The sequence below is a fragment of the Rhamphochromis longiceps genome, linkage group LG14, assembly GCF_057381845.1.
Source record: "Rhamphochromis longiceps isolate RC_006_pf linkage group LG14, R_longiceps_female_GT1.1, whole genome shotgun sequence".
In the NCBI taxonomy this organism is placed as follows: Eukaryota; Metazoa; Chordata; class Actinopteri; order Cichliformes; family Cichlidae; genus Rhamphochromis; species Rhamphochromis longiceps.
The window spans coordinates 15054164-15198342 of record NC_140570.1 but is presented as its reverse complement, the minus strand read 5'-3'; the positions used below and the strand labels follow the sequence as shown (position 1 = coordinate 15198342).

The 144179-nt window shown below is 39.5% G+C and overlaps 2 protein-coding genes across 2 annotated transcripts; both read right to left on the bottom strand.

Annotated features, from left to right (window-relative positions):
• Window positions 1-48858: 48858 nt before the first annotated feature.
• On the bottom strand, window positions 48859-51904 carry LOC146653810 (uncharacterized). Its single transcript, XM_085379409.1, has 5 exons — window positions 51769-51904; window positions 50607-50682; window positions 50351-50506; window positions 49831-49920; window positions 48859-49193 (listed from the first exon to the last, which is right to left on the bottom strand). Exons 3-5 carry the CDS (start codon window positions 50453-50455, stop codon window positions 48906-48908), a joined length of 483 nt encoding a protein of 160 aa, XP_085235535.1. The 5' UTR covers window positions 50456-50506; window positions 50607-50682; window positions 51769-51904; the 3' UTR covers window positions 48859-48905.
• Window positions 51905-52299: 395 nt separating this feature from the next.
• Window positions 52300-116283, bottom strand: LOC146653809 (sucrase-isomaltase, intestinal-like). The gene is made up of 47 exons (XM_085380141.1): window positions 116163-116283; window positions 115888-115973; window positions 115581-115701; window positions 114856-114965; window positions 114134-114285; window positions 108783-108954; window positions 108407-108506; window positions 107622-107734; window positions 107373-107498; window positions 105235-105366; window positions 104856-104975; window positions 101714-101827; window positions 101428-101512; window positions 98793-98910; window positions 94899-95070; window positions 92114-92230; window positions 90633-90787; window positions 89118-89202; window positions 84223-84279; window positions 82115-82239; window positions 81842-81930; window positions 81516-81565; window positions 80981-81163; window positions 76306-76440; window positions 75655-75861; window positions 75401-75555; window positions 74558-74726; window positions 71174-71270; window positions 70429-70541; window positions 70014-70139; window positions 67442-67570; window positions 67123-67239; window positions 66917-66979; window positions 66664-66780; window positions 66462-66552; window positions 66151-66289; window positions 65338-65471; window positions 65134-65168; window positions 64398-64514; window positions 60690-60838; window positions 59797-59881; window positions 59645-59701; window positions 59093-59217; window positions 58670-58758; window positions 56452-56501; window positions 54147-54311; window positions 52300-52744 (listed from the first exon to the last, which is right to left on the bottom strand). The coding sequence occupies exons 1-47, from the start codon at window positions 116281-116283 to the stop codon at window positions 52667-52669; spliced, it is 5445 nt and encodes a 1814-aa protein (XP_085236267.1). The 3' UTR covers window positions 52300-52666.
• Window positions 116284-144179: the final 27896 nt, after the last annotated feature.

Here is a 144179-nt window from a genome sequence, read left to right as displayed (position 1 = left end):
ATTTTTTGTTATGTTTATTTATAGAACGTTATTCTATTTTGTATATGTGACTCTGAAATAATGATACAATAAAGATTTTAAAGTATCCAAGGTTTTGAATAAAAAAATTCTTTGATTTTTTTTCTCAGTGTATTTCAGATGAATATATTTTTTTTCCTTTAGATATTTGTATCTGCTCCCAGTAAAGTTGTAGAAATTGCATAGAAAAAAGAAAAAAAAGTAATTTGGTGTAGCACTGCGTAACCTTTGGGGCTTGTCTCACAAAGAGTTTTAGCTTTCCACACTCTTTTTCATTGTTGCATTTTTCTTTTGTTTCATGATGCACCAATAGATTTTAATTGGTGAAAGGTCTGGACTGCAGACATGTCATTACACTCTACTATGCAGCCACGATGCTGTAATAGCTGCACTTTAAGGTTTAGCGTCGTCTTAACGAAAAAATCCCTTTTCTTCTCTGAAAGAAATTTAAAAAAAATACACTCTCACACTGTGGATGAGGAGGCATTCTTTGCAATTTAACATTGAGCCTCGCTAACATTTTATTCCGAAATTGTTCCACAATTTGGATATGCAGTGTCTTACACACCGGTGAACCTCTGCTCATCTTTACTTCTGAGAAACTCAAACTCTCTAAGATGCGCTTGTTATACCCCATCGTGTTTCTGACCAATTAACCTAATTTCTTCAGCTGTTTCTTTTTAGTACCACTTAGTTTTTCTAGGCATTTGGTTGCCCCGTTTTATTTCTCATCCCACAAATGCATTTTTCTTACAAATGTGTAGCAATTTAAGGTGGATAAACATGTTTTCCAATGGTTTAAGATTTATTGCTTAAAAGCATTGTTACAACAAAGTAATAATAGACAAACAAACACAAATTTCTTTACTCTTGTCAGGGTTCCTGGGTCGGTGACCCAGTGTTTTCAGTTTTGTTCATGTTCAGTTTATTTTGCCACTTCCATGTGCTCACTTCCTGCTTTTCCTGTGTCAGTTCGTCTTGTGTCATTAGCCAGATTATGTTCAGCTGTGTACTCACCGGTCTCTCATTATCATCCTCATCAGTCTGTGTATTTAAGCCCTCTGTTTCTACTCGTTCACTGTCGTGTCATTGATGTTATGTTGTCCTTCCCGTGTGTTCCCTCAGTTCAGTCCGCCATTCAGTTGTCCAGCCAGTCAGTGTCCGTTCACCCACTCCTTATAATAAACCTCACCTACCTGCCAGTCCTGCGTTTGGGTTCCTTCTTCCTCGCCTCCACACAACGCCTGACAGAATGACACGACCCGTGCCACGAAGACACGATTGGAACCCAGCGGACTCGGACCTCTACGAGCGGCAGGAGGTAGCGCTCTCCTTGTGGGCGGAAAAGCTCAAGGAGAGACAGCGGCTCTTCGCGGAGCGAGAGCACGTCTTCGAGGGTACTCGCTTGGCTCTGGGCGGGCCTCGGAGACGCCGCGTTCACCCACCTGCTACCTCCCATGCACCGGAGCATCTGCCGCGGAGTGTGGGAGTTTCACGCCGCGCTTCGGCCGCTCCCTCTCTCGCCACTCCGCTCCTCGCTCACACACCCGCCGCCTCATTCGCCGGACCTCCACCATCGCCACGGCACAGCGGCTACGCCTCCCACCTCGGCTCAACGGAGGCTACCGCGCCAGAGGCTCTGCTGTTTACCCCGGCCGCTTCCTCTTCCCGGAGAAAGCGGCGCACACGCCGCCATAAAACGGACTACTTTCAGCCACTCCCGATGGTGAGCTCCAGTGACTGTTTTTCGCACTCACCATCTGATTATTCACTTAAAACGCACAATAGACTCACTTCTGATTCATGGGGAGTCTCCCTCCTAGACGAGGACATGGACTGGGAAGAGTTTTTCTGCTCTGCTCCAAAGACTGTAAATAGTGGTGGCAGAAAAACCAGAACAATCCCCAATAAACCTGCCAGTAAAACACACACACACACACACACACACACACACACACACACCGTCACGATTTCCACACCCGTTACTCAGCCATTTCCCACCAGCACGGCGGCCCAGATTCGGCCTTCCCCTTCAGCCGTTTCACCTCCTCTGATGGCTAGGGCCCAGTCTACACCCACACCAGTGCCAGCTCCCAGGAGGAGGGCAGCTGCGACCCAGTCTACCTCCACACCCGCTTCTGTTTCTCAGGTGGGGGTGACTGGTGTCCAGCCACCTCCCGTGCCTGTCCCAGCACCCAGGCTGAGGACAGCCCGAATCCAACCTGACCATCCCAGAGGCCCAGCCGAGGCTCTCCAGCCAGTGCCCTCATGCGTCGGGGGCTCGGAAGAGCTAGCCTGCTTACTCATCAGCCCACCACTTCATCCACCACCTGATCCAGCCTTTCACGCACTAGCTTTATCCCTGGTTAGGCTGGCTGAAGTGTCCCCTGCTCAGGCACCAGCTTTACTAGCCCAGGCTGTAGCTTTATCTCCCTCATTAGCTCAGTCTATAGCTCAGCCATCAGCTGTACCAACCTCAGCTCAGCCATTAGCCTCACCGACCTCTGTTTATCCGTTAGTCTCCTCAGTCCAGTCAGTTCACTCACCTGCCCTCCAGTCCCCTGTAGTTCAGTCTCCTCCTGCCCTCCAGTCTACTCTAGTTTGGTCTCCTCCTGTCCTCCAGTCTGCCCCTGTCCAGTCTGTAGTTCAGTCGCCTCCTGCCCTCCAGTCTACTCTAGTTTGGTCTCCTCCTGTCCTCCAGTCTGCCCCTGTCCAGTCTGTAGTTCAGTCGCCTCCTGCCCTCCAGTCTACTCTAGTTTGGTCTCCTCCTGTCCTCCAGTCTGCCCCTGTCCAGTCTGTAGTCCAGTCGCCTCCTGTCTCCCAGTCGCCCGTCCACCATCCCGTTTAGTTCCCGGACCTGCAGCCACAGCACCCAGAGCCAGCTGTGAGCTCTCCAGCCAGAGGCTTCCGCGCCGCCTACCGGCCCTGCCTGTCTCCAGCCAGAGGCTTCCGCGCCGCCTACCGGCCCTGCCTGTCTCCAGCCAGAGGCTTCCGCGCCGCCTACCGGCCCTGCCTGTCTCCAGCCAGAGGCTTCCGCGCCGCCTACCGGCCCTGCCTGTCTCCAGCCAGAGGCTTCCGCGCCGCCTACCGGCCCTGCCTGTCTCCAGCCAGAGGCTTCCGCGCCGCCTACCGGCCCTGCCTGTCTCCAGCCAGAGGCTTCCGCGCCGCCTACCGGCCCTGCCTGTCTCCAGCCAGAGGCTTCCGCGCCGCCTACCGGCCCTGCCTGTCTCCAGCCAGAGGCTTCCGCGCCGCCTACCGGCCCTGCCTGTCTCCAGCCAGACCCATATGGAAAAGAAATAGTAAAAACATATATGATTTACTCATGAAAGTGGCCACTTTCTCATTACTTTCATATATTTTTTTAGTAAGTATACAAAACATACAAGTTTCATTATATAATTTTTCAAGGGATCTTATGTGTTTTCACTCTTGTATGCTTTTCATACAAGTTTCATACAAGACAGATAAAAACTGTATAAGATTTATATATATCTTTTCCATATGGGGAGGCTTCCGCGCCTACCGGCCCTGCCTGTCTCCAGCCAGAGGCTTCCGCGCCGCCTGGTCCGGCATCAGCCTCAGCCGCTGCCTCGCCTGGTCAGGCCTTGGCCTCAGCTTCTGCTTCGCCTGGTCCTGCGGCTGCCGTGTCGTCGCGCCAGCCATGTTCTGGACGTCATCTGGTCTTCCTCGCGGCGGCCCACCGGACCTGCTCAGTGGCCGCCGCCGCCTTCCTCGCGGCCGCCCACCGAAACAGTCTCATCTCGACCGCCGTCGGTGACCCAGTGTTTTCAGTTTTGTTCATGTTCAGTTTATTTTGCCACTTCCATGTGCTCACTTCCTGCTTTTCCTGTGTCAGTTCGTCTTGTGTCATTAGCCAGATTATGTTCAGCTGTGTGCTCACCGGTCTCTCATTATCATCCTCATCAGTCTGTGTATTTAAGCCCTCTGTTTCTACTCGTTCACTGTCGTGTCATTGATGTTATGTTGTCCTTCCCGTGTGTTCCCTCAGTTCAGTCCGCCATTCAGTTGTCCAGCCAGTCAGTGTCCGTTCACCCACTCCTTATAATAAACCTCACCTACCTGTCAGTCCTGCGTTTGGGTTCCTTCTTCCTCGCCTCTACACAATGCCTGGCAACTCTTTGTGCTAGGCCTATATAAATAAGTTTTGTTTTTCCAATGTAGTCAGGCCAAGGGCCATATTTATGAAGCAGAGCAATTTAAAATGATGAGCAAAAGTGCTGTTGGGAATAAAAAAGTTAATCTTCTGCTAACCATGCATACATTTATGAAGAGACCCACTCATTTAATTTCTATAATGACAAACACAAACTAGCAAAAACAAATTAGCAGGTCACATACAAGCAAAAGTGGTGAGTAGGCTAATAAAAAACACAGGCAAAGCCATTTGCAAATCAGTGCCGTATGGGTTTTACATGTGTTTCTCTCAGGAAACACATGTAAATACATGGAAGAAACAGTGCAAGGATGATCAACGTAATACGATTAAAAAAAAAAAAAAAAAAGAAATATGAGAGATGTCTGTATCTCTCTGAAAACAATTACATTGAATCATTCTCTAATAGCTGATCTAATTTCTGTTGTTAATTCACACATATGGTTTTCCATGGTTTGGTCCATTTATTCCATTTGCTGGATGCTCAAATTAAACAAAACGAACAAGACAAAAACAAAGTTTCACAGGGTGATACAGTCTATGACAAGGTCGTCTAAAAAAAAATAAAAATAATACATTTTATTTATAGGCGCCTTTAAGACCCTCAAGGTCACCGTACAATAACACAAGAACAATAGTAACAATAAAATATAAACATGGCAAAATAAAATTTAGACAGGGTAAAAAAAAAACAAACAAGAAAAACCACAAGCATAAAAGTAAAAAAGCAAGTATAAAAGCTGAGCAAGGCAAAAATGGACTAAGACAGATCAGATGTATGCAATTCTGAATAGATGGCTTTTGAGACGTGATTTAAAAGTGGTGAGAGAGTGTGTGGTCCAGAGATCTGGTTGAAGTGCATTCTCGGGCAGAACAACTAAAGGCTAAAAATGTTATCTGTCTAGGAAAAGAGAAGGCAATTATGACTTTTAAGGCTGCATTTCCTTTCCATTTAAAGTGTTCTAATTCCTTGGAGATCTATTTGCTTTGACTCAGAAAATTTTACTTTAACTTTTTCCTTTAGCAAGGTTAAGTCTATGGTGGTCCTTCCCCAGTCAAACATATTGATCAGTTGTTAAACACAGCTTTCTCCTTCATTTCACATCTTGCCATCTTTTTTTTCCCACATTCTCCACAGATTGGTTCTTTTCTGGTTTTGTTTGTTTTGTTGTTTTATTAGGCTGTATTTTCCAACCAGCATTTCTTTTAGCAGCAGGGAAAGAGTGGGCATTTTTCCACATTTGCTTCCCTCCTTAGTAAATTTTTTATTTGCTTGAGGAAATAAAAACATGTTCTACTTTTCTCACTGGACTAAATGAACGCTGGCGTCCCCTGCATATGAGCACCTGTGAAATTTTAAGCAATTAAATTGACTGGATCGGGGCCAGCTTTACATTTTTGCTCAAAATGAATTCTAAACATGTGCCAGAAAAACATATTGGCTTTCTAAAAATTGCATAGCTCAATTTTTGTTTTTAAATTAAGGAAAGCACCTCCTCGGATACAAGGAACAGTGGAAGAAGGGAAAGAGGCAAAGGGAAGTCAAAAGGGAGCTGAAATGAGAGATGACAATTAACAAGTGGGAATAGAGGTGAGCATAGAGGGAGCAAAAACAAACAAATGAAATGGTGCCACCTGCCACTGGATCGCTGAAACATATTTGCCACCACACATGCTCCACAACCACCTACTACCCTCATACCCACACACACACACACACACACACACACACACACACACACACACACACACACACACACACACACACCACAAATATATGCACACCACCTGTCTGGGGGTATGGGGAACTATTTAGGCAAGTTGAGCTACGATCTGTCACATTCATCTCCAGCGTAAACAAGAGCAGTTGCCGACGGTTACAGGTCTGTTGGCATAGAACTCTGGAGACTTTGTGTGTGCTATCAGTTGGGTTTTTTGTTTTTTTCATGTGTGTGTGTATGTTTAATCCTGCAATCAGGGGCTCAGAAAGGAGTGTGGAGGGAGAGAAGCAAAGAAAGAGAAAGGCAAAGCTGAAAATGCGTCTAGTCAGGACAGGTGGCTAATGAGACCAAAGGAAGTTCAGTGCCCACACAAACACACACACATCTCAAACACCTGACCACACATAAGGCACAATTAAGTCTGGAATATCTTGGTCTCTGATATGGATTTGATATGGATTTGCCAAAACACTTTACACAAAGCCATTTTAAAGACAAGCATGCAAATCAATCCTCTGCATTCATACAGAAATCAATCCTCTGAGTCAGTTTTTCTGCCTGCATCTTCCTCTCTCTCATGCTCTGTTGCACACAAAAAGACTGAGAAAAACACATGAGCATGCTCAACTGCCTAGTTCTAATATGAATGGTACATGAAACCAATCAAAACTGGCCTCTCCAAGCAGATAATGTTTTTTCTTTTACACTTCTCCCAGGATAGTTCATTGATAAAATCATTTGTGTGATTGTATTTCAGACAAACATAACTTAACTAAGGTCAAAAGTACTGTCAGATCAATGAAGCAGCAAATTTAAACCTGATGAATGGGATCCAATTTTCAATTAAATTTATAGTTTCTTGAAATAACTTTTTGTCTATCTCTTACATTCTCATACCAGTTGACCTTTACTGATATTCATTAAAAAAAAACCCATCATTTTTAATTTTTTAATATTTACATATGTGTATGTGTGTCTGTATATAAGCTCATCTCACCCATGGCAGTGACGAAGCTGTATACGCACATGAGTCAATACATGAATATAACCCAGAAAGTAATACCAGAGGACTAAAGCACCAGACCAGGAGACCAAACTGAGCCTCGGTTGGATTGACTACAAGGACACCTACTTAAATGCACACATGAACGCATGGAGAGCTTGGCACTTTCCAAAATTCACAGTATACTAATAACATTCATCAGGAACCAATGGGACTGTGAAAGATCACAGTGAACACCAACTCCAAGGCAAAAATCACCATCGTGCATAATATACCAAAGAGATGCATTATCCCTGCTGCTGTTCTGCACATGTCTAAAGCCCCTAAGCCAGCTTAATAGCGGATAAGGATATAAATTCAGAAGTAGAGTGACCATCGCCTATCTCCTAGATGACATCAAGCTATATGCCAGGAGTGTGCGAGAGATAATTTCACTCATCCATTTCACCCGTATCTATAACAATGACATTGACATATCATTTGGACTGGATAAGTGTGGCTGACTGGTTGCAACACAGGCTAGCAAGAACCAAGTTGCATCTGTGCAAAGGTGCCCCGGAGACTATCCAATAAGTAGCAGTATGTAAGATGCAAGCCTGGACTGCATACAATGAGAGTCACAAACAAGTGGCTGAAATAATCTGGAACATCCTAGCACAAACATAGTTATGGCTGACAAGGAGCAGAAGACCACAGTTGTGATAGATATAGCAATCCTGGGGAGTCCAAATTGGTTCTAGTGAGAACAGAAGCATTAGGAGCCCAAGACCGGAAGAGTTGCTCTAATAGATTTCAGGCACAACATCAGAGCTCCCTGTCCAGAAAAATGTAATCCTAGGAACATCTAAGATACTGGGCAGAAGTCTCAAACCCCCAGATGTCTGGTAGTAGTAGAAAATCCAAGTAGAACAGAAGATCAGACCAGCCCCTCTGGCACAAAAACAATGCCATACTCACTTAAATCACCTTCCTTCCCCATTCACATGCTTGGTTTGAACTTCATCTTGACCACATTTGCATACATAGACGTATTGACATGCTGTCAGGTGATTGACTGGTTTGACATTTGTATTAATGCGGAGCCAAATAAGTATCCCTAATAAAGTGGCCATGACTGTTTATGTATTGTCAAGTAGGTTTTTTAAAAAAAAGATTTTATCTTGACTTTTACCTTCTTTTCATATTTTACTCACAGCAAACTTGGTCTTTTCTAGTTATTTGCTTAAGATATCTTGCTCACATAGAGATTTTGCTTACAATACAGAAACTTGGATAAAACCTCACACATCTTGGCTAACAAAACACACATTCATACACAAAATGAGCTTTTGGATTCAATTTTAACAAAGGCCGCGAGTAACTGTGAAGATGCGGTTGACAAGTTGACAAGGGGACAAATTCTAAGTTAACAAAGGGGTGCTGTTTGTCAAAATTCTCATCTTCATGATCCACAATCATACAGACACAGCCTTCAAACTTTCATCATAAAAATGAAAGAAAAAGAACAAAACAAACACTCTCACCAAACTTTGACAAATATTAAGAGCTTATTTTGAAAGCATACAACAATACCTAGTACACAAATGTCCTGCAAAATCAAAGTTAAAATAAAAATATTAAAAACATGCACAGACAGACTCACACATGACAGTAATTTCATAAGAGGTTTTCAATGTGGGTACTATGAATTCAGCTACACTTACATATTTCCATACACATAACACATCACACAATAGTAAGACACACACACTCAAACATGACCATAAGCAAACAATTCAGCACCCCCATAAACCTCAATGGAACTAGCAATGCACAAACCACATACCAATGACTTTGTTATGAGCGACTGCTTTAATCTTTAATGTGCTTTGATCATCAGTGGCTACCGATGTTCAGGCCTTTGGACTGCCTCAGACTCTACTGTTGTCACACTACAGAGGTCAGTCCAATAACTTACCTCCCCTGAGTTGAAATGCGCAAACCAAATTTGGCCAATTACACACACTGACATGCAAACACACAGGCATGGACACCCAAATGGATAAACACACTGACACTTATAGAGTTGCACAACTAAGCAATCACTTACTACAGAAATAAAATCCCTCTCCCACTAAAAGCACACCTACATACATACATCCATGCACGCACAAACACAAGCACAGTGTTTCGCACACATCTAATCTCTATTCAGCTTAATCTTTCTAATGCACTACATTTTCAGTTCACATTAATTAGCAATGCTTTTTGTAAGTGTTTACCCTGACCTTTCATATTGAAATTGAACATTATTTTGAAAAAAATGGGGGGGGATGCAACCATGCAGTATGTCACTGTGACCTGCTTTGCTGACTTAGTTGAAGATAATGCATTTAAGAAGTCAGGTGCACAACCTTTATAAAACACAACTGTCTTAAAGAATCGAATTAAACACACATCTACTTTCACACACATTCATCTGATAAATATATCAACACTATTTATGCATGCATGATAAGTTATGTCTTAATTTTATCTGTTCATTGATGAATGGTGTGCCAGTGATTTATTACAAAAATGCTAAGTTTTTCTCTCCTTTCCCTTCCTTTTCTTGCTTGTTTTTAAATAATATACCTATATTCCCCTATCGCTTAAAAGAATTCCAAAAATCTTTCGATAAATTTAGTGTGAACAAATTTATGTAGATTATATCAGTTGCAATAACCTTACGTTAACATCCTATCTCAAACATATTTTAAAAAGCAACAGTGTTAAACATTCAAATATTTCAGATGCCAAAACTAAAGTCACAGGTCTGAATACATTTTATTTATATTTTTTCAACAGTTTATGTCATAAGTATGACTCGGGTAGTATCACTGAAAGTACTTGAGTACTTTGCAAGTAAAGAGAACAGTACTTCATTTAGAAAACAAACAAACAAAAAACCCTCTTTTCTTTTGGTTTAGTAGAGTTGGTTTGTGATGTCTTGCTGTAAAAAGGAATAATTTAAGTTTTTGATAGTGTTTTAGTATGAAAATTCTAGGTCTATGAACACATGGATCTGCTAATATTTGTTTACTTTTTTGGCTTCAGGCCATTTAGCATCATTAGCACAGTATTTGTATTACTGACAGGTGGCATATGTTAGGCTCAGTTAAGATGAGTTTTGCTTTTAAAAAAAGTAGGATTGATTTGACTAGGCTGAGAGCCTAATTTTAGATCCCTGCAGCATCCTAAAATCATTCCCTAGAGTCAAGGGTATGAGATGAACTCTCAGAAATGTGCCTGTTTAGAGATGTTGCCAGGTTTTCAGCAAAGTTTTTTTTTATTGCTTAAGCCAGACTTTTTGGAAACAGTGGAAATGGCGATGGGGTAATTTTCATATCATAATTCACCATCACAGTCCAGAAAAGTAAGTAGTATGTCTGATTCAATGGCATGCAGTTTTGCAGTTTGAGAAGATTACTGGAAAAAAGGCCAAAAAAGTACAGCTTGGCTAAACCTAGGAAGCCAGCCTGTCAAGAACTGAGGCACATAAAAGAATCTTTATACACACACCAGACAAATTCATTTTCAGCTTTGTACTCGTGTGCTTTTAATGAAGAAAACTGACGAGAGATAAGTTCATATTTGGTTGATTACAACATAAGTTGTTATCTAAAGAGAGGTCAAGTCCTCTTATGCGATCTAGCCTTGCTGAAACTCAACAGGAGAAGACCAATGACCCCATTATGTTATATTAGCTATGGAAAAGTTTTGTTATCTGAACCTGTTTGGGAGAAAGAACACAGAGGTCTAAAGAAACCATTATGTAGTGGTCATGATACTTATTGCTATGTGAGCGTTTAGTGTTTAGTAGAAAGAAAATTATGACAGTATTTTAATACTCTTCAAATTAAATGCATATATCATACATCTTGTTGTAGCTCCAGATTATAAATTACCAACTATATAAACACTTCATGCACAATAATATGTAGGTACAACAGTGTGCCAAAGACACAGCAATGGGAAGAGCTCAAAATGCACAAATGCAGTGCATTTTAAAACATGATCATGGTAGTAGTGTTCTGATTATGATAAAAGTGTTATGTATGTATGTTTTACCTGGAAACAGGTGGGGAGCCAGTGCTGAGACTGAGGACTGAGGAGATCTAGCAGCTTACTCTCACCCACTGGGAGTGATCAGACAGGAAGTCTTTAATCCACATACAGCATGGCATACAGTCAAAAAATAAATAGATAAAAAAGTGATCTCACATGAAAAAGATGCTTTGTAACATACAGATTTGTTACATTATGGGCAATTAACTGAGAAGGCAGTGTATTTTATTTTTGTTTGATTTTACAAATTCAATGCTAAGATAGTCAGGAGACAGTGTAAAATGCAAATAACAATAGACTGCAATGATTTGCAAATCTGACAAACCCATATTTCATTCACAGTAGAACATAGAGACATGCTAGTGAAGCCAAGTGCTGTATTTCTAAAATAATCAATTAACAAAAATAGGATAAAATGCCAGAGTTGAAGAAAGGAATACATAAAATGAGAAAACCTGAGTAAAAACAACAAATTAAAGTACTCTGAATTCATTCTGATTTGAAACTCAGGGAACAAAAATTGGTTTTCAAATGCTACATTTTATTGTTTCATGAAAAATATTAGCTCATTTTGAATTTGATGAAAGTAACTTGTCTAAAAAAGTTGGGACAGTTTTGAAATTGGGGCCAAAAGCCACGATAAAAAAAACAAACAAAAATGAAACAAAACAATACAAAACACCCACCAACCCACCAAACAAACAAACAAACAAACAAACAAACAAACAAACAAACACCCAGTGATGATGAGCCACATCTGAACAAACATATTTTTTACCATTGCCATATACATCCCCGTTCCCTGTTTATTGTGTGTAACCTTCCAAGTATACACAATTTTATTGTTTAAATTAAGAAGTGATGCTGACATTTAATTGCGTACCTGAAGACTCTCTTTCATTGTCTTTCTGTGAACCTGAGTGGGTGGCTTGATGAGCACAATAGAAATCAGGGAAGTCTATAATGATGCTGTTATCTTTAATCAAACATTATGAAAGGCAACATGACATTTCATGCTAAACAAACATGCACTGGTGTGAAAAACACTTTTATCATATTTTATTGTTGGTATGATGTTCCTTATCTGAAGCGCTGTGTTAGTTTTATGTCAGATGTAATGGGACAGACACCTTCCAAAACGTTCAGTTTTTGTCTCATCAGCTCACAGAGTATTCTCCCAAAAGTCTTGGGGATCATCAAGATCGCCCTTTTTCACACAGGGCCAGGTAGGTTTGGATTATTCCCCCCCCCCTTAATAATAAACACCTGCATTTAAAAAACTGCATTTGTGTAACAAAACCACAAAAAAAATAGCAAATCAAGCAGGGGGCAAAGATTTTTTCATACCACTGTAGATGTACATCTACATAATGTAGGAAGCGATTTGTAATCTTAACTGGGAGAGATGTATTTATTATTTATGTATGTATTTATTTATTTGAGATTTGTTTTGGTTTAACAATAATATCATGACTCTCATGTAGTGACATGAGAAAGAAAAAAAGTCTATGTGATTGTCAAATTAAAAATATTCCATTATGATAAAATTTATGTTGCTTCTGTACAGGACCAATATGGATTTTCAACCAAACAATTAAGATGTGATTTACCATCACATTTCCACCTTTAATTCAGTTAAAATCATTCAGGGACCAAAAAGTAAAACTGACATCCTGAAAAGCAGATCCATTGTCAAGTGATAAAGCTTGTCATTGTCAGGGCCTACAATCAAGAAAAAAGAAAATCTTTAGTGTCTTGAAACTAAGATTCTTATCATTCCAATATTTAATCAAAATATAGAGAAGGCCAGGAATGGTTTATAATCCGAAGGATACCACGCAATCTGTTAAAAAGAGCTAATGTTCTGGTAAGGCTGCCAATAGATATTTAGGTCTTTAGGGTTTATTGATGTTGTGACTACCGATCAAAGCAGCTGAATTAATTCTAAAATGTACAGGGCTGTACGCTCTGCTCAGATTCAGGCACAAATGGATAATAACATAAAACAAACTGCAAAAGCAACTGGAGTGTTTCTCAAGGATATTCTTTAATGGTCAAGTCAGTCACCTGATCTAGTGTTCAACTCAGAGAAATGGAAAAGGATTGCTTCCTCCACTGTCTTGCAATTCTCTTGCAAGTCTCAGTAAAAGAGGAGAGCTGAACCACAGATGACCTCTCCACAGGAAGTCCCTTATCAAATGAGAATCATTTTTTAGTCTGACATGTAGAATCTACTATAGCAAATTTGTTTTTCTGTTTTCACTGCATTTAATCATTAATTATTAGTAATCTCTGGCTCTTAGCCACATCTCGTCTGTTGTCTTGTCTTACTCCCCTCACACTAAACTAGTCATGGCAGATGACCACCCCTCCATGAGTTTAGTTCTGCAAGAGGCTTTTTTGCACTAAAAGGGAGTTTAACGAAAGTACGTGCTCAAAGAGGGTCATCTGATTCTTGGCATTTTCTCAGTATTATTGTAGGGTCTTTGTCTTACTAGATAAAGCTCCTTGAGGTGACTGCTGCTCTGATTTACATACAGTTAATATAAAAGTGAATTAAACTGAACCTTACATGTGACAGTACAAAGTTCGTTGAAGCTCAAAATTACTCTATAAATATTACATTGACAGCAGTGATAACTACTAAACATCAGATACTGACAAGCTTCAAATAGCAGATCTGGAGACAGATGACAACTTACTGATTTTTAAAATATGTAAAAGAATTTTTGAGTGGAATCTCAGTTGTGGGTTCAAACAACAGGCTAGTGAGCCTGGATTGGTGATGGAAATATCCAGAAAGGGGAATGCAGGTAAGTGTAGGGGTGCCAAACATAAGGCCCAGGGGCCAGAATCAGCCTGGCAAAGACTCAAATGCAGCCCACCAGACAAATGTGAAGAATGCATATAGATTTTGAACTTTACCTGTATTTTAGATAGATTGATATTTTTAGTTTTACAGTTTTTCCCTTTTGAGGAAGGAGTCCAGGTTAGAAGTCAAGTAAGTAGTTACATGTGTGAAAGTCTTGGTAATTTTGCATGTTTTTTTGGAGAAATCCAGCTATCTCTAAATAGAAAGTTTCACTGGGAGTAGGCAGGAAAACAGGATTAGAAAAGGTAAGTACAGGCTCAAAAAGCAAGAAGCCCTGATTACCACCAATAGAGCAACAATAAATGCATGGAGCAAAGTTGCTCAGTCTAGTCCTTAAACAACGTGGTTAATGAGGAAATTGGCAACAGTTGTGACTGCTGGAGCCAGGGAACTGAAAGGCTCCGCCCACAGTTAGGGCAACCACGGAGCCAATCTCCATCTGAGAAAAAGAAAGCAAGAGAGGAGACAGATAGAAAAGAGAGAGAAAATAAAAGGTAAGAAAACCCAGAACTGCTTGTACTGTGACAAATCCTAATTAAGACTTACTACTAATAAATACTCTATCAGACTCCAGATTCCCATTTGGTTCCTTTTTTGTCAAGGAAACAAAGTCCCCTATACAATATATACTTCATATATAATTAATTCAGCATGTCCATATGTATTAAGAGGTAAGATCTATTTGTTATTGCTTTCCTTCAAAAGTCTATTTTACTTTTCCTTCTATGTGAAATCGTCCTAAACAAGGCATCTCAATCTTTTTGATGTGTGTGCTTCTTCCTGTCTCCCTCCCAGTTTTGCATCTCCTTTCCATATTAACAGACTTTCTCCACTTCATTCTACCCTTCTATGTAGTCACTATTCCTAAGGGAAAGCATGGCGCTTCAACACCTTGTGCTTTCTAAGTTAAAAATAGTGCTCTTCAGCAAACGAAAAGGTTATCCAATTAAAAGTAATTGCTTGAGAGGAGGAGTGGATGTACTGTTCTTCTGAGAAAATAAATAAATAGGTAATGATAACGAGAAGCCCATGGTGTCTATTATTGCATTATTCAGTGAGATGTCCCCTCACTCTACATCCCCCCGGTTGTTTCCCATCTTTCTTTTTATCATATTTTAGCATAGAAATCAACACTTCAAACATTTTAAACTCTTAATTTAGTGAATGATAACACAAAACAGGACTGAAAGAAAAAGAGACTGTCAGACTTTTCAAAATTGTTCAGTGGTATCCCGTAAATTTTAAAAATAAATAAATGAAGTTTAAAGTTAATGGAGTCCCGCACACCTAGAGAGAATGTTGGGTCTGCACTTCAGTAGGCCCGCTAGTTCAGAGCCTTATCACCCATGAGGAAAGCAAGACAACAACGTAACCGGGTTTTACTTACTAGCAAGGGAGGCTGGTCGGAACCAGCCATGTCATGTGTGTGTGTACATGACTTCCTGCCACACAATATATGCTTACAACTGTTTAACCACATTTCCTGTATTACCCGTATATGGCTTAACTTTAATGGTTCACCATATGCAAGCATAGGCGAGCCCCGAAATGGCTGGGAGTGGACATCCTTCACAAGATAAGGAAACCAGAATCTCACATGGAATGTGTCTGCAGTTAAACAGCTACACCTACTTACCTCCTCCAGCATTATAGATGTGTAGGGGAGGAACAGAAGAATATCTAACCATGCAGTTTAAGGCACAGTTTACAAATTTAAGTAAAACAATGACAACATTTAACAATTGCAACCTAACAGAGAATAACTTAAATCAGCCAATGCAAACTGACATAATGGCATATTTGACTGCAATGAGACTATTGTAGCACCTGGACTTTTGTAGTACAGTGTCGTCCTGTCATATGTAGTGTCATAGAAAGTAGAACAGCTGATTTGATTAACTTTGTGTTGTTGAAATGAGCAGGATTTTTCCTTTAAAGAATCCGTCATGGGGATGGCAGCACATGTTGCTCCAAAGGTTGTAGATATGATTTAGCATTAAGGATGCCTCCATAGAAGGCAGATGTCTTCTGTGTCTTATATATGGTAAATGTGGAAATGCCACTGAAATCATTTTTTTAAAGCTTCCTCAAGGTAAGGTTACAATTTCTTAATTTCTTTCCTTTTTTTTTAAAGTAGGCTTCAGTAGGCCATATGAATTATCAGACAATGAGTTTGCTATTATTATTCATATATGACATATGAAACACAACAGGCAATATAGTAGGAGTCACAAAAAATAGAAAGGCACAGATAATAAGAAACTATCTGACACAGAAATGCATTAATCAAACCCTGATCCGACAACATACATCATTGATAGGTTTGTCATATTAGGTGCCACTGCAGTAGTTGGCAAACAAAACAGTGCAACAAATGATTAGCAATACAGGAATGCAGGATAAGAAGAGGGTCATAGAAACAGAGGAGAAATGTGGAGTGAGAAAGGTCAAAGACATCCCAAGAGGTAAGGAATGTTACAGGAGAGCAAGGTATTGAAACAGGTGTGATTGAAAAGCCACAAACAATTGAACAACCACAAAAAAAGAAGGCACATCAAGAATGACAATACGCTACGATGATGAAAGAAGACAACATAGTCGGAGAAGAGAATAGCACTGCACTCTGTTCTTTCTCTGCTCTGCAGTTCTTGTTTCCAAAAGTGGCACAGAGTTGTTGTCTACCAAATTCTTTCTGTTTCCCACTTCCACTATTGGTCTTGCTTTCTCATTCTGCTCTTATTTCTTTGATTTGTCTTGCATCTTTACGCAGCATTTTCAATTCTGTGATCCTGGTTTTCGACTGTCTCCTATATATCCCCTCATTCCTCTTCTACATTCCCTCTTATATCTATTTCCACCCCCCTTTCCTGCAACCCTGTTTTCAACTCTTACTCTTCTTTCTTTGTTTTTATCTTTCTCCTCCCTCTGTCAATCATCTCTCTATCTGCCTCCCACTTCTCTCCACACTGTTTCTTCCTAACTCCCACTAGGCTATTGCATTATTCAGATGCAAATCTTTTATTTTGTTTTCCTCTCTCCACTAGCTGAAGATGTCTATAGGATACCAAAGGAAAATGAATGGACAGGCCAAGCCTGCCATTTATCCAGATTTATTGTCAAAGATCTGAGTGATGCCTATACAAGGTGATTGAGTGGAACTGTAGTGATTAGAGGGGGCATATGAAAGGAAAGAAATTCTTAGGGTCATGAAGTCTGAGGACATCTTGTCTTTATCTCTCTTCCCCAGATGCCTGTCATCATTAGGCTTACGCGGCTTTTAACCAGGCAAAGGGTGAACTCCAATTCATCAAGGGCCACTGACAAAGTGTGTATAAAGAAGAAGATGGGGGATTTTTGTGTATGTTTTAGATCCACAGTTTGCTGCTTGAAAATGTCTGGAAAGTCCTACTTTGAGAGAGATTATTCTTTTTCTATTCTTAGTCTCTTTGAGAGATAAGCTGTTTGGGATTGGCAGTGCTGAATCCAATGTAGTTGGGACCTGATTCACTGGAATGCCACATACCTGTTACAAAAACTGCAAAGTACACACACTAAACAAACACAAGAGCACCAGAGCACCTAGCCACTTTAGCACCATGGCCAGCGGCAGCTTCATTATGCAGCCAATGCCAAGAAAGGAGCTTAACTTTCAGGACCTTGGACAGCTCTCACTCAGCTTGTGGGCAGGTGCATCCTTGTGTGAGAACTTTATCCTACAATAGATAATAAACTGTCATTCCCTTTAAGTCAGGCAAGGGATAAAAAAAATAAGAATCTCAAAATGACTTTAAATAAATGACAGCCACAGTGAACTGTTAAAAACTCCATTTTTCTGATGGCTGCTTCCAAAAGAAAATTAGCCCTTAGTGACTCCCAAATTAAAACACCCAATCTTACAGTAGTGTGTATATATATATATATATATATATATATATATATATATATATATATATATGTGTGTGTGTGTGTGTGTGTGTGTGTGAGAGCACATTAATGGGGTAATACTAGTAAGCCTTAAATTTAGATGGCTGATTTGATTGACAAGTGTGCTAACACAGGTAGGTGTAGCCGATTAAATCTGCTAACTTCTGTTCGATCCCACACTGTAAAAAAAAAAACGTTGCTAAAACTTAAAAACTCAAGGCAACCGACTGCATTTACGTTTTTAGGTTCTGATGGATAACTTATAATTTCAAGTTTAGGTGATAAGTTGCTTTAGCTAATGTTTTTGTGTTGACAAAATTAATAATTGTCCTTTTTCTCAACTCATATTTTATTGTTTTTGCAACGTATTTCCTAAAGTTTACACAAGGTATTAGTTTTAGTTTCAGCAACGTATTTCCTAAAGTTTACACAAGGTATTAGTTTTAGTTTTGGCAACGTATTTCCTAAAGTTTACACAAGGTATTAGTTTTAGTTTTGGCAACGTATTTCCTAAAGTTTACACAAGGTATTAGTTTTAGTTTTGGCAACGTATTTCCTAAAGTTTACACAACATATTTTTTTTGTTTTGCCAATCAATTTCCTAAAGTTTAGAAAAAGTATCTTTCATAGTTTTCATGAGGTGCTCCCTGTTGTACCAATGAATGTTTACACAGTTGATTTTCAAATAACTTTGTGTTCAAACACAACTGCACCACTGACAATGTTGACTTTTGAGATCAGCCATTTTTAACATACTGACAACATTCAGCCACAAATAAAGTCCTTCCAAAAACACAAAAAAAGTCAAATTTTTGTAACAAATGTTACTCATCCAATTTTAAAGGTGGTGTTGTCAGACAGAATATCAAACCTATCTTGATAGATAGTCACTAACAAACAGATTCAAAACATCAGATGGCAGGATGTGAACAACTTCCTGGTTTCCATACAGCTAACAACTTTCAAACAAATTTTTCCACCACTTGTCTTTTAATAGTAATGGTATCAACACTCCAATTTCCTGTGAAGTTCAGTATCGCGCCACATTTGTTATAAAACTAATACAAATGTACCTAAAACCAGATTATAAAAATTGTTTAAAACAGCTCAAGTTAGAATAAAACCTTTCAACATTTTATAATAACATGTTATACATGAAATCTGCAATCAGCCATGCAAGCTACATTAAGTAAAGTTAGAACAGAAGACATTGATTCAGAACTTTCTGCACCTTACCGTTTTCTTAAAGACAGAAATTAACTTTTTTCAGAGCAACTTGCCACGAAACCCAAAAACAGTAATTCAAAACAAATTGCCATTCTGTTTTACACAAGTTGCATTTGAGTTGAACATGTTGTCAAATAGGTTAGACTTTGGTTAAGAGCTTGGTTTTGAAGCTTCTTATCCTCTGGGAACAGGTAGATGTCAACTCCATAAAAATGTGTTGCACAGCTTCAAATGTGTACTTGAGTTCTTTGGGAAACTCCATGTTGAGCCCATAAAGTAGGCCAAACAAGTAGGCAAAGGCAGTGGGAAGGTCTGGCAGATCATCAAGAATAATGTCCTCTTCCAAAACAATGGCAGTGTTGACCACTGTGGACTGCGAGTTGGGTCCCACGTAGTCCTCCAGAACAGTGAGGATGCCCACCGTAACACCTCGGGTTGCCCTCTCAACTGGATCTGTATCCTATGCAAAATAAAAAACAACAGTACATATAAGTCTCTGAAAACCAAAACTGAAGATTGAGTAGATTTGCATACTCACCAGACATGTTAAGAAGAGTTTGGTCTCGTCGTCGCGAACAAATATCGGTAACCCTTCCAAACTGATGGTTCGTCGATGCTGGACTATGTTTGAGACCTAAAACAAGGAAATCAAATAAGACTCAGTCTCATTTATAAACCTACCATTTTGTTTTTAAAACACATTAAGTGTTGTTGCTCAAAATACAGCCTTAAGAAATAAGATGTTGAAATGAGTTATTACAGATAATTGGTCATGTTTTTGTCAGATTTTTTTTATTTATTTATTTTTTAAGTAATTTTGATGTGCAACAAATGTAGCACACTTATTACAACATTTATAACAAAAAGTGCCATGAGTGGGATGAGAGTTGAACTGTCTGTCATTACCTGCAATCTGCCAAACACAGCGCTTCTTGTTAGCTTATAATCCCATTCAGGACACACTTTTTGAAAACTAACAATTTTTACATCAATTTAGTAAATATTTAATAAAGTATCTTTCGTTACAGTGGGAACTTCAGGTTCCTCATAAACCAGACACAAATACATTTTTATATATTACCTGTTCATCAAACTTCTGCAACAGGGAATCCATGTCATTGCGGAAAGCAGCTTTTCTAATTCGATACAGCTTAATCAGCCGAAGTGAGTAAGTGTCGAGGGCAGTCATGAAGGTCCCCATGAGATCCTTGGTGGTAATGCGTGAGAATTCCGCACAAATCTACAAAGCAACAAAAAAAATATAGAAGAAAACTTTTAAAGGTACATTATATAAAAATCACATTGTTTTCAAATTTGGTTAAAAGAGCTTAATTTCAAAACATTTAGTTAGTCTCGGTTGATCTATTGGTCAGGCCTTGATTGGATTTTTTTTTTCTTTTAGTGGTAGTGGTGGTACAAATTATAACTGACGTATTAAAAAAAAAAAAAAAAACAAGAAAAATCTGATCGGCAGATTTTACAGTAAGTCTATAGAATACCTAATCAAATGTTGATAAGACAAAATAATGGTTTCAATTGTTACAGGATGTATTGCAGAAAAGAAATAAATCAATAAATTGTATTTTAAATTCATTGAAAAAATTCCATTAATTTTATAGTTATTTGCCTGCAGGTGAAGCGATGGGGGAGGGGGAGTTGTGTTCAGTGAAGGAGAGAGGCGGAGTAACACAGCGTAGAGACAAAAGTGGACGAAAGAGAGGCAAACTTGCGGCTCCACGAGTATAATGATAATGTAGACTATATCGATATAAACTATATTGTGACATCTCATATTTCATTTAGTGGAGCTCGCTGGCCATGAGGACTCCACCACCCCGTTCACACAGAAACTAAAGCACACATTTTATTGGCTAGATGTGATTCGAACAAATTAAACGACATGGCAGCAGGCGCCCCCGAACTTTATTTTATTTTATTTTATTTAAATAGCGGCGGGGGGTTGCTGCCGTTGGTCATGAGTGAGCCAGCCTATTTTGTTTCGTTCGGTGGTATGGCGGCCACAGACTGCACTTCATGAAATACGCATAGGGGGTGTCGCGGAGGCTTGTCAGATATGAGCGCGCCTCTTTAGTAGCGAAGTTTGTCGGATTTTCATTGGTTTGTGACATGGAATCTTAAATGATATAGTAAACACATACCCATAAGCCACAAGGCTTCTTAGCCAAGAAAGTAATGCTATGCTAAGTTTCGGAAAAATACGAAGAACTTCAGTTGTGATATTTCTAACAGACAAATTGAGACTGTTCAAACATATACTGTCTGATATAATAAAAGAAACATTACTTGCCTTTAGAAACTTGAGATGAACGATCTATCCAGCTCCTAGCCTCACGTTCTCATTAAGGCAGACGGGCAGGTGGCTTTCAGTCCTTGCAAAAGCGCAAAGTAGACCCCGTAGCATCCAAAAATATGAGATGCGCATGCGTACTCAGGCACAGAAAGGCGCCAACAGCTTCAACTCATGTAAAACTTGAATTCATTCATTTTGCCAGCAATAAATTTCATCTGAGACCAACTTTTGCTCCAAAACGTTAAATGATTAGTTGAAACCCTTAATGTATTTGAGTTTATGGGCCAACTGAACTTTTATTGTTGAATTGTGAAAGAAATGACTGTAAGCTCAACAACTGCAAGTTTGATTTTTTACAGTGCAGCACTTTTTGTGGGGAAGCTTTAAATCCTAGTGACTCATTCAGTCTCAACTGACTGCAGATTTCCCCAACCTTATTAACAGTACAGTTGCATGACGATCACACCCAGCACCAGCACATAACAATGAGCCACAAGATTAGTTTCATGGTCATTGATATACAAATTGTCATACCATTAGTCGATGGCCATGAGCACTATTCGCACAGAATTGGGAAATGGCTGCAATCACGGCATTGTGAGATGCTCCCTGTCCAGGATGTGTACATTGGTATCACTGAGAGTGGCCACTGGCCTGTAGGTACAAATAGACTGCAGAGCCCTGGCCTCTGAAGTTGCTCTTTTTTGTTCTTTGCCATCAACTCAGCCAATTGTTTTTTGATTACCCCGATGTATAATTCATGGCAATCTTCCTAGCACTTAACTGTGAACACCCAACGATCCTTCGGGTGGACCAATTTTGTGTTTTAGGGTTTGAAAGCTATGTTTGATGAAAATAATGAAAATATGCATATCAGCTGTTCCAGTATTCTTGACAAATATGGAATCACTAGTGGTTTTTGCTTAAACATGAATTGTCCTACTTCTTTTTTGGATAACCTGAAGCATTCCTCAGGTGTCTTCTCTGCTTGAGAAATTGTCAGGTGGGATAACTGCATTTAATCAGGGCCTCTTTGATATAATGTTCCCCTGCTTTGTTGGCCGTTGTGTCTGTAGGGATGGTGTTTGCTCTGTGTTGCAGTATCCTTATGACAGCTAATTTGGGCTCCACTGGATGATGAAAGCCAAACCTTAAACACTGATCTGACCTTCGTTAGTTTATATATCACAGTATACATCAACTTTCAAATGCCCCTCATTCCTGATGATACTTTCACTGTCTCAGAATCTTAGCATGTCATTTTTCATATATTCCCTCCCAGTGTGTTTGTGTACTGAATTAATGTAATTGATGAATTATGGTACATCCTGAGGTTTGATAATCACCCAGGTATCATCTGTTGGGATTAATTTTTATCTTTAAGGCTAATATCTCATAATTAGCACACATATTTGTGTTTTATACTTTACTGCACAAAGTTAAGCATTGTAGAGTAGTATTAGAAGTAGATTCCTGTACTCAAATACTAACAGACATAAACAGAGATGAGCCCCCTTCTCTAAGGAATTTGAGGGGAAGGGTCTGTCTCACTATTGAAGTCACCAGAAGGTAAACATGGTCGTAAATTTCTGAGGTTGGAGAAGCTCTCTTTCTCCAACCTCTTTATGGAAGTCGGTGGGCAAGAGGTGGTTGCTATGGTGATGGGTGAAGTGGCGTCTCCAAATAAGGAGATGCCCAGAAAGTTGCAGAAGAAATGTGAGCCAACATCAGACCTAAGGCCACCCTAAGCAGTTTCAACCCACCGTGTTAACAGTGTGTTTTTGAGACATGCAATAAAAAAGTGTTTACTGCCTGGGTGCAGCAGCCTTTTGTCTCTGAGCCACAGAGAGGAGGTCCATGGTGCAATGTGAAACAACTTTTAAATTCTAACCGTTTAATAATAGATTGTGAAAACTCATAATTTAAGCATATTTGTCTTCTCTCTCATAAAAAACCCTACACATCCACATACCTGAACCAATCGATCAGTGGTGTTTTAGCATAGAATATGACAACCCTGTTTTCCACTTTCTCTATGTACAAGTTAGAATGGGCGACAGGGAAAAATATTGTGTATCCATGTTTCTGTCTCTAGTACTGCCCCTTAGATGTGAAATATTTAGAGTGAAAGGACACACTTGGTCAGTAACACTTGCTGTTGTTAAGGGTGGGGTCATCCTGTAATTTTTTGTAACTACTTCCAGTGCTTCAGTACGTGGAACACTTGAAGAGAGATGTAACATAATTATGTGACAGCCACGAATTCACTGGTAATGTTGTTTCTGTGTGACATCGTCCCTCACCTTTTCCACAAAATCCAGTGTTATGCATGTGATGTTTTGTGCTAACTACCAACGGGAAGAGGCGGGACTTTTTCGTACTGCGTGCTAGCTAGCATGACGGAGTTTCTATACAGCTGGGTGGTGCTATGTTACTGATGTTGAACTTTATTTTGTTCATAAGGTTAATTATTAGTTGCCAACCATCCCGTAAAAAACAGAATCGTCTCGTATTCAGAGAAAATACTGCGCGTTTCGTATTGAGGTAAAAAGGAACACAGTTTGTCTCGTACTTCAGCTACAATGAAAAAGACACAAAGCTGGATTTATTCTGTGTTTACGCTGCACAGCTGCCTCTTCTCCTCTCATTCTCTCACCATCGCTCTCCTGTTTCTACTTCAATCATGAAACTGATCAATGATCAGCTGATCGGCTTTTCTCTCTTGTTTATTTATCGCCCACTTTGCGCCAGAAAGAGGAAACCAGCAGATGTTGCGGTAAACAACAGCAGCACGTTTAAGCTTGATCAGCTGTTGTTAGAATTTATTTAATATTAATTTCTAGTATCAGCTGATGTTCGCTGGAGCCACAGCTGTAAACCTGCTGGTCATGATATCGGTTTGGTTATCTGGTGAGAGGGAAACATGAAGATGAAACCAGGAGATGTCCTTACTGAATCATCAGAGCTGTGATGGAGAAAAAGGTTTACCTTTTAGTTAACATGAATGAGTTGAAGGGAAGTTATGAACTGTTTCTGAGAGACAAATAACACCAGGATCCTTTTTTAAGTAGCTGACAGCTGGTAACTGTGCAGGGGTGGATCTAGGAAAGTGTTGCCAGGGGTCCATGTAGGGCATTAAAAGGGAAAGGGGGGCACAAGGAAATACTTTCTTATTCTCATTTAAAATGTCTCACTTTAAAAAAAAATAATTATCTGAGTCTTGCAACAAACGATTGATAGATTGATGCATATATACCATCAGAACAGTGTACATCACTGTCACAACAGTGTTTATTTTCATTCAAAGGCTTTATGATTTTTCCTATAATGGTGGGCCGGTCTCTAGTCAAAATGCCCGAGATGATTTTTTTGTCCCAGTCCAGCCCTGTATGCAGCTCAGCTGCAGTCTGGTGTTACCTACATCTTCCTATTCAGAAGGCAGAATTTCCGAGTTCTGAGGACAATCGAAAGCACCACGACTGCAGTTTTTGTGTTGGATGTAAAAAGTAGGCTAGAATAGAATCAGGCGTGGGATTTCTCTCGTGGAAATGTGCACATTATTTTTTCCTTTCTATTGGTAGGTGGCACAGTGCACTTGTGGCAAGTAAGCAAGCTAGAAGACTGCCAATCTTGCTGGGTATCCAGTTACGGAAGAAACACATTAACAAGAGAATTCTGAGTAAAACCAAAGTTACTTTCCCTAGTAACTAGTTACTCTGAAAATAACGAGTAACTTGAAGTAACTGAGTTACTTTTGATAGAAGTAACTAGTAATGTAACTAAGTTACTAATTTAAGTACTAAGTAACTTACCCAAAACTGTAAATAACATATTTAAATATTCTACCATGTTTTCTCAAAGTCTTACAAATTGATAATGACATTGTCAGTGGTCTAAGTTATCACGTATTGAATCTGAAGTATTAGGATTAGAATTTAGATTCAAATAACATTTGTATTCTCACATCCTAATATTATTTTTTGTACTATATTAATATAACAAAATGTTCAGTGGCGTGTGCATAAAAATAAATGATAGAAATGTCCTTGAAAGAGTTTTTAACACAAGTATCTGTACATCTACTGAAGTACAGAATGCCTGTACTTTTGCTACCTCTGCCATTGGGTTGTGGACCAAAGCCAGAAACCTGGAGATGTTGTACATAACAGAACTGATAATATTGAGATATATATATAATTCAAAGTATTTCCTATTTAAAGAGCTTAGGTCAACAATATATATTTGATGAAGCCTTCACGAAGTATAATCTGTACTTGTCAATGCTGTTGTCGCATTCTAAATGCTTTAGACAATCTGCTACCTCTTTACTGTAACCATTACCTGGATCTTGTGTCAGAGGCTCAAGTATTCCTGTCAGTAAGTGGTAACATAAATGCTCTCATGGCTTGGTCTGCTTTAACTGATTGTCTAACTATAGTCTAACTTGACATTCTTCAATCATTCCATTGATTTTTGTAAAATAATCCAGGAATTAATTTTAAGTCAGCATGATGCCGTAAAGTTTTTTTTTCTCCACCTTCAGTTTGCAAAAGATATGATTACATTTTCATTCACAAAACAATAAAGAAAACAAAATTGAAAAGACACTTTCACTTTCTTTCTGTGTTGTTAATAATCTTAAAATGAATTGTAAAATTTGTGAGTAAAAAAGCAACAATCGCTCACTGTAACTGTCCTACAGTTCAGGAAAATAAATTTTTTTAAACAATCATTTTGATTATGCTAAAAAGTTTTCTGTCCATGATTACTTCAAAGAGGACCAGACATGTGAAAAATGACACCATACTGTCAAGGCGGGTGGGTATGAAGTGGACCCAAACGCAGAACTTTTTTCAAGAGAAAACATTCAGTTTATTTACCATGACACACATATTTGTGCTGATGTTTGAAAATCATGGTCCGACTATGGGAACCGAGAGAGCTGTTTGAATGGTCTCCCATTAAGTGCGGACAAAAACACCCACTGAAATGCTAATGATAAGAAGTAACTTTTGGTTTATTTTAAGAGACACTTATTCTGACAGAGTGTTCTGTCTTTCAGCATGAGCTGTTTTTGCCAAAAAAATGACTACTGTCAGTATTTACCAAAGTAGAACGTTGTCAGTTTTGCGACTGAAAGCATGGGCACATTCATATAACTGTAGGAGCAACATTTTGAGAGCATCATGGATAAGGTAACAGCAAACATAAGCATGCATAGTTGTCACTATGAGTGATGACTTATTTGGAAGCCAGTAACAAACATATAATGCACATGACACACTGAATCTGTTATTAGAAAGAGCTGCATCCTACATCCCACAGGTCAGCTGTTACGCACACATTTCTAGTTAATATAACAGACTCTGTAATAAAGCAGCCTTCTCTATGAATCATGCCCTTCAAACTTTCGACAGAGCTGAATTATTTGAAAACACTTCTATTCAGATGTCCCCTGCTTTATGGCACATTTTTCAAACTATGAAGCACTTCTTAGTATTGTTTTTCCCTTCCCATTTAAAAATAATATGTCTGTGATTCTCTATTAGTATGCATTACAAAATTCACGGTTCGGTTCGGTTCAATACTTTGGTGTCACGGTTCGATATTTTTTCGATACAAAAAAATGTTCAGGCTTTTTTAATTTGTCATTTATTAAAATTATAAATATATATTTTAACTCAAACGTACAGTTTTTAAATTTAATGTTGCTGAAACAACAAGGGGATAAAAAAATTTATCTGATTGAGAAAACACTCATCTTTGGAAAAGAGAGTTTATGACAGAAATGGCTCTTTCCAAAATAAAAGCTATACTATACGCTTCTTCTGGGCTATATTCTCAGCAGCATATTAAACATATCAGGTCCCCATGAGGAGAATCATGTGCTAACGGCTGTCTAAATGACTCGGGTAAAGTTTGTAGCATGCCTGCTTGTTGTTTTTGTCTGCTTCCACTTGTCTTTGCACTAGGATGATGTCGGCGTAAATGTGCAGTCATATTCATTTTGTTCCCACTAGTGCTGTCAGCGTTAATCTGAAATGACGTTAAAGCCACAACACGGCAAATCTCCGTTAACGAGCTACCGCGGATCGCCCCATGCATGGGGCTGGATGGCCAACATGTTAACGAGCTAACTGCGCTAACTCAGTAGTTCCCACCCATGTAATTGAGCTTTGCGTGGCACATTCGACATACTGTTTTACTTTTGTCCATGACGCGCTTACCTTCGGGGTCATACGTCACATGAAAACCAAAATAGTTCCAAATGCCAGATCTGAATGAGGGTGGGGGAGGTTCAATTTGCCATGTTGCAACGAGCTTAGCTTCTGTCTTGCTAGCTTGTGCTGCGCTCAGTGGATCTGCGCTGGACAGTGCAGCCTAGGCGGCACTGTCGAGCGCAGATCCACTGAGCTCTCAACACAGACAGCATCGTCAGAAGAAAGGTTGATAAAATAAATTAAAAATTTTGTATTGTTCGATACATATGCATACCGAACCAAAAGCACTGTATCGAACGGTTCAATATTAACACGAGTATTGTTGCACCCCTAGTATATGTATGTATATATATATATATATATTAGGGGTGCAACGATACACAAAATTCACGGTTCGGTTCGGTTCGATACTTTGGTGTCACGGTTCGATATTTTTTCGATACAAAAAAATGTTCATGCATTTTTAATTTGTCATTTATTAAAATTATAAATATATATTTTAACTCAAAAGTACATTTTTTAAATTTAACCCTAACCCTTGTGCGTGTTTTTTATTTTGACAGCGAATGCGCACCTGCGGACCACTTATGTGCAGCCCTGGTTATTTAGCTCATCATATTGCAGCCACAGAAATTCTTTTGTCCATGAAACCATAAAGCTGCACTTTCTTTTTGCCTCATAGTCTGATTTGTCATAACTTCTCCGTTTTGTGGTAAGCTTTTCTTTGGCTGTCACTTCTTCACCCTGACCTGTCTTATTTGGCTCAGCAGAACTGAAATGCTTTTACACACGCACTCACATAAGCTCAGCGATTCTCTGCGCGATCAACCTCTCACATGTTTAAGCTGCGGGAGATTTCACTTGTCATGTTTGCATAGTAAGCTAACGATTAATAAGACGATGTCAGAGGAATTGGTGCACAAATTATCATCACTCACAGATCAGTGCTGTCGCTCTCTATACACAGTTCGCACGATTGCAAAGTGAAAGCAAAATAACAAGCGCAAATTCAAACGCGACTTCAATATGTCACATATTGACAGTGGCTCACCGATGCCAATGACATAATTACCCAGCTACATTTCTGAAAGAATGCAAAAGCATTGACATATATTTTTCCTACAATAGCCCGACGGGCAGGGAAGAAATAGATTTTGGTAGCCCGACTGAAAAAATCGCTAGCTCCGGGATGTCGGGCTAGCGATATTGCAAGCCCTGTATCTGATTGAGGAATCACTCATCTTTGGAAAAGAGAGTTTATTACAGAGAAATGTCTCTTTCCAAAATAAAAGCTATACTATCCGCTTCTTCTGGGCTATATTCTCAGCAGCATAGGGAGAATCATGTGCTAACAGCTGTCTAAATGACTCGGCTAAAGTTAGTAGCATGCTTGCTTTTTTTTGTCTTCCACTTCCACTTCCACTTGTCTTTGCACTACGATGATGTCGGCGTAAATGTGCAGTAATATTCGTTGTGTTCCCACTAGTGCTTTCAGGTTAATCTCGTTGAAATGACCTTAACGCCACAACACGGCAAATCTCCGTTAACGAGCTACCGCCGATCACTCCGTGCATGGGGCTAGACGGCCAACACGTTAACGAGCTAACTGCGCTAACACACTAGTTCACACCAATGTAATTGAGCATTGCATGGCACATTCAACATACTGTTTTACTTTAGTCCATGACTCGCTTACCTTCAGGGTCATACGTCACATGAAAACCAAAATAATTCCAAACGCCAGATCTGAATGACGTTCAATTTGCCTGTTGCAAGGAGAGCTTAACTTCTGTCTCGCTAGCTTGCCCTGCGCTCTTCCTTCTGACTATGCTGTCTGTGTTGAGCGCTCAGTGGATCTGCGCTCGACAGTGCAGCCTAGGCGGAGTAGTCGAACACAGATTCACTGAGCGCTCAACACAGACAGCATCGTCAGAAGGAAAATTGATAAAATAAATTACAAATGTTGTATTGTTCGATACATATGCGTACCGAACCGAAAGCACTGTATCAAACGGTTCAATATCGATACGAATATCGTTGCACCCCTAATATATATATATATATATATATATATATATATATATATATATATATATATATATAGCACTTCGATACACCAGAGAGATCGAAGGCAGGAGAATAAACCAGCTGTTCTCCACAGAACCAGCAACGGTGTACTCTCAGTGGCAAGGGAACAATAATAATAAGAGAACAGCACCACCAAGGCTGGAGACGGAGCAATACTGGAAGAGCATATGGGAGAAGGACGCAACCCATAACGGCAATGCTCAGTGGCTAGTGGATCTGTTAGGGAGTTTTTATTGTTTTATTTGCTTATGCTTCAAAAGTTATGTTATACATATTTCACCAGACAGTTTTCTGTTGAAACAGGAAGCTGACCCTGTGACACTGACAAGAGACCAGCACAGAAATACATATCCGCAGAAGTTGACTTGCATTATATTATTCTTAGAAATTGACCTGCAACACACATACTCTGTGACACACACACACACACAGCTTGCATGCAGACAGACATCAGGACCTGCGTGACAGGAAATGTGATTATATTTGCATATTGACGATGTAACCTATAAAAATAAACGAATACTGCAGTTCGGTGTGATTTGCTCTGAGCTTTTCACCCGTGCAGCACGTTAACCTACACAAGTGTCTCATTGTTGTTTATTCACCTGACTGTTTGTTAACTGTAAATCTCTGACAGGATCTGAGGGCAGACCACAGCGACCTCCCTGAACAGGGTCCAGTAACCATCACAGTGGCAGATATCCAAGAAAGGGTCTCCAGTATGAAGAGTTGGACAGCACCAGGGCCCGACATGGTTCACGCCTACTGGCTAAAGAAGCTGACTGCACTCCACGAGCGTCTGGCAGCACAAATGAACCAGCTGCTAGTTAACGAGAGACACCCGGAATGGCTAACCGAAGGTCGGACGGTCCTGATCCCCAAGGACCCCAAGAAGGGACCGGTCCCCTCCAACTACCGACCAATAACCTGCCTCAGTACTACATGGAAGCTCCTGTCAGGCATCATATCGGCTAAGATGAACAGGCACATGGGTCAATACATGAGCGGGACACAGAAAGGAATTGGCAAGAATACCAGAGGCGCAAAACACCAGCTACTGGTAGACAGAACAGTCAGCCGAGACTGCAAGACCAGACTGACCAACCTGTGCACTGCCTGGATTGATTACAAGAAGGCCTATGACTCAATGCCCCACAGCTGGATACTGGAATGCCTAGAATTGTACAAGATCAATGGGACCCTAAGAGCCTTCATCAGGAACTCAATGGGGATGTGGCGCACAAATCTAGAGGCCAACCCCAAGCCCATAGCACAAGTCACCATCAAGTGCGGGATCTACCAAGGAGATGCTCTGTCCCCACTGCTGTTCTGCATAGGCCTGAACCCCCTCAGTGAGATCATTAACAAGACTGGCTACGGATACCGACTACAGAACGGAGCAGTTGTCAGCCACCTCCTGTACATGGATGACATCAAGCTGTATGCCAAGAATGAACGAGACATCGATTCACTGATCCACACTACCAGGCTATACAGCAATGACATTGGAATGTAGTTTGGACTGGAGAAGTGTAGTCGGATGGTAACAAAGAGAGGGAAGGTAGTCAGAACTGAGGGGATTGAACTACCAGAAGGCAACATTGCAGACGTAGAGGACAGTTACAAGTACCTGGGGATCCCGCAGGCGAATGGGAACCATGAAGAGGCCGCTAGAAAAGCTGCAACCACCAAGTACCTGCAGAGGGTCAGGCAAGTCCTGAGGAGTCAGCTGAATGGTAAGAACAAGATCCGGGCCATCAACACGTACGCCCTGCCCGTGATCAGGTACCCTGCTGGGGTAATAGGCTGGCCAAAGGAGGAGATAGAAGCCACTGACATAAAGACAAGAAAGCTCCTTACCATGCATGGAGGGTTTCACCCCAAGTCCAGCACCCTGAGGCTGTACGCTAAGTGCAAGGAAGGGGGCCGGGGACTGGTGAGTGTCAGAACCACAGTCCAGGATGAGACAACGAACATCCAAGAATACATTGGGAAGATGGCCCCAACTGACAGAGTGCTCAGTGAATACCTCAGGCAGCAGAAACCCAAGAAAGAGGAGGGAGACGAGGAACCATCATGGAAGGACAGGCCCCTGCACGGTATGTACCACCGGCAGATAGAGGGGGTGGCTGATATCCAGAAATCCTACCAGTGGCTGGACAAAGCTGGACTGAAAGACAGCACAGAGGCACTAATCATGGCAGCACAAGAACAAGCTCTGAGTACAAGATCCATAGAGGCTGGGGTCTATCACACCAGGCAAGACACCAGGTGTAGGCTGTGTAAAGATGCCCCAGAGACAATCCAGCACATAACAGCAGGGTGCAAGATGCTAACAGGCAAGGCATACATGGAACGCCATAACCAAGTGGCCGGCATAGTGTACAGGAACATCTGTGCCGAGTATAACCTGGAAGTCCCGAGGTCAAAATGGGAGATGCCCCCAAGGGTGGTGGAGAATGACCGAGCTAAGATCCTGTGGGACTTCCAGATACAGACGGACAAAATGGTGGTGGCTAACCAACCGGACATAGTGGTGGTAGACAAACAGAAGAAGACGGCCGTAGTGATCGATGTAGCGGTTCCAAATGACAGCAACATCAGGAAGAAGGAACACGAGAAGCTGGAGAAATACCAAGGGCTCAGAGAAGAGCTCGAGAGGATGTGGAGGGTGAAGGTAACAGTGGTCCCCGTGGTAATCGGAGCACTAGGTGCGGTGACTCCCAAGCTAGGCGAGTGGCTCCAGCAGATCCCGGGAACAACATCAGAGATCTCTGTCCAGAAGAGCGCAGTCCTGGGAACAGCTAAGATACTGCGCAGGACCCTCAAGCTCCCAGGCCTCTGGTAGAGGACCCGAGCTTGAAGGATAAAAAACCGCCCGCAGGGGCGTGCTGGGTGTTTTTTTTTTATACACACACACATATATGAATAGATAGATATTTGACTGACGTCTTTATTGTCAACATCACTGTCCACATACCCTGTTTATATCTATGCTGTATTTTCAACAAAGTAGCACATTTTTCAAATGACTTTCAAAGGTCAAAAAATGTGTAAACCAAAAGCAACACGAGTCCAAATACGCCACCCTCACTTTCTGGCGTCTTCTTAACCACAAAATCAAAAATGGTGAACCCAGAACTGATTTTGCTTTTTGCAACCAATAAACATGGATGCTCTTCGTATTACATGTATCCATCTAAACATGCATGTTAAGCACAGATTCCATCACATGCAGCTTTATATTTTCATCTCTTATTCATGCATAATCTAAACTGGCATTTGCTTTAGCTGTTTACCCTTGCTTCCCACACACAGCAACATTCACACATAAGGCTTTCTCTCGCATATACCACGGGTGCATGCATGGCCAAATTTCAAATAAGATTACATATGTCACATCCACTGTGATTCTTCATGCTTAATGTACACGAACATTTGCCACCTTGTTGCCAGTGAATTTTACCCTATCTGGTTCATCCAAATAAGACATATTCATACATTCAGAAGCCTGTCCATCTTAATGTGCAGTAATATATGTTCAAAATTTCTTTGATATCCGCAATTATATAAAACCCTTTGTCATAATGTTTTTTTGTTCGTTTTTTACCCTAAAACGAATTAATTCTTTATATAGCAATAGACATTCCTCGAGTCTAAAGCACTAACTGGGTTCACCAGATTTTCCAGCTTAATTTGTGCAAGCAGACATCAAAAATGTTGGGCAAATGGTGAAAGCATGATGAGTCATATGAATGCCAGACACATAAATAAAGCAAAATAGGCTTTAATGTAAATATAACAGATATGCTAAATTGTCAGCCAAAGACACAAAATACACATTATGACACTGTGGTGATTCAAACACCACAGTGTCATAATGCTGTGATATTTTATAAATGCTATTTATACTGTAGATAGTGGTGAAATAAGTTTCCAAAATGCTTATCAATGGTTATTCAGCTTCAGTTAAAAACATCTTAAAACATTCAGATTTTTCCCAATACAATAATTTTTCAAGCACAATAAACTGAATGAATACTTGTACTCACCAGTCAAAAAATAATGACTGCAAAAATTTAGTAATGAAGGTGCAGAAGAGTTAAAAGAGAGCAAGATTACAACACACCATGTAATTTTCTACTTAGGTTAATTGTGAGACAATTATAGGCTAAAGCTGGACAGTATTTCTCAAGAAGGCTAATGCAATAATCACCCAAAATGTCTACTTTGTATATTACACTGTATTACAATAACAATCTTGTTCTTTATATGGACAAGATTACAACTGACTTTAGTACATTTTGTGAGTACACAGGAACCCTACTGAACTGAAATGTTCAGTTCAGTAGGGTTCCTGTCTGATTTTCTATTCCTTTTCAAAAACTCTCTCGCTCTATTTATCCTTTGTCTGCCTCCTTCCTCTACTCCTAGCTGTCTCCAGCATTATGCTAACACATTTAAAGGCAGGCTCCTGCTGTGCAGAGTAATCCTTCAGTGAAGCTACACTCCCTTAATGTGTTGAGGCTTAGATTACTCCCAAACCAATATATCTCTGGGATGACATCAGACACAAGCATTAAACCAGGGTCACACTCAAGCTGTATACAGTGGGGCAAAAAAGTATTTAGTCAGCCACCGATTGTGCAAGTTCCCCCACTTAAAATGATGACAGAGGTCAGTAATTTGCACCAGAGGTACACTTCAACTGTGAGAGACAGAATGTGAAAAAAAAATCCATGAATTCACATGGTAGGATTTGTAAAGAATTTATTCGTAAATTAGGGTGGAAAATAAGTATTTGGTCACCTCAAACAAGGAAGATCTCTGGCTCTCACAGACCTGTAACGTCTTCTGTAAGAAGCTTTTCTGTCCCCCACTCGTTACCTGTATGAATGGCACCTGTGTGAACTCATCATCTGTATAAAAGACACCTGTCCACAGCCTCAAACAGTCAGATTCCAAACTCCGCCATGGCCAAGACCAAAGAGCTTTCGAAGGACACCAGGAAAAGTATTGTAGACCTGCACCAGACTGGGAAGAGTGAATCTACAATAGGCAAGCAGCTTGGTGTGAAAAAATCAACTGTGGGAGCAATCATCAGAAAATGGAAGACATACAAGACCACTGATAATCTCCCTCGATCTGGGGCTCCACGCAAGATTTCATCCCGTGGGGTCAAAATGATCATGAGAACGGTGAGCAAAGATCCCAGAACCACACGGGGGGACCTGGTGAATGACCTGCAGAGAGCTGGGACCAAAGTAACAAAGGTCAAAGTCAAAGTCAGCTTTATTGTCAATTCTGCCACATGTACAGGACATACAGAGAATAGAAACTACGTTACTCTCAATCCCTAGATAAAATAGCAAATGAACATTTAAATATAAGAGTGATTAAAAATGCAAGTAAAATAATTAAAAAGTAAAATTTAAATAAATAAATACAATACAATTTTTACATATAACAAGAAAGCTATACAATATACAATATAATGAGTGAATGACATTGAGTGCAAACCATCAGTAACACACTACAACGGCAGGGAATCAAATCCCGCAGTGCCAGACGTGTTCCGCTGCTGAAGCCAGTGCATGTCCAGGCCCGTCTGAAGTTTGCCAGAGAGCACATGGATGATACAGCAGAGGATTGGGAGAATGTCATGTGGTCAGATGAAACCAAAGTAGAACTTTTTGGTATAAACTCAACTCGTCGTGTTTGGAGGAAGAAGAATACTGAGTTGCATCCCAAGAACACCATACCTACTGTGAAGCATGGGGGTGGAAACATCATGCTATGGGGCTGTTTTTCTGCCAAGGGGACAGGACGACTGATCCGTGTTAAGGACAGAATGAATGGGGCCATGTATCGTGAGATTCTGAGCCAAAACCTCCTTCCATCAGTGAGAACTTTGAAGATGAAACGAGGCTGGGTCTTCCAACATGACAATGATCCAAAACACACCGCCCGGGCAACAAAGGAGTGGCTCCGTAAGAAGCATTTGAAAGTCCTGGAGTGGCCTAGCCAGTCTCCAGACCTCAACCCCATAGAAAATCTGTGGCGGGAGTTGAAAGTCCATGTTGCTCGGCGACAGCCCCAAAACATCACTGCTCTCGAGAAGATCTGCATGGAGGAATGGGCCAAAATACCAGCTACTGTGTGCGCAAACCTGGTAAAGACCTATAGTAAACGTTTGACCTCTGTTATTGCCAACAAAGGTTATGTTACAAAGTATTGAGTTGTATTTTTGTTATTGACCAAATACTTATTTTCCACCCTAATTTACAAATAAATTCTTTACAAATCCTACCATGTGGATTCATGGATTTTTTTTTCACATTCTGTCTCTCACAGTTGAAGTGTACCTCTGGTGCAAATTACTGACCTCTGTCATCATTTTAGGTGGGGGAACTTGCACAATCGGTGGCTGACTAAATACTTTTTTGCCCCACTGTACATGTATACAGCTTGAGAGTGCTCACACTACACACACTGCACACACCTGTGCACATGTATTCCCAGTTCTTTGATAGCACTGATTTCACTTAATGGTACACATATTTCCTTGAGATTTTAGGATCAAACTAAAACAAATATTTGACATTCAGTGGTTTATGAAGTTTTATACTCTAAGAAAAAACTCTAAATCAGAATGAACGGTCATATAGAGAAACACAGCATTTTCCATACTCATCAAGTTATTGATATGCATGTGGTCATCCATTAACTTATGGAGATATCCTTTGTCTTAAAGCCAACCGAGTAAAAGCAAAGTTCTACTAGCGATACCTTAAGTACAGTAAGGATTATTCTAACAAATATGAGCTGTCAAAACATCATGTGGATTTGTTCCTTGCAGTTGTGCCCCATTTTTTCTTTGTTTGTGTGTGTTTGAATCTTTGTCATTGTTTTTACTATATCATAGAATTGTGTAAAAATTAATCAAAATGAAAACTGAAGCATCAAAATGCATGAAAAAACAAACTCTGTCAAAACATTTGGCCACAATTCTTCATAAACTGACTTTATACTCACTATAGGGTGACTGTGACTCCAGTAGCAGAGTGGGCTTTCTCCTAGTTGGAAACGCAGTGGATCGAACTCTGACAAACCCAGTCTATGTTCCTACATATCAGGCAAGTTCTACCTAGTTTATCCATGTGTTCGGATAGGTTAGAAAGTGCTTAAGCACTGTATTAATGTGTGATTGAAACTTGTACAACACATAGTGAGTGAGAAAGGTGACTGAGGAAGAAATGCTCAACGAATCATCCCCCACCAGCCTACACCTATCGCAGCATAACTAAGGGAAGATTCAGGGTCACCTGATCCAGCCCTAACTATATGCTTTAGCAAAAAAAAGTAGAGATAGTGTCTGTTTCCCGAATTCAAACTGGAAGCTGGTTCCACAGAAGAGGGGCTTGAAAACTGAAGGCTCTGCCTCCCATTCTACTTTTAAATACTGTAGGAACAACAAGTAGGCCTGCAGTCTGAGAGCGAAGCAAATTTAGGATAAATATGCTCCCTCTTCCTGTCAGTACTCTTGGTGCTGCATTTTGGATTAACTGAAGGTTTTTCAGGGAGTTTGTAGGACATCCTGATAATAACAAATTACAGTATTCCAGCCTAGAAGTAATAAATGCATGAACTAGTTTTCTAGTACCATTCCATTTAACATTTACTCACTAATGCACGAAACACATGACTGGAAACATTCAAATCTATTATTTTTAACGGATACGGGACTTAACTTTAGTAATAACTTAGCCTTTACTGAAAGTTAAAGCATGTTTTTCAGTGAGAATTCATAGGCTTGGGGGTAAGAGCCACAGAGAGAGAGGTTAACACATTGTTGGTTTTGGTCTTTTTTTTAAAGGAGAGCTGTCTCATTTCCAAAGACACTTGGTCAGGACCTATTACCGTCACATTATAACACACCAGGTAACCCTTTAGCATAATTTTTTAACATGCAGGGTAGCTTGCCAGACTTCACTAGGAGTCCCTCGGTTGCTTAAAAAGGCACCGTAGGTCCCTAGCCAAATGTTTTCTGCTGGCCCTGTCACTGACACAAAACTTGCCTGTGTGTAAAAAAAAAGAAAAGAGAAAAAAGAAAATCACCATTTGCTGTTTTATGGACTCAGATGCAAACCCAGAGACAGATGATACGTTTAGAATATTTATTACAAACAACCAGAGGTATATATAATGAGGTAGGATATTGTAGCCATATCCAATAAACTTGCCAAGGAATGTGAATGGGAGCGTAGGTAGGTAAGTGTTTTCAGAAATCAGTCTCTCGCCTTACAGGCGTAGCTCTCTTAAGGTCTTGCCAGAGAAATTGAATTGGGTTGCGGTCTGGACCTGGGTCATTGCAACAACTTCTTTTCTTTATCAGCCATCATGTTCTTTATCAGCCATTGTGTTATAGATCTTTTGGTGTGCTTAGTATCAAAAAAATTACTGTTCCATGAGCCAATTTCAGTCAGCTTTTAGCTGTTGGACTCTTAATTCTTGTGGAAGCAGTAAGGGTGTTCTTAAAGGTGCAGAGTCCATTTAAAACTGTCTTTTTGACATGATTGCCAGAATCATAACAAAATGAAGCTGCATGGTGCAGATTATTCGAATCCATGTTTTATTGCATAAATCTTACTGAAGAGCAATTGAAACTAAGAGATGATCAGACCAAGCAAATGTGTGTAACAAGTAAGTAGAACAGTCCTCTGTTTGACAAGTACTTCTTTATGATGTCTAAACTAAGGGATGCATGTCTTTTGTGTATAAGCAGGCATGATGATCTCTTTTCCTGATGGTTTTTTTTTCCCACCCAAGATAATCATCCCCTTAATACCAAAGGAAAGCTGATTCCAAACAAGCTGTAAATGAAGAGAATTGCAAAGAGGTTTTCCATCAGTCCTCATTTATTCAACAAATGTGATATATTTCTCCGCCTTGAGGGTGATTGTGTAAGAAAGACTCCTGTGATTGTAAACATGTTTTGTCCTTCTTCCGAACCCTTTCCACAGGCTGGGTGGAATCATTACATCGTTTTAAGTAAGGAAGGAAATAATTCATAGACTACTAGTTACCCAATAGTTTCTAAAGTTTCTACTTTCCATAGGATTAGATCCTCACCAAGAAAACGTGTTGTTCTCTTATAGTTTCCATATATTTTATGCTTTCTCAGAATTTTGTATCTTTGAGGGCCTTGTGAACTCTGATTTTCAGTTTTTTTGTTGGCATATGTGAGAACAAACATATGTGCACGCTGCTCTTTTTGTTCATGATGTGTGCCTCCTGTTAAAGCTCAGTGTGCAGTTTTGAATCAAAGCTGAGCAGGTGTCACTCTGGCTACAGACAGATGGGAAACCTCATGCTGAAACCAGAATCCTATCTATTCATCTTTTTCTCTGATCTCTCTCTGTTTGCCTGTTTCTTTATTTTTATCTTTGTCTCCATACAGGCTGATTATTCTGCCTGGCTGTAAGACTTGGTGGTTCTCCCACTTGGTGCTGGCTCTGATGTGCTATTGTATCACTTCCTGTTCCTGTTCTGTCTGTTGTAACAAAGAGTCGTGTTCTGCTAGCTGATCTCTCTAGCTTGATAACTTGCAGTCTCTTACATAGCAATCAATTTTATATTATAAACTATGCATGCCTTATCAAAGCACTGATTCTGTTTAATCACTTGCAAATTGTAGGTATAGCTTTCATTCATCAAACTTTTCAGGTCTGCTAGCTTGATTTAAGTTCTATCTAAACCAAGCCTATTCAAATGGCGGCCCGCGGGCCAAATGCGGCCCAGAAGCAACCTGCGAGTGGCCCTGCCTGTGGTCCTGGCAGAAACACAGAAAAACGCAAAAAATGAATTCATTAATTAATTTAAAAAAAATTTAAAATTCCTACAGCGTAGTGTAGACTGTGAATGCAACACTCCTAGTAGCCTAGCAATATTTAACCCACAATGCACCGTGATGTAAACATATTAAACAATCATCGTAATATATGATGCGACAACAGCATGTCTTTCTCACTCCAAAAGCGCAAAATTGACAATGAAAACTGTCGGTTTAACCCTGCCTGGACTGACAAATACTTATTCATTTTACCGAGTTTAATAATCTTACAACCGGAGTTGTACTACCATGGTGAGGGTCCTGTACAGCCCAAGAGAGAGCTGCAGCATCTTCCCTTCGTGTTTGCTTCTTGGCGAAGAAGAAAAGGCCTTTCACAGATTCTGAAACAATGAAATACTGCATGCTGGCCGTGGTGGATGCGGTGAAAAGTGAGTGTGACATCTGCTATTAAAAACGTACCCCTGTAGGACAGTTCAAATATTTGTAGAATTGAAGTTCTGGCGTCAGACGAGTTTGAAATGCTGTTAGATGACCTGAAGAAAACTGATGTAATGTCTATAGCAGGAGATCACAGACAGAACTGATAATGCACAGTTATGCGTATATGTCCGTTTTTTGGATGGGAAATTGCTCGGTTTACTACCGTTAGAGGGACACACAGCTGGCGAAATGATGTTTGAGAAGATTTAAGCTCTTTTTGAGGAAAATGGTCTGGATATGAAGCGTGTCTGTATACTTGTGAACGATGGGGCTCCATCCATGGCAGGAAAAGTGAGTGGTCAGCGAAATATTTATTTTAATTTGAAAGGGAATTATCAAAATGTTTTTTGTTATTATTATTATTATTATTATTTCAAATGTGCAAAAAATAGTTTAGTTATAGCTCCCTTTTTTTTAAATGGACCTTTTGGTGTGCATTTGTGAGAGGTCACCAGATTTACAGGGGAATAGGAATAAAAAAAATACTTGTTTTTCAGTACAGTTGTGTGGGTTTGAAATTGATCATGATCTGCTGCTTACTGGCTTCAAAAAAAAATATCTGGCCCAGATAAATTCCTCGGTTTGAAAATCTGGCCCAACTAACTTCGTAGTTGAATAGGCATGATCTAAACTATTAAAACATAGACATAGCTCGTGGGTCTCAAAACTCAGCAAAAATCCCCAAGCAGCCTGGAAGCCAAGCTAGCTGGGTGACTGTGGGGATAATAATCCAAAGCAGCCCTCAACACACCACCAACCCATTCATGTTTCTAATCAATCCTCAAAACTTGGCCGAGACAGGGGAAAAGAGAAAAAAAAACCCAAAACGGTTAAGGCACCCTCAACCTTGTCTTGACATATGGCATAGAAACTGAACATTTACCAATATTTCCTGAAAATTCTCTTTAGCTTGACCATTTTAGCATAATGGTCTACACAGCACTAGGGAAAAGTTCTTACTGTAGATATCTATCTGAAAGTGCTAAATTAAATTTAGGGACGTGATTGATTCATTCCATTGTTTTCTTCAATGCCATGTGCCAACACTGCAGACCAGCTATCTAAATTAAAGCAATAAAGAGAGGTTTGACTCTGGTATAATTCAGGCAATATGCTTTAGATCAGTGTCCATGTGCACTGAGATGTGCTTTTCAATCTGATTTACAGATTTTTGGCTAAATCTGAGCAGAGAGTACAGCCCTGTACACTTCAAAATTCATCCCACTGCTTCTATCAGCAAACACATCATCAGTAAACACCAATGATACCAGTACATGCCAATGTCATAAAATATACTCCATCATGCCTCAGATCATGTGGTATGAAAATGAAAAGAAGAGCTCATGTTCCTGTCATTCTCCAGTGTTTATTTTCCCATCCTTCTAGAGCAAGTTTTATCTGTCCAAAGAGTGTTTTTTTCCTTCTTTTTTCTGGATCTGTGCAGGGCTTTTTATGTACCAGACTGCTCCTGTTTGGTTTTTCAGCTTAATAATGGCCTCGTTCACTTGCATCGACATCTCTTTGAACCTCATGTTGAGAGATTTAGTGAATAGCTACTAAATGTAAGTTCAACTTTTGGAAACGACTTTCGCATTGTAACTCATGCAGTATATGTTTTCTTTCTCTCACTTCCCTTCTCTCTCTGGAAATCAGCCCCTAGTCTCTTATTCTCCATATCTCACTCATGTTTTGTATGTTTTTCTCCGTTTGTATTTTCTCTTTCTCTTGATATGTCTTGTTCTCTCTGTCTGTCTCTCTTTCTGTCTCTAAGCAGTGTCTTTCTTCTTTCCCTGATGAGGCCATCCCCTCAATGGTGATGAGACAGGCAGAGGGTGATTAAAGTGGTATCTCATCTGGTAGGAAAACTGACCTCAATCAGAACTATTCTACCAAGAGGACACCCCCCCTCTCTGTTTCCTACCATCTATCCCTTCTACTCTGTATTTCCATGACTATCATCCACCATCCTTTATTCTTCCTGACCTGATCCCTCACCATGCCAGTGCTCTCCATCGCTCATCATCCCTCTCTTGTGTTCTACTCTCCTTTTTCATCTTCCCCTATCCACTTTTAGTGATCACTCTCAATTTGTCATCATCCGCTGTATTGTTCTGTGATGGTAATCTCTTTTTCTCAGGAACTCTCAAGTTTGCTGTCATCAGTTGTATGCAAAAAGCATCACATTTACAAAAAAAGTATGCTTTTTAAGAAATGGAAATGCTCTGGATTTCTTGAAATTTGAAAGAATCAGATGCTTTGAAATGCAAACACACACACACACACACACACACAAAGATGAGCGTAATCCCAGTATGTCCTTTCTAAATGTCAATCAGGCAATGCGTGTTGTCATGGCAACATTTACTCGTAAACTATCTAAAAAAAACACATCCCTGTTTTTAGCTTTGCAATTACTACCATGCATGACTGCCATCTTTTGCTATATTCATCTTCTTGTGCTGAGAATGTAACATGTCTCTCCCACAAACATTCATTAATTGAGCCAACACAAGTGTGTGAAGTATGCAGGTAACTCACATATGTGTCCTTAAGCTGGTGATTGCAATCCACAATGAAGCTAGAGTTAGATTCTTCAGTCCTTGCGTCTCTATGGCAGCGCCCAGAATAAACTGAATAAGCTTAGAGGAGACTTCACTGCCTTGACAGTGTATATTTTGAACATGGATTATTTATTCATTCATTGGTCGTCTTTTGTGGTGTCCTTATTTTATTAGCCGATGGCTACGTAAGCGCTGCTAAATAGATAAATAGAATGATACCCATGTGTTGAGGGCAATTGAGGTTTTTTTTTCTTTTGTTTCTTTGAATACCCTACCATGTGATCTTAACTTGCACTTTGAGTTTGTTGGTGATCATGCAAGTTGGATAATTTGCAGGCTTTTGTGCACACTTTACTGCACTGAATTACTTGGCCACCAGAGGCATTTGACTAGCTCTGTTGAACCGGAAGTGATGCAATCACGAGGATATTTAAATCCTTTTCTGCATGGATGGTTTGGCTAGTTCAAAAATGGTTCCCCCTCTGTGTTTGCCTTGTTTTGATTTGATTTGTAAGGGATGTTTATATGAGTGTGTAAGTGTGTGGGTGTGCGGTTGTGCCATTTGATGTGATTTATAAATTTGCATGCATGTGGCCATCCTTTGGTGCTTAATCCACTATCTGCAGAAATAAATATTTTTTTTTCTTCTCAGTGCTCTATCCAGTAAAAGAGAGAAATATTTTTGTTCCAGTTTGCACTGACTCATAATTAACCTTCTAGTTTCTCTCAGCTTAACACAGTGAACTCTTGTGTCCACCTTAGGTTTAAAGTGATCTTTGTGCACCACTGATCAGTAGGTTCTTTCTAAGCAAACAGACACACAAGGAGAGTAAAAAAAAAAAAACATTGTCTAGAAATTATTCAATATTTCCCAACATGTTTTTATAGCAATGGTGTGGCACAGTACTATATAATGCACATATTTTATTCAACATAATATTAATACTTAGTTTCATGCCTAATTAAATTCCACAATTAAAGAAAAGTGTCCTTTGTCTTTTGGTAGTGGAATGGGCTTTTTGGTTGCACTTGGTTTATACAGACAATCGTGTTAGAAGTGCTACAACAACTTGCTAGCAGGCTGTCCATGTGAAATATCAATATTCTCAATGTGACTTGTACCTACATTCAAATGATCAGCGAAGTGGAAAAAGTGGGAAAAAAGTGATGCAGGTTCTTCATTCAGTTTTAAAACTGCCAGCTTAAAAGTTTTTATCACAGACAAAAATGGCATTTTAGCCAGATATTTCTCAATAATAGATTATTAGAAGAACATGCATAAAAATCAAGCTATGTTACACTAACAAATACCATAAATTACTTAATTTTTTCATTATGTTTATTAGTTTTTAATGTTTTCACAACCCCCTGCATCCCAACCTTAAAACCCACCTCCCCATTCCCTTTCAGTTTTTGTTATCCAGAGTTGCTTTTTTGATTTTCCCCCTCTTATTTATTTATTTATTTACAACAGAAGGTTTTGTGAAAGCGTTTTCTTGTGTGTTTCAGACAGGGTCAGGAACCATTCATGCGTCTATAAAAGTTGCACTGTTAGCTCTCACTGGGCAGATGACTTCCCTAAATGAGCAACAGATCAGCAAATGTGAGGGGTGAAACTACTCATGTCAAACAGGTGACATTTTTATGTGTTTGTGTGTAAGTGAGAGTGCTTGTGTGTGTCAAATGGTGAGCCTGGCTGTAAGGACCTGGTTCAGTAGGGTTCTGCTTCATTGTCTCTAAACTATTTGTCTTCATCAGATGAAAATATGACAGAAAAAACCGTGTGGGAGAAAAAAAAAGAAAGAAAGAAAGAAAGAAAGGGAGACGAGGTCAAGTCTATATTCTATATTTGCATTTTAAGGCCTGTGTATATGATTGTGGGGGGAAGGTGTTGCGAATCCATGAGAGATGAACTATTTCTAATTTTAAAATGATGCATATTTTCAAGATTCAGCTTGTCCTGAAAAATTAGCATATGAATTTATTGTGACAGGTGACATTTTACGCACCTTGCTGTTTTTCTGATGTGACTGTCACAGAAATGTGCTCATGGATTTGACTTTCATTATTACTGGTTTTGTAACACCTCACAGGTGATTTTGCCGAGCTCTTAATAGTTCAAATATGGCATATGCATAAAGATATGAAATATATAATTCACACCATTTGCTAACATGTTAATAGCACACGTGTACGCACCCACGCGCCTGTCACATTTGACAGACTTTGATTTTGCCACAGTGTTTTCTCTCTGTCTTTTATGTTGTTTCATTTCCCCACCCCCATCACCCATCTGTGCCTCTGTTGTATCTGTCATTCACCCCGGGAACAAAGACACATTACTGTTACTGCAACTTACTTGAAGGCATGCTTTCTGCTAAGATGGCTTCTCTTTTAGAAAGTCAGAGAAAAAGACAACTATCCATAAGAAGCGTTGGACCTCATTAATTTAGAAAAATCATGCGAAAATCATGTTTTGACAATCTGGAACTAGAATTGAATTATTTGAACACTGATGGAGAATGCTATTTATGTTTTTTTTGTTAAAAATATCCTAAATATATATTATGTATATATTTTTTGTATACATTTTAAAGATTAATTTTTATTGCAGTGCGTTTTAATTATTTTATTTATTTGTATGTAGATTTTTTTTAAATTTCTAAATCCTTAAATTTAAATCCTCGTGGTTCATTAAATACTATAAGCTCTAGTTTTTTGTTTACCTAATATCTGCTTGACATTTAGCCCTCTGTACCCTATACACCAGGGGTCTCCAACTCCAGGCCTCGAGGGCTGGTGTCCTGCAGGTTTTAGATCTTGCCCTGGGTCACAAAAGATTAGTTCATTACCAGGCCTCTGCAGAACTTCAAGACATGCTGAGGAGGTAATTTAGCCCTTTGAATCAGCTGTGTTGGATCAAGAACACATCTAAAAACTGCAGGACACGGGCCCTCGAGGCCTGGAGTTGGAGAGCCCTGCTATACACCCATAGACAGCCAGCAAGTTTCTTTTACTGTTTGTGTATAAAATAAGAAAACACTTTTTACACACCATATTTATATAGAAATAACTCAGGGATTTAAAAAAAAACAACAACAACAAAAATCCCAGATATGTGTCAAATAAATATTTAGTGTTTTTATCTGAGTCACTTCCAACTTTTCATCTGTAGTAAGTGTAGCTTGTCAGTCCACTGTTTACCTCAGCTCTCAAAATGGTGGGTGTCTGAAGTATTCGTTGTCTATTTACTCCAGAGGAAGATGTAGAAATTTGTGAAAGGGCTCCAATACGGGTCGATAAGTCAGTGAAGCTCACTTATGACTGATGGCAGTGATATTCAGGTGAGTTGTCAAAGATATCCTGAAGTTTTCTGTTGGCAGTGTAAGCACCGCTGTTTTGGCAGTGTTACCTAAACTTTCTCTGAAGGGCATCTAATATTGTCAGACTTACTGACTTGAGTCTGAATGTGAATGTAATCCAACTATTTATCACAGGCAAACTATAATTTTTAGGACCCTTAAGCCTAATCTTGGCTGGCAGTTACCTTGATAACTAACTGCTCTTATAGCAGGCTCGTGGTTAGCTGTATCGACTATCTCCAACAATGAGGAATAAATGAACATGATTATGCACATTTTCTTATGTTACAGCTCTCTTTCAATAGCTTTTTTTAAAGATAAATTTAGGTATTTTGAATTTATATCAGATTTCCCCCTTTTTTTTCAAATTTCAGGAATCTGGAACATTCTAATAGGATTTTATTGGAGTATATTGTATCTTGCATAAATACAGCACTAAGCACTGAGATTTAAAGAGCACAGAACAGAGGCTGATTGGCAGACAGAAGATGGGTAAAAATGATTGGGCCAGAGGGATGATGACATATTTGAGAACAGGAAACCTGCCGTGTTTATCTAGTGGGTCAGGCCCAGAGAGAGACGTTCAAGCCTAAGGAACACTTCTTTAAAGTACTGAGTAGACCCGTATTTGACATGGGTTGACTACAGGGATTATATTAAAACAAAAGAAAAGCGAGAGCAGTGATTTTTTCTGAGCATTAGAAATTTTAACATTGAGCAAAAAACCCCAAATCTTTCTAACCTACACTGATTCGACAAGCCTCTGTGTGGTACAGAGCAGAAAACTTTGGTGGCCAACTAATTGCAAACCAGTCACCCTTCCAAAACATGTAGTTTGGGCTACATCCATGTGGAACTGGAGTGAGGTTAATTGATTCACAGAAGACAGGCAAGAGATTTGACCAGAATGATGAGAACAAAATTGAGCTGGAAATTACAGGAAAGCAGAAAGGATGAAAAGAAAAATCTGAGCCAATGCTGTTGTCAATTTTTACAAATGTTTGACAGAAAGAAAGCATTTAAGTCTCATTCACAACAAATTCAAAACATGGTAGTGTCAGGGGTAATTCATTATTAACTTTCTTTCTTTGACAAAATGAGAGAGAAAATATATATGTGTAAAAAAAGGAACCAGTAACCACCAGGAATGTGAAGAATACAAAACTTCGAATTCATTCACAGTCTACAGTCTTTATCTCTTTCTTACACCAGTAATGACTTCAGTATGAATCCAGGAAGAATGCCTCTTCAGATCATCAGCTCAATTAGTCCCAGAGGCACTGAAGGTAAGGATGTTTTCACAGTCAAAGTGTAAAAATTCTCTTTTCAAAACAATAGCTAACCTGAACACAGGGCTTAGAATGATTCATCACAGTTCTAAACTTTTTGGACATGAGCGCATAAACACAACGTTCTACAGCAACCCCCAAACACATTGCTTCCCGTGGAGTGGCGATTAGAGTGGAAATCAATTTGAGGTGCCCATGGCTAAATTGACATCATTAGGTTTACTGCAGGCTGAATAATGGATGGCTGTATCATTATATGGGAAAATAATGGGATGAGACAAAGCACAGGTAGACAGCTTGCTGCAGGTGAGAGCTATAAATAGATGCTGGCACACCCACACAAACACCCATACATGCACAAGTCTGCGCATATCTACTGTGAAAAATACAAGTGGCAAAAGCACAGCACTAAATGACAATAACACAAGCGCAAAGTACAAACTGGAGTTAATGAAACTTAATTTACTATTACTAAATTCTTAGTACACTCTAAAAAAAGATCTGCTGGCTTAACGTAAAAAAATTAAGGTAACAATTTGCATGGATCTTTTTAAGTTACTTCAGCTTAGCCACTATAGCGTAAATGCCACAAGAGTTCTTTAGTTAGGCAAACTCTATTCCTTACGTACAAACAACATGATTTGCTTTGTCCTCTACAAGCTTAATTAAGTTGAACCAACTTAATTTTAATTGTTTAAAAATTACTCCATTTAGTTATTAAAACTTATTTTTTTACTTTTATTCTACTCAGAAATATCCATGCAAATTGTTACCTTAATTTTTTTGAGTACTAATAACTTACAATAACTTATAACTTACAATTATACAATAAATTATGCATTGAAATTCCAGTTTTATGATCAAACTGTTTATTAGAACACCAGTCCACCATTCCAGACTCATTGACATTTCAATAGCAGACAAAATTGTTGCCTCCATAAAATAAATGACATAAAACACCCCTGTAAATCTGTCTCAAAAAGACTGAACATTTTGACAGTCATGCTCTGATTCAAGTTTGTTTGTGTTAAAGTGATAGTTTAGGTTTTTTTTAAGTATGAAGTACATTGTGAGTGTATTACACACAGTAGACAGCAGTCAGCACATTCCTGCCACCGACACGCACGATAGGCTCAGTTTGTTTGTGTGACTTTGGTAAATCTGAACTAACCCGAACTAACACCAAAGTCACCAAATAACACAATTACACTTACTGATCAAGGCAGCAGGAGACCAGCAACTCCTGTGTGCTGTCAGGTAAAATTGCTGTTTTTGTCCATGGACGCTGGTGGGCCAGAGCGATTGAAACAACAAGCAGTAGAACTTCTCTTTCCTCACAGAAAAGGCTGTCTGATAGCAAAATAAAGCAGTAAACATATTCTTGATATAATGTACATTTAAACTGACATCAGTTTTATTAGGATGGAGGCTCATCTTGCATGCCGGTGGCCCCGTCTGCTTCTCCGTAGGTGGAGCTTACTGACTGCCATCTACTGTGTGTAATACACTCACTATACATATGTACCTCATACAGCCTCACTTCAAAAGACCCGAGCTATCCTTTTAAAGTGCATTATTTTGAACTAGGTGTACTTAATGCTCAACGCTCAACTTTACACCTACTGCCTACTGTACAGTATGTAACACAACACATTGCAAACAACAGTGGAACATTTCCCATTTAATTTGAGGATAGCCTCACTCTTCACATTTTTTTAGTACAACAGTTTACTTTTTAGTGACATTACCTTAGGACTGGCTTTCAGATCATCCAGCTCGAGGAATATCTTTTGAAACACTTCAAAAGTGTTTTTCAGTTCTTTTGGGTAGCTGAGGTTGAGTGCATATATCAGCCCCATTAGCAAGGCACAGGCTCTGGGTACATCCAGGTCTGCTAGGACTTCTGTTCCTTCAAGTATGATCCTTGCGTTGGCTGGATCAGACGTTGTGGCACCTCTGGTTACAATCTTCATCACTTCATTGGTAATATCCCCGCCACCATCCTGGTAGGTCAGAATCAATATAAATGTTTTAAGTAATCATACTTATACATGAGAGTAACACAAAATAGGGCTGCAACTAACAATTTTCTCGATTATCTGATTAGTTGTTTGGTCCAGAAAATGTCAGAAAATGGTGAAAAATGTCAATGTTTCTCAGAGCCCAATATGATGACCTCAAATGTCAAACATATTCAGTTTGCTGTCATAGAGGAGTAAAGAAACCAGAAACCATTCACATTTATGAAGCTGAAACCAGAGAATTTGGACTTCTTTTTCTAAAATAATTACTCAAACCGATCAATCAATTATCAAAAATAGTTGCCGATTAATTAAGATAAGATAAGATAAGATAAGATAACCTTTATTAGTCCCACACGTGGGAAATTTGTTTTGTCACAGCAGGAGTGGACAGTGCAAAAGTTATGAGGCAAAAATTAGAATACAATAAGAATAAATACAGTACACAACTGTACAGAATAGAATAAAATAAAATACTATATACAGTAGAATAAAATAAATATACAATAAGATAAAAATAGAATACAAATACTATATACAACTGAGTAAAAATTTAGAAATCAATTAATAATAGATTAGATCGTAGCTCTAATACAAAGTATAGTCATGTCTGATTTACCTGCTCTTTGAAGAGATCCTCCTCCTTTTCCCTGAGATACACCACTAAGCCACGGATAGCGACCTCTCGCCTTCTCTCCACAGAATCATCCTGTGAATAAGAAAAAGAATGTCGAACTGCTCTTCGAGGAGGATGGGTTTTTGATAATTACATCAACAAAAAAAAAAAAAAAAAAAAGATTGACTTTATATGGCCTGAACTGTACCAATTATAGATTTCCAGTGATAATCAAAATAATGAATTGATCATTTCAAAGAGCCATTTCTCTGAAATGATCAATTCATGAACTTGAAAAATCCAGGTAACAAATAGAAAAACTGCAAAATCTTGCAAATTACTCTGCCAATCATGATCCACATCACCTATAATTTGTTTTATTATTAAGTATTTATAGTTTTAATTGATATTTGTGCCTCAAGCTCTAAACAATAATTTGACATAGTTGAGTTGTAAACAGCTACCTTTTAAGACTCAATATCACCTATTGGAAAAAAAAAAACTACATTTCATTCATTCATACCTCTAGCAGCATGTTCTGGATGCGCCGAATGCGCATTTTTGCAGCCCCTCCTCTTGAGGACAGCAAGGACATTATTTTCTGAGAGTACTGGTCCAGCTTTGCCATGAATGTTGTTTCCAGGTTAACAGTGGTGATCCTTCTGAATTCTTGGTTTATCTGTATAAAAAAAAAGGCACAAATAGGCACAACATGTTAATGTATACAATTTACTTTAAAAGAATACATACTGCAAATTATCTTATGGAAAAATATTTACCTGAACTGCATCAAAAAGAGCAGGCCATCTTTCTTTCAGGTCATTGATTTTTGGTGCTTGATTGACAACTTCCTGCCTGCGAATGGAGAATGTCTTTCTTGGTGTTTCAAATTTGCAAATTTTACAGATCCACTTCATTTTTAAAAACAAACAGTTTAAATTACTTTAACTTGGGTGATTCAGAAGGCTGTAGTACAAACAACTTGTGCTACATCAGCATTACAGTAAATTTTAATTCATTGTTTTTGAATATTCAAGATGAAAAACAAGAAAAATGCTTGTAAACTACTGCAAAGAAATGGGCAAATTACACGCAATCAATATTCACGCTTTTTTAACTATAGTCTTTAGTCTAATCATTATCTCACAGGAAATCCTTATGACATTAAAAGTTAAAACTATGTATATTATTTTTAGTGTTGAGTTTCTCCTAAAAGTTGCTTTATGTTTCCAAATCAAAGATATTTTTTCTTAAGTGATACAACTGCGCTTATGTATCTGCAGTTAACACCCAAAAGAGCAATATTATATTTTATGTGCTAATGCACATTCAATGTAATGTCATTAAAACAACTAGTTTATGAATGTTACTTAAGATCTTTCGTGTGGCGTTTCTACAATATGGCGTTCGCTTCCTCGCCCGCGTTTTTTGACTGAACTTTGACACAGGCTGTTCTTCAGCTAGGGCTCAATTAACAAACTTCAATCTCACATAAAAATAACTCTAGGACTTAAACATCAAAATGCATCGATGTTAAACCGAATGTATACTCAGTAACCTACATTTGTTTAGTCATGAATGTAAAACGGCCCAGCCTTTTGCTGGTCAAACCTTCATCAACGCTGCAACGATTTCAAAGTAGAAAGAAGAAAAACGTGTATTACCCTGTCTTTGCAGAGTTAAAAACTACGGCTACAGAAGCTCAGTGTCAATTAACACCATTTGGCTGCCACCGTAAAACAAAACTTAACAAAGACTAATGTTACGGTCGAATTACTTCACAAGTTAGCCAGAAGTGTAATGTTACTAGCTTATCACCACCACTCGCCGAGGAAGAGTTTAGTGTTGTGTAAAAATAGATTTCTTGCAGTGCGTCTTGATAGAGTTAAAGTTAGAGTTATTAGCTGCTGTGAATAAAACAAGGCAAAAAATTGTACTCACCACAAAGCTTTAACGTTTGATAACGTTCCGTACAAAATGGCGTTTCTCCGCTTTCTCTCTTTCCCTCCGTTTCTTTCGATCAGTGGTCTGAGAGCACAACATGTCCGGGCAAGTCAGCCTTGTACTCAGCTTTTAAAGGATGCTTACGAGATTTTTAAGTTGTATTAACTGAATACACTTTCATGTTAAGTTAACACAGAAATGTCTGTTCAAAATCGATATATTACTGAGCTAAGACTGTTTTCTTTATTTTCATTTCGACCAACTCATTAAATTAAGTTATCAACTGATTACAATGTGTACATGCAACAAACTTAATTTTTTATGCAGAAAAAGCTATTTATTTTAAGCTTTACTTACTAAACCCATGAATCGTTTTTTAGAGTGTACCTACAAAACCTCAATGCCACCTGAGCTACAACCACCCCAACTGGAGAAGAAGACCAAACACAGTTTTTAGTTCACTGATTTATTCATATCTTATTTGCAGGAACGACATGCATATGATGCACAGAGTTCATTGCAGTTGGATCCTAACATTACCTTATTCTCATTTTCTTAAAAGTAATCAGCATGTATACATGATTGCAAGAAAAAATATTCCTACCATAGACATGATTGGCAGTCATTATTTTGTCTACGGTATCACACATTTTGGGATATTGAATGACAATAAAGTTCTGAAGTTATTTAGAGTAAATCAAACATTTGTTTTAAAGGCACAGTCTAATGGTAAAAAGGAAAACATTATTCGGTTTTATAGGTTGATGGGAGGCACTGAGGTTTCACATTTCATGTTCAAAAACAAAATGTATTCTTCACATCTTTGTTTAAATTAATGAACCCTTATTTTAAGATATCTTTTTTTTTTTTTTACAAGTGAACACAAATACTGCACTCAAGCCTTGGTCTTCCATGTTAACTGAAAAGTCTGTTGCACATTCACATTCAGATCAGTAATATCTATGGTCAGCTCCTGTAAAAGCAAGAGGAAACATCAGTTTTACTTCTTCATTGGTGGCTCACGTTTACTATTTTTTAAATAAACATCATCCAGGACTTAAGAGTTGAATGTACAGCACTTGCCTTCTGTTCTGTTCTATAAATTGGATCTGATCTAAAGGCTAATAATTCAGTTTTTCTAATATATACACAGTACATCTTTCCAGTAAAGTTAAACAAGCTGACGCTGAGACGTGTTTTGTGCATGACAGTAAGAGCAGGCCTATACGTCTTCAGGATGAAACATCTCGTCCTGTGCCAGACAGAAATAGCTCTCCCACCTCACTGTATTTAACTGACACAGCACCAGCTGCTTACTATTTCTTTCAAGTTGTTACCCCATCAGACAATACTTAAGAAGATAAATGGATTGTCTCATGCTGAAAAACTACTTATTACCATGCACATACTGTGTCATCCTTATTCCGTTTCTCTTGTTCCTCACTGCCCTTTTTCTCCCCCACCCCCACACATCCTTCATTCTTCACGTTTATCTCTTTCACCTCTATTTTTTCCCTCCATCTAGTTACAGTGATGCATTCTCCCTCTCTCCACCAGTACTGCCTGTCCTTCCCTTCTTTCTACAGATGAACCATCTTTCTGTCTTTTCAGTATTCGTAACCCATCCTTGCATCCCCAACACACACAAACACTGAGTCCTCTGTCATTCTGACTTTCTTCATCTGCAATTCTTGCCCTCTCGTCTGGCTTCTCCCTGTCCATCTTCTCAAGAACAGTATAAATGTACAGCTTTTTCATCTACCATTATTTATGGAGCTGCTATCATTTTCATGCTTCTGATAAGTGCACTGAGTACAGTACACAACCTTGACAGGAATATTTTATCATAAGCCAAATGAGGAGAGGGAATACATGCTATCCTCTTGGACTGTTAATTCCTTTTTTTCATTTCCCACCTCAAACCAATGTAGCACTGCAAAACAGCTTTAGATCTTTACACATGACCCAAACTCTTCTTTCTTATTTACAATTTGGGTATTTGGATTCTGAGAATTTTATTGCTATTATTTATACTTTTATTTTGAGTATCTTAAGGCTTTAGAAAATCTGTGTTTCATGTCATGTTTTGGTACACACCCTCCTTCTGCGGCTGAACTTTATTGACCATGAACCTCTGGCTTGCCTACAGAGCACCAACGCTCATTTTTGAACATCACAACATTCATTTCAACATTTAATTTATGTTAGGAGCTTTTGTGGTGATAGACCATTTCCTATATGCAGTTTAGGTTTTATACGGTCATCTGTAGTTTAATGAATAATACTTGATTAATTTTATTTTAATGTGGATATACACAATATTTAGACATTGGCATTAACCATAATTGAATTAAGGGTTCCAGAAATGTACTGACCTGTGATTCAAGGTTGTGCTGTGGGGTTAGTGGCTGAGGGCCTTCATTTAAAGTTATGGTAACCTCTGTGATCTCAGTTCCCACGCCCCAAATCCTCACCACACCCAGCTTCAAATAATCTACAGCATCCAGGCCAGATGTTCCCACAGCATTGGTCAAAGTGTTCTAAAATTGAAAGTGATGAAGACAAAGAGGAGGCGTTAAGGGGAATCATATATATGTATATGTACAAAACACAATGTCATTTTGTTGTGTTATGGGAATATATGTATTGTTATAGGAATTGCATGACAGGACAGATAACAACAATCATGAACTTCATATTCACTTTGCTGGAAAAATGTTTAAGCTGAGTCATGAAATTTACCCAGTCATGCATTATTGTTTATTTTTTGGTTCATCTTTTCAGTGAGTGAGATTTACTATTTGAATCTCTTCCTTATATAGTTCTATTTTTAGTCCTATAGTTTTATATCCAACAGGTAATGTTGTTTACTCTGATTCCTTTTAGCTGTACTGAGGTCCAACACTCATACAGAGCTAAGAGAACACACATATACGAATACACACACATACGCACCTACATTCAGATAGACATCCAAAGTGGCATACGATCTGCTAATCTGCCAGGCTGCTTCTGCTCAACTTATCCTCATCTTCTCACATCTGCCTGCTCGCACATACATACATCCCCACAGTCACTTACATACGCATGCGTGCACACACAAAATACGTGCACACACACACACACACACACACACACACACACACATACTTCCTCTCTCTCCCTCTTTGGCTGTCAGGCAGTGCCTGTTTTATCGCTGTGTGAAATTGCTTTGAATTGAGCCTGATTGTAGGCAGAGGACAGCCACAGATGTTTGGCCACGGTAGCTTTAAGTGTATGTTGTAGGGTTTTGCATATATGTGTGTGTTTGGGTTTAGATGTGTGTATTAATGTGTGCCTTTGGGTTTTTGCCTGGCAAAGAGGCAAATGTGGCTGGGTTATTCCCACTGGTCCTAGCTATTCGGGAGTTTTTAACATGTCCGACCTGAACTACTATCAAGTTGTTACCAAACAAACTTTGCCATAACACATAGGCCACCTTTCTTTCTTTTTTTCAACGAACTTAAATACCTTTTGCAGAAGGATATGATCCTTACATAGTAGCAATATTTTAAAATTTACCCCAAAAGACACCAATGAGGCAACTCTGTTGCTGGTGCCAAATTTGAATTCAATTTTGTAAAACTTCATTAGAATCACAAGTGAATCCTTTACTATCTTGTTCCTTATAGATAACACATCCTTTAGGGTTATGTTTTGATTTAAGAATGTCTTCATGTCAGTGGACAAAACTCGTTCATCCACTTCACTCAATAAGCTTGATAGTTGTTTATGCATGGTGGCATGGTGTTGCCAGGGTTGGCACTGTTGTCTCAGACCAAAATTCAAGGAATAAGTCCTTACACGCTCTTCCTGCACCTGCATGACTTTACTCTGTTATCCTTCATGATCCTGGTTGATCCTGGACTTTAGGTAGACAAAGTGTATAAACTAAAGGACTGTATGTGACCTTTCTGGAGTATTGCATGTTCCTTTCTGATTTCCCCAAACCAGCAAGAGGAAATCAAACAGAAAGCATATAGCTGTTCATGTTCATCAGCATATAGACTTTAAAACAGAAAGTCTCAAGAAACATGAGAGCTAATAGAGAGTCAGAAAACCTGTTTAAAATGCACTTCAAAACTGGATTGAGTGGTGAGTCACAAGGTTTGCATTTCAACATAATTCTGATTTGTGAGCCTGGAGACAATGTACTTACTGGTTAGAGGTTTTATACAAGGTAGATAATAGGTTTGTCATAATACCTTTGGGAACTATTTGTCTGATTATTTGGGATTTTTTTTGTTTGTTTCTGTTAGTTAGTTAGTTTCTTTCCACATAAATCCCTAAAAAATGTTTTGTTCTACATTAGAGGTTGCCTTAAAAAGGCAGGATTATTAAATCATTTGTAATGCCAGAAACACACCGAAATCTGCATTAACATATCCACTCAACTTCAGGCTCTTCTGTCTAAGCATGTTAATTTTAGGCCACAGAATTCTGATTAGGGTTCATGCACAACAAAAGCTTTGCACCTGATCAAAATTATGTTGACCACAGCCACACACACCACCACAGCCTTTTTAAATGCTAAGGTATCAGCTGATCTGCTTGTCTTGCTGCATTAATAGTAATAATGATGATAATGGGGGGGAGGGGGGGGGGGGAGAAGTATGGCTTGTATTTGGCCATTGAACTCACCGACGTCACTGAAAATGTGACATGAAGATATTTTTTGTTCTCCACTGTGTCTGAGGAGAGAAACAGGAGTGAATTACATTCAGAGCAGAGGCATGGAGGGTATGCAAAGGAGTATGTGACTATGCAATGAGCGACGCAGCGACAAATAAGGGATGCATAAAAATTTGTGTTGATCAAGGTTTAAGTTCATATTAATATTACCTAAAGAGCAAGTAAATAATCACCTTAGAAAACCCAATTAAGTAAAATAAACAGTTGGCTATGCCACTTAAATATACATAGGTGGTATTAATGCTTGAAAGTAAAACCAGTTGAATGCACGAGAGAACACCAGTGAATGACAGAGTAGCACAATGAGTGCTGCAGCTGGACCGACCTGACAGACAGCGGAGAGAATAGCAAAACCTCTGAGGTAAAACTTAAAAATGCGGAAGCCGAAACAAGCAGAAAAGTAGATAGTACAGGTAAGAAAGCGATACGCTGAGAGGCAAAGCAAGCAAGCAAGACATAGGAAGGCTACATGGCAGACAGACAGGGAGACGCAGAAGAGAGAGGCAAGGGACCAGATAAAAGAGGAGTGATGGAGAGCATATCTCTAGGCTGTGACACAGGGAATTACTGTAATGGTTTCTGTCACTCCCCTTCTATGCATTCCTCACTTGCTTACTATCTGCCTTTCTCTCCTTTGTCCCAACACAAACAGACCGTCCACAGACGAGTGCATCTTCTCACAGAAGCACTTCTGAGACTGATTCTGTTCGTGTATGTGTAAATATGCATGTCTGAGAATAAGCGAGGAAGTAGAGATAGACGTGTTGTAGCTCACTGTGTCTTTCTGATAAAATCCATACTGAATTTCATATTCAGTGAAAGTAGCAGAATTACTTTCACTGAATAACTAACTGCGCAGGAGCTTAACACACACTGGGATGAAAAGCCATTAGTGGATTCTGATTTTCTAATTTTCCAAAATGTTCTGTATCTTTCATTAATCAGTGCACATCTTGTAATTTAAACAGCAAGCCTGTTATTCTTATCATACAACGTCAACAAGCTTGATCTCTTTTGTTTGCACACCAACTTAGCAGCTTTCGTCCACTAAAAAGCATCAAGTTCTGGCCATTGATCCACTTCTGTCTTTTGTGGTAATGATATCAGTTTTTGAAATAGGTGATTTAAACCCATAAATAAAAAAAAACAGAAAATGTAAATTTCAAGATAAGAATGAAAAAAGGATTTTCCTGTTTGAAAACGTATCTGGTTACAGGGTTGTAAGTAAGATTAGAAACTGTGATACAAATACCTAAAATGTTCTACTGCTCTTCCTGTACCATGATATTCATGTGAATGTCATGGTCTGGAGTCAGGTTTTGTTTATTCTATGTTCTGGGATTTTGTGGGCTTTTTTGTGGTTTAGTCGTTTGTATTTCGTGTTCCTTAGTTATTCTTTAGCACCTCTGTGATTTTTAGTCTCTGTGCCTGCCTTGTGTTCCTGGTGTTGTGTTTTGTGTCCTGGTTCAATGTTCATGTCATTTCCTGTTTTATTTTGACAGTCCCATGTCCTATGTCAGTGTATCTACCTTTGCACCCTGTTGTCTCCTTATGTCTTATTAGTCCTAGCTGTATTTCCCTCCTGTTTCTCATCCCTGCATTAGTCCCTTGTATATTTAAGCCCTGTGTTTTCCTTTGTCGTATCATACCCCCTCATGTGTTGTAAGTCTCCCTGTGTTTCTGGTTTTGGTTTTTCCGTGCTTCTAGTGTCCCAGAATTTTGTTCATAGTTTTATGTTCTAGATTTTTAATTTGTTTTCTGTAAGTTATACTAAATAAAGTTTAGCAGCTTTATTTGCTAGAAAAAGCTGCTAATAAAGTTTCTTTTTCCGTGCACGAGTTTCTGCATTTGGGTCCACTTCAGGCCTGGCACAGCCTCACTAGACAGTGAAGCTATTAATGCCTAGAAAAAAACTGTCTGGTGATTGCATTTCTTATGCTAACTCTTATTTATGGCTATTATTAATGGCCACTCCACAAAAAACAAAAGGAAACAAGAGAGAGAAAAAAAATGTAGTTCTAGTCAGAATCAGAAACTTTATTGTCATTGTCATGAGAACAACGAAATTAGTGAGTCATTTTACTATTCAGGAATAATGACTCCATGAACACATACAGTATTTGCTGTTTTGGTGGCTGTACGTGTTCAAAAGTAACCTTTTGCTTACCTATTCCTTCACCATCGTCCCAGAAGAATGATCCCTTGGCAGTTCCAGCATCACTCAGGGCAACGATCAGTCCTAAAGGATTCTTCCGACTAAAACAAAAGGGGCAGAAAGGGTTGTAATAGATTTGTTGTAATAGAGGACAATGTCTATTTATACCTGCTGCTGAGAACAAATATATTCCTGCTGAGGGGATCCATCTGACCTCTTTCCTGCTGGAACAGTCATCGCCCTCTGACTGTCTCTCTCTCTTTCATTCTCATTCAAACACACAAGTGATATATGCTCCGTTCTGCATTTCTGCACAGGCACTAAGCCCCACATACACACACGCGAGCGTGCACACACAAGTCATACAACACACAGGATGCTGACCTGTAGCTGCAAACTCTCAAGATGTATCAGTCATAATGTATGCTCACTTACCTGTAATATGTAGTGTTCTCTGGTTTCTGCCAGGGTAAGATATATCCTCCTCTGACGTGAAGGTTAATATGATTCAAGGGTGTTGGCATGTCAACCATTGTGCTATGCACTCCAACAGCTTTGGCCTGATGAAAGAAATAATTACATACTATTAAAGTACTAGAAATACTACAGGTTATTATCTTTGATTAATTTAATTCAACAGGTCCTTTGCATCGGTAGGGTAGAGACTAAAAGCACAGACTAGCATATGTGGAAATGTGTTAGTATGTGTGCATAGTGACAAGGGGTTGTAATGCTGTTTAACAGATGGGACTCCCTTAGCCCCACAGAGTAGGTTTTTGTTATTAAGGTGCTCTCTGTAGTGGCTAAGCTGTAGCTCCGTGATGGTGTTGTCATACTGTATTTACTGTCAGGTGAATGTTTGTTGTAGTTTTTATTTTAGCCTGTTAAAATTGTTAAGTCAGTAAAACAGAGGCACCTTTTAGTTCTCAGCATTCTGCAAGAACTTTGACACTAAATACTTTACTGTTGTTACGAACAAGTACTTACAGTGTGAAAGTCATACCAGCGGTCTTTAGGAATATATCCTCTTACAGTTGTGACTCCCTGTCAAAAAAATCAGTTAAAGAAAATCAGAGCCAACCTTAAAGCTATAAAAAAAATAAAAACAATACAAAACGTGTGCACATGTTGCACCATACTGGGTCCAGTGCAGGGCTGATGAGCAGGGCAGGTCCCCACAGGAACTGTCTGTAGATTTCCCATGTAGTTTTATCATCCACAAACCTACAACATACAACCACAGAGGCCATTAAACATGACTGAAAGAAATGTTACCACTGCTCTCTTATGCATCCTCAACCCAGATGACTATTCAAGTACTCATTCAGAATTCAACGGTTTGCAGATGCAAGCCAATTAACCCTGCAGACTCACCGTGCCAGCTCCTTAAATACCATCTGTGACTTTATAAGAGTCTCTTAAAATGAATAAATATGTCTTCTTCTTCAAACAATTTCACACATTCACATTTGGGAGCTACCAAGTGCAGCCACAGTCATCTATGCTTGGCCTCTACACTACACAGTCACATTGCCTTGTGCAGAGGGTTTTTTAAAGGCAGCTGTTGTGGCAAGGAATACAACTCTAATTTTCTTACCAGTTCAAGTTATTTTCAAGAGCCCATTTCTCAAAGCAACCTTACCTCACTACAAAATTCATGGACACTCAGTTAAAGTCAGTTTTATCTCCCATTTAACTTAGCATTTGTAGCCAATTGTGAAAGCCTTCTTTTAGAAACATGATATAACTTGTGTTATCAGTCATTAAAAGATACTGGGGTTGAAAACATGTTGTACACTAAAGAGAAAGTTTCCCTTTTTTAAATTCAGAAACTTCTTCATGTTACGTTGCACACTGCTCTCTAATGAGAAGCAGTGTAGTATAAAATCAGGTCATCTTGCCAGTGATCAGGATGAAAGATCCATGCTGGTAATAGCTCAATTATTTGATAAAGTGACTAAATGTAATGCTAAATCGCCCCAAAAATTATCATCAAAGATAAGAGCCTTGTGTTTTGTCGGTTTACACTTACTCGTGTAAAAGTGGTCTGATCACTGTGCTTCCTTTCGTATGTGCCTCAAACATCAGAGTGTATAGATAGGGCAGGAGGGTGTAACGGATGTTCAGAACATCCCGGGTTGCAGTGGCGAATGCCGCATCCCAAGAAACAGGATCTTGCCTCTAAAAGAAAAACAAACAAACCATTAAACATGATATTAACAAAATTTGTATTTTTTTTAAAAAACTGTTGGACAGTGGTAACTAAATACAGAACCTAACAGCACATGAATGAATACACCAATCACCATTTACCAAATTTTCAAGGGATTTTTTTCCCTTTTTTAATAAACTTTTAGGATCAAGTTGGATCTGATCTGATTTTTTTTTTTCATTTTCTTAAATGTAACTGTCTGTGTCTATGTTTGTCTACGGCAAACAGACAAATATATTGTTTTTGCGCTTAGCAAGTCGATATGCGTCGCCTTTTGAAAGAAATTAAAAACACAAATGCAGTGTTGAATTAGCCTATTGATCTAGTACAGCAATGAGTTGTTAACCACTGGCAAACATTGACAAAGAGACACAGCACCCCATCAATCACTGGCTACAGTGTTTCACAGTTGTGTGAATTTTTGCTGTCTGGATTATCTAGAAGCTTATATGGCTGTGTGTCTGGGTCGTGCACTGGAAGACTCAAAAAGATAAAGAAACTTAGTTTGGTTGGTGATTCTTATGCTGTTTTCCTGCTCTCTGTTACAGTGTGCTGTGTATGTATGTGTATACATTATATTACTCTAAGTACTTTAGAAGCTTATCAGCATGTGTTAATCTGTCTAAACATCATCACAATATATTCAGGTTAACAGTTACCAAATAGCAGTCCTAGATATTTAAACCCTAGTTTGGGTTTAAATACCTGGGACTCTCCACCTTTTGGTTGTAGAACTGGAGAAGGCTCTAGGATGCAAGGTGAAACAATTTCAAAAACATGGTTCAGTCATCTTTTTCTAAAGCTCTTACACTTGTACCTAAAGCCACCCAAACTCTCTGATAATGAATTCAGGGGATGCCAATATTGAAACACAATTCGTAAAAAATAAATAAATAAAAAAAAAAGGCCAAACAATTTTAAACAAAAGCACATAAGAATTACAATAACCAACATAAAATATCCCCAAACTTGTTTCATACAATCTAAAACACCACACATATATTGCATGGCCTGACAGTTATACCACTTTCTGCAAAACCTTCAAGGTAGAATTTTCATTCATAGAAAGCGAGAGATGGGATTGATGGAGATGTGCAAGAAAAGTGGGGTCCATATGCTATGAATTCATATAATTTATAGTGGCAAAATGCAAAAGGAAAAAGGCAAGACATTCGCTCCTTCAAAGAAAATAAAGATGCCATCTGTTTGGCTGCATTACCCATTCTTATATCCTCCTCAGTATATGGTCATTCTTTTCATTTTATCTGTCTCGAATCTACCCCCTCACCTTATCTAATAAACATCTGAGTTTCTGTTTTGCATAGCTCATATCAGAAAAAGAAAATATATTTAGATGAAGAGTAATATGTCCCTTTGGGTGAATAACAATATACATGACTCCAATATAACTGCCCTGCTGAAGCAAGGCTTGGTCGAGAAGGTCTCTTGTTTAATTAATTTTGTTCTGATATCACTGTGGACACGGCAGTATATTGCTAGTGCGGTGAAAATTATCTAGAGGTCAACACTGAAAGTTGTCTGAGGGCAAAGAGACACTAGGCGTGACGGAGCTCTGGGAATGACTCTGCAAAAACTCTCCTCTCTCTTTCCGTCTCCCCTGTTTCTGACCTTGGATACCCTCCAGTCTGGTTTGTGCTGTTACATACTTCGTTGTCAAATGGCTTGTTAAGCAGACTAGATGTTGCAGTCACTAACTGCCTGATGATTGCATAGCTTTTATCTGGCTGTGCTAGATAAAAGCCACATTTTACTCTCATTCAATACATTCCTTTTCAGATTTGTGCTTCAAAAGTGGTAAATAGTTTCTTTTCTTTTTTTTATCTTTTCCCACCTCTCACATCATTATTACTAGCCTGTGTCAAGGCCATTTAACTTACTCAATTGTCATCTTGTGTACATCGCCACTGATTTATCCGTAGTTTGTCTTGCTTTCTCTCAAAGCATATGACTTCCTCAGCTCTTCCTTCTCTTTTTTTTTGCATGTCAGTATTTTCCCTGACAGGTCTTCTGTTTTTTTGTGTGTTTTTTTTCTCCAGGTTGCTATAAATACACAGTGTGCATGCTCATCAGTTCTCTCCTAATACCTCTGACTTTTTCTCTCTCTGACTTCACAGCTTCCTCTGAAATTGTCATTTTGAGCTACCCTCTCCTGCCGTGTGAGTACTTTTTTTCTGCCAGTTTTACCCATGTTTAAACATCCATTTGCAACCCATTATTAAACAATTGGTATCATGGCGTGCATGTGTGTGTGGAGGTTAGGTGGTGTGCAGTGGTGCCCAGATCACCTTGAGAATTCAATTATATCCCCACTCCATGTTGTTAAAAAGCACAGGCACTGACCCACACACACAAACACACGCCCACATATACATACACAACTGTGTCCTGTCTAGTATTGCAGACTGTAGAGCAGAGAAATTTCGCCTGGTGGGATCGATCTCCGGACGGGCGTTATTGGATTTCTCAGATGTGTTCCAACGCTTTTAAAGGTCAGCGCTTGAATGAATGCCACCAACACAACACCGCCGAACAGGTCTATCCTTCTGTGTGTTTGTGTGGGTGTGCACGTATGTCAAACAGAGATTAAGAAAGAGATGGCAAAGGAAATAGGAAGTAACTTAGTTTGCACAAAAGCTGGTATGTGTTCGTAATATATCAGTAGAATTTGACCCCATATTTTCAGAACACAAACACATGCTGGCTATAGGAGAATTCAGATGTAGTGAGCACCTTGATTTGTGTCAGTTAAGGCCAGAAGAAGCAGCTCATATACCCTTCATCCAACATTCGGAGCTGAATGTTGTAAAGTTTAATCTTAGGCAAATGCAAGTTACAAGATTTCATGAATATAAAAACATGACTACTTTTGGATATACAATGTCATAGTTTTCGTGGAATTGCTGATATTTTTTCCCCCAGATGATTGATATTTAATTTTTACAAATGCAATTTAAAAGTTGAACAAAAATGTATTAATGTATATTTAAATCATTACAACAACATTATATTTTACATATACACTGCACTGGTGACATTTAATCTTGTTTTTGCTCTTATATACTCATGTAAGTAGCCGATGCTGTATCTTCTGAAGTGTGTTTAAGGACATTTTATGTGCTTTTATTCAGTGGTTTAAAAAAAATTGTTCCTGGACTCCTGGGCATAACTTCACTTTACGAAACGAAAAGTATGATTAAAAAAAAAAAACAAAGACCGTGAGGAAGAAAGTACGGAAGAGGATTAGGGTGCCTTCCAAAAAAAAAAAACAGTGGGTACGTCTTTCTTTTTCTTCTTTTCCAGAATTCTGAGAAAAAAAGTCCAAATTCAGAGATTAAAGTCAGAATTCTGACTTTTTTCCTCAGAATTCTGGAAAAGAAGGAAAAAAAACATACACACTTTTTTTTCTGTGACCCTAATCCTCTTCCGTAAGAAAGACACCAAGTCCATATATAAACATTTTTTATATATTCTCTTGAGTCTACAAAAGTTTATTTTTAATTCACTCACCGGGTTACCCTTGCCATTGTGGTTGCGTGAGTATGGATAGAAGGCACCCAGCTGTGACCAACGAAGACACATCTCATATTCAGCTGGATTAAAGAACCCGCATATGTCTGCCCCGGTCTGAAAGAGACAAAGAGTCTGAGTTTATCAATGTGTGTGTGAGGAGATGGAGATAGACAGAAAGAAGAAACATGTGTATCAAAGAGCAGGTGTATCTACAAAGAACTTCTGATCTACAGGAACTGGGGTCATGGTATTTTAGTTTATTTATTTTGCAATCATCGTGTTTCTGAGATGTCTTTCCATCGTATAATCTTGCAGCTGGGCTGGACACATGCAAATGAGTCTTCAATTAAGAATCAATAAGGTGTCAGTTTATAACTATTATTGGACGGACAGAAGGGAGAAAAGACAGAAAGACAATATGCGAGGGGAGAGGAGGCGCAAAGAGAAAAAAGCAAACAAGTAAAGACAGAGAGAGCCAGGACAAGAATATAAAATGTACGATTCATTCAGGACTGCTAATTTAATAACATGTCCTGACGGAGTAATACATGGGAATTTTAGTGAGGTGGGGCATCTAGTCGCATGCTTCGCGTTGTATTTCACAATGTCCTCTGATCAAATGGGTCAAGCAAACAAAATAACATAATTCAAGCTACTGTAATCTATTTAGCGAGGGCAAGATCGCTCAATAAGATTACATCTTGTCAAAAGCCGGACAGATGATGATACTTACGTAAGAGATGCCAAACAGACTGAACTCCATCATACCTGTAGAAGAAAGGAATATGGAAAGTTGTGGATTTGTATTTTTTCTTTTGTTTTGGGTTTTTTGTCACTTTTTTCTCTAAGTAAAAAAGACCCAAATAATTATTGTTGAATACCATTAATTATGAATAACAAGTTTTATCTTAAAGAAAACAATTATATCTGTATGTACCTATAATGGATTTGTAAAGCTGATCCCAACCAGAATTGTTGTCTCCAAGCCAATGTCCAACCCATTTTCCACTAGAGGGGTAGGTGGACCTGGTGACCACTATGCCTCTTTTACCTGTCACATCCAGAAGGGCACTGTGGAAAGAAGAAGGACACAGAAATTTGGAAATAAATGGATATGGAAATAAACAACCCAATATCACAAAACGTGTCATAGAAACACCAATTCTGCATGTCGATTTCACACTTTGCCTCTGCAGAAGCTGCATTACCAGCAGGGGGTGATAATATATTTAAAGACAAAAAGTCGCTCGTGAACCAAACACATAGAAAGTATATTCCGGGGTTCTTAATCGCTGGAAATGATTAAGCTGGGTGACTAATATGTATTTACATGTAAATTAGTAGTGTCTTTTTAAATACTTTTCTAGCTTTAAGATATCAGTGTTTTACCTTCCATGTCTGGGTTTCTGATTTAGATTCATCATCAACATCAGCATTTCTTTGGGATGATTTACATTTCTCGGGTGAAATGGCCTGGATGTTGTGATTATTATGTCATAAAACTTGAGCAGCTCTCATATTTGTTGAGTTACATGGATAGCTTATGCTTTCATGTTAAAATAAAATGAAAAGAACTGTGTTTTTGTAGGCGAAAAATGCACTTGTTATATATAAAACAATACCGTATAGCAGCTTCTGAAGCTGGCAGGAAAGAAAACAGCAATACACAAAAGCACATATATAAAATACACATAAAACCACACACACAAACAGGCACATACGGCACACATACAAATGCATATATACTTACTCATAGGTAGGCTTGGAGTGGGACCAGCCGTAGAGGCTATGGACATCATAGTGTCTGACTCTTCTTCCATCACTGAGTATCTGTTCACTGTTCATACACAGAGTCTTATGGTTTAAACCAAGATGTTTTGACTCCAAGGCTGCAAAATGCACACACACACACACACACACACACACACACACACACACACACACACACACACACACACACACACACACACACACACACACACACACACACACAGCTTATGTTGATATTGTTAAATAACCTAATTATTTCTCATGGTAAACGAATACTGTAGTCTGTCTTACGTGGCATATATGGCGGATTTTCCAGAACTGGATCACCAAGACACTTTCCTCCAACTGTGCCATGGACAAAACTTGCAGGCTCATTCATGTCCTTCAAAAAAACATAAAGTATAGATGATGGAACTGAAAAGAAAATCAGGTAGAATCAGTGGTAAAAAGAAACAAGGTGCCTTTATTGGATTTTCTATTTCAGGACACTCACGATCCAAATACCATCAAACTTCATGGTATTCTCATAGAAATCTTTAATTTCTGTGTGCCACCAATCTGCCGTTTGGTTCCGGAAAAAGTCTGGAAATGCGGTGTATGACCTATAGAGCTGGAGATTAGAAGAAAATGAAATTATGAAAACTGAAAGAGCCCAGTAATGATTAATGTCTCTCTCTCTCTGTCTCTCTACACATACACACAAATATATACACACACATATATATGGAATACAGAAAATATTGTACCTCTACTTGAGTATCCCAGTCCAGACTTTCATCTACAGTGACATTGGGATAATCAGGCCACACCTGTAACAGTTATAATATAAATATAATAAAAATAATGATAGCACAAATGATTGCTACACAACATGCACAATCTCTCTTTTTCAACACAGCAAATCCTGAAGTATATATTGTTTAACTTTTTGTGAACATTCATTCCTTCTTACCTTCCCCCACACAATGCCATCACTGATGGTTTGGGGCCATTTGATGAAAACATCTGCTGCTATCCCTCTCTCAAAAGCTGGATAGGGCTGGGTCTCATTACCTGAGATGGCGGGATCCTGGAATTGGAAATGCACAAGTGTTGTGTATTCAGTACATGAGAGAATGCAGATTTTCAGTAAGATGTATCCTTTATAAAATGGAAATTACACTACATTTGACATTAGAGTCAATCAATTTTATTTTATTATATTTACATCTGCCTTGTGTTTGCTAATGATTAAGCTTTACTTCAATGTAAAGATCTCAATATCTTATTACCAGAATGAAGATGAACCTCATGCCCTCGTCTCTCATGCTATCAACCAGGGCAGGCAGTCCTTGAAAGTCTTTGTCCAGGACAAAGTTAAGCTGACGCTCCATGTAGTCAATGTCTGCATACTGCACATCCTGCAAAAGATGCCAATTGAAGCTTAAAAGAAAATTTAAACTAACATTTTGTTGCATGTTCATTTTTGTGTACAGAGTTAGTAGATACAATTACGTTTAAATTAAAGCTGTTTTTAAAAACACATTTCTTACTAAACCTCTAAACAGCTAAAACACTTTGGATACAAATGATAATAATAATAATTAAGATAAGATAAGATAATCCCTCGGGTGGGTTCCTCTGGGAAATTCGGTCTCCAAAAGCACAGCACCGACAGAAGTTACAGAGTTACAGAATATTATATATATATATATATATATATATATATATATATATATATATATATATATATATATATATATATATATATATATATATATATATATATATATACACACACACACACACACAAATGCAGAGACATATATAAATTAAATAAAATATACGAAGGGGATAAATAGAATAAAAAATAGGAATAAAAATTAAAATACAAGTGGATTGCACATTTCAAGTATAATTAATTAATAAATAATGATAGTAACAACTGATAACTTTTCATACACAGGTGTCATATGCTGGGCTGTAGCGGATAAATATGTCAAATCGGCTGCTCTATTCTTATAATGCATGCTACACATGGGATGTAGGAGACGTGAGAGTTTTATTTGTTTCTGGGTCTCATTTCTTCCAATGAAAATAACACTTGATCTGCTTTGGTTGCCTAAAATGTCTGTGGAAGATTAAAGCTGGCTCGTGTATAAAGCTAGCTGATGTGTAGCATTTTTAAGTATCTGAATTTTCTGCAATCCTTCATTCCACCTAATGATGCAGGAATCTTTTTGGTTGGTGTCAGCTTCTTGCAGGTTAGGGCTTTGTGAAAGCATATTCTGGGGATCACTTGATTATTGATGGAAAGTCTTGTGTTCTGTTCTGCATAATGAAGAGGATTCGGTTCTGGCCTGTTTCCTCATAGGACATCTTTGGCCAAAATGTTACCCTAATATGCACTTCAGTTTTCACTGTGAGGAAATGTGTAGTACAAACTGGAAATGTCTAGAGGCTGTGAAACATACAATTGATTGAATTTCAAATAAAATTATAGGTCACATTTGATTAGGTTAAACTGGATGTACCCAGTGTAATCCACAAAGTCCACGTCTCCATTTTTCTTCTCCCGAAAACCCAATTTCATGTAATTCAGTTACAGGCCACATACAATCATTATACTGCAAAAACATAGATACTGTGTTGGGTTTAGTTCTGTCTGTTCCACTGAGTGTATGGCTCTGCACTATACAACCTACAATGGATAAGCTTTGAGGTTGCATTTGTCCAGATGAAGCCAATGAAATAATTCCTTGTGCAGTTGCACTGACTGAATGAAATCAGACAAAAGCAGACAAATATACTGCTATGTAATTGAGCCACATGTTTTATAGAGAGTAGAAGCATTGTGTCCTGCAGACAGAGTTCCTTAAGTTGTTTCACTTGCTCAGAAGGAGGTGTTTGGTTGGCAGGTGAATTTTTTAATTTATCAGAGAAAGAAGTTAAGAAACGTACAATTATTGTTCACCAATCTAAATAAATAAATATGGGATTGTCTTAGATTTCAAAATATAATGTCAAATATTGTCAGAACATAATAGTTTGACTGTAGAGAAAGGGGCAAAGCACTCTTTGAAGAAACAGGATCACTTGGATCCAAAGCATTAGGCAGGTTTGTTCTATAAGAAACAAAAAAAGCATCTTCACCACAGATAAAGGATTTGCTAGATAAAGAAGGCAGAACTTCAATCAGCAGCGCTACTGTCAAACGAACGCGGTCTAGTAATGGTCTCAGAGGATAAGTAGCAATCTCCAACCATTTCTCAAGAGAGAAAAAAGGTCAAACACTCAAGATGGACTAAATCATACTGAAGTTGCACTGTGTAATTGGAAAGAAGTTATATTTACCAATAAATCCAAATTACAGAACCACATCAGTGTATGTAAGGGGACCAAAATGAGGTAAAATGATACTATGGTGTAGCAAACCCACAGTGCTAGCAGTATTCAAGTGATGTAGGTATTTTGCCTACTGTTTAGTGGACATCTGGAACAGATCAGTTTTTTAAATAGCTTTCTTAATTTATTCTCCTTCTTCTGCTTTTTTGTTATTATTTTGTATGTGTTTTTTGGTGTATAATAAGATTATTTTCATAATTTATTTCCTGAGGAAAATTCTACGTGTCAACCTATCTTGGTTCCTTTGGAAGGATCTTACAAACATACTTTTTCTGTTTCTCACATGTTATGTTAAATAAATAAAAAAAAAGTGTTTAATATAAACAAATATAAAACTATACATGTGCGAACTTTCTTTGAATGATATTTTCTGAACTGCATTTAGTTTGCTGGTTTGGTGCTGTTCTTATGGTGATTTCAGACATCTCGAAAAAAAAAAATCTTTCACCAGGAACTTACATAGGGGATACCAGCTGTCTTCATTTCTGTGTATAGCGTTTCTATTTCCTTGTCATTCGCGTAACCATAGCGACAGAGCTGGAACCCAAGGGACCAATAGGCAGGTAGAACAGGTCGTCCAATCAACTGTTCAGAAGAAAGCAAACAAGGAAACCAAAACAGTTAAGCACAGGCAAAAGTTGTTTTGCAGGAAAACGGGACAGTGTCCATAAAGTGTTTGTTTGACTATTTGTGTCTGTGTGTGTGTATCACTGTGTGTGTGTGTGCATATGTGTGTTTAGATTGGCTAAATGAGAGAGCGCAATGAAGCGAAGAAGTCACAGCTGCTGCAGTCCATCAACAGCGGCCCAGGGCCAGACACAAAACACACAGGCGCACACAGGCACAAACAAACCACAAGTCCAAGAAGACTTACTTGAGTGTACTCCTGCACCACCATCTCAGGCGTCGGACCCATGAACACGTAGAAATCCAGGATGCCTCCCAGAGTTCGGTAGGTTAAAGCTGGACTAGGCAGTAAAGTCACATCTGCAAACAAAGCATAAAAGAGATTTTTGTTACTTAAAAATTTATATGTTACTTAGAAATTTACATGAAGCCTAGGTGTGTGTGTGTATGTGTGTGTGTGTTTCCACTATATATTTTAGTGTTTAAAGCATGCATTCAAGAAAGGAGGGAGAAGATGCAAAAGTAACAAACGAAACATTTTATTTCATTTTGGTACAGTGTGTACTAGCATAAATAGCAGTGTACAGTAATGCCGACAAAAACTTTTAGTGAAGACATTTAAACTACAATATTCAGTCTAATAATCCAATAGGTTACAAGCACGATGTCACAGAAGGCATAACTATCCTCATGAGAAATGTGAGGACAGTTTGTGTGATGCATGTCCATTTGTGTTTCATGGGATGAATACAATATACAGAGGCAGCGATGCGCTTACTACATTATGCAAATATCAAAGCAATTGTTCTCAAACCTTATAAGATGCAATTCATCATTAATTATTAAATGCTTACTTGCATACATAATTGAGCATGACTGTGTGTACATGTGAAAGTGAATGGATGCACTTAAATCTGTGTATACGCATGACCTGGCAATAGTGTTCATGCGCAAGTTCCGTGGGACTCTGTGTGTGTGTGTGCTTCTCTCACCCATAGCATTGCTGTTTAGCAGCAGCACACCGTGAGCATCAGCTGTATTCTCAAGACCCATATAGAAGGGATGGACTCCATAGCAATTCATCTTGTACTGTAGGAGAGAGACAAAAAAAGTAAGTATCAAGTTCACAGTGTGAAATGGGTGAATGCTGGTTAAGGAATTTCCCTGTGTGGTTTGTGCTAATGCTGAGTTCTGCACAGCTTTGTTTTTTTTAGCACATTTCTTTTCACCTGACAGTACATTTCTAATTTTATTTATGGATATGACAGCAACCCAGCTATAATGGGCTTGCTCCCAGCACTCTCTGTATTCTGAAGTTTTCCCCAGAGTGAGTAAGAGAAACATATTCCTACAGCTATCTTCTATGTAAATTAACGTGCACATAATAAAAGTTTTAAATATAAAGTTTGAATGCTAAGTAAAGGAGCCAGTTAATTATGAGAAGACTGTAGCTTGTTTGCTACCATACTATTCAATGCCAAGTTAGTGTTCCTTTAGTAAAAATCCAAGAGGTTCTCTTGTCTTCAGTGCTTAGATTAGAATAGAACTAGTCAGACATGGCAAAGACAGACAGAAAGGTGGTGGGGGACAGGGAATCTGCCACTTTCAGATGTCACTATCCTGAGACTCATGGGCACGTTACACTCTATCAGCCTCTTGCACTTCTGGTACATAAGAAGTTGTTGAATTGTAATACAGTGTCGCTGAGGACCTGCTCTGCCTTTGTGTCACTTGTGTTTAGATGTGTGCCTCTTCTTGATAAGTGTGAGTGTGTCCTTATGGCCCTGGTACATAGTGTGATGGCTGTGGCTTAAGAGGGAGAAAGGTCATTAGATAATTCACTAGTTGAAGCCTTGTGGTCTCTCTCGACTACTCTGTCATAACAAATGTGCAGACACGGATTTTCATTCTGGAAACATTTACATGGACTCTAATAGTTCAACCATGGACACTCTTCAAAATAAAGCAAAATTTGGGTTAACCAGTTTTTCAGGTGCCTTACAAAACCTTTCCTTCAAATACTCTGGATTTCTACATGCTTAATGACTGAAGATGCCCTCTCCACAGTATATTTTAGCTCTGATATACCAAGGATTCAGCTATTATTTTTTAAGTGTTTCATTATCCATCTTTAAATTATTTGGCCTCCTCCCCAACTTAAATTTTCTTCCTCTCCAAGAAGTCCCATAACAGTTATCTGAACCCTGTGGTGTAATCTTAAAAGCTCAGCAATTACCCTTGATAATGGTTGTTTGTTTTAAAATGCACCTTAAAACACACATGCATCAACACTACAATGAGCGGGTGGAGGGAGGTTTGGAGTCTTCTCTCACCCCCATTCTCTGCGACCTGCTGGAGCAGGGGGGCTAGGAGGAGGAGTTGGCCGTCCGACTGCGGTCTGGAGTGTGGAGCCTTCCTGCTGCTGCGGAGTCGGGGCGGTCTGCCTCCCCCCACCGCAGGGAAAAGGGAAACACCACCTGGGTCTGGGTGCAGTTCCCCCCTCCAGGGGCGGGGGCACCTAGACCCGGTTTGTAGAGTACGCTTGGGGAGTGTGATCGTGTGTACAATGTCTCTTTATGTCTGTCTCCACGTTGGTTGAGTGTGGAGTAAGTGCATATGAGAGCATGAGGGTGGGAATGGATGTTTGTATCTGTGTGTGCCTGTATGTCTGTGTCTATATGTCAGGTTGGGTGTCAGGCGCCACCTCTCTGGGGACATCTCAGGCCCTCCAAGGTTTGGAGGCCTATCTCCCCCCACCACCACTTCCCCTGCCAGTGGCGGACCCCCTCAGACATCGGTGCGTTGGTGGTTCTTTATGTCCGGGGATGGGCATCCAGGTACACACCGGCTCACTCCTTGGCGGCCGCTTATCGGGGCCTGGAGCCTGGGGCTCGCTCGGGCCACTTCGGAGGTGGGGTGCCCCCGGCCTCTTGGCCTGGGGCTCGGTCACTCAGGCGCAGCTGGCTGCCGGCGGAGCTCACGGGCGCGTCACTGCAACTCCCCCTGGCTTCTGCTCCGCGGCTGCTGAGTGAGCCCTCATCTGGGACTCTCCTCAGCTCTTTCTGGGACAGTGGCGCGGCTGCCCCTCTGTTGGTCTTCCTTGGTCTCTTGTGTTCTGGGGGCCTCTGGATGTCTGGAGTTTTGATCTCCTCCACACCTGCTTCATGCCCTGGAGGACGGGGCTGTGGCCCCCCCACACCCTCTAGCAGATTATTACATGAAGGAACCTTTTAAAAAACAAAAAACAAGCGCGTCCATGCTCACAGGTGTACACACGGGTGATCACACCCACAAACTACACCCTTTTTGGCTCCTACCTCAAAGCACACTGTGTTCTGTTGATCTTATGTGCTGCACAATAATGTTTAATATTTAGTATTTACTGTCATATTCCCATATATCATTGTGATGTTGTTTATTCTATTACTCTTGTTCTCTTCTGCTTGCTTTCTTTTTTCTTTCTCAGCAGGTGATCCAGGTGATTGATATATGCATTTTTTTTCTCTGCCCGTTCTGTTGGTTTTTGTCTTTTGCCCTTCTCCCCCGTCCCTCTTCTCAGCTGTTTCTCTTTCCCTCTTTCTTTCTCCCCTTCTTTCCCCCAGTCAAGTCTGTCCCGTATTCAGTAAGTGAAACTAAAATAAACAATAAAAGGTGAATCAAATGGACCATTACGGCAAGGCTGGGATGGTCAGTTTGGTAAAGTAAATCCGTTGGGCATCTTTCTTTGCCTTTAGACAACAATTCTGAGGGCAAAAGAGCCAAACGGGACAGGCCAAAAAGAAAAAAAAAAAAAAAAAAAAATTACCCTTGATAATGGTGATGTGAACTATATCCTAACTGACCTTGAAATTGTGATGACAAACCTGATGACAAATGGTCATGTCAATAGAAACACAAATATCATTAATAAGAAAAAGAGAGAACTTTACATAGTCTAGAAAGTGGTTTACTCTTCACAATTTCTACAAGTCATATAACCCCCTAGGACCTGGCGTCCACATATGTGGACATCACATTTTGGGTTATTTAGACCAAAATACTCAATTTTGCTCTACAAGGGCCTGATATCCACTTACGAGGACATTATACTGCTACTGTTCTATCAAAATTTTGAACGAATATCCTCATATGTGGCTCTTATTTTTTTAAAAACAAAAATAAGGTAAAAAAAAATCTGGTAATTCTTTGTTTTTACATTCATCGCTCCCCAATGTGCCCAAATATCAAAGAGAAATTAAAAATGCATGCCGTGGAAGATTTGGGGTCTTAGGAGGTTAAAGAGACTCACTGCATAACTTTTACATATGTCATAGCAAGCATAAAAATGGTTTCAATGAAACAATGAAACAAACATTACGTGTTTATGGTATACTTACACCAGGAGGCTGGTCCTTGGAGAACATACCCCAGGTATGATAGTTTAGATCGTGCTTAAAAGTTTTATGCTCTGTTTCCCCAAAACCATAAACATAATGAGATGGCAGTCTAGTTGTCACTTGGATGAACATGTCTGAGAAGGTAAAACCTGGCACAGATGAATCCCAACTAGGAGAAAAGACAGGGAATTAAACCAATGAGAGACGAGAGAAAGAAAAGAGAAGAGAAGGCGTGTGGTGGTTGAGGTAAGGAGTAGTCAAAGGTAGTAATTCACATTATGTTTAAATAAATAGGCATAAAGACCCATGGGCAACTGCAGGCACCCCTTCAACATAAATTTTAATTAGTAAAATTTCAGCTGACGGTTCCAAAAAAAAACATTGGAGGTTTAACTACAAAATAATGTCACCCTTGCTTTGAAATATTCTTTGAATAGACTCCAAACCTGTGCTGCTTCATGTGACATCATCATGAATGCTGAACAAGCGGAAACAACTTCAGGCACTGATGGACTGAGAAACTTTCCTGAGCATATCTCATGTGACTGCGTAACTGCACCAGAGGGTTTGACTCAGCATTGTTACTTTAATCTTTTAGGATAAAAGAGTTTCTAGTTGAAATAGTTGAAATGGAAATTTTAACCTATTTTTGACTTTATTACTTGGTGGGACAATTTAGTATTATTTAAGAAAAACTGAGAATATCGATCTATCTATCTATGCTTTATCTATTTATGCTTTATTTAACAAATAAATACAAGTGTTGAAAACCCATTTTAACACATGAAAAAAAAATTCCATTAAAGAAAAGCCTCAACATACCTAAAACTTTTGGATACTCACATTATAGTCCCGGTGCTATTCCTAATAATCTGGATGCCGAATGGGTACTTGACAATAGCGACCCTGTAAAGCCTATTGCTCTCTTCAGTCTCAGGAGTTGTAGGAACCGACAACTCCACTGGTACCTCATAGCGATCATCATTTGGGTCATAGATCTGCATGTGGAGGAATTGTTATTGCATCAATTTATGCACATCAATCATGAATCAATTATTGCCCCACTACGTGAACAAAACAAAAAAATAGGCACACACCTTGAATTGCAGCATGTCACTGCTGTGATATTTAATGTCAACACGGAGTGTGTCAATATCACGGGACTGTGGACGGCCACTGCTCCTGTACTTTGTGTTCCGAATGATATCAATTGTCATCCCCTCATTACTTTCCCTTAATGATGTGACATTGTAACCATAGTTTTCTGGATAGATGCAATTTGGGGCACCTTCAATGGCAATTGGCTATGTAGGGAAAAAAGAAAACATAACGGAGCACTATGAAATAAAGTTTCAAGACTGACACCATCAAATCACCAAAAGGCTATGTTTAAGTGTCAATTGTTAGGAAGGCAACAAATCAAATGTTCAAACTGAGATATTGTCATTGCATTTCTAATATGTGCTAACTTTGAATTTGATGCCAGCAACAGGTTTCAAAGAAGCTGGGTAAGTGTAAGTGTTTGGGCATTGATGATGCTCATTTACTGCAGTTTTGAAAGCAAAATGTTTATCCAAATATGCTTCATTTGGATTTCTGCTGGTCTGCATAGTAGTATTTGCCATATAATGAAAGCATTTGCACTTTTCATCATTTACCTTTAACACAGAATTCCAACTATTTGATAGAAAAATTAAATGATATGTGTATGTTAGCCTACGACATGAGAAATTCAGTAGGCTACTTACATCCCAGATACAGCCTCTGGCCTCGCACTTAGCCTGATCTGCATTGTCCTCTGGATGACAGTTAATACGTAGTACTTTCCACTCTACCACATACGTCTCCCCCAAGATCAAGTCAAGGTTCTGCAGGGTCAGCACCTGTGGATTGGATAAATTTTAAGGAAGGAAAGTGTTTGTGCAGGGATTACAGAAGCCATTGAGAACAAAGCCCAGATCTGCCTGGCGATGTGACTGTGTCATCTTTATGACACATCGGGATGTGGACAGCATCACCGCTGCTAGCATTGCTAAGGTTAGCCAAAGTGTCCACACTTTTTTTTTTCTATTTTTTGTCTATTATGTCTATTTTTTTCTCTTCTTTACATCACTAACAAGTTAGTCACCAAGAACATCCCTAACATACAGTAAGAATGAATTGTTTAAAAATCAAATAAAGTAATCAAATAAAACACATTTTAGCTTCCAGGCTGACTTGTTTAATATTGATTTATATTTTAGTGTGTATGAAACTAATGATCTTTAGCAGCTGTGAGCTATGTTCATTGGTCAGACTAGGCAAAAGGAGACTGATGAACATGACAAACCAGAATTTAGGTTTAACAGCACAGATGCCTTTAACACGCAGAAAATTATTACAACTCAGTGTCTTGTGATAAATGTAAGGTTGTGCCCGTGACCAAGGAGACCTCAAGGATTTACACAAACACTGCCACAGCTACATATACTTGATAGTTGTTACGGCCCTAGCAGGGCCTCCTCCTGAAGGTGCCTGTGTGGGCGTGTCCCACTACCTCCTACCTGAGATGCCACCTTTCCCTCCTGTACAGCTGACTCCCATCAGCAATTAAAGGTATTTAAGCCCAGAGCAGGGTGAGCTCTGGGCCAGAGTGCCATTTTGTGTGGGTACAGCTAGTGAGCTGAGTGTTTCTGCGGTAGTTTCCAGCTAGTGAGCTGTGTAGTGTGTTGTCCAGGTAGTGAGCTGTGTAGTGTGTTGTCCAGGTAGTGAGCTGTGTAGTGTGTTGTCCAGGTAGTGAGCTGTGTAGTGTGTTGTCCAGCTAGTGAGCTGTGTAGTGTGTTGTCCAGCTAGTGAGCTGTGTAGTGTGGTTTCCAGCTAGTGAGCTGCGCTTTCCTTTTGACTTTTTGCTTTATTTGACCAACGCCTGAGTTTTGTTTGTGTTTTGTTGGTGTTTTATGGTGATAACGGCTTGTCCGTCTCTTTTAGTTGAATAACTTCAATAAAACTGTTTTATTTAACTGTTTTGCCTCCCTGACTCCTTTTTCTGACCCGGTCACTTTTGTTGCTTCCCCCTTAACGCCTAGACCCCCCCCCAGGTGAACGTAACAGGTGGGGCCCGTCCGGGATATGAACCCGGGACCTCTCGCAACTTCTTGCAGGTACGGACAAAAGAGTGCATGTCGCCATAGCTTCTCTCGAAGAACACATAGGCCCGCGTCTCCCCAAGCAAAATCTCCAGGATTTGGTTAATGTGCTGGTGCTGGCCAAGGGCGAAGTAGGCCGCCAGTGACTCCTGGTATCGGCCCACATCGAAAACCTTACATACGAGCTCGTCCCCGCTGTGCAGGTGGGCGGCTCTGAAAACGTGGTCTCCCTCCAGCGGCTCCAACAAAAGGTAGTCCCCGATGCGGGAGATACAGTACAAGTGGGGGCTCGTCCGGGATATTTGAAAAGGGAGTTCTGTGTTGGATTTGGGTTTTTTTTGATTATCTCACTTTGTCACCTTTTAGAGATTCACAACTTCCCAGTTTAGTTAGGTGAGTGTCCAGCTGAGCTTTGTTTTAAGTTCTTCCTTCGGGCACTCTTTTGTTGTTTTGCCTTTTTTATTTTCGGAGTAATCCTGGGCGGGGATTAGTTCCCTGTTGGGGGTAGGCAATTCAGGGCCCCGGTCGCTGAAGTTCTGCCTTTCAAGTCGCCTCGAGCCCAGCACGCTCCAGGAGATAGGTAGGTAAAGTTTGTTGTGCTTAGGAACTGGGTAAGTTGTGTTTGTTTAGTGTATACTGCAAGAGGTAAGTTGGTCGGTTAAAGTAAGTTGTGTAGTTTTCCATTAATCTGTTAATTATTGGGTAGTCTGCGTGAGTTGGCAGACGGGTGTGGCAGTGGTCCTAATTAGGTGGTGTGTTTCTAACCCTTCACCATCCCCAAAATGGTTGACACAGCTGCTAGTGTACAGGTGTCTAGAGGCTTGTTTGTGAGCAATAACATTCACCTGGTTCCAGACTTCTGTGAATCCAGTGTTCACAGCTTTTTCAGTGTGTTTGAACGCCTGGCAACTGCACTGCAGTGGCCTCAAGATGTGTGGGGGGTGATGTTGCTGTGTCGGTTGACAGGTAAGGCTCAAGAAGCTTGTTCTGGTCTGTCTAGGCAGGACGGCCTGGTTTATGGAAAGATCAAAAGTGCCGTCCTCCAAGCCTATGAACTGGTACCTGAGGCCTACAGGCAGCATTTTCGACGGTTGGAGTTGGCGCAGGGACAGTCCTATCTTGACTTTGCCAGGGAGAAGGCGAGGCTCTTTGATAGGTGGTGTGCAGCAAGCCAGGTTAAGGATGTGGGGTCCATACGTGAGCTTATGCTGGTGGAGGATTTTAAAAACTCTGTTCCTAAATCTGTGGCCCTTTATTTAAGTGAACAGAGGGCTACAACTTTACAGCAAGCTGCCACCCTGGCAGATGAGTTTAAGCTGACTCATAAAGCAAGTGCTGTCGGACAGGATATCCCTCTGCACTATAGCGCATCCTGGACAGGTAAGAGTGGGCCAGCTAATAAGGAAAATGCAGTTATGGTTTTAAGACCTAGGCCCAAACTGTGTTTTTTCTGTCACAAGCCTGGCCATGTGGTTGCCAATTGTGTCAAACTGGCACTCAAACAGAAAGCCCACTCAACACGAAAGGGGCCTGTTTTGAGAACAGTCAGTCGTGGCTCTCAAACTGACAAGCTTGCCAGGCCTACGGAAAGGCTAAACCTGGAGCACAATTGCTCGGTAGCACCCCGTAATCAGTGTACGAGGCCAACTAACCCTGAGCTGCCGCTGGTTGACCCTTTCTCTGGTTCATGTTCAAAACCACCCTTCAGATCTGCACCCCTTGCTAACAAGTATGTCTGTGTTTCAGTGAAGCCCGCTAGCTGCCTGCTGGGTTCTCAACACGTGATAGTTCGAAGCCCTGGCTATCCCATGGGACACTGTTTCGAGGGTTTGGGGCCACTCTCTGGGAATGTTGTGAACCCACTGAGATGGGATTGGCAGTTTCCGCAGGCAATGCCTAACCGGTGCTATGGGGTTTGGTAGGTGGAAAGCCTGCAATTTCTTCATGAAACGGCTATGGACTCACTTTGTGTTATCGTAAATTTGACAAACCATGGGTTTGCATTTATGGGAGGGGGTGTTACGGCCCTAGCAGGGCCTCCTCCTGAAGGTGCCTGTGTGGGCGTGTCCCACTACCTCCTACCTGAGATGCCACCTTTCCCTCCTGTACAGCTGACTCCCATCAGCAATTAAAGGTATTTAAGCCCAGAGCAGGGTGAGCTCTGGGCCAGAGTGCCATTTTGTGTGGGTACAGCTAGTGAGCTGAGTGTTTCTGCGGTAGTTTCCAGCTAGTGAGCTGTGTAGTGTGTTGTCCAGCTAGTGAGCTGTGTAGTGTGTTGTCCAGCTAGTGAGCTGTGTAGTGTGTTGTCCAGCTAGTGAGCTGTGTAGTGTGTTGTCCAGCTAGTGAGCTGTGTAGTGTGGTTTCCAGCTAGTGAGCTGCGCTTTCCTTTTGACTTTTTGCTTTATTTGACCAACGCCTGAGTTTTGTTTGTGTTTTGTTGGTGTTTTATGGTGATAACGGCTTGTCCGTCTCTTTTAGTTGAATAACTTCAATAAAACTGTTTTATTTAACTGTTTTGCCTCCCTGACTCCTTTTTCTGACCCGGTCACTTTTGTTGCTTCCCCCTTAACGCCTAGACCCCCCCCCCCAGGGGAACGTAACATAGTGTATGTACATGCAGTTACTTACACACACACACACCAAATCTAAAAAGTACTGCTTAAAGCGTCTCTCGACACTTTACAGACTCTTGCCTTTTTGCTCCTAATCCTGGGCACTTATTGTAGAATCATTGCTCTTAGTTGTTCATTTTCACTCTTTTTTTCTCTTTCTCGTAATGACATGCCCCCACACACTCTCACAGATGTTTTTTTTTTTTTAATGATTTTCACCCAATGTAAATTGTTAACATTTGTTACACTTAGAGGCTAACCTTGAAGTGAACAATAATGGTTTCATTCCTGGTCAAACTGAAACAAATGACAGAAGTGTGGCTGCTGTAGAAGTCATCCATTCTGCATCAGTCATGCAATACTAGAGTCTGTGCTTTCTTCTTATTATTATTATTATATTGATTGATAATATTGATTGTTTCCATTAACTACTCACTAAATATATCTGTCATATATGTTGCTTGTTTGTCGATATTAGATTAGAGATTTTCTTTTTATTATTCCTATATTTGATTTTTTTTACTCAAAAAATGGTTTCTGCTGCTGCAGATCACCTATAGTCTGACAAAATCTACATTCACGTGTGTTATAAATAAAGACTGTGTGACAAACACAAACAAGAAAAAAAACAATAAAGGTTGCTTCTTTTTTTGCATAATTATGTCTAGAAACATGCTTGTATTTACCTTCTTGGCTCCATCGTAGTCTATATTGTTGTTATCTAATATTGTAGTAGTGTTTGTAGCATCAACATCAGTCACAGAGACGGATGCGGGGACAGTAGGTACCCCAAGGATAATAATGTTGTCAAACTTAAGGTTGTTTGGGTCATTGTAACCATTGTTGGTCACCTGCATCGTCAGTGTTCCCTACAAGACAGCAGACTATGATTATGACACAGTCACATAATTTGACCTTCTAAAAATGATCCCAGATTTGCAAATTGAAAACACACACTAAGTTTAGTGCCATGCACCCCAGAGTAATGTAATGTAACGTAATGTATACATTAAACATCCAATTTAGTCCTCAGTGCAGTTTAAAGCATAAAAAACGTTTGATCCAGCAATACTTTAGCATCCCAACATTGGTCAACCATAAGTGGAATGAAAAAGTCAAAATTCTTCGGTGGTTTTGAACTTTAGACTTAAGCTCAGATTGAAAGAAATATTTTGGCTCAATTTGAAAGAAAGGATGTATGAACTTGTGTGGGAAAGTTACCTGGGTAACAGTGAACTTGTAGTGGATGTAGTTGCTATTCTTAACTGTGTCTGTAAAGAGAAGCACACACAGAGCTTTATCTTTGTCACAGCACTTGAACACAAATGATGCATAGTTACACAGCAAAGTGTAACAGCTTCAGCTTGTTGATACGTATGAGCTAACTGAAAGTGATTGGCTAATATCCTTTTTTTGTACTCAAAAAGATAAGAACTTTCATTTGATGAAAAAAAAACGTATCCAGAATCCAGTCAGTGGTAATAGCAATACACAACATACTAGCAAACAGACAAAAAAAAAGAAAAAAAGAAAAAAGGAGACAATACCTCGGGAATCACCGTCATCCCAAAATAGCTCTCCAGCTGCGCTGTCATGGTCATCAAGAGCAATGATCAAACCCATGGGATTACGCCGACTAGTTAAATATACATAAACACACATAAAATTACAAATAGCGTTCACATGAATAAAACAAATGCACCAAATGTAAGAATACAACGTTTGCCATTATGTACATGTTTGTGATAATCTCTCTGTGTGTGTGTGTGTGTGTGTGTGTGTGTGTGTGTGTGTGTGTGTGTGTGTGTGTGTGTGTGTACCTGTATGTTGTGGTGACATTAGGCTTCTGTGTTGGGAGGATTGCTCCACCCCTGATGTGTAATCCAAGCTTCTCTGCTGGTAGGTACATTTCAACATGCCTTTTGCGGTCTCCCACTTGTTCCATCTGATCAGAAGGATAGCAGAATAAAATATTAATTTAACTGAATTCCCTCTTGTGGGCAAAAGAATCTATGCGATGCAGACTGTTTTTCCTTTTTACTGAAAAAATATAATTATTTTTATACCATACATATGTAGGGTATGTAATTTTAATCACTTTTTACTTCATCGTATTTAATCAGAGTTCACCGATCTTTTAAATCAGTTAGTCATCATCAGTAATTGTTAATCAAACTCTAGTCTCATACTATAAGCAGAGCACGGGGGGGGGGGGGGGGGGTATTCACAAATGAGTATGTAAACACATGCAACAATTATGAGGTGACCACCCTGTAATTTATAAAAGACAACTGATTTGGAAACAAACTAACACTGGGCCTTTTGTGAGGGTGTTCTCCTGTCTCACCCTTGACAACAGGCCTTATGAAATCTCGATGTTAAACTGGCTTTCAAAATATTATAATGATAAACTTCACATTTCTCTCTGTCTCTCTCTTTTTAAACGTGTCCCTCCATTCATCTCTGGTCCAGTTAGAGCTCAGCTGTTTGATCCCCTGAGGACTAAATCCTCAGAGCAGCCTAAAACTATTTAACAACAAAAATCTCTTCCTTTTCTCCTTTTTACTTCCTTCCTTCACCGTGTCCTGTTTTTTCTCTTGTGATGCTCTAATTCTTTTTTTTTTATCCTGTTTCCTCCATTCCCACTGAGCTCTATGTGAGGGTGTGTCCGGGTGTGCATGTGTCAGTTTCTGTGTGTGCGTGTGTGTCATTTTATGCAGTACAATATGGGCGTGTGTGTGGGCTAGAGTTAGTGGAGCATCTATAAGCAATTTCAGATCTTATCTCCCCCTCACTGTCTGCCTTAAGGAGGTCTTCTCTAGCCCTCTCTTCTCTTTCTCCTCTTAGTCTTGCAATCTTCCTCTTTTCTGCATACTGTAATTTTCATTTCTGTTGCCTCTTTCTCATCCTCTCTATTGTTTATGCTTTCCTCTATCTCTGTGTAATTGCGCTAGCCATCCTTTCCCCTTTCTTTTCATTCAACTCCCATCCCATCTGTTTTGTTCTCATCCGAGTGCTTCTCCAGTATTTCTTTGCTCTGTAACTTGTTTTTCATGGTCATTTTCACTACATCATTGCTCCCCCACCCTTCTATCCTCCTACCCAGATAATCACAGGGGACCAACCAGGACAAGGGGCCGGCAGTAAGACAGCCAATCTAATCGTTCATCTGATCAGTGGGCGCTTTACATCGCCACTGTGACGGCTAAATAAGGTCCCAAAGGAACTTAACACCTCTTTTATCTCTCTGTCAGGGAGATAGTCTCTCTCTTTTCTTCCTTGTCCCCTCTCTCACTCTTTGTCCTCATTCCTACTCTGTCTTATCACTTTAGTCTCTCAGTCTCAAACAACAACTTGAGGCATCAACTTTCATGTGACAGGTTGTGCTTTACATGTTTTTGTGACAAATATAACATGATAGTGATAAGGCCCCCCCCCCCCAAATCTATCTGATTTATTTTGATTACAAGGCTTATTATGTTAATTCAGCTCAATGAGATTTTTAAGGAAGCTGTTTTTGATTGAGAGTGTATTATATTGAAGATATTCTATTATTTTGCTTCCCTAAATGGGATTTAAAAACTGCCTATACTGTGATGTCTGAAGTTAAAACCCAGCTTTCCTGCATTGTGGGTTATACACAGTTTTATGACCATCAAACCATAAAAAGAGTGCAATTTATGAATTTGCACTTAACTTGGACAACCTCCAGTAAGCCTCTGGTAGTTACCTTTGCTATTAAGTAAAGTGAACATTTCAGCAAGAATTTAAAGAATTGTGGTTTCTACAAGTGTGTAAATTAATGTATACAACTCCATTAAAGGCAGTAGTTGTGCTACTTTACAAATACAGTTACAGACCCATACATCTAACAGATAGTTGTGCTACTTTAGAGGAAACATTTCCAATGAGGAAAAAATATCCTTACCGTCTCGTAGTCGTACCACCGAGCATCAGGTAGATATGCCGACACCTTATCCACACCCTACAAAAAACACAAGAACACAACACTTGCATGACTATCTATTTGCATCTCCAGAGAAAGTGCCTCGAATAAAGTGAGGATAAAGTGAGGATAGCCCTTTCTGCTATATATAACTGCAACTTAATTGTAAAAATGAAGATAAAATGTCCCCATCAAGTAAACATGTTCTTAAATTGCCTATCATCCAATACAAAGTTTCCACACAGGCCTTGTGACATTTCAGTCTACAATACTATGATGTAAGAGACGATGGGAAAGACGGCATCAAGCAACAACTGATAGGTGACAGCCTTTGATGGCTTAAGGTGGTGGACAGACGGGGGCAATCAATAGACGAGCACCAAGCCTTTGATAGCATTGTCACTTCCCTGTTCTTTGTGACAGTGCAGAACAGAGGGAGAGAGAGAGAGACATTCACAGGGGGCACAGCTAAAGAAAGCGCAAACTACAGGTCCTTCTCAAAAAAATTCTATATTGTGAAATACAGTGTGACAACTGCACAGGCCAAGGCCTGTCACAGGCACTGATGGCAAAAGCATCTCCCTTCCAATTACTCTCTCACCTCCTCTCTCTCTCTCTCTGTCTCTCTCACGCTGTCCTTTTTGTGGACTGTTAAGGTCTGTCATTAGGAACATGAAATAGGGGATTCAGGAGGACAAGAAGAATAGTGGCGAGGCATATTTAAACAATGACAAATAACACCAAATTATTAAATTTGAGAAGTAAAAGAAAAAAACAGGACATAGTAAAAGAAGAAAGACTAAAATATGATCAAATATATAAAAATAATGGCCTGCTAACCAAATTAAATTACTTAACACCCCCTTAAGGGCCACAGATTCACACTTTGACGTAAATCACCAGCCACAACTGCTGCACAGCCTGTAGGATGACAGCCTGGGGAAATGGATGCTCCCCCTATACCTCGTTTTCTGGTGTCGGATTTGCTCGCGGCTCCTATCACTCACACCACTGACTAACGGGAAGGGACTGCAGGACTTAGCATGGTTGCTAACTGCGTTTGATAGGGAAACAGCACGAAGCCTGTATCCTTATTTGGAGCACTGAATCTCAGTTAGCTATAAGGTAAGATTTGATCAGGTGAGCCAAAGATTCATGCTGGCAGAATGATCAGATGGCAGCTGAATTAAATGAGAGCAGCAGAGAGAGAGAGAGAGAAAGAGAGGGAGAGTATGAGACACAGAGTGAAAGAGAAGTGGGATGAAATGAAATGGGATCACAAGGGTGAGTAGACAGCAGCTGATTAAGAGAATGCAGATGAGACGAGGGAGCCAACGTTTGATGAAAGGATGAGCTGAAAAGAAAAAGGGAGAAACGGGCATGAGAGTAGAAGTATGGATGAAGACCAGAGGGGATGACAGAGATAGAGTGCAGGAGATCTCTTCAGTTTATCACAGAGATCAAGGTTAAAGCATTGATTGATCTGCATGATGGAGAAAGCATCATTAGAGAAATGGATAGGCAAGTAGACAAAGGAATAAATAAAGAACAGATAGAGTATAGTAGAGAATAGTTAAAAAGGTGAGTGTAGAATATCAAGGGTTGTTAAAGATCATCCTTTGACCCTTGATGATATCTCTTTATATTGCCCTTCAGAGCATGACACAGCCGTCACATATAGTGAGCATACTCTTGCCACCCGAATCCTTTTGAAATTGCATACAAGAGGACAAAAACACTTCGACGACACTGAAATATAACCCTTCTTAAGCTGATTAATCACATGAAAACAATTTTCATGGTAAAAGAAAATTTACTGTTTTTGTCTAAACAGACAGAAACAGGGGCATCCATTAAGGCGCCGGGCTCTGTACCTGAACATTATTTGCATGGCATTGTTTTCCAAAATGGTGAAACGAAAATTTAGACCCTTTTGTAAAAGTCATAACCTTACATAAATGATAGTACAAAAGTTTTAATGTCCATGTATGCATAAATAACTATGCAGACTGGTCAGGATCATACACTATATTGCCAAATGTTTTCACTTACACATCCAAATGACTGAATTCAGGTGCTCCAATCCCCTCCATGGCCACAAGTGGCCACCTATGCATGCTGACTAACTCTACAAATATTTGTGAAAGGATGGGTTGCTCTAAGAAGCTCAGTAAATTCCAGCGTACTGTGAAAGGATGCCACCTGTACAGCAAGTCCTGTAGTGAAATTTCACTCACTATAAAATATTACACAGTCAACTGTTAATGGATTTAAAACAAAGTGGAACCAAATGGGAACTACAGCAATTCAACCATGAAGCGGTAGGCCATGTAGAATCACAGATGCTGAGGTGCACAGTGTGCAGAGGTCACCAACTTTCTGTAGAGTAAATCGCTACCGACCTCCAGACTTCATGTGGCCTTCAGATTATCTAAAGCAGCGGTCCCCAACTCCCGGGCCTCGGACCGGTACCGGTCCGTGAGTCATTTGGTACCGGGCCGCGAGAGTTGAGGCTCAGGTGTGAAATGTATGGTTTTCAGGGTGTTTATCGGTTTTCAGCGTTATTTTGTTATCGTTTTTATCTTTAACTCGGTCTTCATGGGTCTTTTCACATGTGTTATGAATAAATCTTTTTTTCGTTACCGGTACTGGTTTTATTTTGTTGTATTTTTCCGCAACGCCTTAAAGGCCGGTCTGTGAAAATATTGTCGGGCATAAACCGGTCCGTGGCGCAAAAAAGGTTGGGGACCGCTGATCTAAAGAACAGTGGAATGGATTTCCATGGCTGAGCAGCTACAGCCAAGCCTTATATCACCAAGCGCCATGCAACATATCAGATGCTGTGGTGTAAAGCATGCTGCCACTGGACTAGGGCGCATTGAGAAGTGTTCTTTGGAGTAACGAGTCACACTTCTGAGTCTGGATTTGGTGGTTGTCAGAGACCAATACTTGTCTAACTGCATTGTGCCAACATGATTGCTCACCATTGCACAAAGCAAGGTCCATAAAGACATAGATGAGCAGGTTTGGTGTTGAAGATCTTGACTGGTCTCCACAGAGTCCTGACCTCAACCTAATAGAACACCTTTGGGATGAATTAGAGCACAGACTGTGAACCAGGCCTCCAACATCAGTGTCTGACCTCCCAAATGCTCTCCTGGAATAATGGTAAGCTCTCAAACCTTGTGGAAAGCCCCCCCAGAAGAGTTGAAGCTGTTATAACTGCAAAGGGTGGGCCGACATCATATTAAACCCTATGGATTAAGATGCGACATCACTCAAATACATATACATATGAAGCCAGATAAGCAAATACGTTTGGGTATAGAGCAGTGGCCCCCAACCCCCGGGCCTCGGACCGGTGCCGGTCCGTGAGTCGTTTGGTACCGGGCTCACAGTTGAGGCTCAGGTGTGAAATGTATAGTTTTCAGGGTTTTTATCGGTTTTCAGCGTTATTTTGTTGCCGTTTTTATTGTTTACTCGGTTTTCCTGGGTCTTTTCACGCATGTTATGAATAAATTTTCTTTTTTTCGGTACCGGTAATAGTTTTTTTTTGTATTAATCCGCGACACCTTAAAGGCTGGTCCATGAAAATATTGTCGGGCATAAACCGGTCCGTGGCGCAAAAAAGGTTGGGGACCGCTGGTATAGCGTGTACGTTTAAACGCATGACCTCTATAGGTCAGGCTCTGGAAGATGACCCTATTTACCCAAAGTAACCCTGCAGTTCTTCCCAATGCCACCTACAGACAAAGACAACATTGTAAAGCAAATGTTTAATCCAACTCCTGAATAACTTTACCTACTGTAAATTTATTCAAGGGCATGTCTTCACCATCACAAGGAAGGTCATATTTTCCCCTCCTTGGAGGACTTCTAAACATTTCTCTCTGTTCAATTATCAGGGCACTTTGATGGAAAGCACATTGCTTTTAAAGAGAAGGGAAATGAGCAGTGAGTCATAATTGATGCCCCAACACACCCACTGATAATGGATGTCTTTTTATCCTATCCTGTTTCCAACTGCACAACAGCAGTTGAATTGTGTCTCTGGCTGTGAAGGCATCCCAAATAGGTGCATTTGTCTTGGTTCACAAAAATAACATCCAGCACAGTTGCCTCATGCTTCTTCCTTTCCTTTCCCTATACTCTGTAAGACGTAAACTCTAAAGCATCACAAAGCCCCCCCCCCCACACACACACACACAGTTCTTGTATTAGAAACTTTTTTCACAATTACACTGATTGAAGTTACTTCATCCTCAGCCCGACAATGAATCCAATTCGCTTTCCACTATTCTGTAATTCACGAGAGGCCGCACTAAATTGCTTATTATTCAGGCCACTTTGACATGACCGCAATCACTGCATATGCACACATACATATGTGCCTACAGGCACACACATTTACATATGCAGGCAGCTGCACGCACGCACACACACACACACACACACACACACACACACACACACACACACACACACCAAAACCCAAGCGCACAGACACACACACACACACACACTGAAACAAACACAAGAGTACACACTCTATCTACACTTCTAATCTGCTCGTAATGAGGTCAGTGCTCTCATTAGAGCTCAGAGAAAAGAGGGAGGGTATGGAAGAGAGAAGAAAGAGGGATGAGAGTAGGGGAGGGCAACAAAGAAAATCCCATGTCATGTTTTCCCAGTGGAGGTCACGCTGTGTGCGTGTGTGTGACTGTGTGAGTGAGTAGCTGTTCAGCTGCAAGACATGTTTCTCCATTTTCTATGTACATTTCTTTAAGTAATGTGTATGATGTCATTTTGACCAAAGTATCTTCATATGTATATGTATTCTGTTTCTGATATGTCTCTCTCTCTGTGTTTTAACTTACTGGATCCAATACAGGTGTGATGAGCAGGTATTTTCCCCAGAGGAACTGGCGATCTACTGTCCAGGTTGCGCTGTCAGAATAGAACCTTGGGCAAGGAAGAATATATATTAAATTAGGCATCTTTGTCATTATGTTGTGTCCAGCCAAAATGTAATTAAACTACAGACCGTACATTTTATTTTCCAGTTTATGGTTTAGAAAAACTTTAGGATGTCTATGCTTTGTTACAATTCTAAACTTTATCTTAACATTAAATTAATGTTCACCCTTTGATTTTTCCAATTTATTAGTTCATGTCTTACTAGATCACATTTTCCATGTTTTACCCTGGCTGGCTCATTTAAGCTGTGTGGCTACTAATCTCCAATCCGTTTCTTTCTTTCGTAGAGTCATGCATATACTTTACAACTTGTCACTTGGATGCCATTATGTTTTGTTAATGCCCTTGGTGTCTTTTTGAATGGTGAAAGGGATGAACAGTTGTACTGCAACACGGTCCTTGTGCTTCTCGCTATCTGTTTATCATGTGGTTTGCTAGTTGTCTGATTGCCAAAACATTTAATTTTTCTTGTGCTTTTTAAAAATAAAACCACTCAAACAGGAGTGTATTCACTCGATTTGGAATTGCTGTCTTGCCAAGGTCTTAGTTTCTGTTGGCATGTTGTCCTTTCATTCATTGCCAGTGACATCACTTTTTAGTTTATAGGCCAGGGTTGCCAGGTTTCAGCTACTAGCTTTCAGGCACTTGGAACAGAGCTTTTCACTATGTAAAATTGCTCATTTTCTTTCTTTAGGAAAAAAAGGAAATCAAGGAATTTTTGTTTTTGCCTGCCTTGACAGTTGTTTATACTGTCTATTTCCGTCTTGGTGGGAGTATTTGTGGACAGAGTTATGGTATAGTATAGCATCAGGTTGTTTGGATAACCAGGGAGTTATCCAAACAACATGATGCTAGTCTTCTCTTTGCTCCTAGATACACCTTCAGAGGTACTGTGACATCACCTATGACCTTGCAGATGATAATGTCACACTCTTCTGTGGCATCAGAATGATGGTAGTGACCAAGACAAATGCCCTATTATTGAATAAATTACTTTGCTTGTATGCAACTAGCACAGTGCCCACTGTCACAGGAATCACAAGGACATCAACAAATATGGATGTCACCATCGTTGGAGGTTGATTTATCAACTATGTTGTGTGATCTGGTCATTAGGAGGTCACAGCAGTGTAATATCATCTGTGATCTGTCAGATGATGCCAAAGTGACCTAGCTGAGATGAAAAGACATCCACTCCTCAGAACGCCCCGGTTTAGTACTGCACTTACTGAGGTCTCCAGCAATACACAGTATGAAGTACATGAGAAATACTTTTGGAAGATTTAAGGTTTTGGTGGTTAGGAATAGGTATTTGTGAGTTATGTCCACAGGTGAATCGAAGCAACTGCAGTTTATTTGTGTCGCTGTTTGAATTGGTAGCATAATGACTTAACTCAATAGTAGATGGGACTTACTCATGCAGAACAGGACGTACAACAGTCTCTCCTGCAGTGTGGGCTTTGTAGAATAGCGTGTAGAGGTAAGGCAGAAGTGTATAACGTATGTTCAGGTAATGTTTGGAACTCCGGACCAGTGCTGAGTCAGCACCATATACAGCTGGATCCTGAGGCTGGAGACAGAAAGATGGAGTAAGGGAATGGTGTTAATGAACAAGAAATAATAGAGAAAATAAAACACATATTTGTCCATTAGTTACTGAAAAACAATGGGAACGAGGAAATATGTTTGAGCAGGAGAAGGAAAGAAAATCGCTGAAATTAAAGGAAGTGAGTGACGATAAAGCAGTAAAGAGGAGGGATGAGAAAGTGGAAAATTACCATGAGCAAATACACATTAACCTTAATCATAATGAATAACCACAAAATTACCTTTACATTGGAGCAATCTAAAAGTACAGTTTATAAAGACAAAGAGCAAAAGAAAAAAATAAATGAAAAAGTGAGAGAAAGAAACAGAGGTATGATGTTAATTTGATGACAGTGGTAAGTGTGGTAAGTGTGATTAGCTGCTTACAGGCCGTGGTCCTCTCATCTGGCTAATCATTTATGCCTCCAGCAACTCTGACAGTCTGATGAAAACTCATTTGTGTCTGTGTGTGTGTTTGGACTATCTGTATGGGATGTGATGAGCGCCATGATTAGGGCAAAGCAAAGGTCACACTTTAGCTGTCTTGTTTAGTGGAAATTGTACATCAGATTCATCATCATCGTGTCCCTGTCTTCAAGCAAGTACTATCACCAACCCCCACCCCAAACGGAAAATGTTGTGGGAGCATCAGTTTTCATGCGATTCAATAGTGTAGAATGATTTTTCGCATAAGCCATTTGTGTTCATCTGTATAAATAGCTCAGTGGCAATATAAGCACTCTTCTAGGCTCAGCAGGCGCCTTCCCTGTGTTTCTCAGTGACATTAAGCCACTGATCTGACCTGTGACATTTAACGTTTTAGCCTGCTTGTTAAATATAAACATAATTTTTACTCTGTTAATATTACCACCTGTTGAAAATCATTGTCACTGAAAATGAATACTGACTCTCTTCTTGAAGAGCGATTGTCCAGTCAGAAAGTTAAGAAAGGCAGTCAGTGCAATACTGCAGCTGATGTGGAGAATCCACCATATTGCAATAACTTTATGTATATCAATATCAATTCCTTTAAATTTCATTGCACCATTGAGATTGTGAGTAATATTTTATTTCAGACTCAAATGTTGTGTTTTTCAGCAGCTTGCATCCTCAGTGTTAAACACAGATTCAGCTGTACTTGCACCAGTGAGGTGATAATCTCCACGGCTACAAAAAGTTTTTAACTGCTCGGATTTCACAGCACCTATACAATGTTATAGAATAATGTGTATACCCTGCAGTACTTTGCACCAAACAGCAAAGTTGTAATATATAGATTGACAATCTAATATAATAAATCTGGGAGTACCTTGTACCCCTCAGCGTTGTGGTTCCGACTGAAGGGGTAGAAAGCCCCGACCTGCATCCAGCGACGACACAACTCCTCAGTGGAGTCATCAAAGAAACCGCAGATGTCAGCTCCAATCTGAAAAACATTTACAATGACATTTAGCCAAAACCTACAGGTTCAATTCTAACAACATCCTAATATTGTTACATCGGAAAAATCAAACTGGAATAACATTTGACAAACTCTGAGAAAACTTGAACTTGAAAACAAAAGATCTCTAGATTACTAATGTTTCATTATGGCCTGGTTAAAAAAATGGTCCAACTGTAAGGTTAACAAATCTCTTGTAGCACCAGTGTGATAACTGCCTTTATATTTATCTTCTAAAATGCCTCTCTTCATGCTGGCTCCATTTAGTGAGGATTTACTGGCAAACAGTAGATGTGGGTTGTAATCTTTATTTACATTAATTGCTTTCATGGAGTCCAAGAAAGAGACTTCAGTCAAAGGCCAGTCTGCAGAGACTGTTTGCTTTCTATTGTTTACTACCGGCCACATTTTACAACAGCCTCAATGGGAGGGAATCGATCCAAATCCTATTTCTCCTGCTTTCTTTCCGTCTTTCTCTCTGCGTTCGTGTGAGCGTGTGTCTACTGAGGAACCCAAAATCTGCTTGACACAGTCCCAGCAGGAGAAGTTGGCATGTATATATGACTACCTGCTGTGCACAGCTGGAGGAGTGTGCATGTGTGTGTTTGCATGTGCACTGGACTCCCTGTCGTTTTCTTACTGCTGTTTGAAATCTGCAAACTAGCGATACACACAAGCAAGTACAAGGTCCACTCGGTTACTGGCTAGGAGTGTGTTTTCTGAACGTGGTGTTGTTCCAGGAAAGAAAACTGCTGTTGGTGCAGACATTTTAATGGATCTTATTCAAGACACACTTCTTCTTGTCTGCTGTTTGAAATTATGACGGAGCATACATCCCAATGACAACTAAATCTTCTTTAAAAAAAGCAAAAGAGAGAACCATCCAAGTGCCAGAAACACACGCTAACAAACAGATTAAGTTCTATGCCTGGTTCTGGAGCTTTCTGTAGAGTACAAATTATATATATATATATATATATATATATATATATATATATATATATATATATATATATATATATATATCTCTATATATATATATATATATATATATATATATATATATATCTCTATATATATATATATATATATATATATATATATAGATATAGATATAGATATAGATATATATGTTTTCATTCTTCAATGCTTTGCTAAAGTGAAAATAAAAACTTGAATGGTCATATTTATTTGTCTTATCAAATGATTTTAGCTATTTTAAAAATTATTAGAGATGGACCGATCCGATATTACGTATCGGTATCAGTCTGATACTGACCTAAATTACTGGATCGGATATCGGAGAAAAATAAAAAATGTAATCCGATCCATTAAATATCACGAAAGCACCTCACAAAACTTGCAACACACCGTAACTCACCTCAGAACGTTAGCACGTCGGAGCAGTATGCATCATGTGATAGAGCGGCTGTGGGACCTGTCAGTGGTCTGGATAGCATTTGGAGCTTCGCTAGCAACCCGGCATTTCATCTCCGACAAAGTTATCCCCGAGAGAAGTAAAGCAAGTGTGTAAGTCCATCTCTGAATGTTTGTAAAGCATTCCTGCGTTAAGCTTAACAAGCGATATATGGAGCGACTTCCTCCTCTTGCTGCTACTTCAATCATGAAACTGCTTAATGATCAGCTGATCGGCTTTTCTGTCGCGAGTCCCTGTCTCTTGTTTGTTTTTGGCCCACTTTGCACCAGAAAGAGCAAACCAGCGGTTGAACAACAGCAGCACGTTTAAGCTTGATCAGCTGCTGTTAGAATTTATTTAATATTACTTTCTACTCGAGGATCTTTTTCTACGTAGCTGACGCTGGTAACTGTGCAGGGGCGGATCTAGCAAAGTTTAGCCAGGGGGGCCGATAGGGCATTAACAGGGAAAAGGGGGCACAAAGACATACTTTTCTTTCTTATTCTCATTTAAAATGTCTAGCTTTTAATAAATAATTATCTGACACCCAAAGTTTTAATTTGATGTAAAATGAATAGAAGTCAATTACTGTATATAGTGACTATTAAGTCTAATATACCCTAGTAAGCTATAGTACTTTTTCCTTTGGGAAGGTACCATCTGTGCAGTCTGCAATTCTGTTGAAGAAAGATGTTGAATCTATTTAATATTTCTTGAAAAATAATTGATTTCTGTGCATTTTTTTCACACTGCATCAAATTAAGGTTGATTACGTCGATTAAGCATCATGAGGTGGAGCGTGAGGGGTGGTTCCCTATTTTTTATTTATTTATTTTTGTTGTTGCTGGGAGTTGGAACCCTATTAGTTAGGTTGCTTAATATTTATGCTAAGTACTCTTTAAAATACCAGAATAGGGAGGATGGTGTAGGTTTAAGTTTATTAGATTGATCAGTATTGCTGAACTATGAAATATTTTTTTTTGCATACAGGTATAACAGAATAGCTTTAGTGTAGTTGTTGTTTTAAACTTGAGTATGAACTTATACAAAATGCAGCAAGATATTTAAAAAAACAGTTTTGTTGATTAAAAAACACTATATCGGATTCATATCGGTATCGGCAGATATCCAAATTTATGATATCGGTATCGGTATCGGACATAAAAAAGTGGTATCGTGCCATCTCTAAAAATTATATGACCATTACATGACCTTCTCTGAATGTTTGCTACTCACATAGGGTATTCCAAAGAGGCCAAACTCTAGCATGCCAGGGATAGCCCATTTTATGTCATTCCAGTTGGCACCATTGTCCCCCAGCCAGTGACCTGAATATTTTCCCACACCTGGAAAGGAGGAGCGGGTCAGCAACAGGGTACGGTTTGCTCCAAAAACACGCTGCAGAGCTCTGTGGCAGAGAATTCAACAAGAAGACAAGCAGATGATACAGGGTCATTAAGATAAAAGGACAATGGGACAAAAAAGAGAGCCAGAGAGAGCACAAGGGAGAAACAGATATCGCATGCATATGCACAAACACAAATGATCAGAGAGAAAGATTGAATTGATTTACCACTACACATTAATATTTTATTCAAACAAAATCGAAGCATTATCAATCTCCACGACAATATAAAGCCCTGATGATGTTTACAAAATGTGTCTCCTGCCAGTAATACATTTTAATTAGTAGACTAAGAAAGAAGAAAAGAAATGAGTAGGAAAGCTGACAAAAGAATGATGAGCTAGCTTTAATACCAAAACAGTGCGTCAGCAAGCTCACTTCAGGGAGCTTGTATTTCATGGTCTTGAGTGGGCTGTGTCTGTGTATGTGTGTGTTACCATATATAGGCAGATTGTTTCTTTCGAGTGTAAATGTGGTTACGAGGGTAGTGATGTAACTTCGGAGAATTGACATGAGCAGAGTTTAAACATTAACCCTTTAAGACCTACCATAGAACCAAGTTCGCCAGAGCTTATATTATATTTTTACATGCTGTGGAGCCATTTTTGGGAGCATTTCAAGTTGCTATACATCAATACAACCATTATAGCCCAAACTTTAATAATATGTCTGCATTAGGTGCATAGTAATTACATAAATTGCAAAAAAGTGCAATAAACTACAAAAAAATTGAAAATCGTTTTTGTTTTTTTAACATATATTTCTAGTTAGAGAAATTTAAGAGGCTTATCCCTCAAAACTGTAAATACAAAAAAGTTACACAAACTAGTTTCCCACCACAGGAAATTTATTTTGAGTGTCTTCATAGTTTTATTTTTGAAATACACCAATTTTTATATACTGCAGGAAAAACGAAAATAAATATTATAGTGCAAATTTGCAAAATAACAGCATATGCATCAAAATAAACTATTTCCAGCAGTGCAATATGAGTCTTAAGCATCCCAGAAACGACACAGAAAGTCATAAAGTCAAACATAACTTTTTAAAACACATAACAAGTAAAACACAAGCTCATAAGGCCCCGATCGTAAAAAACTACATTTCCGCAAAATGACGTCACTTCCGGTTTCGGGCAGGTCATGCGGTCATGTGATAGTTCGCGCTGATGGACGTAGGAAGTGTTACAAACAGCTGATGGATCGGCGAAGCGTGTTTCTGGAATATCATGTTTTTGTTGCTGCAAGTGATTTTTATGCAGTTTTTGCAAAGCTATATGTGGAAGGAAACTGTGACCTAGGACAAGCTGATGGCATAAGATGTAAGTACAACTCCTCCAGTTTCATATGCAAAAAAAATTATTGCGCTAGCTTACTTGGTTGCAGAGCTACCGGGATTTAAAAATAGTTATGCAAAACAGAGCGTGCCCGCTCCGATCGGCTGTAAAGGGTTAAATAAAAGTTATAAAACATTTGCCACACTGAGGAAAATGCAAGGCTGCGAAATGGTTTTATGAGATTTTTTTGTTAATGATTTTTATTGGCATTCAAGTTAGCTCTTAAAGCTTATGCACTGATGAGTCAGGATACACTAGCAGAAGAATATTACAGTTTTATATTACTTTATATTACTGGCTGCATTGTTAGGAAAATTTGACATCTAGGTTTCTGATACAGATCAGCAGCAACAGTTTTCTTCACCATTATTCTGGATCCACAGTGCTGTCTTAGGTCTACAAATTGTATTAAACCAACCTGTCAAACTGTAACTTTGAATCATGTCTCTTGTAGGGATGGGTATCGTTTAGGTTTTATCCGATACCGGTACCAAACCGGTACTTTTGAAACGGTGCCGGTGCTTAAACTGTGCTCGAACCGGTGATTAAAGAATGAAGAACACAAACTTTGTCCAAAAACCTCTCATGTTCAGCTGTTTTTTTGTAAAAAGATAACAATGTTAGCCTTTTCTGCAGCTATAGGGGATTTATGTTATCACTCTTGGCTGGAAAAAGTGCTTAATCAATAGGGGGGGGGGAGACACCAACTTTGTCCAAAAACCTCTCATGTTTAACTGTTTCCCACTTTTTCTTTGGTCATTTTAGCCTTTTTGGCCAGGGTGAAGGGAGTATCTGCCATCAAACAAGAAGACAGCCGCATGTAACTACGATGGTGTTTGCTAGTTCACCTTACCTGCATTAATGTAATAACATGGTTAGCCTACTCAACGTAAATTACACACGAACAACATTAAGCTAGTGACCCAGAGAAGAACGGCTGCTGCTGCCATCATCATCCGTCATCATTTCTGCTACACTGGCAGGGCTAGGAGCCAGGACTCTCCTCTTCGGGTTTTTGGGGGATGTTGCTAACTCCGGGACCGATAACAGGCACCACACCAGCAGTAGATGTGCTCGATGTGAGGTCTCACAGCAAGCTATCAAATACGGTGCAGTTCTCGGCTTTTAAAAAGTTCATCTTAAAGCACTTGTTGCAGGCTGCTGAGTTTGCATCTTTTGCTGTGAAGTACAGCCAGACTTTCGACCTCTTCGCCTTGGGCATTTTTAATCTGTAGCTCTGCTCTAAAAGAACGTACGTACTTGGGCCCGCCTACTACGCTTGCAAAGGTAAAATGATTGGCTGGAATCCAAAGTGTATGACATCTCAGGAAAGTAAGCACCGAAATGTGCGCTGCTTTTCGGTCTGGTTACTACCGTTTATGTCAGAACCGGTACCCATCCCTAGTCTCTTGGTTCTTTAAATGCTGGCTGGCTAGGGAACTTTATTTTATTTTCCCCAGTGTTTTTCTGTCTGCTGAGTATGTTGTCTCTAAGAAGAACTCCCACTGCATTGCGTTGGACTGCAGGTAGTGATGGTAGGCCTTGTTATGCTCTCTGGAGGATCAGCAATGGGCTCAGAGGCCACTGTAATAAGAAATTGCAGTAGGCCAAAAAATGGCTCATACACATCTATGCCAAATTCAGCAAGGTTGCTGAGAACAAGGACTACTGTAGTTCAAGACAATGGAATTGGAGCCCTTCAACAGCATTCAGATAAGGAAATAAGATGAACCAATGCTAACTGGTTAGCAAGTATAAAACATTAATAATAATAAACCTGAGTATGGTGAAGCACTTTTTTATCCCTCCTCAACAGATTGCTGGCACCGACAATATATTTAATACTCCTTTCTAAGTTTGTGCACATAATGGGTCACTAAACTGTTTCAGCGCCAGACTCCAATGAGAAATTCATTCAAACACACTGGAAGCTAGACTCATTAAAACAAGTTTTCGGATTTAACACATTGAAGTCAAGTCAACTGCTCTGGACTTTAGCACAATGGGTCAGTAACATCTGATTCTACAACTATTCATTTAGAAAATTATGTAAATGGTAATGGTAAATGGCCTGCATTTGTATAGCGCTTTTCTAGTCCTTAAGGACCCCAAAGCGCTTTACACTACATTCAGTCATTCACCCATTCACACACACATTCACACACTGGCGATAGCAAGCTACATTGTAGCCACAGCTGCCCTGGGGCGCACTGACAGAGGCGAGGCTGCCGGACACAGGTGCCACCGGGCCCTCTGACCACCACCAGTATGTATATTACATTGTGTATTTTGAGTTTCCCAGAGTCTCAATATACTGAATGGGTGGCAGAAAGTTGGCCTTCGTAGCACAACCTGAACTCTTCCTGTCATTGATTATTGATGTACTCACTTTTCACTAGCCAGCACCATAGAGTACCCGTACAGACTGTGGACATCATAATGGTTTCCCCAAGACTGCTTGGCATCCATACACAGAGTCTTACTGTACATCAAGTTGTCGAGAATGTCTGAGGGAGAGAAAAGATAAAGGAGTGAAGAGCTGGAACAAGGGGTGAGGAGGCATGAAGAGAATACGAAAAAACAGTGATGGTGTTGCGATGAAGTAAAAGGACAGAAAGAATGAGATAGACATTGATGTATACTCCTATAGGATGTCAGAGCAATGAGGAAATGACAGAAAAGAGAGCAATGCAGGAAGATGACTAAGGAGGAGGGCAATAACAAGGATGGCATCAGGGGAGCGTGCCTTTTCCAGTTATGATCATCCTATCTGGGACACAGTCAGAATAAAAGACATGGCAGAAGAGTCATTTTCAAAATTCTTCTTAAGGGATCTATGATTCTAGATGAGTTTTCTAGAAAACCATCTAGGATACACTGTGCATGTACGATGACAATAAAGGGCTTTTCTATTATTATGTGTGCTAGTGTAGCTAATTTATCAAGTTGTGTACAATATTTGGGCGATGACCTGCATTTCTATGGTATCCTTTGTTTCTTTGTATTAAATGCATACCAGTATGACTAGTTTTCACAGAAAAGGCAGAAAATGGGGAAAAAATGAAAATCATTAAAACTTGCATCTTTTACTGACAGGTGCCCATTTTGAATTAGGTAGCCACAAAATAAATAAATAATTAACTTAATTAATAATAATACTAATATTTAATAGATTACTAATTAAAAATTATTATAATTAATTATAACTGCAGAGTTTATAGGGAGTGCAGAATTATTAGACAAATGAGTATTTTGTCCACATCATCCTCTTCATGCATGTTGTCTTACTCCAAGCTGTATAGGCTCGAAAGCCTTGGTAGTAAGCATATTAGGTGATGTGCATCTCTGTAATGAGAAGGGGTGTGGTCTAATGACATCAACACCCTATATCAGGTGTGCATAATTAGTAGGCAACTTCCTTTCCTTTGGCAAAATGGGTCAAAAGAAGGACTTGACAGGCTCAGAAAAGTCAAAAATAGTGAGATATCTTGCAGAGGGATGCAGCAGTCTCAAAATTGCAAAGCTTCTGAAGCGTGATCATCGAACAATCAAGCGTTTCATTCAAAATAGTCAACAGGGTCGCAAGAAGCATGTGGAAAAACCAAAGCGCAAAATAACTGCCCATGAACTGAGAAAAGTCAAGCGTGCAGCTGCCAAGATGCCACTTGCCACCAGTTTGGCCATATTTCAGAGCTGCAACATCACTGGAGTGCCCAAAAGCACAAGGTGTGCAATACTCAGAGACATGGCCAAGGTAAGAAAGGCTGAAAGACGACCACCACTGAACAAGACACACAAGCTGAAACGTCAAGACTGGGCCAAGAAATATCTCAAGACTGGTTTTTCTAAGGTTTTATGGACTGATGAAATGAGAGTGAGTCTTGATGGGCCAGATGGATGGGCCCGTGGCTGGATTGGTAAAGGGCAGAGAGCTCCAGTCCAACTCAGACACCAGCAAGGTGGAGGTGGAGTACTGGTTTGGGCTGGTATCATCAAAGATGAGCTTGTGGGGCCTTTTCGGGTTGAGGATGGAGTCAAGCTCAACTCCCAGTCCTACTGCCAGTTTCTGGAAGACACCTTCTTCAAGCAGTGGTACAGGAAAAAGTCTGCATCCTTCAAGAAAAACATGATTTTCATGCAGGACAATGCTCCATGACACGCGTCCAAGTACTCCACAGCGTGGCTGGCAAGAAAGGGTATAAAAGAAGAAAAACTAATGACATGGCCACCTTGTTCACCTGATCTGAACCCCATTGAGGACCTGTGGTCCATCATCAAATGTGAGATTTACAAGGAGGGAAAACAGTACACCTCTCTGAACAGTGTCTGGGAGGCTGTGGTTGCTGCTGCACGCAATGTTGATGGTGAACAGATCAAAACACTGACAGAATCCATGGATGGCAGGCTTTTGAGTGTCCTTGCAAAGAAAGGTGGCTATATTGGTCGCTGATTTGTTTTTGTTTTGTTTTTGAATGTCAGAAATGTATATTTGTGAATGTGGAGATGTTATATTGGTTTCACTGGTAAAAATAAATAATTGAAATGGGTATATATTTGTTTTTTGTTAAGTTGCCTAATAATTATGCACAGTAATAGTCACCTGCACACACAGATATCCCCCTAAAATGGCTAAAACTAAAAACAAACTAAAAACTACTTCCAGAAACATTCAGCTTTGATATTAATGAGTTTTTTGGGTTCATTGAGAACATGGTTGTTGTTCAATAATAAAATTATTCCTCAAAAATACAACTTGCCTAATAATTCTGTTCTCCCTGTAGTTGCCATAGTAAATCATTTTCTACTCTTTATTGAAATATAATTTCTATAGTTCAGGGCCTCTTCTTTGGTATTTTAGTAGCATAATATTCAGTTTGCATTTTAAATGACTGCCCAGCTTTTTCTGGATTTCTTTTTTTCTTTTTTTTCTTCTAAAAGCCACAATTTACAGCTATAAGAACAGCCATGTACGTCAAATGATTAGCATGATCATGGCTCAGAAGATAAAAAACAACATCTCTTACTTGGAATGAATGGAGGGTAGTTGAGGTTGTTTGAAGCACAGCCCTTTGCTGATCCTTGCTTGAAATTAGAGACCTCATTCATGTCCTGCAAGGACATACAGTAGATTTCAGTGAGAGGACTCTTGTTTTGTTTAAAGACGGTTATGAAGTAAATTTTTTTCCATGTTTGTTAAGTTAACACAATTCTTATTATTAATGCTCTTTCTTGGCCCTTGGCCATTTTGACAATTTTCGGTCAGGCCACAACTATTCATACCTCCGTTTTCTGTATTCAAAACTGACTTACAATCCACAGTGCATCATGTTTGACCTCCCTGTAGAATCGCTCATACTCATCCACCCACCAATCTATGCAGGCTTGGCTGGTGTAATCTGGAAATACAGCCTCCCCTGGCCACACCTTTGAGGGAGAGAATGTGAGAAAAAAAACCTTGACTAGTCTACATTAGTTATCATCACTCACAGTTTACAATTCTGGTTCTGTGTAGGTGTAAGTACAAATTTTTTTATTTATGTGCTCATTTTTTATGCACTTAACATATATGGATGTGAAACATGTCTGAAACAAAGCAGCAATTTAGTCTGCAAAATAATCTATATCAACATAACACAACATCACCAATCAACATAACAGGGCACGATCAGTCAAAATTATGAGCTCTGCAGGAAAAATATAAATGTTCCTATGTAGATGTTGCAGGACCAGTTTAGGGAAGTGGCAATGACAGAAAATAGAGGACAGATGAAATACAGGAGAAGAGGGATTGATGAGAGAGAGATGGCTAAGGAGAAAAGGGATAAAGAGACAAATGAGTTGAGGAAGAGTAGAAAGGAGAGGAGAAATCGATAATGCAATAGAAATCTCCAGACGTGACTGTGTGTTAGAAGTCATCCTTAATGACATGTATTGAGAAAAATGATTAATCCACTGAGAAAGACAGAGTTTTTGTGCGTTTGTGTGTGTATGTTTGTGTGTGTGTATGTGGCTGTATTTCTGTATGTGAACACTCTTGAAGAGCACACTAGATATTAAATCTCAAGGTTGCTCCACTCTAGCTATCTTTTACCTTTACTTCCATGGGCAATAACATTACAACCTCGTTTTCAGCAAAGACATGAATCATACTTATGTACGCTCATGTGCTTGCAGACACGCACACAGACACCCCCCCCCCCCCCCCCCCCACACACACACACACACACACAAACACAAAGATTTATAGGCAGATGTTTTTGGCAGATGGTCAGAAATCCAAGGTCAAAGCTCATTGATAGTCCCTTGCAGATGCTTTCCCTTGCATCTTTTTTTGAGCCCTTCCTTCCTTCAAGGCCAGATTTTGTCATCTCCAGCTGCGTAGTAATTCTGACAACAGGATATGGAATGTGCTGTCATTTGTAGCTGCATATCTCACTGTTTCTTTTACTGTTTTTATGGTCTTTTGTCTGCCAGTCTGTCTCTCGAAGTTGTTATCCACCTGTCTCTCTTCTCTTCTACCGGTATTAGTCCCTCTGCCTACCTTCTTTCCAAAGTCTCTTTCTACCTCGCATATCGTCTACCCCCTCCTTTTTTGTCTGTATCTGATAACCTATCTATTTTGTCTCTTCTGTCTCTTTGCTTCTTGTGCATGTCTCTGTCACCATGCCACAGTAAGACAGCCAGTCTGTTTCCCTTTACATTTTCATCTAATCCATTATTTGTGTTTCTCTGACTGTCTGCACATACCCCTTTCTCTGTGCATGTTTCTGTCAACAGTTAAACCTTCCTTTAAATCCACATAGGTTTCTTTTAGCTCTCCCCACTGCCCTTTATTTTAACTCTCATCTAGCTTTACTTTTGTGGTATGAACAGAAATGTCCACCTGTTTGAATGAGGTCCTGCTATGATTTTACTCAGGCACTCCAACATGGGTGCCAGGAAAAGCTTTTATCTACATATTTCTCAGCAATTATTATCTATTTTAAAAGCAGAATATATACCAGGTCTGTTTCAGTGCCTACCTGATTACAGAGGCAGCAACAGCAGAGGTTGTTGGCAGAGACACTTGAATGTTCACAATGAGAATACATAGAACTGCATATGTAAATAAACTGCACACAAGTATGGCCACACTTGTGTGCAGAAACAAACCACAAATTACAAAAAAGTTTTTTTTAACCCACACAGCTGGATGCATATAAATGAACGCGGGGACTATGGGTCTTTTCTTTCTACCTTTCTCTGTATTTCTCGCCATTACACATTCACACACAGGCCTACACACACACACACACGCACAGACCCATGGCTAATGTGTGATGTGGTGATGCAGAACTTTTTAAGATTAAGCACTAATGCAGAATCAATGCATATATTTGACCTGTTATAAACAGGATGGAAAAACTATTAACAGTGGGGCAGGGTCTCGCTGTGTGCATAATCAAAAGCAACACTAAAGAAAGTATTGAGCAAGACATTTTACTCTGCACTTCCACTCTCTTTTTTAAAAAATGTTCTCAATGGGGAAAAAGATCTCTCAATGAATATATTTATGTTCTATGATTGTTCTATGGAAAATTATTTTCCATGAGAACAAACCTGTGACCTTGCATCAAATATCAGCTGATTGTGTCAGTAATATAAGCAGTCCTGTAAAGAGCTATGTGTGCTATTATTGCTTCAATAGAAATTAAGAGGATAAGTAGCAGGAAGGAGCTACTAGTCAACAGAGCTACAAACTGTAGATGAAGTAAAGATATTTGTACTGCTTACATTTTCAAAAAAGATTCATTACCTCTAGGGGGGGTATCGATTATTTTGCATCATTGCGTGCCTTTCAGGAATTAAACCAGACTGAATCTATATAGTGGGAACCATACCACACACAACCCTACTGGTATATCTACTGATGCTTATATTTAGTTTTTCACATGGCTGCATAAAGTCCTTTATTTTTTACAACTGTTTTAAATTGTTCATAAAAGTTTATATAGTAAAATAAAAGTTTATATAGTTATAGTTCACATAGTTTTGTTAATTTTATTATTAGTTAACCCTTTATGAGTCCCCCAAGGTTAAATAAATAACAGACCATGATGAGTCATTTGGATGCCAGTCAAACTGTTTGACTGTCTGATTTGATCAAAATCTGTTATGCTTTTTTATGTTTTGGGTTAAGCAGCTAAAAGGTTTGAAAGGCTTTATCTTAAAAAGCCAAATTTGATAACTGAAAGAATATGCTAATATATAACCTCTAATTTCATAAGCCTTAAAAGTAGCGGACTCTAAACTGTTTGAAAATAGTTCCCATTCATTCCTGTGTTTAAGTTTGATTGAAAGCACAGCTGAAGTTTCAAAGTTAATTAAGTAATTTTCTTTTTAAGTGAGTTTCCTCTTGTTTGTTGTGTGCATGTAATTATTTAAATTAGGTTTGTGCACAAATGTGGCTCACCTCTCCTATTAGAGGAGTCACTCCATCTGATTCAGTGACCCAAGCATTTTTCGCAGTTCCACGGTCATAGGACTCATACAGAGCATCCCCAACCCTCTTACTGGTGGCTATTGCTGGATCCTGTCATAATAATATAAGTTGAAAACAAATCAGTAAATACATAAAAATTACACAGCACCATTGGCATGAGTTTCAATTGTTATTTGTTGTATCTGATGTTACAAAGATGTTACTGTGTACTGTATTATTGTATCATCACACATTATATACAGAACTCATATCACAAAATTGCTTGTAATACAAGAATAAGTTCATGTAGTAATATTTGTTAACATGTCCATTACACAAATTATTTTGTGAACAGCAAAGTATTTCTTACCAGGATAAGGATATATTTCTGCCCCTTCTCATGGAGGAATTCAGCAAACTGTGGAAGTTCTGCAAACTTCACCTTGTCATAGGTGAAATCCTTTTTATCCTCCATGTAGTCTATGTCAGTATATTGAATGTCCTGCATAGGGTAAAGAAAAATGCTGCATTGGTATGTGATGTGCATGCATTTTTTTACTTCAGAAATTATATAGGCTAGCATAGCCAAAATCTTTGTCTTTCAAAAAAAGCTCTAAATCTAATAGCATATGAAGTTAATTTACCAAGTTTTATATATGCATTGACCCTTGTGAGTTAATTTCAAATGAGTTTTAGAAATGGGCATTAGATATTCAAAGCTTCTTTTGAAATACAAAACTTTTGGCATGGCTTCTATTTATTAAAATTAAATTTGCATCTTGGATTGCAGTGTAATAGATTCCAAATGTCTCATAATGCCTCCTAAATGTACCCACTCGTGTTTTTTTTTCTTTTTGTGCTTAATTTTGGCACATCTGCTAAAAAGAATCATCATTTTCAGCATTACTTAAATGTGTCTTTCACACTGTATATTTTCATCTTAACATAGCTAGCAAAAGAAATATTGAACATTTGCATAGAGTCTTACTAACAGAAAGACCTCTGATGGACTTTTGGAGACCTAATGTGAGTGCAAACAACTTTGGTAATGTGCTGCTAAACCTTGGGAGGACAATAGCAATGTTAACACAGTCTTCCTTTTTTGCCAGGGTGTGACTTTATGCTTGCTCTCTGTCTGTTGCCTGCCAAAATCTACTTCATATCGATGGAGCAGATGGTTTGGAAGGCTCTGCCAGATCCTTCCTCTAATGGTAATCAGCTCCAGACATATTAGGGAGAATGTGATAATACCCTCTGTGGTCTATCTAATGGTTATCAAACATGTCCCTGAGTACAGCCGGAGAGAAAGCAGCTGCATCCTAATGTCTTTGGATATGAAAAAAGAGATTGGAGATTATAAGAGTGAAATATTGAGATGGGTTGGAAATTTGTTTGCATTTGAGCGTTAGATAAAACAGAGTTCAAATGACATCCTCGACTGTTGCCATCACTGCTGAGTTGTGATAGAGTTAAAATGTTTTATTGGGACACATAAAGAACATGGATAGGAGTCTACCTTAGTAATTAAAGACAAAAATGTACAGCATTGCAAAAGACTCGGTATCGAAAAGACTCTTAGCAGTTACCTCTCATGGCTCGACAAAGATAAGCAGTAGGGCTCATTCCAAAGAAAATGCCAACTAGAATTGATATTTACCAAATGTCTCAGAAAGGAATAGGCACTGGAGTAGTTTTAGCATTCAGTTCAGCGTGAATGAGATAATGAAAGGAAGTCGATTGATTGATCTTTGATCACCACTAACATTCAGTGACGTATGAAAAATAGTGATTCCAGGATTGAACCTATATAGCCCAGCAGACTCGCCATTATTTGACAGAAAGCTGGATTACCCTGTGTAAGTTAAAGGCCATCCCTATCATTGTGTCTGTCTGTCGAATTCCTGTTTCCACCTTCGTATCACGTCTCCACAGATAGTGTAGTGGTTAAGGCTCTTGCCTCCGGAACCACACAGTGGTGCATGAGTGCTTCAAATTTAACAAGGGGTGCACAAGGTGAAGTATTGATTCCCCACATTCCCCGACCTCTGAAAGCTTTACAATTGTGGTAGTAGTCAAAGGATTCCCTCTCTATAAAAACCATGCATTGCCACTACATTTCACACACTCGAGTTTTAAAATGCATGTTTTCTAAGGAAGAAACAAAGAACTAGGAAGAAGTAAAAGGCTAGGTGATGTCAGTGACACCAAGTCACATGTTTTCCATTTCCAGAATGTTCATCATGGCCACATGGTCAGTAACAGTGGTATGTAAATGGAACCTACATTTATTACATACAATGCATGATATTGTGATATAATGGAGGTAAAATATGTAAGCAAAGTTGTTCAACATGTTATCAAAATATCATAAGGACAAAATCACAGATGTTTAAGGGGGCGGCAGTAGCTCTGACAGCAATTTTAGATAGTCTGAAGAAAATGTTTTTCTAAAATATGCATGTTATGAAAGACAAATAAGGAATAAAAACCAAGCAGACAGAATCTTACATATGGAAGATCCACAGCACGGTTCCTCTCCACTGTTTCCTTGACTATACTGAGGTTGCCATAGTTCCACCGAGAAAGCTGGAATCCCAGTGACCAGTAGGCAGGAATGACAGGCTTGCCAATGAGCTGAATAGCATGATTGGAAATACTTTTAATGTAATTACCACGTCAAGGCAACACAAAACCCACTTCACCCAACAGTATTAACCAGAAAACCTGCCAGACATATTTCTGAATTTAGAAAATCACCTCGAGGAATTCATGCACCACTTGTTCTGGTGTGTCACCAAAGAAAATGTAGAAGTCAAGCACCCCTCCAATTGTCCTGTAGGTCACAGCTGGGGCGGGCTGCAGTGTCACATCTGGTGAAAACACAGAGACAAAACGTATAAGTATCAGTATTATGTTTAAAAATAAATTACAACCCCAAATTGATTGTAAACCATTGTGTACCACCGGTCCTCTGTTTTGATAAACCAACTTTCTTGTTGTTTTAATTCTTCGGAGAATTATTACTTTAGACCTAAACACAATTGTATAAGGAGGACGTATCCGTCAATTTCTATGGAAATCAATATATTAAAAAAACTTACATGAAGCAACTGTAAGCATAAGCGACAGAAACATGTCAGTGGGAATCACTAATGCTTTCAGTCATCTCCTTCTCAGAATAAAGCAGTCATGAAATATTCTCTTTGATTTGTCAGCACAATTCTTTGATTGATGCAACAGTAGCTCCTTTTGTGTTGGGGGATGAGGATTAACTGGCGGTTCGTATGCCCTTGAACCATTTAGAGATGATTTTCTTGTCCCGATGTTACATGTATCAGTGTAAACATACGATATGTTTGTACTTTTTTGGCAGTATGTATGAGAGTGCTTGTGCACATACATTCTGTAGTTTTTAAACACAGTGCTGCTCAAATGTTTTTTTATGCGTACGTGTGCATTTGTTTGCGTGCTCGAACCCATGTGTATTTGCTTTTATCCAAGTACCAACAAGTGTTCTTGCATTTGTGTTAGCGTAACTTTACCCATAGCATTGCTGTTCAGGAGAAACACCCCAAATGACTTCCCACTATTATCTTCCAGACAGAGGAAAAAGGGATAGTGTCCATAGAGGTTATGTGTTCCCTGTAGAGAAGAAAGGAGGAGACAAATGAATATAGGGCATTGGTGCCTTGTGAGACCACCATGTGGGAGACTTACTGAAACTGAGGGGGTGCCTACACGGCATAATCAGCTTACAAGGCATTCAATTATAAGCCTTTTGCGAAGGCAAATGCACATGTAAGACACACATGTAAACATGCCACACACGCACAACTAAGCAGGCCTGATTTGAGCAGGCCTTATTTTAAGCACATATGTCTCTTTGTGTTTGTGTGTGTGTGTGTGTGCTGTGTTTACCCCATTAGGAAAAGCATCTCTTGTGAAAATTGGCCAGGTTCTCCAGTTTGTGTCATGCCGATATTGCCTATGGACATGCTCCCCCAGGCCATAAATATTATGGGATGGGAGCTTAGCAGACAGCTGTATGTACTGGTCTTCAAACACAATTGGAGCCATTCTAGTGTCAAACCTGAATGTCAAACCAGAAAAAAAGTAAAGTTAAGTAGGAAGTGAAGAGACACACTGATGCACTGGGATGTGGAATAAGGGAGAGCAGATAAGAGTGAATTTGTGTGAGACACAAAAATAAAGAAAATGAGCATGAGATGGAGCAAGAAGAGAGTGGGAATGAGACAGAGACTGTTACGTCCCCACATGAAAGCTAGACGAAGAGGGAGGGGGACAGTAACAGTTGGATCCGGGTTGAAATGAAAAGGATGCCAGGCAGAGGTGTTTAACACAAAATAAATCTTTATTATAATTAATTAACCCAATAATCATATAAGCAGTAACAACAGAAAGAGACAGCAACGCTGCTTTAATGACAAATCTGACAGGCCAACCCAAAGAGATGGCGACCGCTTCAACTAAGAAAACAACTATAAGGCTTCAATAGAATAAGACAGCAACGCTGCTATTAGGAATAACCAGGCAGGCCAAGAAATGGAGGCTGCCGTCATTTAAGCAAAACCACTGCCCAGTTGCACGCACGCACGCACGCACGCACGCAGCAGGCCTTTTCCACACCTAGACCTAGACCTTACATTCACACTATACAAAACACAGAGCAAACCCATCACTATGCGCTGCGCGAGAGTGCATCAGCCACCAGATTCTCAGTCCTTTTCTTGTGTTGGATAACCAGATCATAATCCTGCACCAGCAATGCCCAGCGCATTAGTTGCTGGTTGTGGTTGTACATACGTTGGAGGAATGTAAGGGGATTGTGATCTGTATACAACGTAACTGGAAAGGAGCTAGAGCCCACATACACAGTGAAGTGCTGCAAGGCCATCAGCAGCGCTAGAGCTTCTTTTTCTATGGTGGAATAGTTTAGCTGATGACGCTTGAACTTTGTAGAATAGCAGCAGACTGGGTGACACACACCCTCTGTGTCGTCCTGTGACAGTACCACACCAGCTCCGGTGGCACTGGCGTCAACTTCCAGTTTGAAAGGCTGAGAGAAGTTGGGGGCTGCCAGAACCGGGGCGCTGCAAAGGAGAGATTTTGCAGACTCAAATGCATGCTGGCATTCCCCTGACCACTCAAAAGCGATTTTGGGGCTACATAGCTTTGTCAAAGGGGCCACAACTACCGCAAAGTTCTTACAAAAACAGCGATAGTATCCACTCATGCCCAGGAACCGCTTTAGCTCCCGCCTAGTGGCTGGGGCTGGGTAGCTGAGGACAGCCTCGACTTTTGCCTCTACCGGGTGAACCTGCCCGAAACCCAGCGACAGGTATTACAATACCTTGTAACATCTGCCTTCATTGCTGGCCAGAAGAAGTGCTGCAGAATACGGTCATACGTTTTAGTTACCCCCAAATGTCCTGACCATGAATGATCATGGGCTAATTGTAGCACATGCTGACGCAAACTAGACGGGACCACTATCTGTTGGACTACACTCTAGTCCTCCCCTGGCTTTGAGGTCCACCTGTTAACAGGAGAAGCGATTTTAAACAGCCCCATCCCTTTTGGCTTACGTGGTGTTGAGGCTGGCTGTCTGTAGGCCTCGCAGTCCTCTATTAAATGGCCAGATTTAAAACAGTAAAAACATTTCCGGTCTTACCTGGGACGAGGCACAGGTACCTCTCCCCTTGTGTCTTGCTCACCACTAGCACCGCTAGCCTTCGCTAGGGTGCCGCGTCGCTCATGCTTAACTCGTCAGCCAGTGTCGCGGCCCTGCTGCAACGTGGAGACCTTCTGTTCGTTCAGATGTACTGCCATCCGCTCGGACATGCAGTTTTTAAATTCCTCAATGAGAATTAACTCCCATACCGAAACTAGGTCTGCAGCTTTACAGGCCATACACCATCGGTCAAAGAGGACACTCTTTTCCCTCGCAAAATCCAGGAAGGATTGACCCTGCACCTTTTTCAACCCCCGAAATCGCTGCCTTTAAGCCTCGGGGACTAGTTCGTAGGCTAACAGGATAGTACTTTTCAGTTTGTCGTAATCCAAACTGCACTCAGCGGACAACGAGGAACAAACTTCCTGTGCCTTGCCCACCAGCTTGCACTGCAGCAGGATGGCCCACGCATCCCGCGGCCAACGCAAGGCTGTCACTATCCGTTCAAATGATTCAAAGTAAACCTCCACCTCAGTGTCACGAAACACAGGGACCAGATGACTATTACTGCCTACATCAAACTGTACCTCTGTCTGTGACAGCAAGGCCGCCACAGGAGGGGAGGAGGCCTGCTGGAGTTCCAGCTGTCGCAGCTTGACCTTAGTCTCCGCCTCCAACTCCACCTTCTTCAGCTCGACCTCCCTAGCGCTACCCAGCTCCGCCTCCAAACGCCTAAGCTCTAACTCCTTTTTCAGCTGGAACTCACGCTCCTCCTTTCCCAGTTGGAGATGAGCCAGACGGACTCTGAGCCTAGCATCCTGCTTAGAACCCTCCGATGACTGGGTGGAGAGCGGATCAAAATGGGGCAGTGTCATTGGCCCACAGGTGTAGACACTGGAGGTTCTACGACCTGGCCTGGAACATGAGGCGCTGTAGGTACTAAGTCCAACCAGACTGGGTGTGCTCGGGGGTTCTTGCATTACAACCACCCCCTTCTCCAACAGCCCAGACACCAGAGCGGCCTTCAACTCCGCTTTGCGTAGACCAGTGGAGACACTGATCCCGTAATATGTTGCCACCTCATGCATATCCCTCTTCCTACAAACATCCAGCAGGGCAAGCGACGGCTTTGCCATAAATCCAGCAATATCAAAAGTGGCCATGAAACTCATAACGGCCCGCAAAACACAAGCTAACCACTCAAGGGCCACACAACACCTTCACTACACAACCAAAAACAGGCGAAATAAAATGTGTTGTATCAAGACAACCATTAACTAAAATTCTACCAACCCTCTCCCAAGTCCTGCCTACTCAGAGTCTAGCCTCACCTAGCTTCTGGAGCTTCTGGAGCAGAGACATTTTGACAAATTGAGTTGCAGGAAAAAAAAACAGCGAGTAGACAGGCCATCCCATCAAGCTGTAATAAGCCCTCTGGGTAACATTTCTGTAGTCTTCAAAACAAGACATACACTGGTTACTGAAATACCAAGCCTGCTGAACTTTCAAACAGCTGTCAGATATTACAAGTAAAGGTTTTAAATGCTGTAAATATATGATATTATTTTCATTTAACATCTTAACCCTAATTCTGTTCAAAAAGATCATTTCCACATGACAGGCACACAGGCTTAATAGAATGATTATGAGCAACATTGTCCATTTATCTATATAGTAAATAAATAACAGATGTCAGTGGAATTTAATGCCATAATAAATACCTGGGGTAACCTCCTGCAATTTTTATGATTTAAAAGTAAATATGTAAATATTGTTATCACTGTATTTTATGGACTTTTTACAGTTCATGGCCTGCTTATTCTCATATTCTTATCAAACTATAATTACATTATAACAATTTAGATCTTGGTAAACATTCCATGTGCTTAAAAATCCCACAATGGTTGTCTCTGTAGCTATGCTTCACCCACAGTGCCAAAAAGGATCAGTTTGGTTGCTAAATCACAAATAATCTTCATCTGCTTATCTTAAAATTTATCTTGAAAATAATTTTAAAGGCCTGTGACTAAAAGTTGTGTGCAGTGTTGAGAAAGATAAATGCAACTTTTAAAAGCAGGTCAAACCAACAGCTTTCATTTTATGTAACTGTGACTTTAACTTTGTCTTTCATTATTTGTTTTTTGTAAGTAAAGAGTGTTGAAGAAAATAATTAACTGACTCTTTTTTTTTCTTATAGAAACATAACTCAACAATGAAAGAAAGCCAATAAAAGACAAAACACTAAAAGCAAAGGATTAGATAAAATGACTGTTGTACATGTTTTGTCATTTTGAAATGTGTTGGCATGTCTGAGCAATATGAATTCTCTATTGGCAGTGTAACTTTTGTTTCACCACTTTCTGCCAAGAGCAAAGATCAACTACAGGAGTGTAAACTATCGTTATCAGTATTTTAGAGCACAGAGATTATTCTAAGTATTTAACATTTGCAATCAACCAAAGAAATCCCCGTACACTGTAGAGAGTTTGAATCAGAAAAATGGACATCCTATTTTTTTCATGAAATAATTGTGGACCTCTGTCTACAAGCTATTTTTTATACCAATGGAATTTATTAAAAATAAATATATTTTCCTACATTGAATGAAATGATAAAAACCTCCTTTTAACCTTTCCCCACCAATGATAATAATAATTAGTTTTTTGTCAAACAACTGCACAAAGGGCGCATTGACTGGCGCCTGGCTGTAAATTTCATTATCGTTACATCCAGGAAGACTGATAAGCCGCAGTGATACCTATATCGATGACATCCACACAATTTGCACCCCTACTATAAATTAAACATTTTCAAAGGTTGCTTTGGCTTTCACTTTTCCTGTAAATAAATCCACATTTACCTAGTAGGGAAATTTGTCATGCACCATAAAAGCCAATAATGATGTACAAAACACCATTAGCACTAATGTATGCAATTGTTGTTTTGCTCTATTTATCTGTGTTTGTGTGTTCTGTGGAGGAGTTTGTCACTGCAATGTCACACAGGGCCAACAAAGCATGCACTGAATCAACACGAAAATAATGACTTATTGTTTGAGAAACTGTCTTGTAACATGGAATGGTGTCACCTGCCAGTTTTGCATGACAGCGAGTTGGTGTGCTGCTGAGACCACCTTTGTGGCTTCCTTACACATCTGCTTCAAGTGATGCACATAACCTGTGGTTCCGAATTTCCAGTGTCAAATGTTTAAGGGGACAGTTCTGATAAGTAATACTTGTAATTCTAAATAAATATTTAATAAGTCAATTTATCTTATATTAAAATTTCAGTACCATGGCATCTTAGCATTATTATGGAAAATCTCCTCCACACTACGCAATCCTCTGCTGCTATACATGCTTTAACTCAGAAATGCCCTCATCCCTCTTTACTAGCGCAACCATAGTATATAAAAAAAAATGTATAAAGTACATAAGAAATTATAATAACAATTACCTTCATGTGAATCGTGTTTTTTTTTTTAATGAATACACACAGTTTGAATAGTCTGATATCTTTTGTATATCCAATCTGAAACAGCAAATATACATGGTATATACACACAATGAGCACTTACACAACGTTTTGGTTCTCCTCTCTGCGTACAGTAAGGCCAAAGGGTTTCTGTGTGATCTGCAGTGTGTTGTTGATGGGACTGGATGGTGTAGGGTTGAGGCTAAGGATGTGCTCATGGGGGACTTCAAACCTCTTATTGTTGGGATCATAAATCTGAGGGAAAGGAAACAGTCATTTTAGGCAGTTAGACAGAACTCTCGCTGTCTCAGTAATACTCAGTTGTGTATATTTCTATTCTTCATTCTCAACAGCTTTTATGGTAAATGGTAAATGGCCTGTATTTGTATAGCGCTGTACTTAGTCCCTAAGGACCCCAAAGCGCTTTACACTACATTCAGTCATTCACCCATTCACACACACATTCACACACTGGTCATGGCAAGCTACATTGTAGCCACGGCTGCCCTGGGGCGCACTGACAGAGGCGAGGCTGCCGGACACTGGCGCCACCGGGCCCTCTGACCACCACCAGTAGGCAACGGGTGAAGTGTCTTGCCCAAGGACACAACGACCGAGACTGTCCGAGCCGGGGCTCGAAACGGCAACCTTCCGATTACAAGATGAACTGCCAACTCTTGAGCCACGATCTTTTATATTAAAGATACTTTGATTAAACTGCTTCTGAAATGAATAGTGTATCTCATAATTTATTACTTTGCTGTAAAATCTGGCCCTGCAAACATGCATACAAGAATATAAACCCAGAATGGTGTCAATGTTCACCTTAAATCTGAGTCGATTCTTTGTCTGCATTTCTGCGTCAATTGCCAGTTCCTTTATGTGTTGACCAAATAGAGGTGGAGATTCCATTCTTGTCAGTTTTGCCTTTATAGCTGCAAAAATAAACAGATGACAGTAAGATGGCAAGAAGTTTAATATATCATCCACATAATACAATATATTTACATAATGTAGAAATCAGTTACATAAGAAACATAAGTTTAAAAAATGAAAACAAAACAACAATTCAGTTTTGTTATATTTTATTATAAAGAGAAACTGTGTGAGCAAACATTCGTCAGGGTCAGTCGTTCAATTCAGGTGTAGCACCACATTAAAATCTTCAGGTGAACTTAGACTGGACTTTATTTAAACAATATGTATTGCCAACTTCTTTTACCTCCATGATAAAAGGTTACAGAGTACTTAGTTGGCTCTGTTGTACTAATTTGCATAGTATCCTTAAGCAATACCTTTGCCAAATGGTATTACATTTTAAATTAGATATGGATAAAAAAAAGGAATGCTTTCATTTTTATGTGTTGGTTCAATTCCCAACACATACAAATCTCAGGCTGGGCTTATATATATATATATTCATGACTGTTTTTGAATATTCTACTGAGTCCAAGCACATACAGACTTCTTTCTATTTATGTGCATATTTTTATCAGTTAGTGAGCACATGACTCTGAATTAAAGAATACAGAGGGGGTTTAAGGTTTTACCATAAGAATTTGGTGTCTCCTGTGATTCCACAGTATATCCATAGTTGGTTGGGAAGAAACACCAGGGAACATTACTCTCATCCCGTGGACTCCAACAACAGCCACGTTCCTGACATATCTCCTGTTAAGAGTATTGTTGCCAATATAATTATTTGTAGTGTCATTACTGTTACTATTAGAAGTGATTTTTGTCACAATAGCAAATGCTTAAATTGTGTAAATAATATTTATTTATTTAATTATTCATAAATTAATAAATAAACAAAATCCCCATACATACACTTTACACTTTAGGAAATTAGTTTACCTGTGATGCTCCAGAATCAGGGAAGCAATCTACTCTCTCACCCAGAGGCATGCTGGGACATGTTGGCACAAATGTATCTGTAATTTCTGAGAAAAGAACAATACAACTAAGTCACAATTATAAAGGGTAAACCTTGTAATTTTACAAACTGACATTAGTGTGCAGATTATTCTCTGGTTTAGAAATGATAATCATGTGAGCAAAAGAAAAGTAAAGGAGGAAGTGATTTTATGTTGCTTAAAACTTAGATGTGTATTTCTCTGTGGTCCACCTACCTTCTTTCACACCAGATTGTCCCGTGGCAAAAAGAACTATGAATGCGATTGATATAACACTCATAATCGTAAACATCACCATTAACATCACCTCCAACTTAGAGAAGCGTTTTTTCGCCATCTAACAGAGAAAAAATGCACAAGAACAAAATATTCATACGTACACAGTGATTACAAAGGCCAGCATCATTAACACTCGTTAATGATAGCAAGTTTACTACAGGCAAGGTCTCAGAGGTACAAAAACCTTTAGCTGCGTAATGATGCCCATTGGCAGGAGGCACACTCACAGACGTGCAAAAAAATAAAAATAAATAAAAACATATTTAACACACACATACATTTTCCTTCCATTAACCTTGATTTTTTGGCAACAAGTCTTACAAAGGTGGGATAGGTATTAAATTCAGTAAAATAAAACTATAAACGAGAAGGAGAGTGGAGTGAGACTGAAAAAGAATCTGGAAAGGAAAGCTGTCCAACAGGCTTAGCCTACTCTTTGCAAAGGCACCCAACATACAGCTCAAGCAATTAGGCTTCACTCCAGTATAGTCTACTCTTGTAGACAAAAACAAGGTGAATATCTGGATGTGTGTGTGTGTGTGTGTGTGTGTGTGTGTGTGTGTGTGTGTGTGTGGCTATGTGTCTGTTTGGGTGTGTGAGAAGCTTATAGCTATCCTGTTTAATGTGCTGTGAAGAGCAGGTGAGGGCGTAGAGAGAGACAGAGAGCCAAATGTCTGCATGCCCCTGTGTGTTAGCAATCAGCTGCACATTATAGAGAAACACTGAAAAGCACCTGCAAACATGCAATGTAAGGCACAGAGAAAAAAATACACAAACATAGTGTATGTTTAAAGTACAAATTCTTTAGGCTCTCTACTCCTCCTTTTGGCTTCCACTGAATACATAAAAGTAGGTTTCACTAAATCTTCCAACACACAGAAATCCTGAAACTAACACTGTTTTACAGCTGCACTTTTGAGGTTCCCTGAGTACAGCAAGTTTAAAATATTATATTTAAATAGAACTTTTATTAAACTCAATGACAGACCAGGAGGCAGTTAGCTACCTAAGTTTAAGACTAGCATAAAAATTGCATATGTGATGTGCATCGTAACAACAACAAAAAAAGAAAAGAAAATCAGCATCAAAGAACCCTCATAAGATATCTGTTCAATGGAACCGCAATATAGTTTACACTATGCTTTTATGCCACTGGCAAAGAGCTTCATATAACCAACATAATCATTAATGCAGTCTTTCTTTGTCCACATTAATGTGAGTATAATTATATAATTTAAGCGCCTACAATCTACAAAATGTTAAAAAATGAAGAAAATTCCCACTGAACATCAGCTTCTTGTAGGTATGTAGTCATAACAAGAAAGATCTTTGAATGTAAAATTGTCTTTTCTGTTTATATATCATTATTCAGCAAAATCATAATTCGTGCAGTACAATCAAAAGACTGTAATATACACTGTAAGGTATTGTTATTAGTTTTTGACTGAAACTGCCTGCCTCTGTAATCTTACCTTGGCACTCTTTGGAGATTGGAGCAAAGTGTGCCCCGTTCAAGAGAGATAACAGCTTTTCAATCCACAGGATGTGGAAGTGTTGCACATGGACAAGGAGGCTCAGCCCCCTTTACTGTTCCATGAATGGTTGTGTGTGTGCAGGGCTGTGTCTCCACTGTTTGAGAGAAGAAGTGAAACCCAAAATCCCCTCATCTGGGTGTTAAAATCATTCATTTACCACAGTCACGGAGTCTGTATGGGTGTGTCTGCATGTTTATGCTTGTATGGTTATAGTTTAACTAAAGATTACTGTGCATTTTCAATGGTTTACGTAAGATGTGACTTAGAGAGAGCAATCTTTACACCGTTGTTGCTGTAGCACTTCAACGCAGTAGTCAACACATGTACAGATTCAAATTCACTCAGTTGGTAGTAGAAAACTGAATTTTTATACCAGGAAGAAGAAACTTTTTAGGAACTTTTAGAACATAGAATATTATGTAAAAAAATTTAATTTATTGGGAAATAATTGTTTGTGTAAATGTGAGGACATTACTCTCAGGTTATATCAGTTTAGCAAATAAAGGGTCAACAAATCCAATAATTCAATTTGGAGAACCCCCCACAGCTGGCTGCAAGTGGATATTTACATTCGAGGATGAGAATTTCTGAATTATGTCAACATACTACAGAGCTCTACTTGAAATAAGAGAGCTACATGTTGCCAGCATTGCTCATTTTTATCTTGGCATTATAAAAGCACTTCCTAAGTATTATCCTAAGGAGTTGTATGATGCACTCCTTGTTGATGAGTTTCATGATTTTCCTTGTTAAGATGCAGTCCCGTTTTTGACAGGGGGCTTCCTTTCCACATAATTTCATGACTATGAAGTTTCCCTGGTCTCGTATTCATGAGACCAAGAAAAGTTATTCCATGATCAAGTGCTGCTTGATTTAGCTCATCCCAAACGTGACATCCAAGACATAATCTATGCCATTTCATGTTATACTTTAGTAGTAAATTTATTCTATACCATTGCAAAGCAGAATAGTGAGGAAGAACATGAGGTATTTATCACGTAGTGGCACAGTAGTCTTCCAACATAGAGCTCGATGGTAATAAACAATGCAATGAGCCATTCTGTGTGTAATCATTCAAGCAGGAGAGGCTTCTATCCCTGTCGCCATAATTTAACTGTCCAGCAAATACATAAGAGCATATTTAGCTTGCATGTAGTACATGCTGGGGGATGAAAGTGTTCAAGTTCTTCTGTTGATCATTATGCTCCCTCTTGGTCTTTCTCTCCTTACAAATCCAATTCCACTCTGTCACTGCCAATATCTGGTGCTCTCCCTCAAGAATGCACTGCCAGCCAATTTCAATAGAACAAACTGAAATTGGCAATTCACTCCCCTGTATCGATCCAGTCACTTTAAAACTAGGCACTCAACATTGAGAGCTGCCAACCAACCAAGTTATATATGGGGTTCATGTATACCTGTGTTTCTTTTTGTTTGCTTGTGGGTCTAGAAAGGAAACCTGTACAGCATATCTGACGACCAAGACCTTGTGTGCGTGTGTAGATATGAACGTGTGTGCTTGTACATTTTGCTGTTGATATTTCGCAGCCAACCTGTTTTCTCAGGACACAATAAAACACTCAAGGTCTCAATATTATAAACACAGTAATACGGTTTCAGATACGGCATCAGTTCTCTGATAATGTTTCTATAATAAGGTATTCTCACCAACAATAAATTCCAGTTAAAATTAATTGACCGAAATAATATACCACTCAGACTAATATGTTTTCTCTGTTTAATGTGTGCTGTTATAGTCTTCATTTGATTTGATTTTGCTGTTCTAATACAATGACTCAACTCATCCCCAGGAGCATAATGATCAACAGAAGAACTGGAACACTTTCATATACCAGAAACTGTCTGTTACATATATTGCATGACACCATATGGACTGTTGCTGAAATGTAAAAACTCCTGTAACTGGTGTGTTACATCTTTTTTTTTAATTTACTTTTTCATGAGGATAAAGTTTTGTATTTTTTCATGTGCACAATGTGCCATTTCTTATCTAACTTATTTATACATTTTTATTTCAGTATTCCTTTGATGTTTTCTTCTGTATTGTACTTGCTAACCATGGCTGTGTTCACATGCTGCTGTGTTATGCAGTGAAACAACGGCAGTACTGACAATATAAAAAGTACAAAGCAGACGAGGAGCTGTATGGAGTTTTCATGCACTGATCGCACAAGTTCATCAAGCAAGATCTTTAATCACTCATCTGCCTGTTTTCCGGGCTGTTTGGCTGCTAGCAAGTGAGTTCTCATCAGTTCAATTTTGTACTCTTAACAGGAACTCCCAACAGATTTAGGATTCATTTATAAATTCTTGTATTTACTTTCTTATACACCAAGAAAGCTGTTTTTGTTAGTTGTTCCTTGTACTAAAGACTAAGAGGGACAGAACCTCTGTCGGTCTGTGGCACCAAAGCTGTGGAACAGTTTACCACTACAACTACATTTAACTGACTCTGTGGACTCTGTGGCATAGTTTTATTTTTTTTTTAAACCACCTCTTTATTTTATTGTGTATTATTGTGTATTTTTATTAGTTATCATGGCACCACATTTGGAGGTAACTTTACTTAATTACCTATTAGTGTATTCTTTACATTGCTTACTCCTTACAACACTGACAAACTCAATGATGATGTCATTGCTCTAGTCCAGGGGTAGGCAACCTTTCTGATGATGAGTGCCATCTAAAATTTCATCAGAAGTCAATGTGCCATATGATTGCATTAGCAATAAATTTAATAACGCTCTATATTAACAGTTACACACTATATAGAACAACTTTATCGAATTATATTTGTTCGCAGATGTTGGCAGCTATCAGCGAATAGTTTTCAGCTATTTTGAAACAAAAAAAGACATTTTTTTTATTCATAACAAGAACTCCATAACAGCAAATAAACTGTACAACAGAAAATCCAAATGCTATTTATTGTCTCCTCACAGCAATGATAAGAAAAATAAACTGGGCCAATATGGCATGTTTGTTAATACAGAGATACACGTTAATGTGATCTCTGGTCTCCCACTCAGAGACACAGGTCTCCGAGTGTCCAGCATTCAGACGGCTACCTGAGGACACTCTTTGTGTGAGAGAAAATCTGCTCACACAGATATGTAGAGCCAACTGTCAATAAGGTCTCTGCAATGTTCTGAAAGCAGTTAAACTTGTCAGGTAGTGATGTCCAGCAGGTGAAAATGCAAGCTCCATGAACACGCACAGCTGTGGATTCCAGCTGCGTTCATAGTTCTGCAAACTTTGACCCCCACAGAGTCGAGCTTTTCAGTTCAATCAGCTGCATTTCGATGTCATCTGTGTCCAGCCAGTTAATGCGAGACAAATCCAGCTGCTCATTAAAGCTTTCTGGTTTGATCAGAAAAGAATACATTGGTCCATACACCTGAAAGTGTCATGGTCCTGGGTCGTGTGACCCAGTGTGTTATGCTTAACCTATTTTGATGTTTATTGTTTGCTTAGGTTCTTTAAGGTAGTCCAGTCCTTTTTGTAATTATATTACCCTTGCATTACGTCTCCCTTGCCCTTCGTGTGTTTATGTCTGTGTGTCTTGTACTGTCAAGTTCATGCTGTCAGTTATGTCACCTCCCCCTGTACTACGTCTCCCCGGTTCATGTCTCATGTTTCCTGTTTTACTTTGAAGGCCTGCATTCACTGTCAGTGTATTCAGCTCACTCCTCCTGTCCTGTTGTTAAGTTCATGTGTGTCAGCTGCGTTCCCATGTGTGGCCACTTCCCCTGATCATCCCTCATGTGTATTTAGTCTCTGTGTTTCTTACAGTCTGTGTCGCGTCGTCTGTGTTCCCACCCTCCGTGTTTCCATGCCTGGTCTGGTGTCTTCCAAGCCATAGCCTCACCATATTTTGTTCCCAGTTTAGGTTTTTGTTTAGCCACGCCATCCCTGCTGTATTTGCACACCTTGTTTTCAGCTATATTAAAGGCTCGCCTTCTGTTAAAGCTCACTCCCGTCTGTTCACTTGTGTACGCACCTGGGTCCATTACACGCATTCTCCACTCAGTCCGTCACAGCGGACCGTGACAGAAAGTCCCGAAGACGCATAGTGAATTCTGTCTCGAGTCTATGGATGTATCCGTGTATTTCCGCGGTGCTGATGCTGCGCTGAGCGGAGAGCTCCTGAAGCATTTGAAGAGTTGGAATGTGGAAATTTCAACATCGCTTGAAAAAACTGCCAGCTAGCAACATCCCTCTCAGTGATTTTTAGCCAATTATAAGTTGAACCGTCATTAAGAAGCGGCACAACTAATGTGTCTATGCGAGCTAATTTGCGATGTGCACCGCTGGCCCGGCCATTTATTTTTTAATGCACCTCCTTAGATTAATTCACTGCGTGTCGTGCCCAGAGCTGAACTGGGACAAAAAATCGACCCGGGCATTTTGACTAGGGACCGGCCCACCAGGTATTATAGGAAAAGCCATAAAGCCTTTGAATGAAAACAAATGCTGTTGTGACAGTGATGTACAGTCTTGTTGGTATATGCATGATTTCTATACATTTTACATCAGATAAAAACTTTGGTTATAAGCTTCAGATAATTATTTATTAAAAGCTAGACATTTTAAATGAGAACAAGAAAGAAAGGTATTTCTTTGTGCCCCCCTTTCCCTGTTAATGCCCTACCTGGCCCCCTGGCAAAACTTTGCTAGACCCGCCCCTTCACAGTTACCAGCTTTCAGCTACTTCGAAAATAGGGGTGGGTTTTGATAATCGATTTATCGATTAAAATCGATTCTGGCTTGGATAACATGATATCGATTCATTAAAATCCTGACTCGATTTTTTTAATATTAATTTATTTTGCCGGAAACGCCAGAATCTCAGGTTAAACCTTAGAAAATTTCAAGAACCACCAAACAGCTAAAACAGTAAATGAGAGCAGATACACAGATTCTGCACAAAGATGTAAACACAAAGCTCAGACCCACTGACGGATCAGAATCAGTTAGATGTCGCCTTTCTCACCCGACGGCACGGACACGGTCGGGGCTGAAAGCCGACAGCTCGCTGATTCCGATGTTTCACCGGTCTGCGCTTTGTGTTTACGCCCTTTTTGCGCTGATTCTAAAGCTGTTAGTTTTATCTCTCTCCAAACATTATTGACCGAACCAGCAGCAAAAGAAGATCCAAACTACGCTTCACAAAAACATCGTCACAAATTCCCTCTTACTTTGCTGTTTTGCTTCCACCACACTTCATGCACAGCTCTCTCTCTCTCTCTCGCATTCTCTGTGTACTTCAAGAACAGTTTCTCGTCTAAAAATCTGTTTTCTGCATTATTCGCTTGCTTGTTACACACAAGTCTACCGTTGTTTACAGCGCTGTCGGCCGCTGTTTTTTCAAACAGCTAATTAAGCTTAAACGTGCTGCTGTTGTTTAGCATTTCCTCTTTCTGGCGCAAAGTGGGCGATAAACAAACAAGAGAGAAAAGCCGATCAGCTGATCATTGATCAGTTTTATGATCTCCTCTAGCAACAGGAGAGGGAGGGGGAGAGAATGAGAGAAGAAGAGACAGCTGTGCAGCTTAAGATGCACAATATCTCCAGCTTTGTGTCTTTTTCTTTAAGCTTAAATTTCAAAACTTACATTTAACTACTGATTTTATCTACTGTTCTGATTTTATCTGTTTTGATTTTATATACTGTTTTGTTTGTTTGTTTGTTTGTTTGTTTGTTTGTTTGTTAATTAGTTAGTTAGTTTATTTGCTTGTTTTAATCAATTTTAAATCATGCTTTTTATTTGTTCTTGTTTCTAATGTCTCTGTAAAGCACTTTGAATCACCTTGTTGTTGAATTGTGCTATACAAATAAACTTGCCTTGCCTTGCCTTTTCCATTCTAGCTGAAGTAAGGGATAAACTGCTTTCCTTTTCAGCTCAAAACAAAACACATATTTTCTCTGAATACGGGACCATTCCATTTTTTAAGGGGCGGTTGGCAACTCTACTAACTAAGCTTATGAATAAAATAAAGTTCACTATCAGTAACATCACAGCACCCACCCAGCTGTATAGAAACTCTGTCATGCTAGCTAGTAAGCAGGACAAGTTATTGTAACTGATTGTAAAAAGTCAGCACAACAAAAATAAACTCCACCTAAACTTGGTTTATATCTGACCCAGATAGACTGCAGGTCATAACTTCTTACCTGAAGTTCAGTTCACCTGACACTCGGACTGACAGCTGCCTCGGGTCTCTGCCTCCTGCCTCCTCTTTCCCTCATCCACCTGCTGGCCTCTGTGGAAGCTCCGCCATAGTCACCACCAAACAACAGAGTTATTTTTACACATCTGCCAGCATCTGGCCAATCCACCACCTTTCATTGTTTATACCAGAGGTGTGGACTCGAGTCAGACTCGAGTCATTAATTTTATGACTTTAGACTTGACTTGAAAAAATGTTCTAAGACTTGTGACTTGACTTGGACTTTTACACCAATGACTTGGGACTTGAATTGGACTTGAACCGGTTTACTTGAAAAGACTTGATATTTTACCCCAAATATAAAATTTAACATGCATATTATATAGAGATTGAAAATGTGACGTCATTCACGGGTAGAACCGCAAAGGATTCTGGGAACTCGTGGCAAGCGGTACTAGCGCACGCAGGCTTTCAATTAAAATCAGTTATACAGCGATAAAAAGAAACACAAAAATGTCAAGAAGCCGTTGTATGATTAACTGCAATAGCCGGTCGCATGACAGCCACGGGAAGCCGACGGGTAAAGAGATCGGTTGTTATCGGATTACGTCGTTGAAGAGAAATTGTTCAAGCCATGTTTCCGAAGTAACAAAGACGCGACGGATGGCCTGGATTGCAGCCATTCAAAGATCAAATATAACATCCCAGAACACTCCAGCTCACAGGTTAGTCTGCTCCAAGCATTTACACGAAGGTCAGTGGTTTTTAGTAGTTAATACGTCATTTTCATAACATAATTGGTGATATAGGTTACAAGCAAGTCTGGCGCTGAACAGAAATTGTCGCGCTATGCTCCTTTATTTATTGTGCATAAATAGTGAATTGTCCTGACACAATATTGCATTTCGCTTCTGTTATTATGGTACATTGACAAAAACATATACTTTTATTCACAGGATAAAACAGGTTTTTTGTATCACTAATTGCCCAGTACGATTACAGCATACAATATTGTTGTCACTGCTACATTTCTGTGATGCTACCAGAAATTATTTCCACTACTAATTAATTACCGTTGAGCTCAAAGGTCCTATTAATAAACGGTTAAGGAATGTGTATTTATGAAGACGATTTGTGAGACTGGTAAACTTATGATACGTACGATGGTCTTTCGTTCTACACGGTGCAGTTCAAGGTCCTGTACCCATCCGTCGGTAAACTGTACCTGGGCTTGTTGCAGTGACCTGAAGTTACTAAACTTCATGAGTGTATGCACTCACTCCAAGAACCGTATGATTATAAATATGCATATAAATATGCTAAGATGAGATAGCTGACTTCATCTAACTAGCAAATGTTGTCCAGGCTACGTTGGTGATACAGTTTTTTTTAATGTGTATATTTTTGTCATGCGATTTTAAAGCTGGTCCTACAACCGCATCCAAGAATAACATGCAGCTTATCTCAGAACTGTCGGTGAAAATTATTCTTGGAGCTAGGTTTAATTGAGCTGCATTTTATAGAGGTGCAATTTCACAATTTGTGTATATTTTCTAAGTTCACTATTTTGTCATGTGTTGAGAAAAACACAGATTTTAAAATTACATGGTCTAATATTTACATTTAGCATATAACTGCAACATTTTTTCGTTGTTTTTTTTTTTAAAGACTCGAAAGACTTGAAATTCAAAGTTTCAGACTTGTGACTTGACTCGGACTTTTACACCAGTGACTTGAGACTCGACTCTGACTTGCCTGACATTACTTGAGACTTGACTTGAGACTTGAGGATAAAGACTTGAGACTTACTTGAGACTTGCAAAACAATGACTTGGTCCCACCTCTGGTTTATACCGTTACTAAATTTAAAATAAATAAATAAAAATCTTCGGCCCATAAAAACGAAAAATCACCATCGGCCCAGATAGCCAGTCCAGCTAATGTTGTGCCAGTTAACCCTTCGTATGCCAGCTGTGGTACACGTGCCCAGGTTTGCCGACCCCTGTTCTAGTCTAATCTTTTTCTTACCTCCTGAGCCAATCAGCCTTCATTCTGCGTAGTTTAAATCTCAGTGCCCTTCTGTAATTCTTCCTTTCAGGCAGCCTGCTAGTGACTTTATAAAGTTGCCTGCCTCCCCTGCATCTCTGCCTGATCCCAGTCACTCAGAGCTCCATTCTAGCTTCCATCTTCATATTCACCACCACCAACATCTAGATTCCTGGGAGTCATGTCCTAATTCTTATCAAATTCGGATTTCTTTCTGCCAAATAGCTTAACTGAATTCTGTATCTCTGCTTCTACCAAATGAGCTCTCTCCAAATATTGTCATGTAGTATGTGCACATGGGTTGAATGTTGTTAAGTTTTGTTGTGAGAGTGGATGTGGTTGTTGATTCTTCTTAGCAGGGTTCCATTTGTCAAAATCCTTCTGTGGAGTTTCTTAGATTGAGAGATTTTCTAAACAGTCATGAATTTTCTCAGTCTTCATAGCCAGTTGCATTTTGTATATGCTATTACAACATACTCTTACACGCATATGTACAATTGGCAAAATACCTTGTTGTAGTGTTGGGTATTATTAATACCAGGTGGTAAAAATAATATTCCACTGAGTGCAGAGTGGCCTTTGTGAACACCTTTTTATGATCCTGCTACTTACCATCATTATGCTTACTATAATATAACCATTGTTTTAATGTTTTCAACAAGTACCTTTATACATTCACACTCAACGTAACTCCTGTGACACAGAAGCTCTTAAGGACTCCACAGTTTACCACTTTGCTTACTTTAATGTGGGTCTGCCTCCCTAACAAGTACCTACATTCAGTTGGTAGCTTAAAGGTGCGATATAATCACAGTCCATGCAAACATGGTACTGAGCACTCAGACAGCAGCACCAATAATTAACCTGTTGTCCTAGATTTTTGCATTTAAAATGAAAGTCTTAGTGATACCTAAGTCAGTGCATTATTATTCTGCTTAGCACTACATTTGATATTTGGCATGCACACTGCAGCAGACAGGCATCAAGCCACCAACCTTTCAGATTATTAGATGACCTGTGCTACCTCCTGAGTCACACTCACTCCAGTAGTTATGTTATCCCTACTGTCATTTAAGAAAAAAAGTGTCAATAGCAGGCAGATAAAAGTTTACCAACACAGCTAATTATATGTATTGGACTCATAATGTTGTTGGTGCCACAGTTTCTCTGTCTTTTTCCATTGTTGAGTAATCCCACTGTTGCATAACTAGAATGTCTCCAAGGTGCTGAAGTCAACTATGGCACAAAGCAATAATGTAATTTTCCAATACAACTCAGCTTGTTTGTTAAATAGTGGCAACAGTCTTATAGATCCCATGTGCTGTTGAGTTACAACAGGCTAATTAAATAGAAAAAATTATGAATCCTGGTCAAAATAGCTAAACTTTTCTAATAAACAATAAACGCAATTGACTGTGATAATCTGTGCCGTGTTTCCCAAAACATCTACCTTACCCACACTATGTTGTGTTCCTTTGCCAAAGGGATAACGCATTTGTTTTTAGTGATCGAAAAGAAATCTTTATATTGTTTTGTTTTGTTTGTCTCACTGAAATCAGGCCCACTAAATTGTGGCATGACAAAGAACTGCCCATGTTGATATAGTTATTCAACCTCCTGGGAGACAAAGTCATCAAGCAATTAGACTGTGGTGTTGTGGTTGTTCTCACTGTGTGATTGTCGGCGTGCATATGTCTGTAGCTGTTATTCCACAAATGGCCGCACAAGCCGTAATATGCAGGTGGCCTATCTAAGTGCTCCCATTATGCCGTTTTCCCCCATAAGCATGGCACAGATGTTACACCCCTGTGGGGGAACAAACAGCAAAGTAAATGAGGAGAACAACCCATATGTGTGACTTTAACTATATATGAGTGTGTGCACACGCACATGCACACACACAAGCCAAGCTTCTGCTGCATCATATCTTAGGCTAATATGTGCCATTTCTCTAAAACAGCAGGGGTGTTTTGTCCACGTGTAGACACCCGTGCTTATAAAACAAGAGTATGACAGCAGCTGTCAGTGTGCAGCGTGACAGTTATTTTAACTGCTGCATAATGATTAACCGCTATCTTGGTGTGGATGTTTGTGTGACTGATGGTTGGATGGAAAGATCACCAGATGCTGGTATCGAGTATGAAAATGGTCAAAGTGTGAATATCCTTCCTCTCCCTGTAAGTCTTATACAGTCCTATAAAACCTGCTAGTGACTTTATAAAGTTGAGGAGACCTGAGGTTCAGTGGAATATAAGGATATTATACAGAAACTAGAAAAGTTGAAAAATACAGAAAAAGTTTGTGTTCTCTGCTGAGATTTATTTACTGCTGATACACTGCTCTTCTGTGGAGTATCAGCAGAGTTTCATTATTTCATATCTGTTTTCTTCAGGAGAGGAGGAAAGTGTTGTGTATATTTATGGCTCCTATGTATGTGCATATAAAATACTCTTTAGGGCTTAGACTGCTCTGTCAGTTTCCCCAGTTTAGTTGTCAGATACCAGAAGATAGTATAATCGTTATACTAACCTAAATTGAGCATGCATACTTAGCATACTTAATCTCACATCAAAATTCTTCATCTATGAGGTTTTCAATAATATCTAAAGAGCGCTATTTTGGCACCCAAAATTAAATAACGCTAAATTTAAATAAAGCTTGTTTTATGCATCATGAAATCAGTTAATCAGTGTGAGTTAATATTTGGTGTAATCAAAACTTAAACATCTGAAATGAGTGTAATACGAAGAATGCACATTGCCTATAGTGGTTGTTACAAAAGACCACCATTCACTTGAGATACCTTTACTGGAATAACATACATGACTCCCTGTAAAAATCATTCATCTGGAGGTGTGGCTGTGCTGTTGATCCTGTCCTTCAACTCGCCTGTAAAAAGATGAAAGCATATCTTCATTGGTGATAGAGAATGATGGTTATAACCATTAACTGCAACTGTAAGGCTGGTATTGTATTCACTCTATGACTGAAATCTGTCATTCTGCCAAAATGCAGGTCTTAAAGACATCTAATGTAGGGAGAAGTACTTTTGAAATCCTTTATGGATGATTTTGCTAATGTGGTAGACAAGCAAAGATTAGCAAAACTTTACATGTGTGTAGTTGGAATGCAAATGAAAGAGTTTGAAAGTAGGTTTGGACAAACACATATTTGATTAAACTGAAGAAAGGGAATTTTACATATACAGTAAATTGCTTTTATCTAATATATTTATATGTTAAAACTAATTATGCTTTCTTGCATACAGTTTTCTTCAGAAGATGTAATACGGCACGTAATAATACATGTAATACTATATTTGTGTGTGATCTTGCCAAGTACAGAGAGACTTGTAGAACAGTTACTTTTGGCAGCTTCAGCCTTATAAAACACCCACAGCTTCACTCACTCATCTTCTCTGCCTGCCAAACAAACTCAAAGAAGAAGAGATCAAAGGAAATCTAAACATCAAGAAACTAGCTGACATGTTGCTGAGACAAGGTGTTTCTGGTTCTGTATGTGCTTTACAAAAGTTCAGCCTGTATAGATTTTTGTAAAAAATAAAAATAAAAAAAATAATCAAATGCAAGTTTCCCTTGTTAACAGTCCAATTTTACAATATTTTTATAACAGTCTGATACTTGGTATATATCCCCAAAAATGAAGCTGAAACGTCTCTATCGCTCCCTGGTGTCTGGCTGCAGTATAGGTCATAAACCCCGCCTCCTCCATGTTAGTCGGGGTCCGACTAAAATAAATTTATTCTCCTCAGATAATATTTTTCCAAAGATTCTTTCTTTTGTTTTCAATAGTTCTCATCATGCTGATTGATGTCCAAAGGGGTCTCCTTTCCCATAAGTTTGATTCTAATTCCTACCGCGGTGATGTTAAATTGGGGTGAAACGTCATCATAACAGCTTTGACTGACAGCTGCAGTCACGGAGAAACTTGCGTATCTCTGTTCGGGAATAGCAGATAGAACGTAGGCTCTGAGAGGAGGGCCAGCATTTACTCTACGAAAACACGACCGAGTGTTTTAACCTGACAGCCTGAGGTGTTCTTCAGTAAACTGGACTACCCGACAGAAGGACCCGAGGCCCCGCTGCACTTTTTCGGTAAGTTAAACGTGTTTGTAAGCTAATCTGTAACTACCGTCCTTAGCTAGGTCCTGAGACCTAGCTAGCTAAAATGAGCACTCGGCTGTGGTGGTTCGTTTAGCTAACCCGTGCAGGTGAATGAATTTACCCTGACTAAAGAAATCAAGAGAAACGCTCCGGGCTACTCAGTCACTAATTACTGTTACTGTACTTTTATTACAAGTATTATACTGTAAAAGCAACAGGCTGCACCCTGCTTCAGTTCCTGTGCAGAGCTGAATATTAAAGATGTGCAAAAAACGGCATGTTTTCAGTCTCTTGCCACATCTGTAAAGACAGTAACATTTTTTTTAAAAGCTTGTACTTCAGTAACTCATTAATCAGGAACTATGGATTAAAGTACTGTAGTGTACTGTAATACTGAAAAAATGTAAAAGAACTTCAGATCCTGAGTGTGTGAGGACAGAAGAATCCGCTTTATTTCAACTTTGAGGGATAAAATTTATATTTAAGTTTGATGGTTCTGTTCTCTTTGTGATTACAAGGGCTGCCCTCAGATTCAGACCTCAGCACCACCCAATGACAGCAGACAGATCATCCAACATGTTCACATGTTAACTGCAAAATGAACTGATGAAAACAGTACAAAGGTTAAAGTACCACATGTGCTGTAGTGAAAGCTGCAGCTGTTTTATTGATAAAGTTAAGGACAAAAAAATAAAAGGATTAATCATCCATGTAACTGTGTCACTAGCATTAACAGGACCTCAGTTTGGTGTTTCACAGAGCTGCTAATCTCAGACCTGCAAAGCTTCTGTTTTAAACACTTGATGTACTCAGCTGCATGAAGAGCACGTTTGAGTTTCTCTGACACAATTAAATAAAACCTGATGAAGGTCAAAGGTCGTCACTTGTATGTTGAACTACAAACTTGTCATCTGGAATTCTTTCACAGTTTTTTGCAGATGGTGTGTTATTTACCATAAAGTGATTCAGAGTTATTCATACCAGAGTAACCAGAGAGAATAATATATTTTTAAATATATAACTTTCTACAGGACTGAATATAATATCTTTATGTAAAAGACTGGAGCCTCTGGGGAGTATCCGAGTATTTATAATATTACACAAACCAAAGGTCTCCATCACAGTGTTCATGAAATGCTGGGTTCATCCATCTCCTGGGGCGGGCCTACAGAGGAGTGCTGAAGATTTCCCTGTGAGGGAGCTGCTGGTAAAGATCATGAGTCCTGCTTAATCAGTGTGATGAGCTTCAGTGGTCCTGGTGTTTCTTAAATGATGCCTCTTACAGTGGGTCAACAGAACTTATGGCACAGGACAGCTGTGATGAAAGAAAGGGAAGAAGTTTCTCCAAACCTCTGGACCTAGAAACCCAGCTTGGTCCTGATGGTCTCCCTCACTAGTTTCGCCCCAGAGTGAATGTAGCTGTTGATATAATATGGATTCTATTATTAAATGAAAAAAAAAAAACAAATTAGACTACACTACTGAAACGTTCTGCTGATGTTTTTACCAGGCTGTAGAGGGCTCTGAAGATTTAAACAGTTTTAGATCCATTACACTCACAGTCTTATGTTAAAATCTCAAAGGACAGCATTATATTTTTGATATTAACAGTAACTCTGGGCATCTGTGGAGTGTGCAGCTGATCTCATCGCTGTCTAAAAATGGATAAAAAAAACATAAGGAGTGCTGAATCATTCAATAACACAGACTATTAGAGTAACAGGTGTGTAGCATCGCTAACTAGCTAGCAACAAGCCTCCAACACAATGCGTATGCTAGTGGCTAATCTAGCAAACAAATTAACAACAGAATGATTTTAGATGTTTCAGAACTATAAGACGATAAGCTGTGTGTCTTTTTTTAAAAACAGTGACATGGTTGTATTTACCTTAATTAAACGAGTCGTCAGTCGCGGTAAACCAGCAAAAAACTCGAGCCGGGCTACGTAAAAAGTGTAGTGGGGCGTGTTTGCGGTCACGTCCAGCGGGTGTGTGAGCGGGAGCGTTACACAGTTGCTCCACCTCAAGTCACTACTGCACAGACTCTGGCTCCAAATTTGCAAGATGGCAGCCTCCACAAGCGGGATATGTTGGCTTCATTTTTGCACAATGGGAGGAGGCGGTGTTGCGTCGTCCATCTTTTATACAGTCATTGAGGTCACCACAGTGCATCATCTGCTTCCACTGTGTTCTATCCACAGCATCCACTTCTGTCACACCAACTCTTTTCATGTCCTCCTTCACTACATTCATGAATTTTCTCTGTGGGTTTCTTCTTTTCCATCTTCAACATGTTTTCTCCAATATGTCCACTATGCTTCTACTCATTCTAATCCTGTCCCTCTTGGTCACTCCATACAAAAATCTTCAAATCTGCCACCTGCAGCTTCACCTTCTGTCTTTGTGTCATTGCCACAGTCTCCAAACCCCCACCTTCTTGCAAACCTTCCATTTAAACCTCGCTTCTATTCTTCTGTCATAAATCACCTGTGACACTCGTCTCCACCTGCTCCACTTTGACCTAAACTCTCTTCTTCACTTCTCTTGTGCACCTTTGCTTTGGATGGTTTACCCCAGCTAACTTCACTATCTCTATTGTCTATCTCTGCTGTTACCAAATGACATGTTGGTTAAATGTCAGTTTTTAAAAAAGCACACACTTTTTCCTCCATGACATTCCAATCATTTCTTTTTTCCAATCAAATTAGGATATTCATTTAAACCTTAATTATCTTTTGCTCTCTCACTCTTTTTCTCTCGTCAGGCTGGCTGTTGGGCCGTATGTGCAGCAACAACGATGTCCTCGTTGCTATGGAAACGTGAGAGGGTGAACTTTTGTCAGATGCCAAGAGCTTGCTCCAACAGAAAGTGTTGGTTGTGTGTGCATGTGTCTGTGTGTCTTAATGTACGTGCACACTTGCACATGGTGTCACCATGAGTATGTGTGAAAGAAAACAGTGTGCTTATCTTTGAAGAAGACTGCAAATCCCCCTTCGGTCTGTCACTCTCACTCCTCCAGCAGCGTGACTCTCTTTCTTTCTCAGCCACACTTTCCGTAGCTTCGTTTATCTTTCATTCAGATACACCCTTGCCACATGCTTTCACCCTCCCTGAAGTTGACATAAAGAGACTTTACGTTCTCATCACCTCTTCTGCTCTCAACTCCTCTCCTGCCGGTGTCTTCCTGTTTCCTTCCATGAAAGTAAAACAAGAAAACTTGCTGTGTGCTTTCCTGTATTTCTGTAACTACACTCCCGCCTTGCATTGTTCCATGATATGCAGATTCTCTCAAAGTACAGACTGCATTGATCTTTTCTGTCCTCCCTCTCATTCACCCCATGTCTCCCTCTATCCATTATCCTCCCTTCATTCAACTCTATCCCCCTCCTTCTTTTCTAATGACCTCTTTGCTGATTCAGAGACAATGAAGAGTTATGGCATATCTATATAGCTGTAACGATAATTAGCTGAAAAAAACTATTAGACTACTGAAAGATAAACAGCATAAGTACAGCACAGCAGCTGGTGACAAAAAATGTTCCTCTCAAAGTGTCTCGTCATGCAGCTTCTGCAGCATTTTGAGAAAGATTCAGGGGTGAGATCTGTGATTCAGAAGTGTGTGTGCGTGTGTGTGTGTGTGTGTGTCCTAAATTAGGTGAATGACTTGTTGTTGCTGTGTGGATCTGCCTGCCAACACAAAGGCCCTCTCTTCGACTTCAGTTAATCAGTATGCAGCTCCTCTCCACATCACTGTCCTTGTGTTGTAAAAACATACACACACACACTCTGACACACACATAGATGCAAATAAACGCACACTTCATTGGAATTTTGTTCCTGACTTCACCATTGTCCTTGTGGTATAAATATCACATATACAACAAAGAACACAGAAGCTGAACTGAGTCCAAAGTCCTGAATGCCCGTGTGTATATATGTGGATGTTTTCACATTCGCACAAACTTACTCCAGCTCCTCTCTCACACACACATGCATCCATACCAAAGATATCCTTGTGAGAAACCATGATATTCAAGAACGCACACACACACACAAACACACACCCACACACACACATGCAAACACACACACACACACTGGGGTGATAAATAAAGCAGTGCGAGCTCAGCAGCAGCCCTTTGCCATGTCAGGCTTTACTGATGTGTCGACCAATCCAGGGGAGTGATTCAGTCAGGTCTGCAAAGCAACAGCCTAAACTCAGATCTACAATGTGAACACACAGGAAAACACACAAACACAGACATCAACACAAACACAGACACAAAGTTATGAGAAAGTACATTTTTTTCCATCTTTTTCTCAAAATTAGTTTTCTGTTTCTCTTGTTGTTACTATTTTTTAAAAAAGAATCTTGTTCAAATGACTGAACTATTTCTTTTCACTTTTGGCTACACTTTTAAAAGCTAGTTATTGTGACAACACATGAATAGATGACATGTAACTCTTTCACAATGACATTAAAAAAAACAGTGAAGTAAAGCTAATTAAGCAGGGTTAGCACAGAATATAAATAGGAGAGGACAATAGTGGTAAAGGTAAAGATTACAAAACACCCTTCTCAATTTTAAATGTCTTTTGAGAACTCAATCATAAATTTAGCTCTCTCAAGTGTGTGCTGTCAGACAAATGAGTGAAACTCATCCTACACTGTGATAGTCACCTTTAAGATCCCACATACATTTTTAAGCGAAATCTGGGCAAACAAAACAAAACAAAAAAACAGCAAACAGCTTCACCTGCTTACCTATAGATAGTCGCATTTCATGAGTGTTTCACATGTATTTTGAACAACCAAAACAGGAACAAGATGCTGAGGATGTCAAAGTATAAACCCATGAACACAACATTCTCAGGAATGTAAAACAATACGCTCTGACTCTAATGTCATATGTGTGTGTGTGTGTGTGTGTGTGTGTGTGTGTGTGTGTTTCTGTCTTAACGTGGAAGATACAAGTGCAATACATTTGCAAGTCATTCTCAGTCCTTTATATCCTACTGAGACCCACTGAGGCCCACTGAGGCATAATAGTTCCCTCTGACATACATAGATAACCAACAGCTCCTGGCCACAATCTCGGTGTCAGTCCACTTCAAGCTCTTAAAGACCCTGGATCTGTGTACTCATGCATACTTGAGCATTCATTCACCCATTTAAGAGTTCAAAATGCAGAAAATAAAGATGGTATATCCATGTCCTCTTGTTTCTCTCTAAACTCAACAATTGAACAATATGTGATCAGTCTGGGTGTTGTGTTACAACACAGACAGAGTCATGATAGTAAAGTGAAGGTAAGAGCTTGTATAAGACATTAAGGGAAGTATATGACATTAAAGCGCTGTTTTATCTCTTAGACACAAAGCACAGTTTAGGTATCCATGACTGTAATCAATAGTTTTCTGCTCTGAGTTTTGGCTCACCATAGATAAGCGTAACATAAAAGCACTATCAACAGCTCTCTGCCATTTCATGTAAACGTGTGCTCTGCTGAGACTACTACACTTCCATCTCATGCATTAAATTATATGTGTCAAAGGGTTAATTGTGCAAGGCAGGGTGCTCTTGGATTAAATTAAAGGTGAAAAGCATTTCTTTAAGGAAAAGCGCTATAATGTGATTAGTGTAATCACATTTAAATTAAGCTAGATAGATATCGCCTGGCTGGCACTTCATATTGCAAATGGGTGGTATATAATACAACGATAATACAATGGCTTGAAGCTATACGCATTTTAGGAGAAAATAGGATTAATACAGATAAGCCACAACATTAAAACCAGCTGCCAGGACACGGCTGAACCACTGGATCTCAGAAACAGGACCTATGTGGGGGTGTTCTGCAGTATCAGGATTGCATGGGCTTTTTGTTTACGGCCAAAGATCCTGCCACTGGCTTGTGTTTGGTTTGCAACAGTGTCGTGGTGGGTGGGCCACCACGACCGTCACAATTGAAAATTCCCCAACACAACATTGGATTTGTAAAGTGATGATCAGCACTGTTTTCTTAATCATAATGCTGCCATTGTTGTGAGTAATTATTTTTGTTCTGTTCAGTGAGTAAATATATTAGAAGTTATGTTTCCCACAGGTTAGCAGCAGTCATCTCACCTATAAAACAATAATCTGATACAGAAAGACAAAGAAGGGTGGGGCAGAAGCTTGTTGGGGTCAAAGTATTAGCATCTGATAGAAGTGACATAAAGTATGAGGCCCTCAAAGGGAGATGAAAAGAAAAAGAAAAACAGGTGAAGGGGAGAAAGAGGGCGGCCACCTCACCACCTTTTTCTTTCTGTCTTTTAGAAGCACACACATACACAAATGCACACCATGTCTTTCCTTCTCTCTGTCTCTTACATCAACCTGCCTGTCAACCCTACCGACCCAAACGATCCATCAAATGCTGCTTCTGCTGCTCCAAGAGATGGAGGGAAGGATAAGGATGTGAGAGAGGACGAAGAGACTCTGGTCAGAAAGAGGGAGTCCACTTTCAAAGCTACTTCTGAGATACAAGAAGACAATGGACTGGCTGACCAAAAGAAGGGGCCTGAGGCCACTGAGGAACTGACAAATGTTTATATGTCCATCCCTGTTTTTCATTATTTTTGGTATAACCGCACCTCCTGTTCCCCTTTGCCTAACTACTAATTTGCCTCCATTTCTTTTCACTTTCAGAAAACTGATGCAAGCAAAAATGCTAAATGCTCCAATTAAATGAAGCAGCAATCTTTCTCTGCAAATCCCAAGTGATGTCTCTCTCGCTCTCTCTCGTTTTTTTTTTTCAAAACAAAATAATTTGGTGTAATGACCAGTGAAAATTGTGATAAATTACCCTAGCTTTTGCCTTCCGTGCAAGTTCAGATTGCATTGATAAAATATACAGCCTTACATTTTACAGTTCAACCTCTTCATTTACATGTCCATCTGCTCAACTCTTCTCTTCGCCGTTCACTCATTCTTGAAGCCAAGAAGCTCCAAAAATTACTCAGAGTAGTTAAGCATGCATATACATTGGACATTGGGAAATACTGTATACTCTTTACAGTACCCCCCTCCCCATCTCCCCTTTCATCCTTTAGTATGGTGTCGATAATTTCACTTGTCTGCAGTGTCTACATTGTTTATCTCCCTTCTTCTCTTCTCTCCTCCTTCCATCTCATCACTCTTTCCTCTTTTCCCCTGGTTTCTTATCACACCCTGCCCTCTCATCTCCAGGTAGGAAAGGAGAGGGCAAACAGACCAGGGTGGAAGAAGAGATAGTGGGAAGAAGAGTGACAGCAGCTTACAGGGAATTGGATGGGGGCTTTTTTCCTGTGTATGTGTGTGTTTTTTTTTATCTGACTATCCAACTGTCTCTTTCTCTCTCTCTCTCTCTCTCACACACACACACACACACACACACACACACACACACACACACACACACACACACACACACACACGTAATCCAAGGGTCTTTTCTGTCGAGTTCTGTATGTCTAAGGGTCCTCGGCTTCTCTAACACACACACACACACAGACATGCGCACACACAATGGATACCTTGAATGCGCACCTGCCTATATACAACTGTTCACATAAAACCTGCAGGGAAACACAGGAATGTACACTGACAAAAAATATCTGTAAAAACGCACGCTCTACATTTGTAAGCAAAGGAACATGCAGCCCATGCAGGCATTTGCACCCCTCCCACTCCATCCCATGCAAGCATACTGCCTTTGTCCTACCTGTTACTGTGAATCAGCATTCTGCCTGAATTATAGGGCTGCATTATGGATTCTCTCCACAACCCACACAATCTCTAGACATTGCTCAAAGAAACACACACACACACACACACACACACACACACACACACACACACACACACACACACACACACACACACACACACACACCAGCAACACACACACACACACACCAGCAACACACCAGCAACACACAGCAGCAGCAGAAACCTCACCAAGAGTCATCTGTGATGCCTTTAAATGAAAAAAAAAAATCGCTTACCTTCAAGTTCACCCTGTTGGTGTGACTCTATTTACACCACCACAGAAATGATACAATCACTTAACAGTGACCATACGAAACACAAGCTCTCCTGAGTTCACACTTGTAGGCTTCTCCATAAATTCCAAAGATGATATTGCGGGGGGTGGGGAGGGGGTACACTACTCTTATAACCTATTGAAGTGTATCGAAGTGTGTTTGTGAGGGTGCGCTGATCCTCTCAAACCGCCAGGCCTTAATTAAGCTAACTCCTCCATTGTTCAGATGACACTAACAACACAAGCAATCCCTGCACATTAGGCAAAACTCTCCACAAACCCCTCTCTCTCTCTGCTGTAGTAGTTTTTACAGAGCACTTTAACAAGCATAACAGCTCCACATCATTACACACACTCACACACACATAATATATGAGTATCATTATGCTCACTAACCAAGCAGAAATGTTTGACTAACATTAGATCAGTGGGGAACACACCAGTTTTCTTCACTGGTAAGTCAAATGAACCCCCCACCCTGACAAGCCCACCCTATCAACACATACACACACCCACATTAATAAATAAAATAAAAATATCTGCAGCTCTACCGGGGCTCTAAAACACAACCTGTAACACAGTAACTTAACTACTGTACTGTGGAAAAAGCAGATAGAGAAAGACCCGACCCTCTCCCTTCATCTCTACTTCCCCTCTTTTTTCTTCCATTTCTCGCTTCTTCTTCAGTCATCATCTCTGCTTCCCTCTAACTTATTTTGCTCCTCATTCACAATTGCAATGTCACTCAAATAAGCACGGTATGCTGGCACAGAGGTCGGCATTGCACCATTCAAGGCTGGGTGTACTGGCAGAAATTAAACACATGCTTTGATGCTTTTATCTTTAAATCAGCAGCTACATTTCGCTTTCACTAAATCTCTGAATGCCAAACATCTCTAAATCTGCATCAGCAATCAACCCCCTGAAGGCAGCTTTTACATTATGCACTTAAACAACCAGGCACATCAGCTAAACAAGCAACCAGCGGGTGACCTTGGCCAACTAAACTATTCATGATCTGAGTGGAGCAGCTGAATGTCAAACCACTACACAGAAGCACAAGAGAAACTAGTCTCCCTTATATTGAACTTAATTTCTCTCTAAAAAAAGTATAAATAGTCGATGAAAGAATTCCATTTAAAGTTCCAATAACATCATGGAATCATATGTACCTTTTTTTTGTTGTCTGCAACATCAAGAAACACAGCAGCCCAGCAGAGAGTCATGTATTTGATGTCCAAAATAAACTACTCAGGTAGCAGGCTCTCATTTCAAGCATTGTTGCCTATTTTGTTGGGTCACTTGTAAACCCCTAAAATGCAATGCACCTGGCTAGCACTGTATAGACAGAAACACTCAGTAATCTAGCCTCATCCCTGGAGATTACTAGAAAACGTATTTCCACCATGTCAGACAAAGAAAAGCAACTCTACAACTGAACTTGAAGGAAATTGCCGTCCCGGGTTTCCTCCGTGGCGTGAGCGATAAGCAGAGTTTTGTCCTTTCCTTCTAAGATTCCTAATTATTTAAAGTAACACTCAGGTATGCCGTTCAGCTGGGTTAGTTACAGCGCCGGGAGCAGCTTGGGAGAACAAGGAAACACAGACTGCTTCAGGTTGCCTTCCCAAATCAACTCAAAGGTTTATTTGATACACAGCAGTTTATATAGATGAAAAAAAAGGTTCGTGTGTCAGCTTTCCCAGTTCAAACCGGTACAGACTAAATAAGGAAACGTCTTCCTGCCTTGTGAGCAAAGAAGTATCCTGTGTGTAGTTTATCAGTTCAGCTATAATTTATGATCATCCCAGCAAAATACACTCCTAGACATAAAATACAGAGTTCTTTCATTAGTGAATTCTGAAACAAACCACCTAGCCTTTAACGAGCCTTTTCCAGGAGATAAAGAAAAAGGGAGGATGGGAGTAAGGAAGTGGTCTCATCTCTGTGGTGTTTTCGACCTTGGGGTACCAGCTTGTGAGTCCTACACATTAATTCTTGGGTCACAGAGAAAGAGAAAAACAACTAGTAGATGGGCCATATTGAGTAACAGTTTTCCTGTATAAAACAATATCCTGTAAATGCTTACCGTGGTATCAAAATATCATAACAGAACTCATTTTATATTGGTCAAATATTGCCCATCCAAGACATACAGACAACCATCAAGGTCGGTAGGTAAACCGTTTGCTGTTTGTGTAGATATGTACTAAATAACACATACATGGATGGGTAGCTGTACCAGGGGGCAGAAGGGTAGAATATTAGATGGAAAAACAAACAGGTTGAAAGTGAGGCAGAGGAAAATGAAAACCATGTGAAATCAGGACTCATGGGAGGAAACAGATGAGTGACTTTGTGCAAATGTCATCTCATTAGAAGGAGGAGGGAAAGAGGGAGCAGAATAACGAGAAGGCAACTGCAGCAGTCCATAGTAAATTTACTCCACGCTAAAGCACAAAGTAGGCCCCACACTGCGGAACAGAGAGAGAGAGAGATGGACTGTTCAGAACACCAGCCAGGGACACCATGCTCCATATTTTATTTTATGAAATTATGCCTCTTGTCCTCCCCTCCTCTTTTCTGAAAAAAAAGAGACAACGACACAGATTTGTTAATCTTTCTTACATACAATAGCTAAAACTGTGGCACACTGCTGAGCAGCACAAATGACTGCAACTTTTCCCAAACTTGCAGTATTTTCAGAAAGGAGAGTGGGCCATGGTCTCAGGGGACCTGAAATTCACTAGCAAACAATACGAATGCAGAGCTTTAGAGCAAAGGCAGCAGCAGAACTTGCAGAGGGTTGAGATTCACCTTCTCTCCCTCACTCTCACTGTACAATTTTCTGCACCCCTTTCTTCTCTCTTTCTCCCCCACCTCTCACTTTCTCTCCAACATACTGGGTCAGCTGAGCTCCTGCACTGCAGCATAGATGAGTGATGTGTTAAAGGGTTTTTCATGATCTCAGTAGTAAGCAAACTATAGCTTTTTTTTTTTTTTTTTTGGGGGGGGGGGCTTTTCATTATGCTTTTAAATTCTCTTTTTATGAAAAACGACAATCTTAAACCTTATATTAATTATATTAATGCTTATATTAATTTGCAGAGGCACTGAAAATCATCACAAAGTTGTTGTGATGAAATGTTTCTATGCAGATGAAAATGTAGTCTTCTAGGACAATAATGTCCACATCCACAAGGCACAAGAGGTCATCAGTGAGTATGAAAATGATATGCTACTTGCTTTGCAATCACCAGAGCTCCACCCATTTGAACGCTTATGGGAGATTTTGGGCTCATATATTAGAGAACATGCTTCGTTACAGACATCAAAGCTCTAAATGAGGGCATAAATATTTAAAGGTTCTATTCCTACACAGAACAGATTTATTTTAAATCACTTAAGCTCATCACTATTGAATGAAATGTGCTTATATCATGTAAAAGAAAAGTCTTTCTGTTCACAGATGCTAGTGCTATGGCCAAACCTACAGCAGATTTAAATTTAGCACTTTCATGACACCACAAAGACAACCAGAAGTTAGTTGAGTCATCAGCATTATCACAGAAAACTTAGATAAGCTCTGAGAAACAAAATAAATATAGAAAGGCTAGAGAGAGCGTTACCCAAGTCTCCCACCACACACCAACACACATATGCATAAAAAGTAGAACGTGCCTTTGTATACAGCACCTGCAATAGACTGCAACTTCAGCACCATGGTCAGAGACAGATTGGCTTTTTCAGCAAACTGGAGATAATTCTCTGTTTCCCAAATGGAGAAAGCATATCACGCATCACACACACACACACACACACACACACACACACACACACACACACACACACACACACACACACACACACACACACACACACACACACACACACACACACACACACACAAATGCAAAATATACATGGTCACAACCCTTGCTTCCTAACACGCTGTCTCTGTACTTTATACTCTTTCATTTCAGGCTCTTCAAGGCTGACTGTTTGTCTTTCTATCTATCTTCCATCATCCTATCATTATGTCCTCTGCCTTCTCCTCTGGCAAACTATACCACCTATAACACCATACCTAACACCATTTGAGATCAAATAAAAGTCTGCATGTCACAGTCACTTTTGGGTTACTGATTCCATACAACATAAAGATTTTCCACTTACATTTACATCAAATGCTTGGAATAAACTCAGTAGTTTGGAGAGCCCACAAAAGCTTATCTAATAAACTTGTGGTATAGCTTAAATGAGTTCATATGAAACAGCACGGCCATGGTCAAGGATTAAATCAGTCAATTAAAATAGAATTATCTGTTATTTGTGTTCGTTTGCTTGCATTTGCCTATATTATATTATACTTCATACATTTTTGTGATAACTGCATGATGAAAAAAGGCAGTCAGTCTAAAATTACCAGTAAACTACCAATCAGTTTTCATCAATAGCCTGATAAAATTAAGGTGGAAACAAACAAAAGCTCTTGCAATATCAGCACAGATCTTCTCCTTCAATATGATTTCGAATTTGTTTAAATAATTAGATGGAAGTCTTCAGAATTTTCAGTGATCCCAATACCCAATGGAGCCAAAGCCCAGAATCACAATGAAGCATTTAGGCAGGCAGTAAAACATAAGTAGAGAAAAGAATCCATAAAACAGAGATACGGTAACACAGTGAAAGCAAAGAACAAACCAAAACAGCACCAAAAAACCCCACATTAGCCTTGCTGGTGTAGAAACCTTGAGAGAAGGAATAGGTTAACTCAAATGCCAATTTCAACATCAATAGGTAAAAGCAATTTTCCACATGGAAAAGAAACATGCATCAATCCTGTTCTCCTATTGGTCGCCTTTATCTAGCATTCCACTAAAGTATGAAATCACTTGGAGATATTAGCGCAGGATAACAAGAGGATTTATTGGGATAAAACCACTCAGCATGAGATAATGGGACAAAGCCCAGCACTCATTTGTGAAATACTATGGTGGGTGGGTTAGGATAAAAGGTAGCCAAGATACTGGGGTAAAGCAAAATTATTAGTGATCCCATTTTTTTTATGAATCATTAAAAAAGAAATGATGGTGTGACTTGCGAGTCGACAATGTAATGCATTATATTTTTAATCAAATTGAGTGCACACTAAAAATGCTGATCATATATTTTGACCTTAGGGTCAGTCAGATAAAGGAAGCTTTTATGTGTGTTGCTATATATATATATATATATATATATATATATATATATATATATATATATATATATATATATATATATATATATATACGTGTGTGTGTGTGTGTGTGTGTGTGTGTGTGTGTAGTTGCATTTGTGCATAAATGTATCTGCATATGTGTGTAAGTGATACAATTTAAAGCAAGAGCAAATTTCATCAGGGAGCAGTGAAAAGCTTTCTGAAGCAGAAAACAAAGACCCTTGACTTTATGCAACCATGCGTCTACAGGCTTTATGTGAGTGTGGCTTCTACACATTTGAGCAATAATTATTTGAAAATAAACAATGAATACAACACAATGTAAAATGTTACATACTATGCGAGTTTATAGACCAGATCACTGATATTGGAGATGACTGTTTGACTAGCTAAGGGCATTCTTATTTAACAGGAAAATATCAGGTGTGCTACTTTTCTTTCACTTAATGTAGGCTGACACATATGAACCAACTCTCACCATTCCTACAAAACCCAGTACATATCATCCCCATTTTCAAAACAATGTAAACACGGCTTCCTTCCATAGATGATCACAAATGTATCAAAAACACAGAACTTCTTCTTTTAATAATTAGAATTTCACAAGATCCTATGACAGCATCTGTTCTATAGCATCTTCACCCAAATGTAGCAGGTTCAACCATATATTTCTTAATTTTTCTTTTTTGTCTGCCATGGGCCCAGAAATGAATGAGGCTTAAACATGGACATTTGAATTATTACAAAACATTAAATTAATCAAACGTTGAGT

Coding starts and splice junctions, on each gene's coding strand:
- LOC146653810 (XM_085379409.1), bottom strand. CDS start 50,455: ATGGCAAAGCTGGACCAGTACTCTCAGAAAATAATGTCCTTGCTGTCC. Junction 49,921..50,350: donor TCCAGAACATGCTGCTAGAG/GTATGAATGAAT, acceptor TCTTATTCACAG/GATGATTCTGTGGAGAGAAG. Junction 49,194..49,830: donor AGGATCTCTTCAAAGAGCAG/GTAAATCAGACA, acceptor CTGACCTACCAG/GATGGTGGCGGGGATATTAC.
- LOC146653809 (XM_085380141.1), bottom strand. CDS start 116,283: ATGGCGAAAAAACGCTTCTCTAAGTTGGAGGTGATGTTAATGGTGATG. Junction 101,828..104,855: donor TGACTCCTCTAATAGGAGAG/GTGAGCCACATT, acceptor TCTCCCTCAAAG/GTGTGGCCAGGGGAGGCTGT. Junction 74,727..75,400: donor AATAGCACCGGGACTATAAT/GTGAGTATCCAA, acceptor CTTTTCTCCTAG/TTGGGATTCATCTGTGCCAG.